A 144179-nucleotide genomic window follows, 5' to 3' on the forward strand; every position below is an offset into this window, starting at 1 on the left:
ATAATCCTTTGGGTATATACCCAGTAATGGGATGGCTGGGTCATATGGTACATCTAGTTCTAGATCCTTGAGGAATCGCAGACATTTCTCAAAAGAAGACATTCATACAGCCAACAGACACATGAAAAAATGCTCATCATCACTGGCCATCAGAGAAATGCAAATCAAAACCACAATGAGATACCATCTCACACCAGTTAGAATGGCAATCATTAAAAAGTCAGGAAACAACAGGTGCTGGAGAGGATGTGGAGAAATAGGAACACTTTTACACTGTTGGTGGGATTGTAAACTAGTTCAACCATTATGGAATATCCACTTTTAATTAAGCTGACTTTTAATCATAGTGCTCTTTTTTAAAAAGTCTTTTAAAATTTCTTATTATTCGACTTTTAGCCAGGTAAAATGGTCAATATTTCTGGCTCTTGAACTTTACCAAAGGTAACCTCCCAGGTGCTCAGAGAAAGGAAAATTCAAGAAGGGAAGTCAGAAGTTGTTCATGGAGTGGAAGAGAATCAACAAATGGCAAAAGTCACACAGATATCAACCAAAAAGTACTCATTCCCTAGACTGGGAATTGAGAGCCTAGGCTACCATTGTAAAACGGCAAAGCCTTAACTGCTGAGCTACAGCATGGAGCAGTTTCCATTGCTCTTCCCAGGGGTCTAGAGGCAGCCAGTTTTGAGCTTGCAAAGGTTTTTAATTGCTCCAGATATTTTTAGGGCTAACTATAACATGAACTCCAAAATTCCTCTTCCCTGGATGGTGGAGACCAAGAGAAAGTACCACCCACCTGGTTACAAAGTCAAGCTCCCAAGAACATAAAACAAGATGAGAGGGAAACTTCATCCAGTTTTTTTTTGTTTGTTTCAGGGGCCACCAACCAGGAGTTTCAACATGTGGTCTTTGGGCAAAATGGCTGCTCTGAGTAACAGAAAATATAGGAAAGGGAAAGGAGAGAAAGAGAGAGAAGGCCGGGTGCGGTGGCTCACACCTGTAATCCCAGTACTTTGGGAGGTCGAGGTGGGTGGATCATGAGGTCAAGAGATCAAGACCATCCTGGCCAACATGGTGAAACCCCATCTCTACTAAAAATACAAAAAATTAGCTGGGCATGATGGCACACACCTGTAGTCCCAGCTACTCGGGAGGCTGAAGCAGGAGAATCGCTTGAACCCGGGAGGCAGAGGTTGCAGTGAGCCGAGATTGCGCCATTGCACTCCAGTCTGGTGACAGAGCGAGATTCTGTCTCAAAAAAAAAAAAAAAAAAAAAAAGAGAGCGAGAGAAGCATTCTCTGCGGCAGGGTGGGGAAGGTGAAGAGCTCAGGGAGGCCAGAAAAAGACCTACTCATTGCAGCAACACTGAATCAAAAGTTCAAATGGCCACTTGTCAGTTGTGAGGGGATCTTTTCCAGCAGTCCCATCAGCTCTCAAGTTTTCCCTTTTGGGAAGGAAAAGTTCCCCATGTTCCATGATCTTGTATATGCCTAATCCTGTCACCCACAGTTGTCAGCAAAGAGTATAAGACAGATTAATCCAAAGAGAATAGTGGTTAACATCCCATAATGCCAAATTCATTTTTAAAAAAGAGGGACTTTACTGAGAGGGGCCTTTAATCCTCTAAATCTTAGGAAGGACTCTAACCTTCCTAAGTTGGGCATCGGACCCAAGTTTGGTCAAGAAGCCTTGCCTTTTATTAAGATGGGCCTTTAACCCTCTCTATCTTAGGAGAGACTATCCTAAGTTGGGCCTCTAACTCAGTCCCACCCTTTACCCAGGTAAAATGTACCCCATCGCTTACCCAAAATCAGCCAGTTGGTGCTGCAGTCTATTTCCTTTGGATCAGGGGGTCTCCTCAGTATAGTCCCTTTGTGGTTTGCCAGGAAGATGTTACTGGAAAGGGGTCCCAATCCAGACCCCAAAAGAGGGTTCTTGGATCTCACACAAGAAAGAATTCGGGTCGAGTCCACAGGGTAAAGCGAAAGTTTATTGAGAAAATAAAGGGATAAAGAATGGCTACTCCATCGGCACAGCAGCCAGAAGCAAGAATTTCTGAACTGCCTATCAGATATTACCATTTTATAGATGAGAACCAGTCCATAATTTTGGAACATGTTTCCCATATAATAACCCTTTCTTAATTGGAAATGACCCGGACATTCAACAAGCATCTACAATGATTTTAAGATCTTAAATCATACAAAAAAGTTTCACTTAGAGGCACTTATCTCATTTATATGCATATAATTCTCCCATTTTTAACCGTTTACTTAGATTACTTCTGAAAACTGAGATCTTACACAGACGTAGTCATTATTGAAAGTCAATTCCCTGTTAACCATTTTAAAGCTTGTGAACATCAGGTGTTCATCTAAGTAAAAACCTTAAAGTTAAAATTTTGTTAACTCAGAAGGTTCAGCTATTTTCCACAAACAATATTAAATGTCTTATTTATCAAAAATTGCACAAAGATCATTCTGTCTTGGGCTGGGTTTATAGTTTTATAACTCTTATGCCAAATTTTGGCACCTAATGATATCTGGCAGAGATAAATAAACTCAAACAAAAATGTATGTTGACAATTCTTAAGATATTTATATTATTTTTACCAATAATTTAAAGCCAGCTTATTTATTAAAGATTTTACTTAGTTTATGAGTACTTCTTAACTCTAAGCCAGTTTGGTTCTTTGTGACCACAATACGTAACAAAATACATGTACATATGCATAAACATACACATACACACTCATATAAAGCAGGCTTAAAATAAACAGAGAAGATATCACCTGGCTGCCTTCTGCAAGGGTGGCATGAGGTAGGGGGAGAGAGGGGAAGAAACGGATGAGAGAATAAAGCAATGGAAAGGGAACTCAAGAGCCCTCCTGCAGCCATTGAGTGGTGTGGGGTTGATACCTCCACCACCGTCATTTATCTCCCATCAGGAAGAGTCTCAACACCCTAAGTCTGCACAGTGTGGGATGGTTCCTCCCACTTCTGCAAGTCACTGGTCAGGCAAACTGTTTCCAGCCAGAGGGAGCTAGAGCTGCCTGCAGCTGAGAAGAGTAAAGCTGTAAGTGGCTCTCCAAAGATAGAAGGGTGATGTTGGAGGTAGAGAGGAAAGAAAGAAATCGGGGCATATACACAAAGCCATATATTCATATATGCAAACAGACAGCATGCTTCCAAACAAGTTCCCAACCAAGGGGGCTGGGTGAGGTCCTGAATCCCTCTCCCCAGTTCCAAATGACTCCATGGGCTGTTAAGTTCAGTCCGAGCACATGTCCCATGGTGTCGCACATACAAATAAATACAAATACATTAAAATGCTCAAATGGTGTCACTAACAGCCAGGTCTTAAGTAGAGCAGGGCTTCAGTGACACCCCAAAAGAGACAGAGGGTGGTCAGGTGCACTCCCAACCAAATTACCCAGTTCCAAAGTTTGTCAGCTCTTTCTCTTTTTCCCCCAGAATTCACTTCCCTTGCACAGGCAATGCATTGAAGGCAGCAAATGTTGTGCTGGGAGTGGGGAGCAAAAGGGAAATTTCCCCCAAAAGAAAGCATGTTTTGCAGCTGCTGGGAAGCTCCCTAATACTCTCATCATGGGATCTGATAGCCATGAGCAGCTGGCACTCACAGGTGACCCCATGTCTCACCCGATAGCGAAACCGGGTGGTCAGGCACAGGCCTACCTGGAGCACAGAGCATGTCCCTGTATCGGCCACCAAAAATTGTAACCAAAAAGTGGGTTAGTCGCTTGCTGCATGTAGAGTCCAATTAACAAGAGTGAGTCCTAGTACTTTCCAGAAAAGTGAATTTATTTCCAAAGCTAGCTTGGGGGAGTGCACAAAGCGTCCAGCTTTAAATGTACTGCTTCACCTTTGGAGCAAAAAGTGGGCATTTATATAACGTAGGGGAGGAAATGAGCAAGGGCTTGCAAGGCTCTTCTGCTAGCCTTTTCTGTACCTTATCTAATGGGCAGCTGAGTTGCCACCTTCCTGGGCAGAAGTAAGTTGTAAAAGTGGCTAAGTGGGCATGCTTTGGGCATGTCCTCCTGAGGCAACACCCTGGAGATGGGAGTTCCCTCTTGGAGCACACAGATGAACTTGCCCTGTAGGAAATGTCTGGAGAGGGGGAGGTGAGAGGTTATTTTGCACTTGAAAAAGGGCTAAATGGGAAGTAGGAGGAAAGGGGAAAGGAGAAAAGAGAAGAGAGAAAAAAACTGTTGCTTAGAAAAACAGGAGTACTCAGTTACAGTTGTGAAACTGCCTTTACAAAAACTATATCAGTGAGAAAATTATGACAGTGAAAGAGATCTGATCTAGCCCACCACCCATCTTGCCTTTTCCTTAGTTATTCCTGGGCCTTGGGGCTGAACTAACTTTGGAAGACATTTAGGTTATAGTTTAAATGATAATAGCTCTTCCTCAAAACTCAATCATTGTAAAGCTAATGGAAGGCCATCAGACTAGGGGTTGGAGAGGAACCTGATTCTGCTAAGGTTTGGACATACATTGCCAGCCATTCCTGCAGATAACACCACTACTGTAGATTGACCTTTTGAGATATCTTTTCAGGTTTTTTGCATGTCTGACACCCATGGCTCAACCTAGACCCACCAATCCCATTCCTGTGGTTCCACCCTGAGGCAATTCAGCATGCAGGAGGACAGCTTTCACCTCCTATGATTTCATCTCTGCCCCAACCAATTAGCAGCAAGCCTAGCCACCCCCACTGCTTCCCCCAAACTGCCTTTGAAAAACCCCCAACCTACAAGCTTTGGAGGAGATTGATTTGAGTACTATAATAACTCTGTCTATCATATGGCGTGGCCCACCTTTTGACTATTAAACTCTTTCTTTCTTTTTTTTTTGTGACGGAGTTTTGCCCTGTCGCCCAGGCTGGAGTGCAATGGCGCAATCTCAGCTCACTGCAACCTCTGCCTCCTGGGTTGAAGCGATTCGCCTGCCTCAGCCTCCCGAGTAGCTGGGACTACAGGCGCATGCCACCATGCCCAGCTAATTTTTGCATTTTTAGTTGAGACGGGGCTTCACCATGTTGGCCAGGATGGTCTCGATCTTCTGACCTCGTGATCTGCCCGCCTCGGCCTCCCAAAGTGCTGGGATTATAGGTGTGAGTCACCACGCCCAGCCTAAATTCTTTCTTTACTGCAATACTGTGGTCTTTCTTTGTGCAGTGGGCAGGAAGAACCCCTCAGGTGGCTACAGTTGCACAACAATGTGAATATACTTAACACTACTGAACTATAAACCTAGAAATGGTTAAGATGGTAAATTTTATGTTATGCATTTTTTACAATAAAAAATGGGATGTTACAATAAAAAGTGGGATGCAACATATGCACACCTTTGGGTGGTCCCCAGGCGTGCATACACTGTGACTGTACATGCTAGTATATATGTTACATGTCTTACATCTCCACCCAGGGGTGTGTATGTATGTATATATATATATAACTATTAAAATGAGCAAAACGTTACCTTTAGGGCAAGCCAAGTTGAAGTGCACGTGCTTACTGCTGGCGAAAGTCCCTACTGAAGTTATGTCCTGCCAGGGCCAGATAAGCCTAACTGCAAGTCCAGATACGGCCATTGTTTTTTTCTGATTGCTAGTGGGATAAGGTTTCCAGGGCTTCCTTACTTTGAGGCTGCCTTTCCTGCTCATATCTGTCTGTCTGTCTGTCCTGTCTTCCTGTCTATCTATTCTAACGTCTGTCTGTCTGTCTGTCTATCTATCTATCTATCTACTCTAACATCTGGAGGTTTTTTTTCTGTCTTGTAGATGGAAAGATCTTAAATAAAATTTTAGCAGTTTGAATCCAGCAAGTATGAAAAGAAAAATTTACCCCATGACCAAACTGGATTTTCCAGTAAGGCTGTTGATGGTGATTGTGAGTCCTCAGTTCTTGTCTTCTTGGTTTAAAGAATTTAAGCAAGAGACACACAGCAAGGGAGATACAGCCATAAAGCAGTTTATTGCAAAAGTGAAAGAGAACTCTGAAAGCTGAGTCAGAGTGGGCTGCTCAAGAGTGAGACAGCCCTGTCTGACACTAGGGAAGCTCCCTTTATGGGAGTTTTACAAGATTATTCATAAGAGGGTGGGAAAGGGCATTGCTAGTAAGTATGTTATGGGTGGTCCTCTAGGTGCACATGTTCAGTAGCTGTACATGCTTGTTCGTACACCACATCTCATTAGCATCTTAAATCTCCACCCAGTAGTGTGTTTTTCACTAGTATAATGAGCAAAAAGTCAGTCCAAGGACAAGTAAAATTAAAGTGCATGCTTTCTACAGGCTGAAGTCCTGACTGAAGTTAGTTCTTGCCTAAGCCAGAGGAGCATGACCACAAAGCAAGCATTGTGTTAACACATCCTGATAGACATGGCTACTTTCTTGACTACGTCTCCTACTTCAAGGCAAAGATGATTAATGTTAGTACATCTATCCATTTATTTCACTACACCAAGAAATAAAGGAGAAAATGACAAAATCACATCAATGGATACTAAAAAAGCATTTGACACAATTTGGCAGTATTCTCAAACTAAAACCAGACTAAAATGGGAATATGAAAATTCAGAAAAGATTACAGACTGAAAATCACCTGGAAGCCTATTACTAAAAGGTAAAATGCTGAAGTTGCTACCAATAAAACTAGTAACAACATACAGTTGTTCCTATCACAGCAGTGTTTTGAAAAAAGCTCTAGCTAATGCAATGAAATATGAAGATAAAATAAACTGATTATATATTAAGAAAAGAGAGAGAATCATTTTTATTTGCGGATGATATCATTGGAAGGGTGTTCATGCTACACAGTAAAAGAAGTTGTGGCTTCCCACCTCACAGAGCAGAACAGTGGTGCTTCCCTGGGAAGAAATGGCCTACCCTGCTGTTAGAGTAGGTAGATAGGCAGATATGAGCAGAAGAGGATAGGGCCCCAAAGAATGTCAAGTGACTCTCAGTTGACTGTCAGGTGGTTGTCAGGTGGCTGATGACAGGGAGGGGAAAATTTCCTAACAAACAAGAGACATCTTGAGCTTATGGGCAACAATTTCCCAATAAGAACTTAAAATGGCCAAGCTTGATCTTCCTCTGGGAACATGTCCAGGCATGCACAGTAAGGGGCAAAATGGTGGAGTCTGACCTGTATATGATCTTCCTCCAGGGGCACTAGACCAGTAAGTGAAAATTGCCCTAAGACAGCATGCACATAACTTCAATCATCAAATGGCTCATGCCGTCCCTCCCAGATACTGGCAAGTCACTGTGCCTGTGGTGATTAGCCAACGGCCTGTCCAAGGGGAAGGACGAGACTGGGAAGAATCAGGAAATGGTAACTCTATATTATAATTATTACATAAGAGCCCTGAGCCAACAATCAGGTGGGGCATTCCATCTTTTGAGTTGCCTGCTTGGTTCCTTTCAAGTGTACTTTGCTTCAATAAACTCTCATTTCTGCCTTAAAGCTACTTCTGTCTCTCGGCTGAATTCCTTCTCTCAAGAAGACAAGAATTGAGGACTGTAGACCCGGCCCAGACTCACTGCCAGTAACACTTCTTTGGGTAGACTTCCTGGTGGACAGATTCATCCTCTCCTGGGTGATACTACTGGATGTGAAAGGATGCAGTGGGAGTGGTACAGTCCCCATCTAGGAGATACCATGAGGAGAGAGGGGAGATAAATCAGAGTGGTACTGTCCAGTCCCGCTGTGTTGGTGATGGGAGGAGAGGGATGGGGTTGAAGTGAGAACCTAAACATCCTCATAATCTCCATCAGCACCCCCGCAAGCCATCTTAACTGAAATAATAATAGGTATCAATTAAATAAGTCTCAAGTTGATATGGCTACTAGTTGTTTTCTTTAATATGAGTCAATGAAAACATCTTTTAGAAAATTTTGTTGTTATAATTCTTATGGAAGCATAGTGTTAAGACACATTTCTGACCCTGCCCCAAAACCAGTTTGCTTCCTCTTAGCACCTCAAATAGAAAATTATGGAGATGCCAGTGCCTCTCTGAGAGATATCAGAGGGGCAGAGGTAAGAAGAATCCATATATCCCCTCAGTGGATGAACTGCTACACATTCTGCAACACCCAGTTCAAGTACCTCCTATGAGAAGCCCTCCCTGACTATGGTAGGAGACTCTACGCTAGCTGAAGGACCCTTTGACCCAGCAAGTAGGGAAGACTTTTTTAAAGGGCCTGTTCCTAAGCTCTGGTGTCCTCTATCTTTGTGCCCTCAGATCAGTCACACCCTTTTTGGAGCCCAGTTCAACATTCTGGACATTAGAGGGTTAGAGTCTAATTATCACATAGTTCTCTGTCTTTCCTACAGCCCTGGACTGGATAATTTTTTGTTTGGTGAATGATATGGTTTGACTGTGTCCCCACCCAAATCTCATCTTGAATTGTAGCTCCTATAATTCCCATGTGCTGTGGGAAGGACCTGGTGGGAGATAATTGAATCACAGGGGCAGTTTCCCCTATATGGTTCTCATGGTAGTGAATAAGTCTCATGAGAGCTGATGATTTTATAAGGGGTTTCCCCTTTTGCTTGTCTCTCATTCTCTCTCGTCTGCCACCATGTAAGATGTGTCTTTTGCATTCTGCCTTCCACCATGATTCTGAGGCCTCCCCAGCCCCATGGAACTGTGAGTCCATGAAACCTCTTTTTCTTTATAAGTTACCCAGTCTCAGGTATGTTTTTATCAGCAGCATGAAAACAGACTAATATAGTTAACAAATAAAAGAAGAAATTGAATCAGTGGAAGCTTGCTAGCACATGTATACATATCTAAAAATGTTTCAGGCACAGGAGAGAAAGAGGAGAAAAAGAAAAGGAAAGTGACCTAGTGTTATGTTAAAGGTTTATACTGAAGTGTATGGATGAAATGACATGAAGTCTGGTATTGGCTTTAAAATACTCAACCAATGGGGCTGTTTAACTAGGGGTGGAGAAGTGATGAAATAAAATAGAATGTTGATAACTGTTGCAGCTGAGTTTCGGGTTCATAGGAAGTCACTATTCTATTTGCTCTACTTTGGTGTATATATACATAAAGTTTATAGTGAAAAGGTTTTAAATGAAGAAAAGGATGGAAATATTCACAAGTAACAATATTAACATTAGACAAAATAGATTTCAAAGTATAGAATTTTAAAAGGGATAAACAGAGGGAGTTCTTAATTTAAAACCATACAAGCCACCAAGAAGATGCACCAATCGTGAGCATTTATATGTGTATGTATATGTGTGTGTGTGTGTGTGTACTTTTGAAATACATAAAACAAAAACTGACACAATGGGGAAAATTTTACGAGTATTCAGTTACAATGGACGAATAATATATCTCAGACTCTTGTCAGAAACTGAAAGATCAAATAGATGAAATATATAAGATACAAAGAGTGGAATAATACAATCAATAAACTTGGTATTTGATATAGCTATATTCAATCTTTATTTTGTACTCAAAAGAATGCACATGTTTGAAACATGAATGAGACACTCTTAAAAATCCTTGCACTAGACTACAAAATAATAAATCTTTAAAATGATATCACAAGGCAATATTCATAACCCACAATGAAATAAAAATGGAGATAAAAGCAAAGAGACGATAAATATTTCAAATACCTGGACATTAAAAACACTCACATACAATTAATACTTGGGTTAAGGAGGAAATTAAAATGGATTACCAACTACCTAGTATTATGAGAGCACTACATATAACATCTCTGGGCTGGGAAGATTAACATACTTAAGATTATATCATAAAATGCATTTATTAGTAAACAAGAAATTCTGAAGATGAATTATCTAAACTTTCAGTACACACTGTAGGAAAGGAAAATGAAATATCCACAAAGGAGGTAAATAAATGTTAAAAACAGAAATTAATAAAATAATGAGCAGAACATTACTAATCAAGGAATTGCCTATTGAGAACATACTGAAATACTCTCTTATATCCATTCATTGGGTAAAAATAAAGCAGTTGGGCAAAATTAAATGTTGGTGAGGATCTCTTATACACTTTTGGTGGGAATATAAATTAGGGAAACTACTTTGGAAAGAAGTTTAGCATTTCCTTCTATAACTGGACATTCACATACCTCATCACACAGCAAGTCCACTCCCAAGAATAGCCCCAAGAGAAGCTCTTGCCCAGGTGCCCCACAAAATATGTAAAAGGACATTCATGAAAGCCTATTAAGGACATAAAAACCTGGACACAAACCAGATGCTCACCAAAGGAGTAAAAATTAACAAACTACAGTAATAGTTAACATGAAGGGATGCTAAGTGAAAAAGTGTAAATTGCCAAAAGATTATATAAAGTATGATATATTCATTACAATATTTTATTATGAACATTTTGGGACATAAAGAAAAGTTAAAAGAATTTAAAAGTGAGTATGCACAAAACCACAACCTAAAAATCCAGAACCAATATTTCAGTATATTTGCTTTATCTCATATCTATTCATAGACATATCTTTCTTTTCATTCGTCAACTCATCTTCTTTTTTTGATGCATTTCAAATTATGTTACAGTCAGCAGCACACAACACCCCTAAAATTTCAACATGCATATCATAAACTAGAGTTTAGTATTTGTTTATATTCTAAGGCAAAATTTACATACAGTAAAACACACAACTCCTATGTGCACTATTTGATGAGATTTAACAAGTGAACACAAACTTCTGGTTTCAGCTCTGACATGTTAAGAGCTTGGAAGTAATCACTCCCATCCTTGCAACAATAATAAAGGCTGAACAAACTGAAACTCAGTGACTTTTCATAGGCCCTCAGAGAGTTTAGGTCACAAGGCAAACTGCCACCCCCAAATCTGGAGAGACAGACAAATACAGAGAATCACAGCTGAGATCAGTTTACTTTACCTGGAGCAGAAGCTGCTGGATCCCTAAGCAGATAGGAACACTTCACTGGTGATTTTGACAAATTGCTGGAGGCTGAGTATGAATTAGCTTGAGAATGAGAAATCTCTTACAGAGGTCTCACGCTTTCCTGGGTTTTACCTCCAGGAAGCCAAAAAGGTCCTCAGGTGACGATCTAAAGACAATCCCCTCAGGTTTCTGCCAAGAGGAGGGTAGGAGGGTAAGAGGGTTCAAGTTGCCATTTTGAAACACACTCAGAGCTTTCTCTCTAACAAAGGACTGCTCTCTAGGGGAAGAAATTTTTCCAGTAACTTGTCTAACTGGGTGAAGGGCACCCAGTCAAAAACGTCCTGTATAATCTAAGGGGAGAAAAAAAGGCTAAGAAATACTTCTGAAGGTCACAGCCCAGGGACTAAGGCCCACAAAAAGAGTGAGATTTAATCATAAGATAATGGAACTTTCCTCTTTTTCACTCCTTACTACTGCAGTATAATAACAGAGAATTAAAACTGAAAGAGCTGCAAGACACAGACCCTATTTAATGAAAGAATTCTTAGGGAAACTCACACACATCAGGGGAGGGAAGAAATAAGAAAGCTGGAGAAACCTGAAGCCTCTGGCATCTAGAACTACAGCAAACATTAAACACAGACCAGCTCTTAGATTAACATAAAACCTCATATTAAACATCTGTATTTGTTAGATACCTAATACATCATGTCCGGCATTCAACAAAAAATGATAAAACCATGCTAAAAGGCAAGAAAAAATATAGTCTGAAGAGGCAAAGCAAGCATCACAACCAGACTCGGATATGACACAGATTTTGAAATTATCATGTAGGGCATTTAAGAGAACTATGATTAATATGTTAGAGGCTCTAATGTAAAATGTGGACAACATGTGAAAACAAATGGGTAATTTAAGAAGAGAGATAGGAACTCTAAGAAAATCAAGAGGAAATGCTAGAAATAAAAAAAACACTATAACAGAAATGAAAGAATGGCTTTCGTGGGCTCATAAGTAGCCTGGACACAGCAGAGGAAAGAATCAGTGAGCTTGAACAAAGGTCAATAGAAATGTCTTAGACTGAAAAGCAAGGATAAGAAAAAATGATAAAAAAGCACAACAGAATATCCAAGAACTGTGGGATAATTACAAGGAGTGTAAAATATGCACAATTGGAAAGCAAAAAAAGGAGAAAGGAGCAGAAGAGAAATATTTGAATAACTAATGGCAAGAATTCTACAAAATTAATGGCAGGCACTAAACTGCAGATCCAGTAAGCAGGATGTCTTAGTCCATTTAGTGTTGTTATAAAGGAATACCTGAGGCTGGGTTATTTATAAAGAAAAAAAGATTTATTTGGCTCATGACTCGGATGATTGGAAAGTTCAAGATTGGGCATCTACAGCTGGTGAGGGTCTCAGGGTGCCTCTACTCATAGTGGGAAGCTGGCATGTGCAGAAATCACATGGTGAGAGAAGAAGCAAGGGAGAGTGGGTAGGTGCCAGACTCTTTTTAACAACCAGCTCTTCTGGAAACTAATAGAGTGAGAATTCACTGACCGCTGAGAGAGAGCATTAATCTATTCACGAGGGATCCACCTCCATGACCCAAACACCTCCTGTAAGGCCCCTCCCCCAACACTGGGGATCAAATTTCAACATCAGGTTTGGAGGGAACAAACATTCAAACCATAGCACGGGATAAATACCAAAACAATCTACACTAGTCATATGATAGTCACACTGAAGAAAACCAACAACAGAAAATATTGAAATAATCCAGAGGAGGGGGAATCTTACCACTAGAAGAACAAGATTAAGAATTACATTGGAGTACCTGTTGGAAACCATGAAAACAGTAAGAGAGTGGAAAGGCACATTTAAAGTGTCAAAATAAAAAATCCAACAACCTAAATTCTAGATCCAGTGAAATTATCCTTTGAAAATGAAGGAGAAATAAAGACTTTCTCAGATAAATAAACACTGAAGAAATTCATTGCCAGTAGATCTGCCTTGCAAGAAATGTTGAAAGGGGTTCCTCAGAAAGAAGGAAAATAATATAGGTCAGAAACTCAGATCTACTAGGAAGAGTGTCAGAGGAAGAATAAAGTTAAAATAAAGTATTTCATTTTTCTTATTCTTCATTGATCTAATAGACAACTGTTCAAAGTAATGTATTATATGATTATAGCATATTTATAAGTGAAATAAATGACAGCAATGTTATAAAGGATGAGAGGAAGGAATTGGGAATACTCAGCTATAAAATACCTGTACTACCCATGAAGCAGTACAGTGTTAGTTGAAAGTGGACTTAGATTAGTTGTAAATGTATATTGAAAAGTCTACGGCAACTGCTAAAAAAATTTTTTTTAAAGTGTGATTGACAGAGGAGAGAGGAGAGATGATGGAATCATATAAAATGATTAATTAAAACCAAAGAAGGCAGAAAAAAGGGGAAGATAAAAAAGGAAAAAGTGTAAGTACAATAAATAGAAAACAGTTTAAAAGATGGTAGATAATTAAACTACATCAATCATCACCTTAAATGTTGTATTAGTCTGTTTTCACACTGCTATAAAGAACTGCCCAACACTGTGTAATTTATAAAGGAAAGAGGTTTAATTGATTCACAGTTCAGCATGGTTGGGGAGGCCTCAGGAAACTTACAATTATGGCAGAAGGTGAAGCGGGAGCAAGGCACCTTCTTTGCAAGGTGCCAGGAAGGAGAATGAACACAGGAGGAACTACCACACACTTATAAAACCATCAGATCTTGTGAGAACTCACTCACTATCACCAGAACAGCATGGGGGGAACCATCCCCATGATTCAATTGCCTCCACCTGGTCTCTCCCTTGACATGTGAGGATTATGGGGACTACAATTCAAGATGAGATTTTGGGTGGGGGACACAGCCAAACCATATCAAATGTGAATCATATAAATACACCAATTAAAAAACAGGGAGTGTCAGAGTGTATAAAAAACCAAGACCCAACTATATGCCAATCTATAAGAAGCCCACTTTACATATAAGTATACAGATAGTTTAAAAGTAAGGCGATAAAGAAAGGTATATCATGCTAACACTAAGTTTAGAGCATTCTAATTTAGGAACATTAAACAAAAACATTCCTAAATGAAATATTAGCAAATAGATTCCAATAGTACATTAAAATAATAATAATATATCTGTACATCTATTATGTATCAATAATTTTTTTAAAGAATAATACATCATAACTAAGTAGGACTATATTAGGATTAAAGGGGAGTTTTAAAATTTGGCAGTATATTAATGTCATATTAACTGAATTAAACATAGGCAAAATTCATTGAGAGAAAAACCAATACACGAGAATTTAATAACATGAAAGCATGCTCAACCATCCTCATACTAAGACAAAAGTAAATTAAAACTACACTTGAGATGTCATTTCCCACCTCCCAGACTGGCAAAATCTAAAAGCTTAACAACCCATTCTTTTGGTGAAATTATTAGAAAACTAATACTCTCATCTATTGCTGGGATAAGTCACAACAATACAATCCTATGGAGATGAATGTGACAATATTCAATAGTTCAGGTGTTTCTCAGTAGAGCTCAAATAAATCAATGAAATCAAGTCATCAGCATGATTCCAGTCACTAGAATCAAGAAGCATGAAGATATTAGATTAGAAGTAAGAAAAAAATGTGCTTTCAGAGCCAAGACAAAGATCTGAGGACCAGTATATCTGACATACTGCAATTGGGGAAGAAAACTGGAATTGATGAGTATAGATTATGTGTCCAGGAGTTCTAGTAGAATATTATAGCAGTACTTATTTATGCAGCCAACAGACACATGAAAAAAAATGCTTATCATCACTAGCCATCAAGAGAAATGCAAATCAAAACCACAATGAGATACCATCTCACACCAGTTAGAATGGCGATCATTAAAAAGTCAGGAAACAACAGGTGCTAGAGAGGATGTGGAGAAATAGGAACACTTTTACACTGTTGGTGGGATTGTAAACTAGTTCAACCATTGTGGAAGACAGTGTGGTGATTCCTCAAGGATCTAGAACTAGAAATACCATTTGACCAAGCCATCCCATTACTGGGTATATACCCAAAGGATTATAAATCATACTGCTATAAAGACACATGCACACGTATGTTTACTGCGGCACTATTCACAATAGCAAAGACTTGGAACCAACTCAAATGTCCATCAATGATAGACTGGATTAAGAAAATGTGGCACATATACACCATGGAATACTATGCAGCCATAAAAAAGGATGAGTTCATGTCCTTTGTAGGGACATGGATGCAGCTGGAAACCATCATTCTCAGCAAACTACTGCAAGAACAGAAAACCAAATACCACACGTTCTCACTCATAGGTGGGAATTGAACAATGAGATCACTTGGACACAGGAAGGGGAACATCACACACTGGGGCCTGTTGTGAGGTGGGGGGAGAGGGGAGGGATAGCATTAGGAGATATACCTAATGTAAATGATGAGTTAATGTGTGCAGCACACCAACATGGCACACGTATACATATGTAACAAACCTGCACATTGTGCACATGTACCCTAGAACATAAAGTGTATGTGTATGTGTGTATATATATATATAAAAAGATTAAAGCACACACACTAAAAAAAAAAGAAAAAGAAAAAGAAAAAAAGATAAGTAGGCTGGGTAAAATCTTACAGCTTAGTCATTTTTAAGCTACTTATGAATATTTGGTTAGAGTCACTGTGTTTTGGCTATTCATATTTGAATGCATGAAGAAATGTTAATTCTGTGTTAAAACTGAAAATTAAAATTTATTCAAAAAAAGAATATTTTAGCAAGCATTTATCATTTATTCATTGCACTGATATTTCTTAAGCACTAATTGTGTGTTATGCAATGTATCTGCAAACAGAAAAGCAGTAAATCTGATGCTGGGACATGACTATAATTATTCTCAAAAAAATCCCCTACATGGACAGGTAGGGAAAACTCTTTAACAAAAAATGCCAGCTAATACGGAAAAATAATAGAATTAGAGAAGCACATTTTGCCACCCTAAAGTTAATGATTATTTTAGGCAAAGATCATCAATGGACCCAAATTAAGGCTGTTGAGGTAGAAATAATTTGGAAAAGGTTTACTGGAAGCCAAATGTGAGAATCAACCCAGGAAGACACACCAACAGAGTTGATCATGTTCAAGTTTGCTATAGGCTGAAAAGCTTTTATGGGAAAATTTAGAAGAAGGGAGAAGGACTCTTCATGTCAGAGTTGTCCTTTTTATTGGAGGGTATAATATAGAGGTTATAATCATTAACTATAGATTAAAACACATAGGCTAAAATGTTCTACATGTAAGACAAGCAGTAAAACTTTATGACTTAGCAAAAAATTTGTAAAACATGATGATTAAGACACAAATTAGTGTCCTTTTTAGTGTCAGTAGGTTATGTATTAATCAGTTTGTCAATAGCTTGAGGAACTCATACGATTTTTTACTCCAGGGACAGGAAGTAAGCCATGAATTCTAAGACTTCCCCAGGTGGGTTAATTTGGAAGCCTGCTAAATGTGACCTGTTGGTTATAAGTGCTAAAACCATTTTTGTGAATGCTTCTTGGGGAATAGATTATTCACAGGGTTCCCAAAGAATGACCCTACAGCTAAATACAAAGGGCAGAGGTGGCTTTTTTTTTTACAATGGAGAGATTTGGTGGACCATCCCTTAACCAAGAAGTCAAACTTAGTATAATATTACCAACAGAGTGAACTGACACATGCCTCTAGATATGACTTACCAAGAGGGACACAGCACCCATGTAGTTTTCTTTTCCAAGTCATTTGGCCTGAATCTAAGAAAACAGTTAGAAATGCAGAACCATCTGTAACTGTAACCATCTGTAACAATTGACATCAGCCCTTCAAAAATATTAACAACGTGACAGACAAAAAAGGCTGGGAAACTATTATAGGTTAAGACTAAAGAAGAGATTAGAGACTAAGGAGATATGACAACCAAATGCAATGCATGAACCCTGTTTGGATACAGGATTTTTTTTTTTAAGTTGTAAAAACAAAATTGGAGCTAACTAGAAAGAAATGGAATTTGGACTGTATAATATTTCTGTATCATTGTTAAATTTCTTAGGTGTGATGAGATTTTTTTGCGGGGGAGGTGTCATGGAACTGTTCTGTATGCAGGTGGTGGCGATGGTTACACAAATCTACACATGAATTAAAATTTATGAAACTGGGCTGGGTGTGGTGGCTCATGCCTGTAATCCCAGAACTTTGGGAGGCCAAGGCAGGAGGATTGCTCGAGGCCAGGGGTTTGAGGCTGCAGTGAGCCATGATCGTGCTACTGAACTTTAGCTTGGGCAAGAGAGCAAGACCTCCACTCAAAAATAAATTAATTAGGCTGGGCATGGTGGTTTATGCCTGTAATCCCAGTACTTTGGGAGGCTGAGGCAGGAGGATCACTTGAGGTTAGGAGTTAATGACCAGCCTGGCCAACATGGTGAAACTCCATCTCTACTAAAAAAATACAAAAGTTAGCTGGGCATGGTGGTGGGCACCTATAATCCCAGGTACTCAGGTGGCTGAGGCAGGAGAATGGCTTGAACCTGGGAGGTGGATGTTGCAGTGAGCTGAGATCAGGCCACTGTACTCTAGCTTGGGTGGCAGAGCCAGACTCCATCTCAAAAATAAATAAATAAGGTAATTAATTAATTAAAATGTACACCAAAAAGTCAATTTTACTGTATGATAATTAAAAAATAAAAATGTAAATAGTTTTAAAAAGCCTCTCAAATTTCTTAGGGGTGAGAATGGGCTTGTGGCTATGAAAGAAAATGTCGTTATTCTTAGGAGAGTGGAAATATACACAGATGGAGCCAAATGAGAAAAAGCAGAGACTTTTCAGAGCTTACTATAGTAAGGTATTGAGCCATTATCACTTGGCGTTTGTCAAAGGCTCAAAGGCAGGCAGGAGAATGAGAAAGCTTAATACATAGTAGAAAAAGGGGAAGGCTTCAGGTGTGTCCTGTAGAAAAAGGGGAAGGCTTCAGGTGTGTCCTGATTGGAGGGTGTTGGAGTGCACAAGCTGGAGGTGGACTGACTGAAGTGGGGCTTCCTATGCGATTGATTTGGGAGGTAGATTCGGCTTTTTCTGGTTGGTCCTGAGTTGGAAATTGGGTTAAAAAAAATGAGAAGCTGGATGTCATCAACCAAATCCTGACCATCTGGGCTGACTGCTACTGAGGTTGTGGTTTGGCTTCCCAGGCTTATTGCTGTAGAGGTTGTAGGTCAGGATTCTATTGTTATATACGGTCTGGTCATTGCCTGTTTGTATATTCATTCCCTCAGGAGATACATGCTGAGGATATATCCTTGAAGGAGCATGATGTCTGCAGCTTACTGTACAAAGGTATTGTAAAACAAACACGGGGGAGTCCTCAGTTTCTCTGTTGCCTTCTACCTTGCACCTTCATCCTTTTTTGCTATCTCTCCCCTGCCCCCATGAGCTCTGACTAGCAGATAAGCCACAATGTTTACAAAAATAATACTCTGAAAATACTGTTCTGAAGGGTTCTGACTGAGCAAGGGGCACAAAAACAGGAACGACCCTGCCACCAACTACGAGTTTCACTTAAAGTCAAAAACTGCTACCCAGGCCAGGCATGGTAGCTCACAATTATAATCCTAGCACTTTGGGAGGCTGAGGCAGGAGGATTGCTTGAGGACAGGAGTTTGATACCAGCCTGGGCAACATAGCGAGACCCCCGTCTCTCTCTAGCATGTGTGTGTGTGTGTGTGTGTGTGTGTGTGTACACATTCTTCAAAAGCAAGAACGCATACTCCACTTTCCCTCATAAAAACCCTGACCCTGCTTCAATCAGGACATTACCTGATGCACCTCAGCTGAATAAAGCCTTTAAGCTCTATAGCAGTCACTTCAATCATTTTCTTTTTTTTTTTTTTTTTTTGAGACGGAGTCTCGCTCTGTCACCCAGGCTGGAGTGCAGTGGCCGGACCTCAGCTCACTGCAAGCTCCGCCTCCCGGGTTTACGCCATTCTCCTGCCTCAGCCTCCCGAGTAGCTGGGACTACAAGCGCCCGCCACCTCGCCTGGCTAGTTTTTTGTATTTTTTAGTAGAGACGGGGTTTCACCGTGTTAGCCAGGATGGTCTCGATCTCCTGACCTCGTGATCCGCCCGTCTCGGCCTCCCAAAGTGCTGGGATTACAGGCTTGAGCCACCGCGCCCGGCCACTTCAATCATTTTCTTTTGACTCTGTTTTTAAATGATGGGGCCTGTATATATGCATACAGAAATATAAGGCAAATATGACATAGATGAACAGTTGTTACTCCTAGGTGGAGGGTATTTGAATATTCATAGTGCAATTCTTTCAACTTTTGTGTAGGTGTGAAAATTTTCCAATAAAAAGCTGGGTGTAAAATAAATAAGGTATTATTGCTTGCTATCTACTGAAGTATGTAAATGGTTGTGGCTATTGGTCCTGAGGTCACTGCTCAGCCATTGAACCTGATACTTTTCACAAAGTTGTCTTTGACTTCTGTCTGTGGAAGACTTTGTAAAATGTTTTCCCCTACTAAAGGGAGGCACATAAGACAAGAGTGACCAGGAGACCTTGCCTGTGGATTAATTCTTGCATCCGCTCTAGGACACAGGTGCTCATCATTATGTCCTTAGCTGCAGATATAAAAATACTCAGATTTTGCATTCTTTTTGGTTTTCAACTGGGTACCCACATAAATGTAAAGAATGCCGACTGACCTCTCTATTTAAAGTGGCAGTTCTGTAAATCAGTATATGGAAGAAATATCTGCACTCCTATGTTTGTTGCAGCACTGTTTACAATAGCTAAGATTTGGAACCCACCTAAAGGTCCATCAGCAGATGAATGGATAAAGAAAACATGGTACTTATACATAATGGAGTACTATTTAGCCATAAAACGAATGAGATCCAGTCTTTGCAACAACATGGATGAAACTGGAGATCATTATGTTAAGTGAAATAAGCAAGGCACAGAAAGACAAACATCGCATGTTCTCACTTATTTGTGGGAGCTATAAATCAAAACAATTACACTTACGGAGATAGAGAGTAGAAGGATGGTTACCAGAGGCTGGGAAGGATAATGGGGGGCTGGTGGGGAGGTGGGGATGGTTAGGAGGTACAAGATATATAGTCAGAAAAAACGAATAAGATCTACTATTTGATAGCACAATAGGGTGACTATAGTCAATAATCACTTAATCGTACATTTTAAAATTAAAGAGTGTAATTGGGCCGGGCGCAGTGGCTCACGCCTGTAATCCCAGCACTTTGGGAGGCCGAGGCGGGCGGATCACGAGTTCAGGAGATTGAGACCATCCTGGCTAACACGGTGAAACCCCGTTTCTACTAAAAATACAAAAAAAACAAAATTAGCTGGGCGTGGTGGCGGGCACCTGTAGTCCCAGCTACTAGGGAGGCTGAGGCAGGAGAATGGTGTGAACCTGGGAGGTGGAGCTTGCAGTGAGCCGAGATCGTGCCACTGCATTCCAGCCTGGGCGACAGAGTGAGCCTCCATCTCAAAAAAAAAAAAAAAAAAAAAAAAAAAAAAAAAAAAAAAAGAGTGTAATTGGATTGTTTGTAACTCAAAGGATAAATGCTTCCTGGGATGGATATCCCATTCCCCATGATGTGCTTATTTCACATTGCATGTCTGTATCAAAATATCTTGTGTGCCCTATAAATATATACACCTACTATGTACCCACAAAAATTTAAAACATAATTTTTTTTTGAGATGGAGTCTTGCTCTGTCACCCAGGTTGGAGTGCAGTGTCAGAATCTTGACTCACTGCAACCTCCACCTCCAGGGTTCAAGCAATTATCTGCCTTAGCTTCCCGAGTAGCTGGGATTACAGGTGCCTGCCACCATACCTGGTTAATTTTTGTATTTTTAGTAGAGACGGGGTTTCACCATCTTGGCCAGGCTGGTCTTGAACTCCTGACCTCATGATCCACCCGCCTTGGCCTCCCAAAGTGCTGGGATTACAGGTGTGAGCCACTGCGCCCAGCCAATTTTTTTTTTTTTAAATAAAAACTAAAAACATAAAGTAGCAGTTCTCCCAGCATCTCCAACTCATATCACTCCCCTATAACATCCCCTCTTTAGCAGTTATCACCTTTGTAATTTGCTCTTTTAAAATGCTTATTGCCTCTATTCCCTGCTAGGATGTTAACTCCATGAAGTTAGGGATTTGGGGACTGTTTTGTTGCACCAAACATCAAGTACCAAGAACAGTGCCTGATGGTCAATTCATCAAGTATATATAAGTTCTCCATCTCTTTGTTATTTCATGCATTACTTATACCAAATTAATTTTATTATAGCAGTCATGCCATGAAGAGATGCCTGCAGAGTCTTTTGGGGAAATCATTAATATTTTAAGAAAATGACTCTGATGTGTGTATTTTGCTGCCCTCTGCATTGTATAATAAAGATACTAGAAATAAAGCAGTTGATTACTCCATATATGTAAGAAGCAGAAATCACTGCGGTATATCAGCATGAACAAGTAAATGAACAAACAGTAAACAAATAAAATAATTTCTGATACAAAGGAAGGCTATGAAGAAAACTGAAGCCTGGTGAAGAGCTCGAGTGTTGGGATAGACCAGGGAAGAAGGACCTCTGAAGAAGAGACATTTGAGCAGGTAAGTGACTCGGTAGAGTGACCCATGGAGCCAGGGGCAGCAGTAAATGTCAAGGCCATGGAGCGCCTGCCTCCCTGTTCATCCCATCACTAGGTGGCATCTCTGGGCTGGAGCCAAATGTTTTCTTGCCCCATTAAAGGGAGAGATGCCACTTTTCTCCATACAGATTTTTTCTTTTTATCATTTAGATATTTATCTGTATTAGTCAGGGTTCTCTAGAGGGACAGAACTAGTAGGTGAGAGATATATATATACATATATATATGTGTGTATATATATATATGAGTTTATTAAGTAGTATTAACTCACACAATCGCAAGGTCCCACAATAGGCTGTCTGCAAGCTGAGGAGCAAGGAAGCCAGTCCGAGTCCCAAAGTTGAAGAACTTGGAGTCTGATGTTCGAGGGCAGGAAGCATCCAGCAGGGGAGAAAGATATAGACTAGGAAGCTAAACCAGTCTAGCCTCTTCACGTTTTTCTGCCTGCTTTATATCCTGGCTGCGCTGGCAGCTCATTAGATGGTGCCCACCCAGATTAAGGGTGGGTCGGCCTTCTCCAGCCCACTGACTCAAATGTTAATCTCCTTTTGCAACACCCTCACAGATACACCCAGGATCAATACTTTGCATCCTTCAATCCAATCAAGTTGACACTCAATATTAACTATCACATTATATAACATATTAGTTTTCCCAATTAATTTAAATATTTAGTTACTTTTAATTATCTAATTAGCTATGATCGTGCCACTGCATCCCAGCCTGAGCAACAGAGTGAGACTCAGTCTCTAAAATGAATGAGTGAATGAATGAATATATGCACCTACCACCCAAAAGAAAAGGTACAGACTTGATGATAACCTCTACCTATCCATGGAGTCCCCCAATTCGTTGCCTTGCCCCCACCCTCAACTGAGGTAAATATCATCCTGAATCCCAAGTTCATCGTTTTAAAATTTCTTTTTAATGTAATTTTATTGCAACTACACAAAATCCTAAATAGTTCATATCCTTTATATTAGTAGCTTTTTTTTTTTTTTTTTAAGAGACAGGGTCTTGCTCTGTCACCCAGGTTGGAGTGCAGTGGCACTATCATAGCTCACTGCAGCCTTGAACTCCTCAAGAGGCTCAAGGGATCCTCCCACCTCAGCCTCCTGAGTAGCTGTGATTACAGGCACACACCACCACACCTGGCTAATTTTTAAAATTTTTGTAGGGACGGGGATCTCACTTTATTGCCCATGCTGGTCTTGAACTCCTGGCTTCAAGAGATCATCCCACCTTGGCCTCCCAAAGTGCTGGGATTACAGGCATGAGCCACTGTGCTCAGCCTATATTAGTAGCTTTTAAGTTTATAAAAGTGTGTTAAGTTTTATATAATCTTTTGGGATTATAGTTCCTCCCCCTTAATATTCATTCATATTGTTGGGTGTTGTTCTAGTTCATTCATTATGACTCCTGTTGATGAGCATCATTTTTGTTTCCAGGTTTTCCTGTTGTGAACAGGATGCCATGCTGGTATGGTTTGAATATTTGTCCCCTCCAAAACTCATGTTGAAATTTAATCCCCAATGTAGCCGTATTGAGAGGTGGGGCCTTCAAGAGGTGACTGAGTGTTGAGGTCTCTGCCCTGCCCTTATGAATGGATTAATCCATTAATGAGTTAGTGGACTAATGGGTTATCATGGGAGTGGAACTAGTGACTTTATAAGAAAAGGAAGAGAGGCCGGATGCAGTGGCTCACACCTGTAATCCCAACACTTTGGGAGACTGAGGTGGGCAGAGCACAAGGTCAGGAGTTCAAGACCAGCCTGACCAACATGGTGAAACCCCATCTCTACTAAAAATACAAAAATTAGCCAGGCATGGTGGCACATGCCTATAATCCCAAGTACTCAGGAGGCTCAGGCAGAAGAATCGCTTGAACCCGGGAGGCAGAGGTTGTAGCCAGCCAAGATCGCACCACTGGACTCCAGCCTGGGCGACAGAGAAAGAATCCGTCTCAAAAAAAAAAAAAAAAAAAAAAAAAAACCAAAAAAGAAGAAGAGGAAGAGAGACCTTAGCTAGCATGCTCAGCCCCTTCCCTGTGCTACCTTGGGACTCTGCAGACTCCCTACCAGAAAGAAGGCCCTCACCAGTTACAGCCCTTCAATCTTGGACTTCTCAGCCTCCAGAACTGTAAGAAATAAATTCCTTTTCTTTAGAAATTACCCAGTTTCAGGTATTCTGTTGTAAGCAACAGAAAACAGACTAAGAAACATACATATCCTAGGTTTCTTGTGCAAGTGTTTCTCTTGGCTACATTCATGAGCGTGGACTTACTGGATTGTAAGGCATGTATATATTCACTGTAGGAGAAAATGCAAAAATATTTTCTAAAGTGGTTGCACTGATTTACATTCCTTCAACAGGGCAAAAAGATACTGTTGGCCCACATACTCTCCAACTCTTGGTATTATCAGACTTTTACGTTTTTGCAATTTGAATGGGTATAAATGTCATTTTATCAGATCTTGATTTGTATTTCCCTAATCACAAATAACTTTGAACATCTCTTTATATGTTTGCTGGTTCTATATTTCCTTCTTCTCTGAAGTGGTCTAACAGAACTTTTTTTTGGTACCATTATGACATCCAAGAACACTAACAGTGATTCTTGGCACTCTATTAGAAGTGCATGCATGCCAAATATGCTTCCACTGATTCCATTTCTTCTTTCATTTATTCATTCAACAAACATTTGCCCAGACCAGGGATGCAAGGGCAGAATGACAAGCTGGAATAATCAAAGTTCAACTACTATGGTTCGAATGTTTGTCTCCTCTGAAACTCATATTGAAATTGTCATTGTAACAGTATTAGGAGGTGGGGCCTTTAAAAAGTGAATAGGTCATGGAGGCTCCATTCTCATAAACTGATTAATGCTGTCACTGAGGGAGAGGGTTAGTCGCCTCAAGAGTGGGTTGTTATAAAGTGAGCCCAGTCCCTTGTGCTTTCTCTTTGTTCATACACTTGCTTGTCCTCTTGTCCTCTGCCATGGAATAATGTAGCAATAAGGCCCTCACCAGATGCTGGCACGACGTTGGACTTCCCAATCTCCAGAACTATGAGCCAAATAAGCTTCTTTTCTTTATAAATTACCCAATTCTGTTATAGTAGCAGAAAATGGACAAAGATACCAACTCTCTAAGAAAATAAAAATGAAATTGGACTATAAAAATCTGCCTTGCTATTCATCAGGATGGAAGAACAGACACATATAAAGCCAAATGCAAAATTCACAAGAAACATTTCTTTTAAGGACATGCTGCAGTTGTAATGCCATAAAGAACCCCTACTTTAAATGCCTATTGCTTTCTTAGTCAATGAGAAACTTTGTTCTCTACAATCATAGACTATCAGAAACTTTGCTGTTTGAAATGATATCAGTAAGAGTGAAACATCTGACTCATGGGAGATTCTAAGTCACTACCAGACAGAGAAGCAAGATTCAATTTTCAACCCAGGTGCAAAGCTTTAGGCAAGAGTTATCTGGGGACACAAAATTCTACATCTAAATTGTTCCCAAGGAAACAACACTCTGGGTTCACTTCACAGTTGAGACCTATCAATGACCCTTTATATACAGCCCTGCTTTGCTTTGAACCCACTAAAACACTGCTTTATTTAAATTTCATCTGAACTCCACTATTCCTCAAAATCCCATAAGAAATCTATCTTTTCCTTTGCTTACTGAGCTGCCCATGGTGCCCCTGGTGTGCAGTCTCCCTTATTGATTGCTGGATCTGTCAGACTACAAATTAGTTTGAGACTAACTGGACTAGGACACCTCTAACCTTCAAGATTGTTAAACCGAGGACCAGAGGGGATAAGACTGGATTGAGAGCCCCCAGCAAGTCCACACTTCAGCCTACACCAGGTCCTCTCAAAATATTTTTTTCACCTGAGGATTCAGAAAGGCTTTCAGGAGGGCACACAGGCTTCTAGCTGTCAGGAGGATTCTCTGGAGGAGGAGATATTTGAACTTGGTTTTGAAGGATGAATAGGCATTCCTAGGTGAAGGGCTGCACGACTTCTTCCCCTTCTGCTCCAGTGACATCTCCCAGAGGGCAGTGGCATCTCCAGAATTTACACATTGGAGGTGGTATGGGGCAGCAAACTGGTTGAAGGGTATAAGCAGAGCCTTGTATTAAAGCTACATTTCAAAAGTAAGGGCACCATGACCGCATATATTTTACTTCATGAGGAAATAAAAATAATAAAGTTTCCTAAATATTTTTATTGACATATTGCATTGGACTAAGGGCACATTAAAAATTATTAGTATTGATACATAGTCCCTTTTTAGTTGGGGTAGATGGAGTGGGAGATAAGGTAGATTGCTGGAGCATTCAAACCCCGCATCCAAGCCCCACAGGCACAGCAGGAGGGGAACCCAGCACTCTGAGTTCTCCCCTTTTCCCACCTCATGGCATATCCTAGGAGGGCTTGCACAGCCCTGATTTCTCCTCCTCCTTCCCTTGTGGTATGTCCTAGGAAAAGCCTGTAACCAGCCTGACGTCTCCCCGCTTCTCATCCTGTGGTATCTGCCAGGAGATAGCCGCAGCCTCCCGATTCTTTCCAAGAGGCCCTTCAGTGTCTTGGAACGGTATGACACAGATTCGTAGACTACAGATCCAAAGACCCCTACTCCAGTTAGCCTGCCCAGAGAAACGTCCCCACCCCTGCTCCCCGCCACCAGCGGGACAGCTCCACCTGAGTTTAGAGCAGACAGCCTGCTCTGTGAGTTTAGAGGTGTCCTCATCCTCAATACGGAATGGACACTCCTCCAACATGGTGTACCCCATGGGGAAGCGCGACGTGGGCGCGGCCATGTTCCCCACCTGACCACGCCGCCGAGGGTCACCCAACGTCCCAAAGCACCACTTCCGTAACTTCTCCATGTTGACTCCTGGCTAACAGCAGCTTCAAAGGTGGTTTTGCGCACGCGCGGAGCCCCCTCCCTTTCCCTCACTCATGCGAAGTCCCAAACCCCGAAAAAGGGCGGTGCTAGGGGTAGTGACCGGAAGCGGCTGCGGTTCTCGCCGGTTCTCAGCCGGGGTTTGATAGTTGTCAGGAGGATTCGACGTTCAGTGCCCAGGGATGTGGAGGTGATGGGGGGCCGGGGAGGGTGAGTGCTGGGCGATTCTGTGTGGTCAGTGATGGAATCGTTTATCTAACTTGAGTTAGATGATTCGCTCATCATTTTGCAGGCTTTTCTCTTTTCTAATATCACCGTTAAGGTCTTAAAGTTCATTCTAAGCCCCATTGGGTTTGGAGCATTATGTTTTTTAAGAGTGTTAACTTGTATTCATTTGTCTTTTACCCAGGAGTTATTCAAAAGTGGGGTTTCAGTGTGCAAAAGTTTATCGTTGTAATGGATTTCTAACCTTAGTTTTCTGTGTTAGAAAAATATCTACGTGAAGCTCATTCCTTGAAATATAAGGAGACTTATGGCCTAGTCGTGGTGAATTTTTAGAAACGTTCTGTATATAACTTGAAAATAATATTTAATTATTTAGTCGTCAGTTGTGTCATAGAAAATCTAATCTATCCTTTTTTGTCTGCTTCTTCTATTACTTTGAGGAGAGAGAAATTCTCCACTGTGATGGTGATTTGTCTGTGTCTCCTTACTGCTGTCTGTGATCCACTGTGAGTTACTTTTATATAAAGTATGAGACTTAGGTCGAGGTGAATTAATTTGCTTATGGATGTCCAGACTCAAGCACCATTTGTTGAAAAGACTATCTTTCCTCCATTGACTTGTCTTTCACAATTGTCAAAAATAAGTTGGCCATACTTGTGTGTAGGCTCTTTCTGGGTTTGCTATTCAGTTCATTGTCTATGTGTCTATCCCTCTGCCAGTACTACCATGCTGTCTTGAATTGGATAGAGTGATTCCTCTCACTTTATTCTTTTTCAAAATTGTTTTAATGCCTGTGGTTCCCTTGCCTTTCCTATATGCATTTTAGAAAATCTTGTCTCTATCTACAAAGCATCTTGCTTGGATTTTGATAGGAATTACATTAAACCGGTATACCAACTCGGGAAGAAGTTAAGTCTTAACTGTGTCAAGTGTTCTAATCCATGTACATAGTATGTCTCTCTATTTATTTAGATCTTTTAAAATTTCTGTAAATGGTGTATTATAATTCTCATCACCCAAGTTCTATACATCTTATTAAATTTATACCTAAGATTTATTTTTTTTGCAGTGGTTGTAAATGGTGTTATCTTTCAAATTGCTGCTTATATATAGGAATACAATTGAGTTTTGTCTGTTGGTCTTGTATCCTGCAATCTTGCTGAGCTCACTTATTAGGTTTTACTTCTTTTTTGGTAGATTCCTTGGGTTTTCTGCATGAGCAATCATGTCATATACAAACAGGGATAGTTTTATTTCTTTCTTTGCAATCTCTATACCTCTGCTTTTCTTCCCTTATTACACTGGCAAGAAGTTCCAGTACTATGTTGAATAAGAGTGGTGAGAGTGGACATCTTTGCTTTGTTTTCAGCCTTAGGGGGAAAATATTCAACCTTTTACCACTAAGTATGATTTTAGCTGTAGGGCTTTCTTTTTTTGGACCCTCTTTTTTGAGCTGAGGAAGTTCCCCTCTATTCTTAACTTCAAAAGTAGTTTTTATCATGAATGGGTGTTGAATTTCATCAACACTGTATGAATTTTTATGATCTTGTGATTTTTTTTTTCTTTTTTAGCTTGTCAGTATGGAGGATTACGCTGATTGATTTTTGAATATTGAACTAGTCTTACATTCCTGGAATAAACCCTACTTGGTTGTGATGTATAATTCTTTGGATATATTGAAGGAATTGATTAGCTAATGCTTTTTTGAGGATTTTTGCATCTAAGTTCATGGGAAATATTTGTCTATAGTTTTCTTTTTTATACTATCTTCATCTGGTTTTATTTTTTATTTTTGAGACAGGCTCTCACTCTGTTCCTCAGGCTGGAGTGCAGTGGTGTGATCATGGCTCACTGCAACCTTGACTTCCCAGCCTCAAGTGATCCTTCTGCCTCAGCCCCCTGAGTAGCTGGGACTGCAGGCACATGCCACCACACCCAGCTAATTTTATTATTTTTTGTAAATGGGGTCTCACTATGTTGCCCAGGCTGGTCTTAATCTTCTGGGCCCAAACAGTCCTTCTGCCTCAGCCTCCCAAAGTGCTGGGATTACAGGTGTTAGCCACTGCTCTTGGCCTTGTCTGGTTTTAGTATTAGGGTAATACTGGCCTCATTGAATGAGTTGGGGACTATTTTCTCCTCTTCTATTTTCTGGAAGAGATTGTGTAGAATAAGTACTAATTTTTATTTAAATGTTTAAATATTTGGTAGACTTCTCCGGTGAAGCCATCTGGGCCTGGAAACTTCCATTTGGAAGCTTTTTGATCATGGCTTCAATGTCTGAAATAGTTATGTAACTATTCAGATTATCTATTTAATATCATTTTAGACTATCTACAGGTTAAGCTTCCCTAATTCAAAAATCTGAAATTCAAAATGCTTCAAAATCCAAAACTTTCTGAGTGCCGACATAATGCCACAAGCAAAATTTCACACCTGATTTTGTGACAGGTCACAGTCAAAATGCAGTGAAAACTTTGTTTCATGCACAAAATTATTAAACATGTTATATAAAATTACCTTCCGGCTATGTTATAAGGTAACATAGTGTACATGAAACATAAATGAATTCTGTGTGTATACTTGAGTCCCATTCTACAAGATACTTTGTTATGTATATGCATATATTCCAAAATTTTAAAAAAATCTGAAATCTGAAACACTTCTGTTCCCAAGCATTTTGGATAAGAGACAGTCAACCTGCATTTAATAGTGGGTTAATTGTGGTACTTTGAGTTTTACAAGGAATTGGACTGTTTCATCCAAGTTGTTGAATTTATGTGCACAAAATTGTTGTGGTATTCCCTTACTATCCTTTTAATGCAAGCTTGTCCAGCCCGCGGTCCGTGGGCCACATGTGGCTCAGGGCAGTTTGGAATGCAGCCCAACACAAATTTGTAAACTTTCTTAAAATATTATTGAGAGGTTTTTTTTTGCAATTTTTTTTAAGCTCATCAGCTATCGTTAGTGTTACTGTATATTATGTGTGGCGAAAGACAATTCTTCTTCTTCCAGTGGGGCCCAGGGAAGCCAAAAGATTAGATACCCCTGTTTTAATGGCTGTAGGATCTGTAGTTACATCTCTGTGTTTCATTTCTAATATTGGTAATTTGTGTCTTCGTGTCTTCTCTCTCTCTCTCTTTTTTTTTTTTTCACAGAGACAAGTGAACATTTATTTTTGTGCCTTTCTTCCTATGTGTATTCCAAGTCTTTTTCAAAACAAGGCTGCAGAAATCTTCAGATTCAATTATGTCCCTGGGCTTGGTCGACTGCTGTAGGAGTCTTAGGAAGCCTTATACAAATGCTAGAGTTACTCATTAACCAACATTAAACCCTAGGATAGAAGATGCAGCAAAGCAGGACTCCTTCCTCCGTGTAATGTGCTGATTTCAGATGAGGCGGCAGTCAATGTAGAAAATGCTGGAATTTTTCCTTGGAACTGGACTGTGATGAGAGGTGCTTGCCGTGAACATAAGCTACTGTCTTTTCTTTTCTTTCTTTCTTTCTTTCTTTTTTTTTTTTTTTTGAGACGGAGTTTTGCTGTTGTTGCCCAGGCTGGAGTGTAATGGTGCAATCTTGGCTCACCGCAACCTCCGCCTCCCAGGCAGGTTCAAGCAATTCTCCTGCCTCAGCCTCCCGAGTAGCTGGGATTATAGGCATGCGCCACCATGCCCGGCTAATTTTTGTATTTTTAGTAGAGACGGGGTTTCTCCATGTTGATCGGTCTGGTCTCGAACTCCCGACCTCAGGTGATCCGCCCGCCTTGGCCTCCCAAAGTGCTGGGATTACAGGCATGAGCTACTGTCTTTTCTTTGACCCTTCCTTTCCAGTTTTTGAAGATAAAGCAGGAAAGAAACTTCTCTGAAGATACTTGATAAAAATTCCCCCCCCCCCACAAAATAAAAACACATGCTTCTACTTCACTGATACAAATTTACTGCAGTTTGACACCTGGGTCTAGTTCAGCTGGCGGCTGAGCTGATTTATGTGTTCACCCCGATAGCCAGGTGTGCCCATCTCCTTGAGGAAGCCCACTCTATCTTTGGTAGCATGATGGGCCACTGAGAGGTGGAAAGGGCTCAAGAACCATGAGATCTGGAAATGCTTCCCTGGGCAGGCAATTTCATGAATGAGGTCTTCCAAGCAAATAACACCAAACTTCCCCAGGTGCTCCTCAATCACTGTGTTGTCTGTCAGAGGGATGATCTTATTCTTGACCTTGGCTTGTCCACGTTTAAAAATGAGTTCCCGAACAGACTTCAGATTTGGAAATGCCCAGGTCACGTAAGTTTCCACTGTATGCAACATTTTTAGGTTCTGGGAGGTAACTTTTACAAAGACACCACTAAAAATTTTCTTTAGGCAATGGTTCTCTGCACCAATAAACTCATGCCATCAATCCTTTCGATGCATACAGCAAAAGCCAAGGATTGTTTATCTGGCAATTCCAAGGCATGAGGTTTCACTTCTAGTCGTCTGAGACACACCTTGTCACCTTTCTGCCTCCAGGAATCATGTAGGAATGATTCCAGTCACTTAAACCTGAGCCCTTTCCCTTTGCTCCTTCTTTGCCAAAAGTGCCTGCTTTGCCTGGGTGGCTTTGAGGGCTTGATAAGCCTTCCTCTTTTTCAGGAGATTTTCTGGAACCAAAGGGATTTTTCTTTGCTCTTGCTCTACCATCTTTCTAGTCGTGTCTTCTCTTTTTTAATCTTTGTCAATCTTGCTGGAGGATTACAAGTTTTATTGTTCTTTTCAAGAGACCAGCTGTTGGATTTATTTTTTTCTATTGTTTTTCTGTTTTCAATTTCGTTGATTTCTGCTCTTGTATTTATTACTTCCTTCTGCTTAGTTTGAGTTTTCTCTTCTTTTTCTAGTTTCTTGAGGTGGGAGCTTAGATTATTGATTTAAGACCTTTCCTCTTTTCTCATATAAACATTTAGTGCTATAATGTTCCCTCTCAACAGTGCTTTATCTGTACCCCACAAATTTTGATATGTTACATTTTTCATTTTCATTCATCATGTTTTAATTTCCCTTGGGACTTCATCTTTGATCCATGGATCATATAGAAATATATTATTTAATTTTAAAGTATCTGGAGATTTTCCTGTTATCTTTCTGTTATTGATTGATAGTTCTATGCTGTTATAATCAGAGAACATACTCTGTATGACTTCAATTTGTGGAGGTGTTTTATGACCCCCGGTATGGTCTATTTGCAGAATGTTCAACAGGTGATTGAAAGGAATGTGCATTCCATTAGTGTTTGGCTGGGGAAGGCTGGGTATCTTCAAAAAGGTTTTCTGTTCAGTGAAGTCACCTTTTTCCTGGTCCTTTAACAGGAATGGCTTTTCTTGGAGCCATATTTTTTTTTTTGGCGGGGGGAAGCTGTTCCCGTTGATGGTTCTGAGTTGTAAGTTTCTCCAGTACCTTTTGATGATGTATGGGAGGATAAAGGAAAGCCCAGGGAACTCAACCACTGTGCTGTTCAAGTCCTGAGGTCTGTAAGCTGTCCTCCTTACCTTTCTACCTTTCAGAGTCTTCCGATTTGTGTTTGTTGTTTCACTTAATTTTTTTTCTGGTCTCTTCTACATGTACTAGTCTCTTCTTTCTTTTCTATTTTTTTGCTTTGTTTTGTTTTTTGATAGAGTCTCACTCTGTCACCCAGGCTGGAGTGCAGTTTCTGCGATCTCAACTCACTGCAACCTCTGCCTCCTGGGTTCAAGCGATTCTCCTGCCTCAGTCTCCCAAGTAGCTGAAATTACAGGTGCGTGCCACCATTCCCGGCTAATTTTTGTACTTTTAGTAGAGATGAGGTTTCACCATGTTGGCTAAGCTGGTCTTGAACTCCTGGCCTCAACTGATATCAGCCAGCCTTGGCTTCCCAAAGTTCTGGGATTACAGGTGTGAGCCACCGCACCTGGTCTCTTTTCTTTTCTTATATTAACTTTATTAATTTGCATTTTACTAGGGAAGCACTTGTTTTATGGCAGTATTAAAATGCATTGCTATACAGTTTGCATAATGTTCTGCAATAACTGCCTTAAACACCTTCCTATCTAGGAAAGATTTTCCTCTCATTTCAAATACATGTATATGCGTATGTGTGTGTGTGGTTTCTATAGTTTCAAGGCTCTTCCATGTTGTAGTAGGTATCCATACTTCTTTATTACCAAATAATAATATTCTATTGTGTATATATATGGCAAATTTTGTTTATCCATTCATCAGTTGATGGATATTTAGATTATTTCTGCTTTTTGGCTATTATGAGTAATGCTGCTGTGACTATTTGTGTATAAGTTTTGGAATGGACATATGTTTTCATTTATCTTGCACAGACATGGTCTCCTAATCAAATGGAAGATTTGGGTTTTGATTTATATTTTCCTAATGACTGATGATGATAATTATCTTATGTTATTCCTGTATCTATCTACACACACACACACACACACACATACACACATACACACATACACATTCTTGACTCCTTTATCTGATTTGCTAGAGAGTTTTTTAAATGACATCGGTCATTTCCATTTGTTTATTTATTTTTTTGAGACAGGGTCTCACTCTGTCATCCAGGCTGGAGTGCAGTGGTGCAATTGGGGCTCATTGCAGCCTCGACTTCCCAGGCTCAAGCAATCCTCCTACCTCAGTCTTCCTGAATAGCTGGAACTCCAGGTGCACACAACCATGCCTGGCTAATTTTTCTTTTTTTTTTTTGTAGAGATGAGGTTTCACCATGTTACCCAGGTTGGGCTCAAACTCCTGGGCTCAAGCGATACTCCCACCTTGGCCTCCCAAAGTGCTGAGATTATAGGCATGAGCCACTGCGCCCGGCTACATTGGCCATTTCATTTCTTTTTTTTCTTTAAGCCTCCTATATTTATTTGATTTAGTTAAGGTTTTATTTTTATTAATTACTTCCTGGTTTTGTTTTTTGTTTTGCTTAATTTTGTTTTTTCTAATTCTAATGTTTTAGGTTGAATATATAGCTCATTTTGGGGTTGTATTTATTTTTAATTAAAAACAACGCTATTTAAAGCAGTAAATTTCACTCCAAATACAATGCTGTATTCCGTAACTTCTGGTAAAATTTGTATAGCTTCTGTATTGATTTCCCACTTTGATCCTGGGTTATTTAGGAAAAATTTCTTTTCTTCCCCTTTTAAAAAATAAGATTTATTTAGGTATATTCCAATACCATAAAATTCACCCACTTAAAGTATGCAGCTCAGTGGTTTTTAGTATATTAACAGAGTTGTGCAGCCATCACCACAATCTAATTTTAGGACCTTTTCAACACCCCCAAAAGAAATCCTGTCCTTATTAGTAGACATTCACCATTCATGCCAGCCACCTCATACTCCCAGCCCTAGGCAACCACTATTCTATTTCTGTCTCTGTGGATTTGCCTATTCTGGATATTTCACATGAATGGAATCACAAATATGTGGTCTTTTGTGACTGGCTTCTTTCACTTAGGGTAGAGTTTTCAGGGTTCATCCATGTTGTAGTATTAGTACTTCTTTTGTATTACCAAATGTTATAATATTCCATTGTGTATATATGCCAAATTTTGTTTATCCATTCATCAATTGACATCAAACATTTGGATTGTTTCTACTTTTTGGCTGCTATAAATAATGCTGCTGTGAATATTTGTATACAAGTTTTGGAATGGACATGGGTTTTTAAAAATTTCTCTTGCATAGATACCTATGAGTGGAGTTTCTGGGTTATATGGTGACTTTATGGTTGATATTTTGAGAAACTGCCAAAATGTTTTTCAGAATGAGTGTACCATTTTACAATCCAACCAGCAATGTTTGAGAGCCCCAATTTATTCACAGCTCACCAACACTTGTTATTGTCTTTTCTTCTTATGTTAGCCATTTTAGTGGATGCGACATGGTTTCCTAATACATGAAAGATTTTGGTTTTGATTTGCATTTTCCTAATGACTGATGTTGTTGAACATCTTATGTTACGATCAGAGAATGTAAGCCTGTCAATTCCCAATATTAAAACATTTATCAGATTTTTTGGTGGCCAAGTTATTTGAAGGAATTTTGTAAAAGTTCCATTACTATAAGAGAAGAAAGTATATTTTCCCTCTTGTTTTGGTATAACATCCTTTTTATGTTTTTAAAATTTAACTTGTTCATGCCTTTTATTTTATTTTACTCTTTCTTTATTTTACTTTCACTTTTCCTCTTCATCCCATTCTTACTTCTGTTGTCTTAAGTTCCTCTTCTTTTTAAGTAGATATTTTTCATTTCTTAACAAGAATGACTAAATCTACAGTGCCTCTAATAATTGATCAGAATAAAATTGTACCTCAGCTTGGACACAGAGACACTAGTTCCCTCAATGAGGAAACAGTTTTACCTCTGGATATTTTTGAGTTAATTAAAAAACTTTAGTCCCAGGCTATTAATATTTTTCTTATAGCGTGTCTCTTCTGTCTCAAGAAATTTTACTTAACTTTTTTATTCTGAACTCAGGGTCATATTTTCACCATCTGTTAAACAGAACCACATTTATTTTGAACCTACCAGGGAAAAGGTATCATGTGATATAACCTTGACAACGTGAACTTTGGAGCCTGGTAGACTGGGTTTGACTTAACACCACTAAACCTCTAATTCTGTATGCATAAAATGAAATAATAATGATTTTAACAACACATAGATGAAAGATTTGTTGTGCAAATTACCTGCTTCTGCACATTACATGCTTCCTTATAACACTACTTGCTAACATGTATTAATTGTTTACCTGGGGCCAGTTCAGTGCTAAGTACCATTGAAACATAATCTCATCTAATTTTCATAGCCACTTGAGATAAATATTTCAAATTCATTTTGAAAAATAAACCTGAAGAAGCTTTTTCATGTTCTCATAGCTAAAGGTTGGCAGAGCTAGAATTTAAACCTTTATTAATTTTAGTCCAAATCTCATGCTCTTGCTCATATTCTATTTTAATTGATAAGCAGAATATGTGTTTCTTGGACTTTATCTACCTCACAGTATCCAGTGCAGTGAACTGTACTTTGGTTCCCCCAGGAGATGTCTGTGTAGTGAGTGCTGTCTGCCTCTGATCATATGGACACTGTCTTTCCAGGGTTCTTGGAGTCTCTGCAGAGTCCCTGGGCCAGATCTCATAGTGAAGGCTGCAGGATCTTCCTTCTGACCCCAGCAGTCCCCGTTGAGTCCACTGATTCCACTGGAATTATAGAGTTATCAGCAAGGAAGCCCCAGGGCTGACGTCCAAGTCCGTCGGGAACATGCCAGCTAACGAGGACGCTCCCCAGCCAGGGGAACATGGCAGTGCCTGTGAGGTGAGGAGGAGGAAGAGGTGCCCAGGGGTTGGAATTCATCCAGAGCCCTGAAGGAAAGATACTATCTCATAGTTTTCATTTCTAGTACTTTTTTTTTTACCGGGCAGGAAAATTTCCTCCACCCCCACTTGTATTGGTCATTTATTTCCCTTTTGTGAATTTCCTTCTCCTGTCCATTGCTGATTTATTTATCTTAGCTTATGGATTTTAAAAGAGGCTTTTGAAAATACTCAGGTTAATAGCCCTTTATCATTCTTGCATATTTTTATGAATATTTGTCGCCACTTGGTAATTTGCAATTAGCTCTTAGTTTCATTTAATCAAATAGTTCTCTAAGTCTTGTTTAAAAAAAAAAACAAAAAAAACAAAAAAAAACAAAAAAAAAAACCTCTTCCATGCCTTGTTTTCTGCCAGATTCCAGCTCCCCAGAAGCAAGCACCTTTACTCTTTTTAATAGTTTTAAAGAATGTTTGGGTGTTATCTATTGGCTTTCCACTATGGAAGATAGAGATTGAGCTTTTCTTTTCTTTCTTTTTTTTTTTTTTTTTTGAGATGGAGTCTCGCTCTGTGGCCCAGGCTGGAGTGCAGTGGCCGGATCTTAGCTCACCGCAAGCTCCGCCTCCCGGGTTTACACCATTCTCCTGCCTCAGCCTCCCGAGTAGCTGGGACTACAGGCACCTGCCACCACGCCCGGCTAGTTTTTTGTATTTTTTTAGTAGAGATGGGATTTCACCGTGTTAGCCAGGATGGTCTCAATCTCCTGACCTCGTGATCCGCCCGTCTCGGCCTCCCAAAGTGCTGGGATTACAGGCTTGAGCCACCGCGCCCGGCGAGATTGAGCTTTTCTTTACTCCCCCACTCACATACCCGTTTCCTAACCCCACCTCCCTAAGATAGGTATATCATTGTTTTGGTGAGATTCATGGTCGGTGTTGATCATTGAATCCCATGGTATCCATGCTGTGATGACTATTTCTGCACAACTTTTTTCTTTTCCTTGGAATTAACAATTTTCTGTCTCAGTCATTTGTTTGCATTACTATATACATATCAATCATTCAACTCCAAATTCTTCCCTGGTGTTTAGATCTCCTTTCTATATATTCAAACACATTAGGTGATAATCACAGTGATAATAATTAAAAGCAGTCATACAACATTTACTGCATGCCAAGCACTGTTACACGTACTCTGCGTGTGTTCATCCATCTTCACAACAACCTCATGAAGTAGGTGCCATTGTTATTATTATCTTTAGAGACAGAGTCTCACTCTGTTGCCCAGGCTGAAGTGCAGTGGCACAATCATAGCTCACTGCCACCTCGAACTCCTGAGCTCAAGTGATCCTCCTACCTCAGCCTCCCAAGTAGCTGGGACTACAGGTCCGAGCCACCATGCCCAGTAAGTGCCATTATTATCCCCATGTCACAGAGGGGAAAACTGGGGCATAGGAGAAAACTGGGGCGCAGAGAAAAACCGTTTGGCCAAGGTTTACACAGTAAATAGCCAGTAATAGGTGGGGCTGCTCTCACTTCTGGGCATCATTGTCTTCTCTTTGAAGAAATCTCTCCTGGAGCTTGACTTGCTAAAGTCTGGACTGGTGACTTTCTCAGTTTGATACAGAGCTGTTACCTTGGTGTCTTCTCTTTACCATCTCCCAGGAAATCCCCTTGACTTCTCTCTTGAGTCAGATCTGTTTCCTGGAGCTTATGTCTTCCTCTTTCTTGGCTTGCCCCTTCATTTTGTGGGGAGCACATCCTGCAGTATATCCTTGAAAATGGATGCCCGACAGGTACATTTTATGAAACTTTGCATGTCTGAAAATGTCATGCAGAAATATATTTACTGAATACATATAACTGTATAAATTTATGTGTAGAAATATAAATATGAATGCCATGGAAATATACCTATTTGATCCTGACACTAAACTTGTCTTTTTGGCTGAGAATATAATTCTAGATTGGAAGTAATTTTTTTTTTTTTTTTTTGAGATGGAGTCTCACCCTGTCGCCCAGGCTGGAGTGCAGTGGTGTAATCTCAGCTCACTGCAACCTCCGCCTCCTGGGTTCACACCATTCTCCTGCCTCAGCCTCCCGAGGAGCTGGGACTACAGGCACCCACCACCACACCTGGCTAATTTTTTTGTATTTTTAGTAGAGACAGGGTTTCATCGTGTTAGCCAGGATGGTCTCGATCTCCTGACCTTGTGATCTGCCCACCTCAGCCTCCCAAAGTGCTGGGATTACAGGAGTGAGCCACCGTGCCCAGCCTAGAAATCATTTTTATGCCCTATTTGAAAGCCCGTCCAAAGTCTTCCTAGGCCTTTTCTACTCACACGCACATTTTCTCTGCTTTTCTAAAACTCTTTTTATTTGGTTTTCGATGCTGCTTTGTAAAAATTATTTGCTTTACTGATATCCATTTCTATCTCTTTTGCTCTCCCTTTAGTAGTATTTTTTAAAAAACTTTATCTTCCAAACCTTCTTTTCTATCTCTTATTAATGCTGTTATATTTTTTAAGTAGCTCTTTTTGTCTTCAGAATATTCCCGTGCTATTTTTGTTTTATGGATGCAGCATCATATCATTCTAAAGATATTAGTAGTCGTTTTTTAAAAAACGTAATTTTTTGAATAGTAATATAGAAAAATGACTCAAAAAATTAAAGACATATAAAAAGCTATACAGGTTAAGTATCCCTAATCCAAAAATACAAAATCCAAAATGCTCCAAAATCCAAAACTTTTTGAGGACTGACATGACATTCAAAGGAAATGCCCATTTGGATTTTGGATTTTCAGATTAGGGATGCCCAACCTAAGTATAATGCAGATATTCTAAAATCTGAAAAAAATCCAAAATCCCAAACACTTCTAATCCCAAGCATTTTGGATAAGGGCTACTCAAGCTCTATGGTCTAAATTCTCTTATCCATCTTTCTGCTGTCTGCTCAGCTCTCTCTCATACATATAACCAGGTTAGTTAGTTTTTCTTTGTATGATTAGGGTTTCTTTATGCAAATAACAGCAGCTGAGAACACATTCTTTTCTCCTTTTTGTCACAGAAGGTAGCCAATTAAATAATTTTTTTTTTTTTTTTTGAGACGGAGTCTTGCTCTGTCGCCCAGGCTGGAGTGCAGTGGCCAGATCTCAGCTCACTGCAAGCTCCGCCTCCCGGGTTTACGCCATTCTCCTGCCTCAGCCTCCCGAGTAGCTGGGACTACAGGTGCCCACCACCTTGCCCGGCTAGTTTTTTTGTATTTTTTTTAGTAGAGATGGGGTTTCACCGTGTTAACCAGGATGGTCTCGATCTCCTGACCTCGTGATCCACCCGTCTCGGCCTCCCAAAGTGCTGGGATTACAGGCTTGAGCCACCACGCCCGGCCAAAGAAATTTTTATCAATTTTTGTTAATTTAAAATATTTCAATGAAATATAATATGAATTATAAGCAATGCTGCTAGGAACATTCTTCATCATGTCTCCGTGCACATGTGTACACCCTCTCTTAAATATATACAGGGGCGTGAAGTTAATGGATCATAGTTACACTTAAAAACGTCTTTATTGTGAAATATTACATACCTACAGAAAAGCACACAGAACAGACATGTATGGCCAAGTGAGTTATCCTTCCATAGGCCTAGAAAGAGTCCATAGTTAGCATTCCACAATCCCTCTACTCCCAGAGCTAACTACTACCCTGACTTTTATGATAATCACTTCCCCAAAGAAAATCACAGCTGGGCGCGGTGGCTCACACCTGTAATCCCAGCACTTCAGGAGGCTGAGGTGGGTGGATCACCTGAGGTCAGTCAGGAGTTCAAGACTAGCCTGTCCAACATGGTGAAACCCTGTCTGTACTAAAAATACAAATATTAGCCGGGCATGGTGGCAGGCGCCTGTAATCTCAGCTACTTGGGAGGCTGAGGCAGGAGAATTGTTTGAACCCAGGAGGCAGAGGTTGCAGTGAGCTAAGATCGCGCCATTGCACTCCAGTCTAGGTGAAAAAAGTGAGACTCTGTCTCAAAAAAAAAAAAGAAGAAAATCGCAATCCACAGAGTGGGAGAAGATATAAACAACAGAGGACTTATACCCAGAATATATAAAGAACAACAAAACAACAAGAAAAAGCAGAATACCCACTAGTCAGAGGCCTTCTTGAACAGATATGTAACAGATGAAGATATTCAGATGGCTATTAGACACGTGAGACAGTGCTCAATCTCATTTTTCATCAGGGAAATGCAAATTTAAACCACAATGTAATACAACTACCCCTTACCACCACCACCAGAATGGCTATAATTTAGAACAGTGACAATGACAAGTGTTAGTGAGGAGGAGGAGCACTGCTGATGAGAATGTAAATCGGTACAATCTCTGGGGACCTTTTAGCCTTATTCATCCATGCATATGTAGACCATATGAGGAAACAGTTCTAGGAAAACACCCACCAGAAATCCTTGGCTGATGCACCAGGACCCATGTATAAATGCTCACTGTAGCATTACTTGTAATAGCCAGAAACTGGAAATAATGCAAATGCCCATCAATAATAGAGTGGGGCCAGGTGTGACAGCTCATACTCATAATCCCAACACTTTGAGAGGCTGAGGCAGGAAGATCATTAGAGGCCAGGAGTTCAAGACCAGCCTGGGCAACATAGTGAGACCCCATCTCTACAAAAAAAAAAAAAAAAAAAAAAAGAAAAATTTTAAAAAATAGAATGAATAAATGAATTGAACATAATGTTGAGTGAAAGAAGGTAGACACCAAAGAATTTATTGTGTTTCAATTTATATGAAGTTTTAAGACAGGAAAAGCAAAAGCATATAGTATAGAGGGGTACATTTGTAGGTGATAAAACTTGAAAGCAAAGTGAGGAAGTGCTCACCATCTGAGGCAGAATAGTGGCTTTCTTGACCAGGGGCGTTGCAGGGAGGGAGGGAAAGAGGCATGAGAAAGGCTTCCGGCCAAGGAGCTGGCCATGTTCTATTTTCAGATTGTGGTGGTAATTAGGTTGGTATTTGCTTTGAATGATTAGTTAAGGCGAATATTTGTTTTATATGTTTTTCTACATGAATATTATGTTTAATAATAATAATCTTTTGAAAAGAAAAAATGTACCCTCCAATTTTGACCCCAGTAGCCCATATATTCTTTCCCAAGGCAGATACAGATAGTCTGTCCATACAAACACACACAATAAACTGAAATATTAGCATACAAAATTTCCAGCACTTGCTTTTCTCCCTTAACAATAAAGCTTGGTGATTATTCAGATTATTCAGTACCTCATTCCTTTACAAGGCTACGTCTTATTCTATTATATGAATATATCAAAATATGCTAACCAGTTTTCTATTAATAGACATTTAAAGGGTTTCTAATCTTTTGCAATTGTACACAACACTGCAATGAATATCCTTATACAAATCTTAGCACAAGAGAGAGTATGTTTAAAGAGAAATTTCTCCAAGTAGAATTCCCAGGACAGATGATATATACATTTTTACTCTTTTCATTTTGTTTTGTTTACACATTTTTATTCTTAATAGATATGGAAAAATTGCCTGCCTTGTGGGTTGTGTCAGTTGTATGAGTGTCTGTTTTCACCATACCCAAGCAACACAGTGTCTTGTCATATTCGTTTTTTCTTTTTGGCCAGTCTGGTAGGTTACAACACAGTATCTCAGTATAGATTTAATTTACATTTCTCTTATGGCCAAGGTTGAATACATGTGACTGTGTTTAAAGAGCCATTTATATGATTTTTTTCTGAGACATTTTAAAATTTCCTTTTCCCATTTTTTTCTATTAGGTTGTTGCTATTTATGGAAGGATGTTACATGTGTCCCAGTTATTTTTCCCAACTTCCCATTTGTCTTTTAAATGAAAATGTTAGTGTTTTCTCTGTGCATTGAGTTTATGAATCTTTTCTGTTCTCCAAGTTTTGTATCATAACTAGAAACGCCTTCCTCATTGTTCCCCATTGCTCAGCGGTATTTGGGGGGAAAAAAAACTCTTGTATTTTCTATTTAATACTTAATTGTTTTTATTTTTTACTTTCACAGCTGCGACTAGCTGGATTCTTTTTGCTATTGTTGTAAAGCCTTAACCAGGGATCTATCTTAATTTTTCTTCAAGATGCCTACACATTTGTCCCAACACCATTTGTTGAATAATCTATATTCCCCCCCCAACATGCAATACTACATTAGCATATACAGGCATACCTTCGAGATATTGCAGGTTCGATTCCAGACCACTGCAATAAAGCGAGTATCTCAGTAAAGAGTCATACAAATTTTGTGGCTTCCCACATAAAAGTTATGTTTATAGTATGCTATAGTCTATTAAGTGTACAATAGCATTATGTCTAAAAACAGTGTATATACTTTAATTTAAAAATACTACTACAAAATGCTAACAATCACGTGAGCCTTTGGTGGGTCATAATCTTTTTGCTGGTGAAAGGTCTTGCCTTGATGCTGATGACTGCTGACCGATCAGGGTGGTGGTTGCTGAGCACTGGGGTGGCTGTAGCAATTTAAAAAAATAAGACAACAATGAAGTTTGCCACATCAATTAACACTTTCCTTCCTGAAAGATTTCTCTGTAGTATACAACACTGTTTGATAGCATTTTATCCACAGTAGAAATCCTTTCAAAATTGGAGTCAGTCCTCTCAAACCCTACCCCTGCTTTCTTTCAGTTTATGTAATATTCTAAATCACTTGCTGTCATTTCAACACTGTCCACAGCGTCTTCACTAGGAGTAGATTCTGTCTCAAGAAATCATGTTCTTTTCTTATCCATAAGAAAAAATTCCTCATCCATTAAAGTTGTATCATGAAATGGCAGCAGTTCAGTCACATCTTCAGGCTTCACTTCTAGTTCTCTCGCTATTTCCACCATCTTTGTAGCTATTTCCTCTAGTAACGTCTTGAATCCCTGAAAGTCATCCATGAGGGTTAGAATCAAGTCTTTCCAGACTTCTGTTATTGCTGATATTTTAACCTCCTCCCATGAATCGTGAATGTTCTTAATGGCTTCTAGAATGATGAACTGTTTACAGGAGGTTTTCAATTTACTTTGCCCAGATTCATCCAAGGAATCACCATCTATGGCAGCTATAGTCTTACAAAACGTATTTCTTAAATAACACTTGAAAGTTGAAATTACTCTTTGATCTATGGGCTCCAGAATCATGTTGTGTTAACAGGCATGAAAACAACATGAATCTCCTTGTACATCTCCATCAGAGCTCTTTGGTGACCAGGTGCATTGTCAGTGAGCAGTGATATTTTGTAAAAAATCTTTTTTGTCTAGCAATAGGTGTTAAGAGTGGTCTTAAAATATTCAGTAAGCTATGCTGTAAACAGATGTGTTATCATCCAGGCTTTGTTGTTCCGTAATTCTTTTTTTTTTTTTTTTTTTTTTTTTTTGAGATGGAGTCTCGCTATGTTGCCAGGCTGGAGTGCAGTGGCGTGATCTTGGCTCACTGCACCTTTGCCTCTGCCTCCTGGGTTCAAGCGATTCTCCTGCCTCAGCCTCCCAAGTAGCTGGGACTACAGGCACACGCCACCATGCCCAGCTAATTTTTGTATTTTTAGTAGAAACAGGGTTTCACCATGTTGGCCAGGATGGTCTCAATCTCTTGACCTCGTGATCCGCCCGCCTCGGCCCCCCAAAGTGCCGGGATTATAGGCGTGAACCACCGCCCGCCTCGGCCCCCCAAAGTGCTGGGATTACAGGTGTGAGCCACTGCGCCCGGCCAATTTGGCATAATTCTTAAGGATCTTAGGATTTACAGAATGGTAAATGAGCATTGGCTTCACCATTTTTGTTGTTGTTTGTTTGTTTGAGACAGAGTCTCACTCTGTCAGTCAGGCTGGAGTGCAGTGATGTTATCATAGCTCACTGTAACCTTGAGCTCCTGGGCTCAAGGAATCCTGCCTTAGCCTCCTGAGTAGCTGGGACTACAGGCATGTGCCACCATGCCTGGCTAATTTAATTTTTTTTTTTTTTTTTTTTTTTTTTTAGAGATGGGGTCTTGCTGTGTTGCCAGGACTGATCTCAAACTCCTGACCTCAAGCAGTCCTCCCACCTCAACCTCCCAAAGTGCCGGGATTACTGGTGTGAGCCACCATGGCTGGCTGGCTTCAACTTAAAGTCACCAGCTACATTAGTCCCTAACAAGAGAGTCAGCCTGTCCTTTGAAGGTTTGAAGCCAGGCATTTACTTCTCTTCTGTAGTTGTGAAAGTCCTAGCTGGCATGTTCTTCCAATATAAGGCTGTTTAATCTGCACTGAAAATCTGTTGTTTCGTGTAGCCACCTTCATCAATTATTTTAGCTAGCTCTTCTGGATAACTTGCTGCGTACAGCTTCTATGTTAGCACTCGAGCACTTGCTACTTCACCTTGTGCTTTTTATGTTATGGAGATGGCTTCTTTCCTTAAGCCTCATGAACCAACCTCTGCTAGCTTCAAACTTTGCTTCAGCAGCTTCCTCACCTCTCTCAACCTTCGCAGAATTGAAGAGTTCAGGCCTTGTGCTGGAGTAGGTTTGGTTTAATTCAGGGAATGTTGTGGCTGGTTTGGTCTCCTTTCCAGACCACTCAAACTTTCTTCATATCAGCAATAAGTCTATTTCACTTTCTTATCTTTCGTGTGTTCACTGGAGTAGGACTTTTAATTGCCTTCAAGAATTTTTCCTTTGCATTCACAGCTTGTCTGATTGGTGCAAGAAGCCTTGCTTTTCAGCCTAGCTTGGCTTTCAACATGCCTTCCTCAGTAAGCTCAATCATGTCTAGCTTTTGATTTAAAGGGAGAGACATGTGACTCTTCGTTTCACTTGAACACTTAGAGACCATTGAGGGTTATTAATTGGCCTAATTTCAATATTGTTGTGTCTTAGGGAGTAGGGAGGCCCGAGGAGAGGGAGAGACAGGGAATAGGCCAGTAGGTGGAGCAGTCAGATCACACACAGCATTTATCAATTCAGCTCACCATCTTCTATGGGCATGGTTTGTGGTGCCCTGAAACAATGACAATAGTAACATCTAAGATCACTGATCACAGATTATCATAACAGATATAATAATAGGCCGGATGCAGTGGCTTACACCTGTAATCCCAGCACTTTGGGAGGCGAAGGGGGGCGTATCACGAGGTCAGGAGTTCAAGACCAGCCTGGTCAAGATGGTGAAACCCCGTCTCTACTAAAAGTACAAAAAAATTAGCCAGGCATGGTGGCAGGTGCCTATAATCCTAGCTACTTGGGAGGCTGAGGCAGAGAATTGCTTGAACCCAGGAGGCAGAGGTTGCAGTGAGCCGAGATCAAGCCACTGCACTCCAGCATGGGTGACAGAGTGAGACTCTGTCTCAAATAAAAAATAAACAAATAAATAAATAATTAAAAATAAAAAATAACCAAATCTTCCACCTTAAAAAAAAGAGAAGAAACAGATATAATAATAATGAAAATGTTTGCAATATTGTGAGGATTGCCAAAATCTGACATAGAGACATGAAGTGAGCACATGCTGTTGTACAAATGGTTCCAATAGACTTGCTCTATCAGGGTTGCCACAAACCTGCAATTTACAAAAAACACAATAATCTCTGAAGTGCAGTAAAGTGCAATGAAACCATGTATGCCTGTACATACATTCCAAGATATAACTCTGAGTATATTGGGTATATTTCTGAACCTTATCCTGTTCCACTGAGCTAATAGTCATAATCTTTATTATTCTAATTCCTCTACATTCATAATTTCTTCTAATAGATGATAGGGCTGTCTCTGATTACCCTTTTTTTCAGGAATTTACTGCTTTCTTGATTGTTTTCTTTTTTGTATACAATTTATAATTCACTTACCAAATTTAAAAATAATTATATTGCCATTGTAAAGGAACTTGCATTAAATAGGGCCATTTGCTTCTTTATGATAATTCAGATTTCCTACTAAAGAATTGAGTATGGGCAGTGTGTTGTGTGGCCCATGCCTGTAATCCCAGCACTTAGAGAAGCCGAGGCAGGTGGATCACTTGAGGTCAGGAGTTTGAGACCAGCCTGGCCAACACAGTGAAACTCTGTCTCTACTAAAAATACAAAAATTAGCCAGGCATGATGGTGCACGCCTGTAATTCCAGCTACCCAGGAGGGTGAGGTACAAGAATTGCTTGAATCCAGGAGGTGGAGGTTGCAGTAAGCTGAGATCACGCCACTGCACTCCAGCCTGGGAAAAAAAAAAAAAAAAGAATTGAGTATGTTTGCTTTTTTTCAAGTAATCTTTGCATTTCTCGTTAATGTGTTAACATTTTCTTCAAGCATGTTTTGACATCAGTTTTTGTTTTTATTTTCTAAATGGAAAAAATGCAAATATATATGAATGTATAGCATTATAAATTGAAACTAAAATTACAATTATTCCCATAGAAGAGATAGTTGAAAGAAAGTAAGTGAAAGGAAAAGCAAAGAATCCTATGATTCTCTTATTCTTTTTCAGAAGAATATAGATATTGGTAGACCTTGGGAGAGAAACATGCATATAATTCTGGTCTTATGTTGGGATGAGTGATAAGACTAAATGTAGAATGAATAGTAATTTTCAAATGAGCATTAAGGGGGAAAACACCAAAAATTTTATGTGCCAAGGAAATTAAAGGAAACCAAAAGAAATATTTAAATAGCAGAAATCCATCCTAGTGTTCCAATAATTACATATGGGTTAAAATCATTCATTAAAAGAAAAACATCATCTGATAGGAAAAAACAACTGAAAATTCCCCAAGGTCCAGCATTATTTTATAAATGTGAGTTACATTTGAAATTAAAAGACCCAGCCAGGCGCGGTGGCTCATGCCTGTAATCTCAGCACTTTGGGAGGCCGAGGCGGGCGGATCACCTGAGGTGATCTAGACCAGACTGGCCAACATGGCAAAACCCCATCTCTACTAAAAATACAAATATTAGCTGATGCTCACCTGTAATCCCAGCTACTTGGGAGGCTGAGGCAGAAGAATTGCTTGAACCTGGGAGGCAGAGGTTGGCAGAGGTTGCAGTGAGCCGAGATCACGCCACTGCACTCCAGCCTGCGTGACAGAGTGAGACTCCTTCTCGAAAAAAAAAAAAAAAAAAAAAAGACCCCAGAAAATATGAAAACGAAGGGGGATAGAAAATGATAGACTTGGCCAAAAAACACCAATAGAAGCCTGTGGCTGCAATTTTAAAACCTGAGCAGAGGGAATATAAGGTGAAAAACGTCACAAGGTATGAAAGTAGATGGTTCTTCAAACTGTGAAATATCAAGAATTATAACATTTATCAACACATATATAGCTAATGATATATCCTTAAACTATGTAAAATTAAAACTAGGCGAAATAGTTAATTCGACCACTAGCCACTTTAACCCACCCTTTTCAGAAACTAGATGATGAAGCAAAGAAAAAAAGTTTTTAAAGCTTTACTGTAATATGGATCATCACACAGAGCATGAAAGCATGATAAAAATAAAAAGTAAGCAGCTGGCCGGGTGCGGTGGCTCAAGCCTGTAATCCCAGCACTTTGGGAGGCCGAGACGGGCGGATCACGAGGTCAGGAGATCGAGACCATCCTGGCTAACACGGTGAAACCCCGTCTCTACTAAAAAAATACAAAAAACTAGCCGGGCGAGGTGGCGGGCGCCTGTAGTCCCAGCTACTCGGGAGGCTGAGGCAGGAGAATGGCGTAAACCCGGGAGGCAGAGCTTGCAGTGAGCTGAGATCCGGCCACTGCACCCCAGCCTGGGCGACAGAGCGAGACTTCGTCTCAACAAAAAAAAAAAAAAAAAAAAAAAAAAAAAAAGTAAGCAGCTAGTGAAAAATAAATATTCTCTATACACATTAAAATATTTTACATAAATATGTTTAAAGAGAAAGCATAAATCATCTTACAAAATACATACAAGTAAACATCAGGAGGCACATTTCAGGGTTTATGCAGTAAAGCTAAACTTACAGGTGGATGGAAAATTATAGACTTGAATGTCCATTTATTCCTTTCCTATACCCATGAACTTTCCTTCCTGTTAGAAAGAAATGATCTTTCCACTGAACCCTTTCCCCTCCCTTCCAGTTATCTCCTCTCTTTCCTATCACATCACTTTTCCCCTTCTATGCTGGGCCATTCTCACAAGCATGCAACATACAGAAATATTTTCCATCTGAAAAAATCTGCCCTTGACCCCTCATCCACTCCCAGCCAAGGTGTTTCACCAGAGGAATAAGTGATTCCTGCAAGCTTACTGACAAAACCTGTGACTTGCAAAAAAGTTTAATGTCTTCTCCTTTGGGTGGGTTTTGGCCCAGGGACACGTTTCCTCAAACTGGGGCGAGGCTGGGGATTACTCCCCTATAATCTCTATGATACACTTCTTTGCAGGTCCTGGGAATCTCAATTATGCAAACCCCTGACCCTCAATTCTTCCCCTTTTATTCTGTAAGCTGCCATTCTTACTACCAAGGGTCTCTCATACTTTCTGCCTAATGTTGTGGTATAACAGCCTGTCAAAGAGAACATCAGCAATTACTTAATTACTTAATTACATTAAGCCTTACTCGTGAATAGTGATGGAACAGTTGTAAATGAAATACCACCAAGTAGAATCCATCAATTCCTTTAAAAGTCACTCATTCTGACTATGTGGTCCAATATTATAAAATCTATAATCCACCATATTAACATGTCATCAGAGAAAAGCAATGTCACAAAATTCAACATCCATTCTTGATTTTAAAAAGTATCAAAGTTGAGCATCCCACACTTCCAGTTCCTTCCCCAAACTCACCCTAGGGATTGTCACTGAAGTAGTGAAGGCTGATTAAGAACATCCAGAACTCTTCATTTGGGATTGAGTCCTTTATAAGTCGTCTTCCTTTGTCTTGTCTTACACTTTTCCAGAATTTGTCTCTGGCTGATTAAGATGGAGACCATGCCTCCTTTCTTTTGGGACTCCCTTATACACTGATGATGTTCAGAATGTTTTATTTTAGATTGAGTCTTTTATCTTTATAAAGTGTCTTCCTTTGTCTTGTTTCATTCTTTTGCGCCGGAATTCTACTCTGGTTGATATTAAGATGGAAGCCTTGCTTCCCTTCTTTTGGCTTTTTCTGATACACCTTTGCTTATCCTTTTACCATCATTCTGAATCTTTGTTCATTTTTCTATATGATATGTGAAAGATATGGTTTATATTATACTTTCTAATTTTAATGTTCCTTTTTAATATGTTTCATTATACACTCTATTTTGCTTTGTTTTTTGTTCTTTCTAATAATCTGAAAGGGTCGGCTGGGCGTGGTGGCTCACGCCTGTAATCCCAGCACTTTGGGAGGCCGAGGCAGGTGGATCACCTGAGGTTGGGAGTTTGAGACCATCCTGAGCAACATAGTGAAACCCTGTCTCTACTAAAAATACAAAATTAGCCGGGTGTGGTGGCGCATGCCTGTAATCCCAGCTACTTGGGAGGCTGAGGCAGGAGAATTGCTTGAACCCGGGAGGCAGAAGTTGTGGTGAGGCGAGATCGTGCCATTGCACTCCAGCCTGGGCAACAAGAGCCAAACTCCATCTCAAAAACAAAAAAATAGAAAAGAAAGGAAAAGAAAGGTTTAAATTCTTTTTGTTGTTGTTCTTTAAGTGGTTCCCTTTATAACGTTAATTTTATAAATTATAATTAATATTCTTATTATTATAACAGTATGTATTAACTGTCCACCTTGAGTAGTGACAAGATTTGTATATGTTATTTCAAGAATTCTTTTATTAGTTTTCCTTCAGCCTTATATTTGAAGGCTTATCAGTTCAACTTACCTGGGTCAACTTTTTAAGAACAAATTACATACTGATTTTCCTCTCTTCCATATTTCTGTCATTTTTTCCTATTATATTTTGAAATATTTGTTGATTTGTACTTCATTTTGTTTACTGGCCATAATCTTTTCTTTGTTCCTACCTATTTTGACAGGAACTGTTAAAGACATTCATATCTGTATTGATTTTTTTTTATCACTTCAAATGGTCATGTCAATGTCTTTTCAAAGTTGATGACTTCAAATCAGAATCCAAATAAGGTCCACACATTTGTTCCTATGTCTCTGTCAAGAACTGTGAAGAGTCTGAGATTTTTACCCTACTTGTGAGCTAATGAGTTAGCCTGCCACAGTGTCCTGGATGCTGGCAAAAGAGATATGAAACTCTGGGCTAGAGTAAAGGACTTTATTACTCATGGCAGTCGTGGTAGCTAGAGTCTTAACATTTGTGCCAGCTCCCCAAGTTCCGATTCCTCCAGGGTGATGTGAAGAGAGCCAGGTGATGCACAGTGGATCACTTAGGTATCCTGAGTCTTTTATACTGAATAGTAAGCAAACTTGTCCTTTGCTCTGGAGGGAGACACAATGTATTTCCAAGGCTGTTTGCTCTGGAAACATCTTCGAAAAGATGGCCTGGAACAAAAGGCAGTGTGGCATAATAAAAAATATATATTTGGTCTCTGCTGCTGGTTCCTGGCACAGAGCTCTGAAAACTCTTGTAATTTCCTGAGTGGATAGGGGTGCTAGGAACATCTGTTGTTCTAATATTTGGTCTTTGACCCTGGTTCTTGACACAGAGCTCCTAATCCCATGTAATTTCCTGGTGATAGGAGCATCTTTTGTTCTAATGAGATGACTCTTGATGGGCTCCTGGATAGCTTCAGGAGCGGGGCTGATCACCAGAAAGACCAAGCCGTGATTAGAAACTTGGAACTTTCAGCCTCACCCTCGTCCTCTGGGGAGGGAAGAGGGGCTGCAGATTGAGATAAGCATCATGCCTATGTGATGATGTATCCATAAAAATCCCTATAAACCAATCCCTGATTTATAGCCAGTTGGCCAGAAGTACGGAGGCCTGGACTTGTGATTGGTGTCTGAAGTGGGACAGTCTTGTGGGACTGAACCTTAACTTGTGGGCGTATTAAATTATAGAACACCTGTTGGAGTCTACAAAAGATGTGGTTTGGAGAGCTTCAGCGTTGGTGAACACATGGAGGTGCTGGGTGGGTGGCACGCCCGGAGAGGACGTAGAAGCTCCACGCCCCTTCCCACATACCTTGCCCTATGTATGTGGATAGGGGTGCTAGAAACATCTGGTGTTCTAATATTTGGTCTTTGACCCTGGTTCTTGACACAGAGCTCCTAATCCCATGCAGTTTCCTGGGTGATAGAAGCATCTTTTGTTCTAATCAGGCTGTTAATCTGGCTGTTCATCTGTGTCTTTTGTAATATTCTTTATAATAAACCGATAAATGTAAAGTGTTTTACTGAGTTCTATGAGCTATTCTAGCAATTACTGAACCCGAGGAGGAGTTTGTGGGAATCCCCAATTTATAGCCAGTTAGTGGGAAGTACGGGAGACCTGGACTTCTGATTGGTGTCTGAAGTGGGGACAGTCTTGTATTACTGGGCCTTAACCTGTGGGCGTCTGTTCCAACACTGGGTAGTTAGTTCAGTATTAAAGTGTGGAACATCTGTTAGAGTCTGCAAAGAATTGCTTGGTGTGGAAAACCCCACACATTTGGTGTCAGAAATGTTCTGTGTGAGTGGAAGGAAAAACAGTTGTTTTTTTTCCCCTTTTTCAGGCAGTCAGTGCCTGTCCTCACAAGATCTGCAGAAATGTGAGAGCCCCGTAGAGAACTATCTCACAATATCTCCCCCTTGTTTCTACACTGTCTTTGATTCTGCACATGTTCCCATGAGTACACTACACTACTCCACTGGCTACTTTAATTATTCTGACAGTCAGAGGCTGGGGCCAAATCTGTGCAATTTGTCTCATGCAGCACTTAATTAAGGGTTTATCAGCAGTGCTTCAAGCAGCAGTCTGGCCAATACTGGGTCAATACCAGCAATACTGGGCCAATCCCCAGTATTTTCCTCAACCGTAACCCTTAGGGTCCCAGGCCCAACCAGCTGAACAAATCCCATAAACCACTAAGGTCTGTCTCCCTGATAAAACCAGGTGTTTTTCTCCTTAACTTTCTAGCTTGACCTTTCTACTTGGCCTCAGGCACAAATCCAGGTAACAGGATGTATTAATATTAGCAATCGCACAAAATCTGTCTTGGCCCCAAAGGGCAATTTTGTCATCCATAACGACCTTGGACAGCAAGTTGAGGCTGACCAGAATGTTTCCATGGCCAAGGTAGCATTATTGATCACCTCGGCTAAAATCAGGGACAGATTTGCTACCACCTTTTCTAACTGGATGATTCCTGTCATGGGAATAACTGCTGGCAGGGTACACATAAATAACAAGCCAGTTTATCCCTCTAGGAAGTTCTTCCTAGCAACAATGGGTAGCCTTGTTTTGGTGAGGTCTCAAGAGTCATTTGAGGGTTTCGTGAACCCCTGGTAGTGATTCCTTACACACTTGCAGGTCTCTGATGAGCCCCACTCAAGGTGCAAATCACCATATTTTGGGAGGAAACAAGTTAATGTCTGACTTCCACACAAAGAGTACAATCTCAGCTGGGCGCGGTGGCTCATGCCTGTAGTCCCAGTACTTTGGGAGGCCCGAGGCAGGCGGATCAGCAGTTCGAGACCAGCCTGGCCAACATAGTGAAACCCCATCTCTACTAAAAATACCAAAAAAAATTAGCCGGGCGTGGTGGCGGGTGCCTATCATCCCAGCTACCCGGGAGACTGAGGCAGGCAAATCACATGAACCTGGGAGGCAGAGGTTGCAGTGAGCCAAGATCACGCCATTGCATTCCAGCCTGGGTGACAGTGCGAGATTCCGTCTCAAAAAAAAAAAAAAAAAAAGAAAGAAAGAAACTACAATCTCAGGGTGACCCTGGGAAGAAAGTGTTGTTTAAAACTGAGGGGGCTCCCTAAATGGGAACCATAGCAGTCTAGGGACACAGGGTGAGAGTATACCTCCAATGTGATCTCACAGCCCACGGATAGTCTTTAATTATTTAAGATAAAAACCAAGAAATGTAAGAAATTGAATGTATTCAGGCTATTGCAATAAGGAGAGTGCCTTAGATCTGGAGATCAGAGTGTCTGGGAGGGGTGGTTTTGAATTTTACTTTTATAGGGAAGAGTAGACAGGTTTGAGTGGGGAGAGTTCCAGTGTGGAGGTGGGTTGTTGTTTTTGCATTCAGGGGAAGTCCTAGTCAGCTGAACAGGGAAATGTTTATCTTTGTGGCCAGCTAGTTTCAGGAAAACAAGCTTCCAACCTCAGTTAATCATTCATGAGACACAGAACAGGACGTTGGAGGGTCTGTCTGAGGCATTTTGGCAGGTTCAGGCAAAAGGAGAGTGGTCTGTTTGGCTTTTTCACAGGTAAACCCAGGAGTCATGAAAAAGAGTGGACAGCAAGCCTTATCTAAGCCACATGCGGGAGAGGGGTCTTTTGCAGTCAGTTTCCAGAACATGAAACGGGGAGGGGTGGTTCTTAACTGTTGCTATTTTCAGGGCTCAGGTGGAATTCAACGTTGTCAGACCCCTTGTTCAAGGCAGCTATAAGGTTGTCCTTGAACAACTGTCTGGAAATGAGGCTACTGGGGATACCAGTTCTACACCATTGTCAGTCTAGATTTGATCTCTACAGGTAACTTTGTTGGCTCAGATTTGGCCTCTGGGCACGAAGTCAGTTGGCAGTGAAGTTGTCAGGTCTGCTGGATTGTGATATATTGAATCATTTGTTGAGACTGGTTGCAGAGTGGCACTAAGACTCTGGGCAGGCTGCATCCCCAATTGCAAAGTGTAAGATTATACACAGGAGAAGGATTAGTAATCCCTGCCATCCTGGCCAGGAGAACATGCCCCATAGGCTGTTCATATGAACCTTAGAGAGTAAGTAGCCTTTCCCTGGAGTTTAGTGATTGACTACTCTACAAGGCCTGTGGTGTTCATCCAAGTAGAGCAAGAGGTGTTGGCTATGGTGCAGACACCTCCTTGACCAGCTAGGAGGAAGGCAAGAGCTACATGATTGTACTAATTTGAGCCAGTGAGTTTCAACTTATTTGCTATGTTATAGGGCAGAGGTGGTATCATATCATTTATTACTTCTGCAAGGGTTTAGGAGAGATTTGGAGCTACTTTTTCTAATTGCGTAATTCCTTGAGTGGGTAAAATCCTTACAGTGTGCATAAAGAGAAAATTGTTGATTCCCCTGGGGGGGTTCTCCTGAATACCCTTTAGTTGTGTCATTTTGGAATGATTAAGTCTCCAGAGGGACATGTGGTTGACAGGTGAGGTGGTAGTTTTCAATATTCGGAGGTCCTGGACAAGGATTCCAAAGACACTGAAAAGATTAATGTCGGGAAGGCAGGTGTAGACTGGCTGGCCATATACAAAGTAGTACCACAGGGGTCACTGACAGTGTTTATGGTTTGGGAATTCTTCATAATGGTTGCAGTTAGTCAAGGGGTGGACCCCTCTGGAGGGCACAGTCTTTGGTGTAAAATTGAACAAAGTCTATGAGGCTGATTGAGAAGTGGTGGAAGAGAAAATGGTGGATAAAAGCTCTGCTGTGTTTTTTTTTTTTTCCTTTGACTGATTCTGAGGAAGTGGAGTCTATTATAAATAATGTACTGGGATATTTTCTCTTTTCCCCTGCCCTATTTGGTTACAAATTATTGCTGGAGATTTCAAGAGAAGTATTAATTATGTTAGCAGATACAGTGTCATTACTATGTGGTGAAAGGTTGGGGTTGGTGAGGTGAGATGGTTTAAATACCCATATGAACCATTAAGGGGAAATGGGATGTGCTGAGGGGAATGGTGATCAAATGTTGGTGCTGAAAGTGAAGTGAGGGTTGACACATCCAACAACTGGCGAGACTGCGAGTGGTAGCAATAGTTGAAAACCAAACAAGGGGCCGGGTGTGGTGGCTCACACCTATAATCCCAGCACTTTGGGAGGCCGAGGTGGGTAGATTACTTGAGGTCAGGAGTTCGAGACCAACCTGGCCAACATGGTGAAACCCCCTTTCTATTAAAAAAAATACAAAAATTAGCTGGGTGTGGTGGTGTTCCCTTGTAATCCCAGCTATTGGGGAGGCTGAGGCAGGAGAATCGATTGAACCCGGGAGGCGGAGGTTGCAGTGAGCCGAGATCGCGCCATTGCACTCCAGCCTGGGCGACAGGGCAAGACTCTGTCTCAGAAAAAAAAAAAAAAAAAAAGAAAGAAAGAAAGAAAGGGAACCAAACAAGGGAACATCATTCCCTCTTTGTACAGTGGGAATATAAAGGAGGGAGAGGACAGAAGGTACTGTGAGGGGCAAAGCCATCTTAGAATCCAGGATCATAAGGGGATGGTTGGGTCAGAGGTCAATGGAAAAGAAGGAAAAATATGACAAAGAGCAGACAAAGAAGCAAGATGGCATGGGCTAAATAATTTTAACAGAGCAGAAACCAAATTCTAGTTTTATATCAGTATAATATTTGATATGAAAACTCATTTTGAAACTCTTACACAAACAAACTCACTAAACCTTAGCAAACTTTGTCCACAACAAATAAAATTCTTTCTGTGGACCTTCTGCAACTTTCTATATTCATTCAAGTTTTGCCCTGTATTTTTCTCTTTCTCATTCTGGAACAATCAGTCATTTTACTTTAGGACAAAACTACTTACTTTTTCCTCAACAAAAGCATATCCTGCGTAGCTCACATACAGAGTTATTCCTTTCTGCCACTGTTGCTCCTAGTAGGCTCATTGACATATATAGATTACAACTTTTAACCACAGTAACTTCTATTTCACAGAGAAAACTATGAACTGTGAATAAATGTGAATTGTCTGTCATACACCGGCATTTTGTAGCAGACTAGCAGAGCTTATGAATATACATCTCCCAATTTTTTTTTTTTTTTTGAGACGGAGTCTCGCTCTGCCGCCCAGGCTGGAGTGCAGTGGCCGGATCTCAGCTCACTGCAAGCTCCGCCTCCCGGGTTCACGCCATTCTCCTGCCTCAGCCTCCCGAGTAGCTGGGACTACAGGCGCCCGCCACCGCGCCCGGCTAGTTTTTTGTATTTTTTAGTAGAGACGGGGTTTCACCGTGTTAGCCAGGATGGTCTCGATCTCCTGACCTCGTGATCCGCCCGTCTCGGCCTCCCAAAGTGCTGGGATTACAGGCTTGAGCCACCGTGCCCGGCCACATCTCCCAATTCTTTATAGCCGTACACATACTTTATAGTACAACTTCTCAAAATGACAAAGCTGAACATGTTCATTAACAGACCCAAATATGTATAGCCTCTCTGTACCATATAAAAATAAGACACAGGCCAGGCGTGGTGGCTCATGCCTGTAATCCCAGCACTTTGGGAGGCCGAGGTGGGTGGATCATCAGGTCAGGAGTTTGAGACCAGTCTGGCCAACATAGTGAAACCCCGTCTCTACTAAAAATCCAAAAAATTAGCCGGGCGTGGTGGTGTGCACCTGTAATCCCAGCTACTGGGAGGCTGAGGCAGGAGAATTGCGTGAACCAGGGAGGAAGAGGTTACAGTGAGTTGAGATCGCGTCACTGCACTGTAGCCTGGGCGACAGTGTGAGACTCTGTCTCAAAAAATAAATAAAAAAGACACAAAGGTTACATAAACTTAAAATTATGCTTAATGTTTTAGTTTTCTTTCTTATTTAAAAATAACTAGGTATCTGGTGAATAATGATTAACTTACTTTGACATAAATCTAAGGCTTTAAGTTACCTAAAAATATTGGCACCTGTCTTCACACTGACATACTGACGTGTAATTACTATAGAAATAAAGTTTGTCAGAATAATGATTCTATTTGGTCAAATATACATTTACATTTTTCATAATCTTGAACATCTAGTAGATGTAATGATAGTGTATTCAACCAGTAAACCTGTATAAATGTAGAAAGAATATATCCAACTGGAATAGAAATGTATGTGTCTGCTCAGTTTCAATTTTTGATGTAGAAAATCATCCTAAAGGAAGTTTTTACATCACTGTGGATTTCAGTCTTTTATGCTACGGCCCTGTCTACTCTTAGCTGGAATAATCAAGAATTGGTTAGCCTCCAGGGGAATGCAGTGAAGTCAGTGATCTAGTGATGGATGGTATTTTGGAATAAAAAGCAAGATGGTTATTGTCCATGAAGCACTAACATGACGAACAGCTCCCCATTATGCTGCTTGATGGATGGAGGGAGATGCTGACTTTGTAGGCTTCAACCAGACATTCTAGATTCTTCAGGCAAATATTTTATCTAATGGAAAATGACATTGCAGCCTGTTGCTTTGCTTGTCCTTTAAGGTAAGCTAGCAAATAGAGCAGAGGCTTTCAAACATTTTTTTAAAAAGTTTCATTGAATTTTTTTCCAAACGTGTTTTACTGTGATGCACAGTGAGAAGTACATTTTACATGGTGATCTGTTTGTATGTGTATACACACACACACACATCCATCTACACACCATATGCATACACCATATATATACACCATATATATAAAATATATATGTGTGTGTGTGTGTGTGTGTGTATAAAACCTCCCCACTGTGCATTCACATATGCAGGCAGATGCGCGCGCGCGCACACACACACACACACACACGCACAAATGCGATAGAAAAAAAAGTTTAGAAGCAATACTCTTCACAAATAATATACTGGAATATTTTCTTTTCCTCTACCCTATTTTGTTACAAATTTATGCTGGTTGCAATAAAAAAAATGCTTGTATTGTACTTCATACTGATAATGCAAAAGACATGGCTATTTTTATTAACTAACAACATTAAGCTAGTCTTGTTTGGCAAAGATTTACCTCAATTATGTGAACTTGAATTCTGAAAACATTTGAATTGGTCTCTATAAGTAGTGCCCCCTTATCTGCAGTTTTGCTCTCTGCAGTTTTAGTTACCCGCAGTGAACCAGGGCCTGAAAATATTAAATGGAAAATTCCAGAAATAAACAATTTCTGTTTTAAATTGCATGCTGTTCTGACAAGCATGATGAAGTCTCGTGCCATCCCATTCTGTCCCACGTGGGATGTGAGTTATCCCTCCATGCAGCACATCCATGCTGTCTGCTTTCCTAGCTGTTAGTTGCTTAGTAGCCATTTCAGTTATCAGGTGGAAAAACTTAGTATATACAGTGTTCGGTAGTGTCTAAATTTCAGACATCCACTGAGGGTCTTTCTTGGAACATATCTCCTGTGGATAAGGGGGAACTACTGTACTTTTAAAAAAGCATATTAAGGCCAGGCATGGTGGCTCATGCCTGTAGTCCCAGCACTTTGGGAGGCCGAGGCGGGCGGATCACGAGGTCAGGAGTTCAAGACCAGCCTGGCCAACATGGTGAAACCCCGACTCTACTAAAAATACAAAAATTAGCTGGGCGTGGTGGAGTGTGCCTGTAATCCCAGCTACTTGGGAGGCTGAGGCAGGAGAATTGCTTGAACCCGGGAGGCGGAGGTTGTGGTGAGCTGAGATTGTGCCATGCACTCCAGCCTGGGCGACAGAGCAAGACTCCATCTTGAAGAAAAAAAAAGGCATATTGAAAGTATTAGAAGTTCAACTTATTGGGGGCAAATTTTAGGAATATTCATTTTTTCTCAGAAATAGGAAAATATTGCTTACTCACAGACACATAAACATACAGACAGACACAAATAGAGAGATTATAGCTTACTGGTTCATGTAAAAGAGCTGTTCTTTTCCCAGTGGGCTTACTGGGGCAGTGGAGCCGAGCAGAAAGCTCTGCTGGGTTTTGAGAGGTCCTAGTGAGACAGAAGTCTGGAGGAAGGCAGGTCATGTAGTATATTATCAAGTTCCACCACACGTTGGTTTGTATGCTCTGAGGGAGGATGGTGGGAAAATAAGAGGCATTAATGGTGGAAAGTGTTGGCCTTGTGTCCGCTGGGAAGGTGGTAGGATGTCCATGCTGGGGATGATTTTCTCCTCTTGCAAACTGAGTCAGTTGTGGGCACAAGGGCAAGGGTTCCTCCAAGGAAAGTCACTAGGGAGGTGGATTTTTGGATTCTTGTTCCGTTTTGTGTTTTAGAGCTTGGAATTCCAAGTCCAGTGTCCCCACTCTATCTCTGGGGATTGTGGGGAGAGCAGATTGCTCTGGCTTGTTCTCTTCTTAATGTTTGAGTTGTAAAGCCATGGGTTTGCATTGTGTTGATTTGGTCTTTTCTGTAGTGAAGCCCTTATGGTGTTGAACTAGTGTGCACATTTAGAAGAGAAGAGTATTTCACCAATTTACATTATGTTTTTGAATCATGTCTCTAATTTCTGGTTGTAAGCTATTAACGAAGTTAATGACCAAGGCAGATGTGGTTTAATCTTCAAGAACAAGACCAGAGTAGTCCTTCCAAACACGTTCTAATCTCTGTCCGTACTTAGAGATGTGTTTATCTCTTTGTTGTGTACAATCTTGTGTCTTTAATACATTTCTGAGAGGGAAAACAGTGGGAGTAGATTCTAAAAGCCTCTCCCCTATGGTTTTAACTTGCATGTAAGCCTCAGGGTATTTTCCCATCCAGGTACTAACCAGTCCTGATCTTGCTTAGTTTCTGAGATCAGATGAGACAGGGTGTGCAGGGAGGTATGGCTGTAGATTGCTTCAAGGTGTCCTGATTTCTTTGAAGGTCCACCTGCAGGGCCACTAGCAGTAGCACAAGTTGAAAAGAGTTAGAGAGCCCAGGAAAATATGCCCTGAGGAACACTCTGAATTGATTACAGAATTCTTCTTCATTCTTATAGGGGTTTAGAAAGTCCTTAAGAGTCGCATGTATATATGAGCAAGACCAAGGCCAAAAGAATACTTGGTTCACATGGGGGCTTAGGTCATTGACCTTCCATCACAGGTGGAGAAAGGCCAATAATACACGTTAGGATGGGGACTTGGTAGCAGGAGAGTTTAATAGACCCAGAGAGGAGGAGTAGGGGGAATCCACAGGAGTAGGGAAAGGGCTCGGTGGCACACATGGAGGGTTCCAGATGAGAAGAGAGTTTTGAGGTTTAGTTGTGGGTGAAGGAGGAGCAGGAGGAGTGGACTGGTGGTTGAGAGACAGTTCTTAAGGGATTATGTAGTTCGAGATACATTGAAGACATTTTCTCATTTTTCAGCATCCTCATAGAAAACAAAACAAGCTGACTATTGGTGAGAAGAGACTGTAGAGCTCCAAGGTTTGGGAGCATTTCACAGATAAGTAAGTTTAGGGAGATCCCGAGGGCCTCAAGGGGCCACTGGAGTTCTAAGTTATCCTTAGTACAATTATGGCATTTTTTGAGATCATGAACTGAATTGTTGCCATAGTAGTGAAGCATTTAATTGCCAAGAGTTTTTTGAAGGCGTTGATAATTGGATCAAGAGTTTCCAATGAGTACCCAGGTTAAACAAAAGCCAGCAATAAAACAAAACCAAAGGAGCACTCAAAGAGTGAAAACCACATGCTTACTGTGCTACCATAGACAGTGTCCAGAGCACAGGGATCAGGGTCTGGACTTGCCCAGATCCCTGAATCACCAGTCAGGGAGGAGCACAATGGGCTGGAGGCCTCGGTACCTGGTGGAGGAGGCGGCCAGGAAGTGGGCTTCCAGTCCTCTTCAAGTCATGGCACCAAACTGTCCAAGACAAAAACTGAGCAAGTAAGAAAGTGGATTTGATTCAAGCTATTGCAATAGGGAGAGCACCCTAGATCCAAATAGTAGAGTCTCAGCAGGGTGATTTTGCCTTATACTTTTGTAGGGAGGATAGACAAGTTGTAAGTGGAGAGATTTCCAGGGGAGATTGTTTTTGCCATGAGGGGAAGTCTCAGTCATTCAGCTGACCAGGAAATGTTGATCTTTGTATCTAGCTAGTTTCAGAAGGATAACAGTTTGGTTGACCATTCATGAGAAAAGAATGGGGAGTTAGAGGTCTGTGTCAGGCTTTGTGCACAGGTTCAAACAAAAGGGGAAAGGTGTGTGTTTGGCCTCATCACAGGTAAACAATGGAGTCATCTGCAAGTCTTATAGGAGTTATGACAGAGAGGGGACAGCAAGCCTTAGCTCAGGTATATAGGGAAGAATGGCTCTTAGTGGTAAGTCGTTTCTCAAGAAGGAACTTAAACAGGTGGGGGGATTTCTTAACTCACTGTTTTCAGGGCTCAGGTGAAGTTCAGTGTTATTGAGTGTTCTCAGTTCTGTTTGAAAACTTGAGTCCAGTTCTTGTTATTGGAGAGACTGCCTCAGGGCAGTCATTCCTACTGGTCCTGCATGCCCATGCCACCAGCCCCATGACATTCTTCTGCCCACAGAATGACTTAGTGACAGCTGGGGGAAGGGCTTGGGGAAGACATTTGGAGATTTTAATAGTTGTTCTGCATGTGAGATGCAGGAGCTGGGTGGAGGGAGGGTGGGGATTGGCCTCAGCTGACAGTTATTTTTTTTTCACTTTTAAAAAGTTAAAAAAAATTTTTTTTGAAACAGCATCTCACTCTGTTGCCCAGGCTGGAGCACAGTGGTGCGATCACGGTTCACTGCAGCCTTGACCTCCTGGGCTCAAGTGATCCTCCCACCTCAGCCTCCCGGGTAACTGGGATTACAGGCATGTGCCACCACGCCCGGATAAGTTTTGTATTTTTGTAGAAACTGGGTTTCACCATGTTGCCCAGGCTGGTCTTGAACTCCTGGGCTCAAGCAATCCACCTGCCTTGGCCTCCCAAAGTGCTGGGATTACAGGCGGCAGCCAGCATGCCCAGCCAACAGTCAGTTAAATTGAAGGCTCTTGCAACAGTTTGGGAGAGATTTATGAGGGAATTTTCCTTTTTGAGGAAGGCTCTAGGGGTAGTCCAGAAGACAAAGATCATTACGGTTCTTCCCTGTCTTGTGCCTCGTGGGGTTGAAGGTGTTTCCTCTTCAGATGCTGAGTTCTTGCTCTCCCTCTACTGATGCAAAATCTTTGTGACCCTTTCTAGTAGCTATCAGTCATTCCCTAGTAGTTCCTAGACCTTTCATCTGAATGGATCAGGTGCAAGAGGGACAAGGACATTTTTAAGAATTTACAGAGGTCCATTATGTTCTTCCCTTTGGCCCATGTGGATTACTGTAGGGGGACACAGTGAGCAGTGTACTGAACCAATGGTATCTATCCTTATGATCTAAGACAATGTCAGTCCAACCAGAGAATCCAGGTGGCTGAACCAGAATTAAACTTAAATCCCTTCAGTTCCCTTCTGGCTAGGCTGCCACCAGAGGGTTACCAAACACTCTAGTCAGGGTTTGCTGTTAGGGGAAAGAAAGAAGATAATACCCAGGAGTGTTCAAGACAGAATCTCAGATTTTCAAAACATGTTTATATGTCCCTCAACACTTTTTGTTCTGATCATTACCCAGGGAAAAGCTGAAAGAAAATGATCCCTTTCTGGGGTCAGGCATATTCATGACCAAACTGCCAAACTGCCTTACTGCCTCCTGGTTTGTGGACCAGGAGGAGGCAAGGGAGGTAGAATCTGAAGTCCTTTTGAGTTAGTTTTTGAGGAGGCTTTTCCAATGCTTAACGATACCAGATGCCTGTGGACAGTAGAGAATATGGAAGTCTATCGAATACCTTGACATCAGCCCATTGTCACATGGCTTTTGCAATAAAAGGTACACCATTTTCAGGCTGCAAATAGTCCAGAAAACTGAAAATAGCCACAATTTTGAGGCCAGAATTGGTTGAGAAGATTGAAATAGCACCACTTTTACCTAAGAAGACATCAACAGTGGTGCAACCTCAGTGAAAGCTCTTAGAACGGGCTTGAGGAATTATGCCATCAATTTGCCAGGAGTAAGCGGGGCCACACCTCACGTGATGTGACCTTTCTCATCACAATGGGTAATCTTTTAGAAGGAGTCAGAAGTTTGGCATGCAGTGGTAGCTTCTGCATCAGAAACTTAAGAATCTTGTAATTTGTGCCCAGTCTGTGACAATGGATGCATTGCCATCACCAATGGATGATGGATGCAGGCAGCAGTGGCAGTAGTATGAATAGTGTGGAATCAGCAGCTTGATTTCACTCAGTTTCATCAGAGAGCGGACCCTTACCATAGGCATCTATGGGGTGACCTGGACCACTCAACTAGCAGCTACAATTTGTTTCTACAGTCCATGGTTCCAAAAAGAGCTGAGTGATCTCAGTCTGTAGTCTTCCAAGTGGGAGACTGAAAAGCTATGCCATTGGCAATAGCTCAAGAGTTAAGAAATATCAGAGAGAATATTGAGCAGAATTACAACAGTGGCCTTGCATTCTGCCTGCTGAGCAGAGCACCCACATCCATTCTCAGTTCTGCTGAGGCTGAACAGCCACAAGGCCCATTGGAAACAATCAGGTTTCATCTTAGCCAGACCATTAGCGGATCAGGTCCAGGCTTTTAGGGGAGCCTTTGTGAATTGAGGGCCCCATTAAGCCCAGCAGCCTTGCTCTAGTTGGCAGAGTGAGAAATAAATTTACCCCCAAAGGGATAGTTGTCCCGTTTTCATGTAAAACAGATGCCACTGGGGGCAGGCCAGTTGTACTCTTGAATATACTATTGGGCCCTTCCTACCCTGTTAGTCATCAAGTCTGAATCAGCCGACCCCAAAGTGGGAATGTCAGTCAGGCTGGAGAGTCACAAGGCCTTCACTGATCAGGTGTCCAGTTTTGACAAGGGCCCAGTAGCAAGCTAATAGCTATCTCTTATAAGGGGTGTTGCTAGTGACTCTGTAAGGACAATGAAAAATGCAAAACCCAAAGGGCTCTTCTGGGTGGAGGTTGACTCCCTTTGTTAGAGATCCCATTAGGCAAAATCACCAGTTACAAAGACTAGTAGCTCAACAGGGTCATTTAGGCTTTGGGGACCCCGAAGGTAAGGAGCAGAGAATGTGCCACAGCTTGCTGGACAGCATCCTCCACTGCCTGTTGGGTTGGACCCCGCTCAAAGGACATTGGTTTGCAGTGTATCCAATATAAAGGATCTAGTAGAATGTCCAAGTGAGGCATATAATGTCTCCCATACCTAAAGCATCCAGAATGGTCTTTTATTGGGGCTTCCTTTTAGGTGTGAGGTTCAAAGAGATGGAAATTTTTCCTTGACTGAAAGAGAGACAGAGCATTGTGAATCCACCCAGAGGTCCCAGATGCTTTACTTGATGAGCAGGCCCCTGAATTTCGTCAGAATTTACCAGCCACCTCTGATGGCAAAGGTGTGCTAATATCACCGTCAGAGCCACTGAGATGGAAGTTTCTGACTTGGCAACCAAGAGGACTGATCTCGATAGTGAAAATTTTGTACATCAGAGGGTAGAGGGGGTCACACTAAAGCCTAGCCTACTCACTGGTGTTAAATGACAAGGTACTCATTGCCCCTGGGAGAGTACTGCAAACCTGTATTGAAGGCCTTTGCCACATGAATGAAAATTGATCTTGACCCTTGGTGTCAAGACCTGAGATTTTACCCTACTTATAAGCTAATAACTGGACTTGCCACAGTTGCAAGTGTGCTGGCAGAAGTCACCAGATTCCTGAGTCAGCGATAAAAGACCATTATTCAGAGAAAAAGACATGGCCAGCATCAGCTTGGCTGCATGTTGGAGAAAAGATTAAAAATAAAATCTCCTGGCAACCCAGGAAATCCTCTCCACAAATATAGAATAGAAAGAAAAGAGTTTCATTATTGAATATGTACTAAACCACACTGCAGTGTGCATCACAAGAAATCTGCTAATGAAATTGCAAAGACAGAAGGAAATCTCACTCTTGTATGTAGCCGAGCAGATTCATGTTCTCAAGATAAATAACTTGTCTCATGTAAGAGGAAGTGGTAGCACCATTTGCTGTATATTCTTTCATAATTCATGCTAAGTTTACCTAGTAATTGGAGTTGCCATCTGTGCTAGTTAATTGCCTGTATCCAAAGGCAAAAATCAAACTTCTATCTATGACATGCAGGTAGTTACAGACTAGAGCCAGGCACCTAGGCTAAACTCCCAGGGTGACAGGGAGATAGGATCCTTGATGTTTATATATCAAAGAGATGGCTCCTAAGTGCATAAGAAAAACATTCTTGGTACATGCATGCGTGTGTTCATTGCAACACTATTCACAACAGCAAAGATGAGGAATAAACCCAAATGACCATCAATGATAGACTAGATAAAGAAAATGTGGTACATATATACCATGGAATACTATGCAGCCATAAAAAGGGACAAGATCATGTCCTTTGCAGGGACATGGATGGAACTGGAAACCATTATCCTCAGCAAACTAACACAAGAACAGAAAACGAAATACCGCATGTTTTCATTTATAAGTGGGAGCTGAACAGTGAGAACACATGGACACAGGGAGGGGAACAACACATACTGGAGCCTGTGGGGGGTTAGGGGGAGGGAGAGAATCAGAATAAATAGCTAATGCATGCTGGGCTTAATACCTAGGTGATGGGTTGATAGGTGCAGCAAACCATCATGGCACACATTTCCCTATGTAACAAACCTGCACATCCTGCACAGGTATGCTGGAACTTAAAATAAGAACATTCTTGGTTTGTAATACAGGCAGAAGACTTGTTTAGCTTTTTAAAATTCATATACATATCAAAGGGGCAGAGGAAAGATTTACAAATACAAGTTTTTTCAGGAAATGCTGTAAGAAAAGGGAAGAGGAAGGAAGGTCTCTTTCCCTTTTGGCAATAAGGAAAATTTAAATTTTTTTCTCCTTATGATTTCCCCTTCTTTTATAATAACACTACAGTTTTCTAATTTTCTCCATCACTCACCATTTCTGCTTTTCTCTGGGCAGTTAGACATCTAAAGATCCAGCAAATCCATAGTAAGATGCAAAGCAAAGCAATTATGAAAATTACCATAAGATGAATTTAAAATGTCAGTGCAACATTTGCATTGGGGGAAAATCCTTTAAGTATGTCTTACCAGTGGTGAATGGTTAAAGCACATTCTTGATTAGCAATGTGCAACAATTCTCATTTCCTGATATATTACTTTTACAGATTGCTGGTAGTGTCCTTATTGCTTGTTCTTTAAGATGATTGTTGGCCGGGCGCGGTGGCTCAAGCCTGTAATCCCAGCACTTTGGGAGGCCGAGACGGGTGGATCACGAGGTCAGGCGATCGAGACCATCCTGGCTAACACGGTGAAACTCCGTCTCTACTAAGAAATATAAAAAACTAGCCGGGCGAGGTGGCGGGCGCCTGTAGTCCCAGCTACTCGGGAGGCTGAGGCCGGAGAATGGCGTGAACCCGGAAGGCAGAGCTTGCAGTGAGCTGAGATCCGGCCACTGCACTCCAGCCTGGGCTACAGAGCGAGACTCCGTCTCAAAAAAAAAAAAAAAAAAAAAAAGATGATTGTTTAAGTATTGTTTTGAAGTTCTTTAGGAAGTCTTACCCAATCCAAGCCTAAGGAGTAGCTTTCCAGGGACCTGATATTCTAATTTTTAATTAAGAGTTTTATAACACCCAATAAATTTCTCCTGAGTTCCTATCAATAAGTAACACCACATTTACAAAACATAACCCTATAGTACTTGTTCCATCTTCCCAAATCATATTTCCAAGATGCAGAACACAAAGATACCCCTGGCTATTATCGAGTATATTATTATGAGGCATTCTTTGAAGGGTACAAATTGAACTTCCATTGTTTAATGTGCTTCGCTGTAATTAAGTCTTAAGGAAAACCCCCATCTGTGGGTCATTGCTTGCATTAGTCTAAATCAATAGCAATACCAGGCATGTCAGTCCCCATGAGTAACAGGCATCCACCTGTGTTTATCTGTCCTAGTTTATCTCTGGGACTAGAGAGAATTTGCATTCTAAATTAATCCAGTGACATTAAACCTATTTTCTGCAGTCTGTATCTGTGACTGCCAGATTTGTTTGTCTATTAAGTAGATGCTTTTTTATACTATTCTTCTGTCTCTTCTGGTATAGTCATAGTCTAATACCTATCTATTTCCTTAAAGATGAACAGCCCTCTGATTCTGAACTAGTGATGGTATCTGGGAGTATTTTATAACCAATTGCCTTGGACTATGCAAATGAGCCTCTGAGACCTTCGTGGTGATTTTTGGTTCCATCATTAAATTACTCCAAATAGTTTGATTCTATACTGTTCTCCATTTCCATTCCTACTGAGTTCCCCTTACTTTTAAAATATCTTACATGATGTGATTCATCCAGTTTGTGATTGTATTATGTGTTTTTGTCGTTGTCCCAAAGCAGTATGTTTATTATTCAAAGTCTCAATATCAAAAGAATTAGGTATATCTGTGCCTAGCCCTATTCTTCCCAGGACTGTATTCTAATAAGTCTCCTTTTGCCCTTGGCTGTCCACAAACAGGCCCATTAATAAATTTTATATTGGGAAGACTCAAGGGATACATGTCTAGCTGTGAAGACTGATAGCAGCCTCAGATAGTTCAAGAAAAATCATCTACCTATAATCCTGAGGGCTATTAAAATAGGCTTAGGGCATTGCCATGTTACAAACATAGTGGCGGGGGTGGGGGTGGGGGGTATCTCTATTATATACATCTTGAGGAGTCTGTTGAAAGGATTCCCACCAGTATGGATGTAATTTACCATTGCTGTCTTTACAACTGTCAGTAGTTTTATTGAAACAAACCTCTACCATAGTAACGGTGAGAGAATAAATCCCAAGGCTTACTCCTATAGGTATTTTGATTGTCGTATAGTTAACAGATTCCTTTTTTTCCTCTAAGGATCCTTCCAATCAAACCAATTAACAAACATTTTTGTATCAAATTTAGGGCTTGAGTATCTGGATGCATATAAGTTACTTTAGTATTATCAAACATTACTAGTGAAGATGGCTCTACCTTTACTCTGCCAATAATTTGACTGTTGGACTTAAAAGTCCAGATCGTGTGTATTCCAAGGATATAATATGGAGTTCATCAGGAAAAACAGGACATGGCATGGGCACAGGACATGGTCTGTGTAATTGTGGAGACCATTACTGAGAGTACAAAAAAAAGCAGCGTGACAAATAACAGATTTGTTTTCTAGTAAAATGAGATGCTTAAGTAATCAAAATAAGCCTATCAAGAAGAGGACAGCAAGGCAGTCTCTGAGGATAGTAGTAATACATTCTCCAGAATACCTCTTTTTAGCCGAATCTCAATACCAGTATAAGTTACTTTGGAAAACTTAAGTTTCAAGTCTTTTGTCAGTACTGGCTTCACAAGGAAAGCATGGATCCAACTGCATTTTTCATGTTTGTTTGTTTTTTCTTTTTTTGAGATGGAGTCTCGCTCTGTTGCCCAGGCTGAAATGCAGTGGTGTGATCTCGGCTCACTGCAATCTCCGCCTCCCGGGTTCAAGTGATTCTTGTGCCTCAGCTTCCCGAGTAGCTGGAATTATGGATGTGCACCACTGTACCCAGCTAATTTTTGTATTTTTAGTAGAGACAGCGTTTTGCCATGTTGTCCAGGCTGGTCTGAAACTCCTGGACTCAAGTGATTGCCTGCCTCGGCCTCCCAAAGTGCTGGGATTGTAAGACTGAGCCACCACACCTGACCCAACTGCATTTTTCTTTTACTTTGATAGCAGAGTGGGTGATCAGCAGCACTTGAAAAGGTCAGCGACAGCCCGTCTTTCCCCAGGAACACTTTCACGTAGATGAAATCTCCTGGTTGATAGAGGTGGCAGACTTCTTCCGGCAGGTCCATCCAGGTCTTTATGACTTTATATCTTAGGGTTCCTAAGGAAGAGAGGAACTCTTTTATTTTATTTTATTTTATTTTATTTTATTTATTTTTATTTTTTTTTTTGAGACGGAGTCTCGCTGTGTCGCCCAGGCTGGAGTGCAGTGTCCGGATCTCAGCTCATTGCAAGCTCCGCCTCCCGGGTTTTTACGCCATTCTCCTGCCTCAGCCTCCCGAGTAGCTGGGGCTACAGGCGCCTACCACCTCGCCCGGCTAGTTTTTTGTATTTTTTAGTAGAGACGGGGTTTCACCGTGTTAGCCAGGATGGTCTCGAACTCCTGACGTCGTGATCCGCCCGTCTCGGCCTCCCAAAGTGCTGGGATTACAGGCTTGAGCCACCGCGCCCAGCCAGGAACTCTTTTAAATATTGAATATGATTATAAGAAGATTCAATTAAGTTAGGCACAGGACATGGTCTCAGACCCACATCATAGGTCTGCCAAACATAAGTTCAAAGGGAGTGATACCATGCTTGCTAGCAGGGGTTGCTCTAATTTTTAACAAGGCTGGTAGTAAAGCCATTGGCAATTTTAATCCAGGAAGTCAGTGAATCTTGGCCAATGAGTTTTTTTAGACTTTGATTCATTTGCTCCACTTGTCCAGAGGACTGAAGATGGTTGATAGAGCATATAATAGTTTATAGGATTCTGCAAACATTTGCATAATTCCTGAATAACAGAAGATAAAAGGTCTTACTGTGATTCAATCTGCTTTTGTATCCCCAAAGTGAGAATTATGTTTATTAAGGAAAACTTTATTACTGCCCGAACAATGACTTTTGAAGAGGGCAAAACTTCAGGGCATTCATACACATCATAACTAGACAAACATCTCTTACCTTCTGCAGGCATTGATCCTATGAAATCCAGCTGCCACCAGGTTCCTGGTGTGTTGATTGGGGAAAACTTCCTGTGCTTACCCTGGGAGTGGTCCTTGAAGACTTTTGCTGACAAATAGCACATCTCTTTACTACGTTTTGAATAAATTCATCGTTTTGGTAGGCATAGTGAGAGTCTGATGCCTTTAAAATCCATCTTTTATGTAGCTAATTTTGTTGCTGACACAGTACTAACCAAGTAAATAAAGACCAGGGAGTAGGAATTATATTGTTAGCTAATTCCCATAGTACAGCCCCTTCCTTGATCCATTTGCCCATTTTCTTTTGGAATGCTTATTTTTGAAAATAAATGGAAGTTTCTTGTATTTGAATTGGGGCTTCTGAGCTGGGTGTTGGCCGTGTGTTAACCGTAGTTTTTACAGCTCTATCAGCAGACTCATTGCCTTTAGAAATTTTGTTGTTCTGCACTATGTGGTCTCTACAGTGGATTATTGCTATCTTACTCAGCCATTGTGAAGCCTCTCCCAAATTGGATATTAATTTTCCATGAGATATTTTAGTTCCCATGACATCAAGAATCCCCTATTTTTTCAAATTTCCCATTATATGACAGACACCAAACACATGTTTATTGTCAGTATATAGATTCACTTTAAGTCCTGAACCAAGAGTTGTAGATCCCTAGTAGCTGCTATTAGCTTGGCTGCTTGTGCTGATTTAATTCCAGGCAAAACATAAGCATTCAAGATTTCCTGAGCAGTCACCACAGCATAAAAACCCTGAAGGTGGCCCTTCTCATCCCAGGTATATGCCCCTCATATATGATCAAATATGCATTTTGAACAGGAATATCAGAAAAATCAGGTTGCTGCCTAGTATCTTCTATTACTGTGGTACACTCATGATCATCTATTTGACCAGGATCTGGTAAAACAGTAGCTGGTGTTTGAAGGTTGCATCTTCAAGCACAAGATTAGGATTGGGTAATAATGCTGATCCATAATTAATCAGATGGTACACCGATAAATGCTGGGTCTTATCCACTTATAAGATAGTTGTCATAGCATGAAGGGTATGCAGAAGAGTCAGGTGACCCAAGGTAAGGGTTTGAGCCTTTTCACTAAGTGTGGCAGCTGTTGCTACTGCTCATGCTCAGGGGCATCCAGACATTCCCAACAGCATCCAGAAGAATTGGGAAATGAGCTGTCGGTCTATAGCCTAACCCTGCCTTGTGAGTTAAAATTCTACTAGCAGCACTTTTATTTTCATGATAAAACAAGTGGAAAGGTTTTAAAAATTTTGGAATCCCCAAAGCTAAGGGAGAGACCATAGCCAATCTTAGTTATTCAAAAGCCTCTTCAGATTCTAGGGACCAAATCAGAACATTTGGAGAATTAACATGTAGTTGCTCCATCCGAGGTTTTCTGCTCTTTGCAGAAGCTGGAATCCCCTGTTCTCTAGTCCCCTAGCAGTTCCCAAAATGGTCTCAGTTGTTTTATTGTAGTAGGCCCTTTCATCTGCAAAATTGCAGCCTTTACCTGACAACAGATTCCCTAAATATTTTACTTCGGTTTGGCAGTATTAGAGTTTGTTTAGTGAGGCCATATGTCCCAGCCAAGCAAGGAATTGTAACAAAGTCAAAGTATCAGTTTTGCATTGTTCTTCAGTTTTAGAGGCTACCAGCAAATAATCTACATATTGAATAATTACACATCCTTCCAGTGAGACAGATTTCCCTAAGTTTTCCTGTGAATGGCTTGAGAAAAAGAGTAGGAGAGTCCTGAAACCCTTGAGAGACCATTTGCCATAAATGTTGGACTTCATCATAAGTAAAACCAAACTAGAATTTAGACTCATTAGCTAGAGGAACAGAAAAAAATGCAGAACACAGATAAACTACACAGGAAAAATTTGCAGACAATGGCACTGAAGTCAGAGTAGTTGCAGGATTAGGAAATAATGGGGTTAATGGAGCAACAAATGTATTTACTTCCCTAAGGTCTTGTATAAATCTATATAGTGGTTGTCAATCTTCATCAAATGTACCTTTCTTGACTAGAAGTCTGGGACTATTACAGGGTGAATGTCCTTTTAAAATTATTCCTGATTTTTCTAATTCTTTTATACATGGTTTTATTCCTTCTGATTGAGCTCTCAACAAAAGTTATTGTGTTATACATGGCCATAGCTTATCTTTTTGGTAAGCTATTTTTATTGATTTGATATCTTGAATTAAACCAGTATCATTATTCTATGGGTCCCATTGATTTGTTTCAGTTTGGGGTACTTTTGCAGCACAATGTGAGACTGCTACCCTCTGCTATCCCCTTTTCTTTCTAAAGGCACCTAGTAACCAGATCAGGTGCCTTTTCCTCTAGGCATCTCCACAAGCACTCCATCTGGAGTAGAGAATATGGTAGCCTTTATTTTGCACAGCAAATCTGCAAGGAAGTCTCTCTTCAATAGCTTTACAGGAGGATCAGGAGAAAGTAAGAAAGCATGTTCATTATCAGAGGACCTATCTTTATGGGAACTGTGGAGGGAAAGAAACAAGTAGAAGGCTGACCTGAAATGTCAACAGCCTGTATTAACCTGTCGCCGGATGGCAAGTGAGAAATTTGAGGCAATTGCAGAATAAGTAGCACCAGTATCTACCAGAAAAGGCAAGCATAGGTTAGCCTGAGGGGAAGTTATTGACACTTGCCGTTCTCTAGTTTCCACCCCTGAAACTCCCTTAGTCTGCCAGTTTTGAGCCAATTGCCAGTTGTTCCTTAGTGGAGGGTTTTCTCCGGGGCTTTCCTGATGTCTCTCTGTTCCTGGAATTTCTGCATCCTCTGGGATCTCTACAATCCCTCTTCCAATATTCTGGCTTCTTACTCTAATGACAGTTTTCTCATTGTCCTTGACTCCCTTTATATATTGTCCAGGGTAGCATGATTCCTTTGGAAAATAGTTGTAACTGAACAGTTAACACAGTGGAGTTTGTTTTTTTGTTTTGTTTTGACACAGAGTCTTGTTGTGTCACCCAGGCTGGAATGCAGTGGCACAATCTCGGCTCACTGAAACCTCCACCTCCTGGGTACAGTTAACACAGTGGAGTTTGTTTGTTTGTTTTGTTTTGTTTTGTTTTGACACAGAGTCTTGCTGTGTCACCCAGGCTGGAATGCAGTAGCACAATCTCGGCTCACTGAAACCTCCACCTCCTGGGTACAAGTGATTCTCCTGCCTCAGCCTCCCAAGTAGCTGGAACTACAGGCACGTGCCACCATGCCTGGCTAATTTTTGTATTTTTAGTACAGACAGGATTTCACCATGTTGCTCAGGCTCGTCTTGAAGTCTTTGGCCTCAAGCAATTTGCCTGTCTCAGCCTCCCAAAGTGCTGGGATTACAGGCGTGAGCCAGCATGCCTGGCCTCACAGTGGGTTTTAATTGCTTCTCTTCTTCATCTTTCTCTAGCTTGTCCCAAAACTAAGTAGCTGCTGCTAAGATTTGAGTAATAATCTGTCCTTGGCTGAGACAAAGGTAGACAGGATCAGAGAGTATTTTTGATCCGTCCCTAGATTTGTACTGGTAAATTTTGAGAAAGCCTCAACAAACTGCTGAGAGAAATCAACAAGGAGCACACTCATCTTCTAGGTTCACTGCTGTAATTTCTGCCAGCTCACTTTTAGCAGAAAGGGGTTCAAGTATGGGCATTAGCAACCCTTTTTAATGGGTCCCTAAAGCCCTTGTTCTTCCATGGCCATGGGGGACGGCAGATAGTAGCAGTCTTTTGGCCACTATTCCTCCTATTGTGACAGGTCATCTTCCAATCCCTAACATGCCTGTTCCATCAAACAAGCACAGCCTGCTGGTTGCAGAATTCCATGTAGGAGCCAGTGTACATCCCCATATTCAGGGTTATAAACTGGAAACACACAACCAAGTTCTTGTGCAAACTTCTGTGGCTCTTGCTTGGGCACAGGAAAGGAAGTCCTTATGTGAGTAATATTGGCTGAGTTGAAGGCATAGATTCTTACCATTTCAGGTTCCACTTGTGGAGGTCTGGGGTAGCTTTGTGATGGCATCAGCCTTATTGGTGATGCAGATAGGAAGGGCTGCTGTCCTGTCATCGAGTCAAGAAAGATGTAGAATTAGACAGCACTTGGGATTTCTTTTCCATGTTGGTATGTATCAGCCTAACACACCTTTTTTGTTTGTATTTTCCAAGTAACTACTGCAGCTGCTCTCCATCTTGTCACCTGCATATGGGGAAAGTCTTGTATCTCAGTTATTCTGACTGTTGGAGGTGCAATCTAGGCTAAGCATGAAATGGAATCAGGGCACACAAACCTCACACAGGGCAGATAATTCATTGCTGGTGAAAACAGTTGGGCTTTTGTCCCTCTTTGCAGGGAAACCCCCTAAGGGAACCACCCATCTCAAAGATTATGGCTTTCTTCTTACCAGGAGTCAATTTGAGGCCACAGGGGTAGGGGTGGGTAGAGATAAAGAGGTCAATGCAAGGGGAACAGAGTGAATGGGGACAGCAGAGCAAGGAGGAGCAGGAGGGTTTGGTGAAAAAGAAAGTACCTTTCATTATCTCATTTGCTCTTGTGTTTTCCTCAATCCTTCCAAATAATTTTTAACTTTCTTCTTAGAATGACATTCATCCCATAAACATGAGTAATACATTTGCTTGCAATGGGGTCCTTTTAAGAATCACCACAAATAAGTTAATTCACCCAAATGAAAAGAATCATCCTCAGGTCACACTATAAGACTGGATTCTCATTCCAAATGTTATATACAGATATGTTAGCCCTTTAAGAGAAAGCCCTGCAGGCTTTCCCATAGTTTTCTACCATCAAAGCTAGTGGTGATCCTGATGGAGTTATAGGTTCTGCATTACACATGCTTCTCAGTCATAAAATCTTTTGGAAAAGATGATTTGTCTGGCTTAGTATTTGAAAATAGCACAGAGCTAGAAGGGAGACATTTTATAATTCACCTTCAGCTGGTCTGCTCAATTCAGGAACTTCCAGGCCATCCTATCCTCATCAGCAGATTGCTAGGGGAAAATTAAAAGTAAAATCTGGCAACCCAGGAAATCCTGACTACAAATGTAGGGAAGAAAGAAAACAGTTTTATTATTGAATAAGCATTAAGCCCACTGATTTGCATCACAGGCAATCTGCTAATGAGATTGCAAAGGTAGCAGAAAATCTCACCCTTTTATATAGCCAAGCAGATACAATCCATTACATACATGTTCTCAGGATAAACGATAACTCATCCTCATGTGAGATGACTTGACAGCACCATTTGTTATATATTCTTTTATAGTTTATCCTGTTTACCTGGTAATTGGAGCAGCCACACATGCTAGTTAATTGCCTTTATACAAAGGCAAAAGTCAAACTCTGTCTCTATGAAAAGCAGGTAGTTACAGCTTAGAGCCTGGTGCCTAAGCTAAACTCCAGGGTTACAGGGAAATAGGAGATAGGATTCTTGATATCTGTATTCAAAGAGATGGCTCATAAGCTCTTAAGAAAAACATTCCTGCATTGTAATGCTGACAGAAAGCTTATTTAGCTTTTAAAAAGATTTATGCCTGTAATCCCAGCACTTTGGGTGGCCAAGGCAGGCGGATCACGAGGTCGGGAGATTGAGACCATCCTGGCTAACATGGTGAAACCCTGTCTTTACTAAAAATACAAAAAACAATTAGTTGGGCGTGGTGGTGGGTGCCTGTAGTCCCAGCTACTTAGGAGACTGAGGCAGGAGAATGATATAACCCAGGAGGCGGAGCTTGCAGTGAGCTGAGATCACACCACTGCACTCCAGCCTGGGCGACAGAGCAAGACTCCGTCTCAAAAAAAAAAGAAAAAAAAAAGATTTATGTACATATTGAAGAGAATATAAATCTTCTCAAGGAAATGCTCTAGAAAAGGGAAGAAGAGAAAAGGCATTTTTTCCCCCTTGGCAACAGTGAAAATTCAACTCTTTTTTAACCTTATAGGCTAGGGGTTCTCCAAATCCCAGTTCCCACAGGGGTGGCTCAGATTGTCCTTGATGAGCGCCTGCACATGCAGTGAGTGAGGTGCACTACAGGAAATGAACACAGCCCAGGGAACCTGCTGCTGAACAGCCGCCTGTAGGCAAGGTTCAAACTTGCTTGATGCAGATATAAGCCTGAGACGTGTCCAGGTCAAGAGCAGTCCAGGCCTTGCTGTCTGGTCATACCCAGCAAGATGTGTAGGAGTACAAGAGACCCATGGAAGTGTCTTCCAACTCCAGTGGGGTAGAAAAGAAAGCATAGACAATGTCCAACACAGTGTCCCAAATGCCATTCGCTTGTGCAGTGTATTCAGTTATAGTCACTATGTTTGTGACAGCCAGGACTATGGGAGCAACAACTGAATTCAGTTGGCAGTAATCCCCTGTCGGCCTCCAGCTCCTGCTAATCTTTTTCACTGGCCATATAGGGCTGTTGTATTGACATCTTACATATCCACTATACCTGCTGCCTTTCTGTCCTTAATTGAAGCTGTGATTGCTCTTTGTCCTCCAGGGATTCTTTCTCTCCTTTTTGTTGGACCACCTGGGAGAGGAAGGTAGGTGGGTTGGGGAGTGGCTTGCATGTCTCACTACCATGTGTCTACATATGGCAGTCCCCTTTGGACTGGATGAGCATTCACAGCACAGGCATGTAAAACATCATGCCAGTGATATACTCAGTCATGGAAGCCCCAATAACAGTACATTGAATTGGCCCAAAGGGCCCTACCCACAAGGTCACTTTAGTTTCCCTTCCTCACTAATCCCTGCCTAAACCCCATCAGTTGAATTGGGTTCTCCCTTCCGCACCTTGAGATCAGATAGGATGGTCCCTTGGGCGACTGTATCCAACCAAGCCTTGGAAGTCTGAGTCCCTCCCTTCCCTGAAGTTCTCCAGCACACTCAGAGGGACGTGTATGGTGGCCTTTGGTCCCTCTAGGAAACAGGAAGGCCTCTGTCCCCTCTCTAATCATTTATTTAAAACAGCTGATTTCAGGGTAGAAGGGGACAGAGGGACCAAGCATGGAGTGAGAGGATGCAGCGCCATGCCAGTAAGCAAGTCTTCCCATTTACTTTCAGTTTCAAGCAATGCAGCAGCTGCTCAGGACTCAACCTAGTGAACCGCTCATGTTTTTAGTATGCCCAGAACTCTGTATCGGGCGGCAAGGTCAGCCTTATTGACACCATCTATTTCGACTTTGGGGATGCCTCAGTTCTACAGCCATGGCCACATTGCTTTCTAGTCATGCCCATTGGTAAACTCAGGCTTTACTAGCACAGTAGCAACTTCTTACTTCCAAGATGTCGACTTTAAGCTGGCGCATTTGCTGCCCATTTTCCTGATAGCATACCTTAAGTTCTTGCTTAGTTTTAAACATAAAAATGAGGGGAGTTTTCCAGGACAGTGTGAGCTGACCTAAAAAACATCTTGAATTCTTTGGGTCAGTTTCTCATTTCCTAGCATTATAGATCCAATACGGGGCAGTAAGAGCCCAATGCTAGTCAATGCCTCATCTGTGATTTCCCACAAGAGTTCATCTCAGGCAGCTTACCAAGAGGGCTAACTATAGGCCTAATGACAGCAGCCGAAATCTACTGCAAAAAACCTCTGAGACCTTTTCCTGTTGCTTCTGAAGGGCTCTAAGGTTGGCATGATAGACTGCAGGAGGGGCCGAGCTGTGAACACTCCAGCTGTTGCCATTCTTCCTTAACAAGCTTTACATCCCCTCCTGCCTGTTGTGCAACCAGACCAGCCAAAGTTCTGACCATTTTCCTGGTTTCTGTGCCTACCAGTCATGAACTTTCCTCTTTTTCTGTCTTGGGTGTAGATGCTCTTTTCTGTAACTATTGTCTGCAAAAGGGTTGGGAACTGCATCTCCACCCCTCCCACCAATGATCCTTAGTACTGGTCGTTACTAAGGGTAGAAGGGGACAGAGGGACCAGGCATGGAGTGAGAGGGTGCGGCGCTATGCCAGTAAGCAAGTCTTCCCATTTACTTTCAGTTTCAAGCAATGAAGCAGCCTCTCAGGACTCAACCTAGTGAACCTCTCATGTTTTCAGTATGCGCAGACCTCTGTATCGGGTGGCATTCCCCTCAATGGCATCCCCCCATTGGGGGGAACCTGAGACTGACCATCAGATTGCTGAGGAAGTCCCCCACCTGGATGAGAGTTTGGAATAACTAGGAGACTCTTTAAACCTTCTTCCTGTCACTTAGTGTGTAATAATTTCTCCAGTTCCTCCTCATCGACAAGCAGTAAAGTGGAGGACCATTTATTACACAGTTGACCATACAATTTAGTCAACATAGTCACTGCTGATTCACCTTAAATCCTCTTAATTGCCCCATATATTAGTTTTCTATCACTGCTGTAACAAACTGCCACAAACTTAGTGGCTTAAAATAACAGAAGTTTGTTATCCTATAGTTCTGTAGTTCAGAAGTCCAAAATGGTTCTCACTAGTCTAAATTAATCAAGATGGCAAAGCTCATTCCTTCCTCAAGGCTCTAAGGAAAATTCTATTTCTTTGCCCTTTCCAACCTCTAGAGGCCACCCATATTCCTTGGCTTGTGGCTGCTTCCTCCATCTTCAAAGCCAGCAACAGTGAGTTCAGTTCTTCTCACATTGGATCACTCTAACCTTCTCTTCTTCCTCACTCTTCTTCTTCTTCTTCTTCCTCTTCCTCTTCCTCTTCTTCTTCTTCTTCTTCTTCCTCTTCCTCCTCTTCTTCCTCTTCCTCTTCTTCTTCTTCTTCTTCTTCTTCTTCTTCTTCTTCTTCTTCTTCTTCTTCCTTTCTTTTTTTTTTTTTTTTTTTTTTTTTTGAGACAAAGTCTTACTCTGTTGCCCAGGCTGGAGCACAGTGATGTGATCTTGGCTCACCGCAACCTCCACCTCCTGGATTCAAGCAATCCTCCTGCCTCCGCCTCCCGAGTAGTTGGGATTACAGGTGTGTGCCACCACGCCTGGCTAATTTTTGTATATTTAGTAGAGATGGGGTTTCACCATGTTGGTCAGGCGGCCTTGAACTCCTGACCTCGTGATCCACCCACCTCAGCCTCCCAAAGTGCTGGGATTACAGGCGTGAGCCACCGCGCCTGGCCACTCTTCTTTTAAAGATCCTTGTGGTTACATTGACCCCACCTGGATGATACATGATCATTTCCATATTTTAGGTCTGCTAATTTAAAATGTTAATACCATATGCAACCTTAATTTCCTTTTGCTATGTAGTATAATATATTCACGGGTTCCAGGGATTAGACAATAGACATCCATGGCAGGGAGTTGGGGGGATTATTTTTTCCTTCCAGGGGTCTACAAGGCCCTCATCTTTCCTTTTCCAGAAAGCTACATCTCTGTGAGTGGCCAATCCTAATCACCAGAACTTTCAAGAACTGTGAAGGGTCTGAGATTTTACCCTACTTGCAAGATAAAAACCCAGCACAGTATCATGGTTGCTGGCAAAAGAATACAAGACTCCTCAGTAAGAGATAAAGGACTTTATAACACTTGTGGCAATAGTGGTAGCCGGAGTGTTAGCATTTGTGCTGCTTCTCTGAGCCTCAGTTTCCGCAAGGCAATGCAGAGGGCTAGATGATACCTGCACATACAGTGGGTTCCATTATAGGAGAGAAAGCCTAAATTTACGGACTCCAGATCTTTTATAATGGTCAATAAGTCTGCCTCTCCTTTGTTCTGAAGGGAGAAATTACATTTAGTATAATTTCTAGTATAACCTGCCCTTTGTTCTGGAGGGAGACTCTGTCTTCCAGGGCTGCTTGCTATATTAACAGCCTTGAAAAGATAAGTTGGAAAAAAGGCAGTCAGTGAGTCTGCTTTCAAGATGTGCAGAGACCTGTGGAAAACCATCTCTCAACAGCCTCTCAAGTCCCTCTTAATCTATGGCAAATCTCCCAGATTCTCCTCTCTCTCGTTTTTCTCCTTGCTATTTGTTGAAGAAACTGGGCCATTTGCCCTGTGCTATATCCCACATTTTGGAATTTGCTAATTGTATTCTTGTGGTGTTATTAATGTGTTCCTGTATCTTTATTTTAATATGAACTGATGAATCTAGAGGCTTGATCAATTCAGATTTAATTTTTTTTGGCAAGAATACTTCATAGGTGGTGTTGAACACACTTGCTGATTCATCCTTCCGGGAGGCGCATAATACTTAAGTACATCTGTGTGTTCAGGAATTGTCAGCCTGGTTCATACATTATAAAATTTCTTCAGTCTTTCACTCAATGGTTTCAGCAGCCATTGATGATCAGTGCTTTTTTATTTGAGGCAGGGTCTTGCTCTGTCATCCAGGCTGGACTACAGTGGTGCATCACAGCTCATTGCAGTCTTGACCTCCCAAGCTCAGGTTATTCTCCCACCTCAGCCTCCCAAGTAGCTGGGACTACAGGTGCGCTACCATGCCTGGTTAATTTTTTGTATTTTTTGTACAGACGGGGTTTTGCCATGTTGCCCAGGTTGGTCTCAAATGCCTGGGCTGAAGTGATCTGCCGGCCGTGGCCTCCCAAAATGCTGGAATTACAGGCGTGAGTCACTGCACCTGGCCTCGTGATCATTGCTTTTATTAGCATTTCTCGGCTGGAATTCTTCTGTAAAGAATAAATTTCCAAAATCAACTATTTGTGTACCCTGAAATGAAGTAGTTGTGGGTGGGATAATAATTTTAGTATAAAACTCAGTAACGCCTCTTTCTTGATATATAAAACACTTCACTGGCAATCTGTTACTTAAAAGAATTCGTGCTATTTCCATGATCAGACTCCAGCATGCTTACCTGAATGTTTTTCTCATAATCACCTCCCTAATTGTTTAACTTCCATTTTCTGTTGCTTATAACAGAATACCTGAAACTGGGTAATTTATACAGAAAAGGAATTTATTTCTTACAGTTATGGAGGCTGAGAAGTCCCAGGTCAAGGGACCACATCTGGTGAGGGCCTTCTCTTTGGTGGGGACTCTGCAGGGTCCTGAGGTGGTACAGAGTATCACATGGCAAGGAGGGGCTGAGCGTGCTAGCTCAGGTCTCTCTTCCTCTTCTTATAAAGCCACAAGTTCCACTTCTGTGATAACCCATTAATCTATGAATGGATTAATCCATTTTGGAGGGTGTGGAGTCCTAATTAGGGAAAAGGAGTTGGGCTAGTGGGACTGAAGGAAAGCAAAAAGAGAAAGCAGATAAGCTACAAGTCTGCCTTTCTTCATGGTCCAGGACACATAGCCCTCCTGCACAAATAACTCACAATCTTCCTGTGCCCAACTATCACCAGACCTTCAGCTGGTGTTATCAGTACTGCACATTTCAGCATACATCATTAACACCATTCTATAAAATCTCCAGCAAGCCTTTCTTTCCATGCAGTTAGCTCATCTCTTGCTGGTCTGCCCATTGTACCCTTGCAACATATTTTCCTACTCTCTCTAATAAATCTGCCTTTCTTCACCTACAACTGTCTTGGTAAATTCTTCTTACCCCTGTGCCACCGGCCCCAGATAGTTGCTGCTTATTTATGATAGAGGGGACAAATATTCAAACCATAGCACTGACATATAAATAGTCTTCTCTCTTTTTTACAGAGCTGTTTGCTCTTTACTTAATTCACCATGTATTTTCTGTTTCCACACTATTCTTGTCTCTTCTGGAAAGTATTTCCCCCACTTATCTTCTCAATTATTTTTTTTTCCAAGAGTCAGTTTAAACTGCACCAACTTTATGGAACCTAAACCTACATCCCCAATAGAATTGACTGTTTTCTATTTGGGGCCCACAGTGTACCCTGAATATATTTCAATATATTTTATTTTATTTTATTTTATTTTTAGAGTCAGGTTCTCACTCTGTCACTCAGGCTGGAGTGCAGTGATGCATCCATCGCTCAGTGTAACCTCAAACTCCTGGGCTCAAACGATCCTCCTTCCTCAGCCTTCCAGGCAATTGGGACTACAGGCTTATACCACCATGTCTGGCTAATTTAAAAATTTTTTTAGAGATGGGGTCTCGCTGTGTTGCCCAGACTAGTCTTGAGCTTCTGGCCTCAAGCGATCCTCCCAAAGTGCTGGGATTATAGGCATGAGCTACCACACCCAGTCTCTTGAATATGTTTCTAACATGTCCTTTTGTTTTTTGTGGTTTTTGAAATTGAGTTATATTTGAAATATACTGAATTGCCCAGATCTTAAATGTATAGTTTGATGAGTTTTGACAAGTATATGTGGGTGTGTATATATATGTACATATATATATACACACCCATATACACACATATATGTACATATATATACATACCCATGTAGCCAGCATACAAATTAAAATATAGAAAGTTCCCTCTTGACCAGTCACTATTCTCCCCTTGAGGCAACAACCATTGTTAAGGTTTAACCCCTGTAGATTAAAATCCCTGTAGATTAATGTTAATCCCTGTAGATTAAAATTCTTGATTGTCCTGTCTTTGTAATGGAATCCTACCATCTGTATCTGACTTCAGTGTTTGGCTTCTGTTTGTAAAATAGCATAATGCTTTTGAGATTCATCCAGGTTGTTGTGTCTATCCGTGGATTTTTCCTTTTTTGTTGCTGAGTATTCCATTGCATGGAGACACCACAATTTGTGTAGATATTCATGTGTTGATGAACATTTGGAATGTGTCTAGTTTCTGATTATCATGAATCAAGCCTGCTATGGGCATTCTTATAGAAGTTTTCTGAGGATGTATGTTTTCATTTCTTTTTAGTAACTACTAAGAATTGGAATTGCTAAATTATATGGTAGATATATGTTTAACTTTATTAGAAACTGTCAAACAAGGTCCGGCACAGTGGCTCAGGCCTGTGATCCCACACTTTGGGAGGCTGAGGTGAGCGGATCACTTGAGGCCAGGAGTTCAAAACCAGCCTGGCCAACATGACAAAATTCTGTCTCTACTAAAAATACAAAAATTACCTGGGTGTGGTGGCACACGCCTGTAATCCCAGCTACTAGGGAGGCTGAGGCACGAGAATCCCTTGAACCTGGGAGGCAGAGGTTGCAGTGAGCCAAGATCGCACCACTGCCTCCAGCCTGGGTGACAGAGCAAGACTCTGTCTCAAAAAACAAAAAAAGAAATTGTCAAACAAGTTTCCAAAGTGATGGCTTGGTTTTACATTCCCACCAGCAATTTTTGAGTTTCTTTTTAATTTTAGCTTTTCTAGTGAGTGTCTAGTGCTTTCTCAATATAGCTTAAATTGCATTTCCCTTACAACTAATGATGGTGAATATCTTTTCATGTGCTTTGTTGGCCATTTGTATGTCTTTTTTGTGTCTACTCAAGTATTTTGCTCATTAAAAAAAATTGGGCTATATGTCTTTTTCTTATTACTTTCTAGGAGTTCTTTCTACATTCTTAATATGGGTGTTTTGTATATGTGGCTTGACTTTTCATTTTCCCAATAGTGCCTTTTGATGACACTATTTTAATTTTAATTTTGATAAGGTCCAGTTTTTGAAGATTTTCTGTTATGGCTGGGGTTTTTTGTACTATGTCAAGAAATCCATGCTTACGTCAAGGTTGCAAAGATACCCTCTTACATTTCCTTATAGGGCATTTTTAGTTTCAGCTTTTATGTTTAGGTCTATAATCTAGCTCAAGTTAATTTTTTGTTAACTTTTTCTATGATTTGTTTTCTATTTCTGTTCTTTAGTATTTCCTTTCTTTTACTTCCTTTAGGTTTATTTGGTCCTTCATTTTCTATTAGCTAATGGCTCCTTGAGGGTAAATTTTAGGACACTGATTTAGACTTTTGTAATATAAGTGTTTAAAGCTATAAATTCCCTTCTAAATTTGTCTTTTATCTGCTTCTCACAAATTCTGATACATTGTAGTAAGCAGCCTTCTAAAATGGCTCTCAGTGATCCCCACTACCCAGTATTCACACCTTTGTGTAATCCACTTCCCTTTGTGTATGGGCTGGACCTAGTGACTTGCTTCTAATAAATAGAATATGGCAAAAGTGATGGGATGGCCCTTCTGAGGTTAGGTTATAAGAGATTGTGGCTGGGCGTGGTGGCTCACGCCTGTAATCCCAGCACTTTGGGAGGCCAAGGCAGGTGGATCATGAGGTCAGGAGTTTAAGACCAGCCTGGCCAAGATGGTGAAACCCTGTCTTTACTAAAAATACAAAAATTAACTGGGTGTGGTGGGGGGCGCCTGTGATCCCAGGTGCTTGGGAGGCTGAGGCAGAGAATTGCCTGAACCCAGGAGGCGCAGGTTGCAGTGAGCTGAGATCACACCACTGCACTCCAGCCTGGGCAACAGAGCAAAAAAAAAAAATTGTAAGATAGCTTGCTGGCATATTCTCTCTGGCTCTTCTCGCTTGCTCTGATGAAGGAAGCTGCCGTGTTGTGAGCTGCCCTCATCTATTACCTCACAGTTTCTGTGGGTCAGGAATCCAGTTGTGGCTTAGATGGGTCCTCTCACTCAGGGTCTCTCACAAGGCTGCAGTCCATGTTGGCTGGGGCTACATTCATCTTGAAGATTGACTAGGGAAGGATCCACTTCCAAGCTTACTCAAGTGATTGTTGGTAAGATTCAGTTTCTTGCAGGCTGTTGTGCTGAGTGATTCAGTTGTTTTAACTTACTAAGTTTTAGAGTGATTTAACACAGATTTTTGGTACTGGGAATGGGGCAGCCTGAAAATGCAGGAGTGTCCTTCAAACTGAGAAGTTGGTGGAGGCTGGAAAAGATTTTAAGGAGAATGTTAGAGAAATCCTAAATTTTAATTTCAGAGAGATCTATGGGTACAGCTTTTATCTAATGGAGTGAACCCAGTGAGATTCACAGAAAATAAAATTTTAGAGCAAACTGTATTAGCAGAAATACTACCACTTTGGACTGAAAGGGATATAAACAATAAAAAATGTGAAAACATGTTAGCCCCCCAAAATTCTTCTGACAGGAAGCAGGTTGAGCAAATTCTTTTGTTGCCTTTCATGAAAAAGGAAGGATGACTCAGATGGTGATGCCAAGAACCCAGAGTGTGGAGCCAAAAGCCATGAAGAATTATTCCTAGGCCTTGAGACCTAATCAAAGAACTCCTAACATTTAACCAGCCAGATAATACTTTATTTTCTTCAGCATTTTAAAAGTACCATCCAACTGTATTTTAGCCTCCCCTTCTTCTGTTGAGCAGTAAGTGGTCACTTGAATCACCATTTCTCTGTGTGTAATATTCGTGGGGGGTTTTTGTTTGTTTTTTGCTTTTCCAGCTGCTTTTAAAATCTTGTCTTCTTTGGTTCTCAATAGTTTGACTATGATGCTCCTAGGAATGGTTTTATGTGTATTATTCTGTTTGGAATTTGCAAAACTTATTGAATCTATAAATGTATGTCTTTCACCAAATTTGAGAAATTTCTGCACATTATTTTTAAAAATGTCTTTTCTGCCCTTCTCCCCTTCTGGGTCTTAAATTGCATGTATGTTAGATCTTTTGATTTTTGTCTTACTCATCTGTCTTAGTCTGTTTTTCCTACTGTAACAACATCCCTGAGACTGGGTATCTTATAAACAATAGAAATGTATTTCTCACAGTTCTGGAGGCTGAAAAGTCCAAGATAAAGGCACCAGCAGCTTAGGTGTCCAGTGAGGGCTGCTCTCTGCTTCCAAGATGGCACCTTGTTGCTGTGTCCTCCAGAGGGGGTGAATTCTGTGTCCTCATATGGTGGAAAGGGTGGAAGGTCAAAAAGAAAGGATGTAGCTAGTTCCCTCCAGCCCTTTTAAAAGAACACTAACCCATTCATGAGCCCTCATGACCTAAATACCTCCTAAAGGCCATACCTCTTAGTACTGTTGCATTGGGATTAAGTTTCAACATAAATTTCGGAGGGATAACAAACATTCAAACCATAGCATCATCCCTGAGACTCTATTTGTTTTTATTTTCAATTTTGTTCTCGCTGCTTTTCAGATTGGATAATTTCTGTTGGTCTATCTTTAAGTTAATTACCTCTTCCTTCAGTTATCCGTATTCTTCTGTCAAGCCCATCCAGTGAACTTTTTAGTTTCAGATTGTATTTTTCAGTTTTTTTAATAGTTTCTATTTCTCAGTTGGCCTATCCTATGTATTCATTCATTATGAACATATTTGTATGTTTTTCAGCATAATTATAACTAACTGATTTAAGGTGCTTTTCTGCTAATTCTAGCATCTGGATCACCTCAGGTCAGTCTCTGAGTGCATTTTCTCTTGAGCCTCTTCCCTTTCTCTCCACACCTTTCTGTGTCTCTCTGTTGAGTTGTTTTGGATTGTATCTTTGTTGTGAAACATATATTAGAGATGCTTGATTCTATTTAATTCCTCTGACTATTGTTGATTATTTTTTGTTTTGCTTTGTATAGGGAGCACTTAACTTGGCTAGACTCAAACTAGGAAATGTTTTCTCTGTGGTATGTGGTAGCTCAAATTTCAGTTCATTTAGCTGGTCAACCGGAGATCTGGGCAGAGTTCATCACAGAATTTAGGCACCCTTCTCTCTTTCAATGCCTTTCTGGATTCCCCCTTGATTTTCCAATGATAGTGATGACTGCAGAACTCCCCTTCGATTCTTCAAATCAGTAACACTGGTAGTTTTCTTTTCTTCTCTCTCTTTTCTTTTTTTCTTTTTTTTGAGACAGGGTCTTGCTCTGTCACCCAGGCTAGAGTGCAGTGGCACAATCATAGCTCACTGCAGCCTTGACCTCTCAGGTTTAATCAGTCCTCCCGCCTCAGCCTCCCAAGTAGCTGGGACCACAAGCATGTACCACTTCTCTTGGAATTGTAGTTGTCCCACATGGCACTGACTGGGCCTATTCACAAGCTAAAGTGCCAGCCTTTCTTCGAAGTGTCAGCTGTCCTCCCATAGATGCCTGATTTGGGTTGCTCCTTAGTATCTTAATATTTTTTGTTCAGAGTTTATAGTTGTTATGTGTATGAAGGTTGGTCTGATAAAAGCAATGCAGTCATACTGAAACTTAATTTTTGTTAATGTTTGTATATGGTTTGAGGGGTGGGTCAAGGTTTGTGTTTTTTTCCTAATACTGATATCTATCTCTTTCAACACAATTTGTTGAAAAGACTTCCCTTTTGCCCATTGAATCACATTGGCACTTTTGTCAAAAAACAATTGTCCGTATATGTGTGGGTCTGTTTCTGGGCTTTATTCTTTTTTTTTTTTTTTTTTTGAGGCGGAGCCTCGCTCTGTCGCCCGGGCTGGAGTGCAGTGGCCGGATCTCAGCTCACTGCAAGCTCCGCCTCCCGGGTTTACGCCATTCTCCTGCCTCAGCCTCCCAAGTAACTGGGACTACAGGCGCCCGCCATCTCGCCCGGCTAGTTTTTTGTGTTTTTTAGTAGAGACGGGGTTTCACCGTGTTCGCCAGGATAGTCTCGATTTCCTGACCTCGTGATCCACCCGTCTCGGCCTCCCAAAGTGCTGGGATTACAGGCGTGAGCCACCGCGGCCGGCCTCTGGGCTTTATTCTGTTCTAATGATATATCTGTCTGTGCTTACATCGTCCCATACTGCCGGAAATACTGTAGCTTTACAGTAAATCTTAACATTAGGGGGTATAAATCCTTCATACTTTTTCTTGCTTTTGGGTATTCTGGGTCCTTCACATAGCCATATAAACTTTAACATTTGTCAGTTTTTACCAAAATCTTGACAAATAAGTGATTAAACAAGTAGAAAACAAATCAGTAATGCGATAGGAAATGTCAACAACACTCAACCAACTTGATTTATATATTACAGAAGACTACAGCCATCAATAGCCAAATATATATTCTTTTCAGGGAGACATGGACCATTATCCTAGATTGACCATATGTTGAAATCATACAGAGTATACTTTCTGACCACCACGGAATTAAATTAGAAATGAGCAATAAAAGGGCATCAAGAGAAAAAGGCAGTATTTTTGAAGAGTAAATGAAAGCAACAGGAGAGGGAGCTATGTGAAATCGTTAAAAATTGGGATGGAGGGGATATATATGCTTCCCTCTAAAAGTTATAGAGCACAAATTTCTCATAAAAATGAGCAACAAAATAGGATCAAGGTCAAATCCTTACTAAAAATTATAATTTTTAATAAATGAAAGACTAAATGTCATACATAATGAATAGCAGGAATTTATGATTAGATTTTTATATTCTACACAATATTATGTGTGTGTGTGTGTGTGTATATATATATATACACATACACACACTAAGTATTTAATGGGCATGCCATATGGTATATTATGATGAAAAAGTATTAAAAAGAACTTCCTATCTGTCTTCTCTCCATCTTCCAGTGCTGATCATGTTGCCTTGAACAAGATTGTGTTGTTACAGGTATCAGTGTCATTTGAGGATGTGACTGTGGACTTCAGCAGAGAGGAGTGGCAGCAACTGGACTCCACACAAAGACGCCTGTACCAGGATGTAATGTTGGAGAACTACAGCCACCTGCTCTCAGTAGGTAAGGACAACCATCCTGTGAAGTTGTGAGGAGCCTGTTACGGGTTAAATTGTGTCCCCCAAATAAAATATATTGAAGTCCTAATCTCCCAGTCCCCCAGAATGTGACCTTGTTTGGAAATAGAGTCTTTACAGAAGTAATCAAGCTAAAATGAGATCATTAGGGTAGGCTTTAATCTAATATAATTGGTGTCCTTATAAAAAGGAGAAAACTGGACACAGACACGTGCGCACACATACATACACACACACACACACACACAGAGGGAAGACAATATGAAGATACACAGGGAGAAGATGGAATGTGACTAGAATGATACATCTGTAAGCCAAGAAACACTTGAGGCCACCAGAATCTCGGAGAGACCTGGAACAGTTCCTTCCCTAGCACCTTCAAAGAGAGTATGGCCCTGCTAACACCTTGGTTTTGGAGTTCTGGCCTCCAGAACTGTGAGACAATAAATTTCTGTTGTTTTGAGCCCCCTAGTTTGTGGTAGTTTGTTATAATAGCCCTAGGAAACTAATACAGAGTTTTATACTTGGAAATGGGGTGCAGCTGTGATAAATACCTTAAAAATGTGAAAGTGGCTTTGGAATTGGGTAATGGGTAGAGGCTGGAGCTAGGGGCTGGGATTTGATATGCTTGACAGAAAAAGCCTAGATTGCCTTAACGAGACTATTGGTAGAAACATGAATGTTAAAGGTACTTTTAGTGAGATCTCAGATAGAAATAAGGAACATATTATTGCAAACTGGAAGAAAAGCGATCCTTGTTATAAAGTACCAGAGAACATGGCTGAATTGCATTCTGTTGGGTGAAAAGTAGAACTTGTATGTTATGAACCTGAATATTTAGCTGAGGAGATTTCCAAGCAGTGTTGAAAGCACAGCCTGGTTTCTCTGTGCTGCTTATAGTAAAATGTGAGAATAAAGAGATAAATTGAAGAAAGAATTGTTAGGAAAAAGGTACCAGAACTTGAAGATATAGAAAAATTTCAGCCTATCCATATGGCAAAAATTCAGAAAGTGTACTCTGGAAAGAACACACCAAGGGTGTGTCTGGACAACCAATTACTAAAGAGATTAGGTATGTGACTTGTGGATCCAATCAACTGTCTCACTAGAAATGCCTCCAGGTTGGACTGAAGGGGACAGAGACAGGAGAAAATGAAGGAAGGCTCTTGGACTTCTGGGATTCTATAAGCAGGAAATGTGATGGTAAAGCTGTTTTGACTGTGATCATGTGTTATCCTTCAAGGAAAGGGAAGAATGACTTTGAGGATAGTTCAGAAGCTAGTAGGGCTGTAGCTGCCACCACAGGCCCTAAAGGCACAGGCTGACGAGATGGGGGGACCCATTGCCTCCTTAGTTTCAGAGAACAGGACCATCTCTTTGTTTTCAGGGCTGAGGGGGCAGGGCCAAGGTTACTATGTCTGATCTGAGGTTACACCATGTATTAGTCCGTTTGTTCTCACATTGCTATAAAGAAATACCTGAGGTTTGTCAAAGATCAAATGGCTGTAGATGTGTGGTATTATTTCTGAGGACTCTGTTCTGTTCCATTGGTCTATATCTCTGTTTTGGTACCAGTACCATGCTGTTTTGGTTACTGTAGCCATAAATTATGCTGCTATAAAGACACATGCACACGTATGTTTATTGCAGCACTATTCACAATAGCAAAGACTTGGAATCAACCCAAATGTCCATCAGTGACAGATTGGATTAAGAAAATGTGGCACATATACACCATGGAATACTATGCAGCCATAAAAACGGATGAGTTTGAGTCCTTTGTAGGGACTTGGATGCAGCTGGAATCCATCATTCTTAGCAAACTATCACAAGAACAGAAAACCAAACACCGCATGTTCTCACTCATAGGTGGGAACTGAACAATGAGATCACTCGGACTCAGGAAGGGGAACATCACACACCGGGGCCTATCATGGGGAGGGGGGAGGGGGGAGGGGAGGGATTGCATGGGAGTTATACCTGATGTAAATGACGAGTTGATGGGTGCAGCACAGCAACATGGCACAAGTATACATATGTAACAAACCTGCACGTTATGCACATGTACCCTACAACTTAAAGTATAATAATAATAAATAAATTAAAAAAAAAAAAAAAAAAACTTAAAACTATATATATACTTAAAACTTAAAAAAAAAAAAAAAAAAAAGAAATACCTGAGACTGGGTAATTTATAAAGAAAAGAGGTTTAATTGGCTCATGGTTCTGCAGGCTGTAAAGGAAGCATAGTGGCTCCTGCTTCTGAGGAGGCCTCAGGAAGCTTCCAATCATGGCAGAAGGCAAAGGGGAAGCAAGCATATTACATGGTGGGAGCAAGAGTAAGAGTGAGGGGGAGGTGCTGCATACCTTTAAACAACCAGATCTCGTGAGAACTCACTCACTATCATGAGAACAGCACCAAGGGGATGGTGCTAACCCATTCATGACAAATCTGCCCCATGATCCAGTCACCTCCCACCAGGCCCCATCTCCAACACTGGGGATTACAATTTGACATGAGATTTATAGGGGACACAGATCCAAACCATATCAGGTGATGAAGACCAAATATATATATCTTTTTAACTTTCCCTTATGGTTCTTGTTGACTGTCAATTTTGTATAGGTATTTAGCCTTAGTAGATAGAGTTTACTACCCACTTTGGGGTACATTCTCAAGCAACATGGCCCCAATAATGCCCAGGCCCAGTGCACCAGAGCCTGCTGCTGGCCTCAGACCATCAACAGGTTGGGCCTCCATCAGAAGGACTTGGGTGCTATGAACAGCAGTGGGGAGTGGGTCTTCTCTATGCCACATTTCCAGCACCCCCACTGTGGGGCAGAGGTTCAGCACTGAGCTCTTCCATGTTCACTTGCTGTTACTGAGGAAATCCTTGTTAAGTTTCTTCTCCACTAACTAATATGCTTAAATTCAGTGGGTGAGTAAATTCTGGTCCGATAGCAAGCCAAAAAGTGTTTCTCAAAAGGAGAGTAGTTATCCACTACTAGAGGATGGCAGGACTTTGTTCCCAAATCCTAAAGATCTGCACTGTGATTCACCTATAAGGGATTGCCAAAGGCTCCAAACAGCATCCCCATCTGCCACTGTCACTTCAAGCACCATTGGATCTGCTGGATCCTATGGTCCAAGTGGCAGAGCAGCTTGCACAGCAGCCTGGATCTGTTGTAGAGTCTTCTCTTGTTCCGGGCCCCATTGAAAACTAGCTACTTTTTGGATAACTTGGTAAATGGACCAGAGTAGCTTTACCCAAATCAGGAATGTGTTACCTCCAAAATCCAAAGAGGCCCAGTAGGCATTGTGCCTTTTTTTTTTTTTTCCTTATAGGAAGGTACAACAGCTTTTGCTTCACCTTAGAAGGGATATCTTGACATGCCCTGTACCACTGAACCCCTAGAAATTTCCCTGAGGTGTAAGGCCCTTAAATTTTTTTCAGATTTATTTCCCACTCTGATATGTAAATATCTTACCCATAAGTCTAGCATAGTTGCTGCTTCTTGCTCACTAGGTCCAATCAGCATTATCTCATTAATGTCATGGACCAGTGTGATATCTTGTGGAAGGGAAAGGTGATCAAGATGCCTGCAGACTAAATAATGACATAGGTCTGGAGAGTTGATATACCTCTGAGGTAGGACAGTACAGGTGTATAGCTGGCCTTGCCAGCCAAAAACAAACTGCTTCTAGTGGTCTTTACTAACAAGTATCACAAAAAAAAATTTGCCAGATCAATAGCTGCATACTGGGTACCAGGGAATATGTTAATTTGCTCAAGCAATGAAACCACATTTTGAAGAGCAAGTATAATTAGAGTCACCACTTGGTGACGTTTATAGTAATGTGTCATTCTTCAAAAGCCGTCTATTTTCTGCACAGGCCAAATAGGAAAGGTGAATGGGGATGTGGTGGGAATCACCATACCTGCATCCCTCATATCCCTGATGGTAGCATTGATTTCCGCAGTCCCTCTAGGAATGTGGTATTGCTTTTGGTTTACGATTTTCCTAGGCAGAGGCAGCTCTAGTGGCTTCCACTTGGCCTTCCCCACCATAGTAACCCTCATTCCACAGGTCAGGGAACCAATGTGGGGATTCTGCCAGTTACTGAATATGTCCTTCCAATTATGTATTCAGGAACTGGGGAAATAACCACAGGATAGGTTCAGGGACCCGCTGGACGCACTGTGAGATGGACCTCAACTAAAACTCCATTAACCACTACACTTCTGTAAGCTCCTACCCTGACTGGTGGACCATAGTGGTGTTTGGGGTCTCCTGGAATTAGTGGCAGTTCAGAGCCAGTGTCCAGTAATTCCCAAAATGTCTGATTGTTCTTTTTCCCAATACCTAGTTATCTTGATAAAAAGGCCATAGGTCCCTTTGGGGAACACTGGGAGAAAGATCTCATAGTATAAGTTTTTGGCAGTGTACCAGGGTCCTTCCCTAAGGGAACCTGGCTTCCCCTTCATTCAAGGGGTTCTGGGTCTGAGTCTGTAAATAGGCTCAAGTCTGGGAATTGACTGAAGGGCTGTGACTTTGTGCTTTTATGATTCAAGTTAGAGTTTTGTTCACTTGACCTAGAACTCCTCTGCTTATACAGATCAACTTACTATTGTGTAGACTGCCTGTCTGTTTCTTTTCTCAGGACACTATGATCAACTAGCCAATGCCATAGGTCTCTGTGAATCAGACTATTCTGATTGTTGCTTTGACTCTGCTGTCTATTGTGGTAGCCCATGTTCACCTTGCATTTGGCGATTAAGTACCTCCCTTTAACCCCTGCCACCCCAGGATCCAACTATCCCCATTGCACTTAGGTTTCCCTACTCAGTGGCTGCAGTTCCTACTGTAAGTTCCAGCCTACAGACAAGAGCACTCAGAGCTCTTCAAGGATGCTTGAGTTCCCCTTACAAATTTGTTTCTCACAGTGCTGACAGGTGTGTCCTCTGGACCCTCCCAGAGTAGATGGACAGGTCTCACATGATAAATCCCCTCCAACAGTCCAATTCTTTGGATACCTTCCTCTGCAGAATACCCAGGCGGTTCTGGCATTTCAACTTCATTTAGTGTAGGCCACCTTTTGGTCCATGTTTAGCCAGCCAGCCAACCAAACTGTTAGAGCCCTTTCTAATCCCTCCAGCAGCAATATCAAATTCAGAATCTCTGCTTAGTGAGCCCATATCAATCAATTCAACCTGATCCAACTTTTTGTGAGCCCACATCAATCAATTCAGCCTGATCCAACTTTTTGTTTCTTCCACCTTTATCATACACCCTTAATATCCATATCCATGTGTAGTCTCTAGATCTGTCTGCATAAATTAAATGAATCATGCCGTTCTTTTGGTGTACGCACATCTTCATGGGTCATTCTTTGTGCTTCACCTTTTGGGACCTGCTTTGACTTGAGTCCAGTTATATGTCTAAAAGCAAAGAAGGATGGTGAGCATAGGCTCTTAAGGGAATCGGCAGTGCCCGTCAAGGCAAGTACCTCAGGAGAAGCCACTGAAAGTGCTTCAGGAACAGTAGGGTTAATCTTCTCAGATGGGGTAGAAGGGCTGCTTCTACTGGCAAAGGAGACTCAAGAATTTAAAGGTTCAATGTCCAGTCTATTTCCAATTAGTTTTTTTTTCTCTCTTTTAGTCTCAGGTGGTTGCTTTCAGGGTTCCCTCAGTCTCTTGAGAGCCCCTGATGGGAGGAGGGGTCCCAAAGTTCAAGTGATTATAGGGAGTTAAGAGACTGAAGTAGGAAGGGAATGGTCTGGCAAATAGAGGGGTGGAAGAGGTAGGGGTTTGAAGAGGGACCTATGAAAGGATTCAAGAGAGCTTAAAGGGAAGATCAAAGGTGGTAAAAGGAAGAAGGAGCAGAAGCAATGGGAAGGGAGAGGTTTTGGAGGAGACAGTTGGGGGAGATGTAAATTTTCCCAAGGAAGCCCTTGAAGTTCCAAACTATCCTTAGTAATATCATGCCAACAAGACAGGAAACAGGTAGAGTTGGTGGAGCATATAGCCAGCAGGGGTTCAAAAAGGGATGTTTTGGTAGACTGAGAAGTTCCCATGTTTTTAAACTACTAGTACTTTTATGGTTTTAAATAGAGAAACTTGGGACTCTGACGCAGCTTCTGTTCCATACAGAACCCAGCCTCTTAAAGAGAAGTCTAGGAGACTAACCCAGCCTTTCCTTGCATGAGACTCTAACTTATTTTCTTGTAAACAGCTGGTTACCTGGAACTTTAACCTACCTTCTAGCATGAGAATCACTTGAACCTGGGAGGCAGAAGTTGCAGTGAGCCGAGATGGTACCACTGCACTCCAGCCTGGGTGACAGAGCGAGGCTCTGTCTCAAAATAAAATATGTGTATATATATATATATATATATATATATATATATCTGTCTTTACTGTGCTTCAATGGACTGTCATCCAGAGGCTCAGGAGTCGGACTCATCAATGGGTCCCCAATTAGTCAGGAGTGAAGACAAAGGCTTCGAAGGTGCATACTTCAGATTCTGGGTGAGAAGTCTGGGGTCCAGTGATCAATGATCTTATCCGAGTTGTGGCACCAAAACTGTCAAAGAAAACCAGAGCTGGACAATAGTTAAAGCGGTGAAAATAGATTTTATTCAGAATTATTACAATAGGGGAAAAGATACTTTGGTATAGAACTGGGCTCAATTCCAAATACAGCATAGACGAGTGGGGATTTATAAATATAGCCCAGGAGCAGAGTGGGGCAAGTAGATGGAAAATGGCTAAGAGGAAACATCAGGGGTAAAGGGGGATTGTTACTAAACTGACCTGACAAGATTCTTGGAGAAGGCAGGTGAGGGTGATCGAATATTATGTGGGGGATAGGTCAGGAATTTGATCAGATATCAAATGTGATTGGATGTTGAGGTTGGGGGATTCTAGCTAAACTGACTTAACAGGAATCTTGCTAAAATTGGGCAATGTAAGGATTCCCCTTGGTAACCGTGATCAGTTACCCCAGCCAAAACCATAACTCCCTTGTTTGCCAGTTGATTCAAGAGCACGAGGGACCCGAAGTGGTCAGGTGGGAGTTTTAACTTTTAGTTTAGTGGAATCATTGTGTGTCTCCTGGTGGAAGTATTTCTCCCTTTGGAATTAAGACCTCTAGAACAGCAGAGCATAAGGTCACAGAGACAGGTAGCAAAAATTTTGCTAGTGGACCATTAGGGGTAATAGTGAAGGGCATCATTCCTGGCTCAGGGCTGCCTGCCACCCAGTGGGCTCAGAGGACAGATCATGGAGCCAATGAGATTATTCACAAGCCTTAAAATCTAATCAAATTTTCCCTGCTAGGTTTCAGACTTGGGTCCCATGATCTCTTTTTTCATTCCAGTTTCTCCCTTTTGGAATGGGAATATCTATCCTATGCCTGTCCCACCATTGTATTTTGGAAGCAGATAACTTGTGGTCTGATTTCATAGGTTCACAGATAGAGAGGAATTTTTCCCCAGGATGAATTATATCCTGTCTCATCCACAACTGATTTGGATGAATTAGATGATGAGATTTGAGACTTTAGTTGACAATGTCGAGATGTGATTTTTGACTTATGAGTTGATGTTAGAATGACTAAGACTTTGGAGGATGTTGGGATGGGGTGAATGTATTTTGCATGTGAGAAGTACATGAATTTTGGGGAACTAGAGGGAAGACTCTTGTGGGTAGAATTTTGTCTTCCCCAAAAACTATGTGGAAATCCTACCCCTCGATACTTCCGAATGTGACCATATTTGGAAATAGAGTCTTTACAGAGGTTACCTCTTGATTATCAAGTTAAAGCAAGGTCATTAGGGTGGGCCCTACTGTAATCTGACTGGTGTCCTTATAAAAAGGGGAAATTTGGACACAGGGAGAATGCTATATGAAGGTGAAGGCAGAAATTGGGGTATTGCTGCTACAAGCATGCGTAGAGGGAAGACAATGAGAAGATACACAGGTAAAAGACAGCCATGTCACTGGGGTGATGTATTCACAAGCCAAGGAATGCCAAAGAGTGCTGACATCTTCTAGAAGCTAGAAGATGCTAGAAAGGGTTCTCTCCTAGATCCATCAGAGAGAGCATGACCCTGCTGACACCTTGATTTTGGATTTCTAGCCTTTAGACATGAGAGACAATAAATTTCTATTGTAAGCCACCAGGTTTTGGTACTGTGTCACAGCAGCCTTAGGACACCAATATAGAGCCTCGTTGTGTTTCCCTTCACCACCACTGAGCTATCTGGGACATCTGAACTGTATTATGGTGTCCTCCTTGATTTGTCTGAGATTCTTCAGTCCCTTTTCACCTCTGTGATTATTACTCAGTTCCCAATGAAATGGGGTTACTTCTCCAAAGAACAAATGGAAAGCAATTTACTGGACCCAATTCTCTATCATGTCCTGTTAACAGGGTTTGAAGTTCCCAAACCAGAGGTCATCTTCAAGTTGGAGCAAGGAGAGGGGCCATGGACATTGGAAGGGGAAGCCCCACATCAGAGCTGTTCAGGTGAGTGGGTGTGACCCAGGCAGATGGGGACACGAAATAATTTTTTTTTTTCCCCTAAGGAAGACTGATGCCTTTAAAATGCTGTTATTGCTTAAAGGTTGGAAACTTTAGAAATTGCTTGAGGATAGGTAGCATTGGCCTCTCGGGTGCCAAATTGTTCTCTTCCTTTATTTCTCTTACTGTTATCACCTGTCTTCTTTGCTTGGCTTTCTTCCAGGAGAATTGCCCCAGTTCCTATACTCTGGATCATATACCAGGCTTCCTCACTAGAGGTCTTGCTTTCTTGGATATTCTTTCCTTCCATCCCATTTTTATGTGTAATTCCTTAAACCGCACCCCAGAGTCTTAGATTATTATCACATACATTTCGGTTTTACTGGATTTGACTTTTTGAAAATCTGTTGGTTGCCTGGCTTCTGTTCTTCCTAGTACTCTTGCACTGTATTCTTTCTTTTGTTCTCACCTTCTCACTCTAAGGTACCAACAAACTCTCATCTACAACCAGCCTTACCTCCCGTTGCCTTTATAAGTTCATCTTCAGATTCCTCACTCCTCTCTACCTTCCCATGGCCTAGTGCCTCTCTCCCATCTTCTGACTTTATGATCACTATCACTTAGCATTTCTTCTTTTAAAATCCATTTTATTAAGGGAGAATTTACACAGAATGAAGTATATCTATTTTAAGTGGACAGTTTGATGAGTTTTGATAAAGGTATACACCAGTGTAACCACCACCCCTATTGTGATATGTAACATTCCTTCACACAGAATGCTCCCTCATGCCCCTTGTAGTCAATACATACAGCCCCAGGCAACCACTGACATGCTTTTTGTCACTCTAGATTCGATTTGTCTTTATTAGGGTTTTATATAAATGGAATAATACCTTACATACTCTTTTGGGTCTGGCTTCATTTGTTCAGCATAATCATTTTGCAATTCATCCATGTTATTAAGTATATCTCTGGTTTATTCCTTTCGAATGATGAATAGTATTTCATGGAATGAATATATTACTATTTGTTAATCTCTACACCTATAGGTGGTTAATATTTGGTTATTATGAATGAAGCTGCAGTGAACATTCTGGTCTGTCTTTGTGTGAACATACGTTTACATTTTTCTTGGGTAGATACCTAAGATTGGAACTGTTAGGTCATATAGTAAGTGTATACTTACCTTTGTAAGAAATTGTCAAACTGTATTCCAAATTGGCTGTACCATTTTACATTCCCAGCAGCAATACATAAAGATTCCTGTTGCTCCACATCCTCGTCAACACTTGTTATCATCAAACTCTTTTATTTTTGATATTATAGTGGATGTTATCATTTAAAGTTGCATTTATCTTATGAGAATAATGATGTTAAGCATCTTTTTATGTGCTTATTGACCATAAACATTTTTTGGTGTGAAATATCTACTCATATGTTTCTCATTTTTTAGTCAGGTTGTTTGTCTTCTTATTAGTGATTTTTAATATATTTACTGGATACACCTCCTTTACCAGCTATACGTATTGCTAATATTTTGTTCCAATCTGTGGCTTGAAATTTCATTTTCTTTTTGGTGCCCATCAAAGAGCAAACATTTTAATTTTGATGAAGTCCAATTTATCATCTGTTTTATTGTTAGTACCTTTTGCGATCTGTTTAAGAAATCTGGCTGGGCGCTGTGGCTCAAGCCTGTAATCCCAGCACTTTGGGAGGCCGAGACGGGCGGATCATGAGGCAGGAGATCGAGACCATCCTGGCTAACACGGTGAAACCCCGTCTCTACTAAAAATACAAAAAAACTAGCCAGGTGAGGTGGTGGGCGCCTGTAGTCCCAGCTACTCAGGAGGCTGAGGCAGGAGAATGGCGTAAACCGGTGAGGTGGAGCTTGCAGTGAGCCGAGATCCGGCCACTGCACTCCAGCCTGGGCGACAGAGTGAGACTCCGTCTCAAAAAAAAAAAAAAAAAAAAAAAAAAAGAAATCTTTGCCTACTACAAGGCACAAAGATTTTCTCATACTTTCTTCTATAAGTTTTATCATTGTAACTTTTTCAGTTAGGTCTGTGATTCATTTTTTAATACTGATATCTAATTGTTCCAGAAACATTTGTTGAAGAGGCTTTCTTTTTCCTATTGAATTTCCTTGGTATGTTTATCAAAATCAGTTCACTTTATGTGTATGAGCCTGTATCTGGTCTCTCTTTTCTGTTCAATTTTAATCTTTTTGTCTGTCTGCTTTAAAAGATAGGTTTTATTATTATTTAGGTTTCATGAAGCCAACAGATTAGGAGACAACTGCCACTGGAAAGATAGTTTGTTACAGTTCCCAAGAGGCGGAGGCATACCACGCCATACAGGGCCACACATATTACACATGTGGAAGCACCAAGGTCAGTTGGGATCTAGAAGGAGTGAGGGGAAAGCATGGGCCAGAGCCTTTATTTAGGTTTTGTGGGAAGGAATGGACTAGGCAGGGCCAGAAGGCTAGGCAGATTTAAGATTGGCTAGTTTGAATAATTCCACTGGGCTCTAGGGTATAGGGACTGTCCCCAGTTGCTTGGTACCTGGCCCTGGAGTGATTAGAGCAGGGGGATAGTGGCTCAACCTGTGAAAGCTCAGTAAAAGAGGTAGTTGTGGATATGGGCTGTGTATTGGCTGTTTTGCATATGAAAGGCATCCTCAAGTTCAAGTTATTTCCTAATCTCTAGAATTAGCTATCACGGGGAGGGGGCAGTCTCTCCAGGATCAGTTAAGCCCCAGTTGCCAGAACATCAAGGGTACAGAAACTAAGAAAATATAGTTAATACATTATCCTTTTAGCAAACCCATACTATCTTTATTACTGTAGTTTTTACAGTAAATCTTCAATCGGGTAGTATAAGTTCTTCAACTTTGCTTTTTAAAAATTACTTTGCTCTTCTAGGTCATTTGCATTTTCATATACATTTTATAATCAGTTTGTAATTTTTACAAAAAAGCCTACTGGGATTTTGTTTGGAGTTCAGTTGACTCTGTAGATCAATTTTAGGAGAACTGACATCTTAACAATAGTGAGCCTTCTAACCCATGAACATGGCATATTTCTGCAGTTACTTAGATCTTTAATTTCATTTAGCAGAATTGTATAGTTTTCAGCATAGAGGTCATAGGAATCCTTCATTAAGTTTATCCCTAAGTACTCGATGTTTTTTATTCTGTTTTACATGACATTGTTTTAGTTTTATTTTTTGATTTTCATTGCTAATATAAAGTTTTTTAAATTTTATTTTTAGATTGTTTATTGCTAGTATAAGTTGCTAGTGATTGATTTTCGTGCATTAACTTTGTATCCTGAGGCACTGCTAAATCTACCTATTAGTTTTCTTTTAAGTTTCTCAGGATTTTTCATATAAGTAATGATTATCACCTAAAAATAGGGACACTTTTACATCTTCCTTTCCAAGCTCATGTTTTAATTTATTTTCCTTCTTTTACTGTCTAAGACTTTCAGTTCAATGTTGAATGGAAGGGGTGAGTTAGGTTGTTTGTCTTGGTTCTGATATTGTGGGTAAAAACTTCAGTCTTTCACCATTAATTATGATATTAGCTGTAGATTTTCTGTACCTGCCCTTTAGCAGGTTATGTAAGTTCCTTTCTAATCCTAGCTTGTTTCATAGTTTTTTTTTTTTTTTTAATCATGATTGAGTGTTGAATTTTGTCAAATGCTTTTTCTGCATCTATTGGAGTGATATCAAATACATGAGCATTTTTTGTTCTGTAATTGTGGTGAATTCATTGATTTTTAAATGTTGAATTAACCTTGCATTTCTGAGATAAATATTAGTTGATTATGATGTATTAGCTTTATTATATATTGTTGGACTCTACTTACTGATATTTGACTTAAAAGTTTGCCTTTTTCATGAGTGATTTGCTTCATGGTTTTCTTTTTTTTCAATGTCTTTGTCATGTTTTGATATTATGGTTATACTGGCTACTAAAATGAGTTGTGAAGTGTTCCCTTCTCTATTTTCTGAAATACTTTGTGTGAGATTATTATTTCTTTTAATGTTTCATGGAATTAACCAAGAAAGCCATTTGGACCTAGAGTTTTCTTGACAGGAAGGATTTAATGACAAACCCAATTTTTAAAATAGACATAGGGCTATTCAGATTTTTTGTTTCATCTTTTGCCAGACATAGTAAGTTGTACTTTTCAAGGAATTTTGTTTATTTCCTCTGTGTTGTCCAATTTAATCCTGTTGTGGTCTGAGAGCATACCCTTTATGATTTCAGCATATGATCTACCTAGGGGAATGTTTTGTGTGTCCCTGCAAAGAATGTATGTTCAGCTGTTGATGGGTATGTTGTTCTATAATCTACAACTCAGGTTGGTTCCATGTTGTTGAAATCTTCTAATGCCTTACTAATTTGTCTTCTACTTGTTCATTCAATTATTGTAATTTGGGGGGGTTAAAACTGACAAAGAGATTTTAAAATGTATATGGATATGCAAAAGACCTCGAATGATCAACACAGTCTTGAGGAAGAAGAAAAAGTATGGAGGATTGACACTACCGAATGTTAAGATTTACTTTAAAGCTATAGCAACCTGGACAGTATGGTATTGGTGTAAAGACAGACTAATATATAAATGGAACAGAAGGGAGAGACTAAAAATAGACCCATTAATATACAGACAACTGATTTTTGACCAAGGTGCCAATGTAATTTGAAGGGAGAAATGAAAGTCTTTTCAAATTGTGCTGGAACAAATGGATGTCAGTATTAGGGAGAAAAATTCATACTTTGACCCATACTTCACATCCTATACAAAAATGAACTCAAGTTCTACTATTATAGAATTGTTTATATTGAAGTAATCTGCCAGACAGACAAAAATTGTTAACGCTGGAAAACATATTTTTAAAACTAACTACTAAAGATGCTGGAGAGTGATCAAAAGAACATTTTTTGGCTCCATCATATTTTGAGTAATTTTGGATCGTGTCCTGAACATTATCAATGTTATGGTAACATGGTATTCTGTTATATTGTTCTGAAGAATGCCAGTGTTCTTGTCACAGCAGGCAATTAACTAGGTTAAATTGACACTGGAAATGCTGTCTCACCTAAGGCGAGTGGCAACTCAGGTCGCAGTTCAGTCCTGCTTTCAGTTTGCTCTACCCATGCAAGGTTGAGGGGTCAGCCAGAGACTTAGGCAGATTTTATACACAGAATTAGGAATTTGCTTTTTTTGATTCTTTCTTTTGGAGTTGCCCCCTTAAACTCTAGTGGCCCTGGGTACCCAGACCACCTTTTCCTGATTCCTCTTGCAAAAGGATGACAAGCTTTTATGAGAATTTTAGCTGCTCCACATTGCTGCTAGGAGTGCAGCTACTCTCAACGGAAACCCGAGAAAGGGGGAACTCACTACATGCTAGTCACTTCCTCTAACTTTTGACTCCCCTCCAAAATCTGCCTGCTTTTGTTTGGTTTTTTATTTTTGTTTATTTTTCAAGAGGTTACATTTACTATCTGTAGAAGGGTCTTTTTCAGAAGCTTACTTCTCCATACTGGAAGTAGAACTCTTACCATCGATTCTTGTACATTGACCTTGTATTCCGAGACTTTGCTAAATTTTGCTTATTAATTCTAGTGGGTCTTTTTGTGAATAAATACCATAAAACTTTCTGCAAACATTATCATGCCTGTCATTCATTTTCTTTTTGGTCTATATGCTCTTTATTTTTATTTTATCTTGTTCCCAATCTGAAGGCAAAAACTTTCAGTCTTTCACCATTAGGTGTATTAGCTGTGATTTTTCTTAGATGCCCTTTATTAATTTGTGACAATTTCTTTCTATTCCTAGTTTGATGAGAGTCTTAAACATGAATTGATGTTGAATTTTCTAAATGCCAAATGCTTTTTATGTATTTTTTGAAAAGTGCATTTTGTTCTATTAATATGGTGAATTTTATTGATTTTTAGATGTCAAATTAAACTTACATTCCTGAGATAAGCCTTACTTCATCATGGTGTATTATCTTTTCATGTATTTCTCGATTTGATTTGCTAATATTTGGTAAGGATCTTAATTTCCATGTCTTTGAGAGACATTGGTCTTTAGTTTTGTGTGTGTGTGTCGGGGAGGGGGGTTCCCTTATAATATTATATCTTTGATTTCAGTATCATGTTAATTCTAGCTTCATAAAATGAATTTGGAAATTTCATACCTGTTCTGTTTTCTGAAAGAGTTTGCTATATTTGCTAGAATTTTTCAGTGTTCACGCCTCTTGTGATTTTGTATAAGATTACTTTAAATTTCTTTTTGTTAAATATGTGATAAAATTCACTAGTGAACTCATCTGGGCCATCTGAAGTTTTCTTTGTGGGACTGTCTTTAATTTCAAATTCAGTTTCTTTAATATAGGAATATTCAGATTTTTAATTTCTTCTTGTTTTAATAATTTGTTCTTTCAAGGAGTTTGTGTATTCCATCTAAGATGTCAATTTTTTGGCATAAGTTTTTTTTATTGTATTGTCACTTTAATGTCTTATATCTTTGCCAATGTGCCCTCTCTCTCTGAAGTTGATAAAAGTTCAATTCAACAGGAATATATATATATAGAAACCTAATTTTCTATGTACTTAATATCATAGCCTCAAAATATATAGTAAACATTGTATTAAAAAGAGTATTTAAAAAAGTATTAAAAGGAGAAGTAGACAAAATGCACAATCATAGTTGGAGATTTTAACATACCTATTTTTCCAACTGTTGAAACAAGCACACAAAATCTCTAAAGAGGTAGAAGACTAGAACATGATAAACCAATATGATGTAATCGACATACATAGGTTACTACATCCAACAACTACAGAATACACATTCTTTTCAAGTATACATGGTGCATTCACCAGAATAGACTATTTTGGGATATAAAGCTGTTTGCATCAAATTTCAAAGGTTTGAAGTCATAGACTGTATGTTCTCTAACCACTGTTAAATTAAAACTCTAAACAGAAAAACAACTAAAAAATATCTAAATGTTTGAAAAGTAAGCAACACACATCCAAATAGCCCATAAGTCAAAAAAGATATCACAATGAAAATATATTGAGTGAAATGATAGTGAAAATATGATACATCAGAATTTGTGGGGCTGGGCACAGTGGCTCACACCTGTAATCAGCACTTTGGGAGGCTGAGACAGGTGGATCACCTAAGGTCAGGAGTTTGAGACCAGCCTGGCCAACATGGCAAACCCCATCTCTACTAAAAATACAAAAATTAGCTGGGCGTGGTGGCAGGTGCCTGTAATCCCAACCACTCGGGAGGCTGAGGCAGGACAATTGCTTGAACCCAGGAGGCAGAGGATGCAGTGAGCCAAGATGGCACCGCTGCATTCCAGGCTGGGCAACAGAGTGAGACTCCATCTCAAAAAAAAAACAAACAAAAAAAAAAACAAAAAAAACCAACCAAACAAAAAAACTTGTGAGATGAAACTGAAGCACTATGATGAAAGTTTCTTATTTTGTATATCTCTACCAGAAAATTTAAAAGATTAAAAATTGGCCATCTAGGTTTGCACCTCAGGACATGCAAAAGTGAAAACTACCAAAGCCAAAATTTGCTTCTTTGAAAGATTAATACAATTGATAAATTTAGCACGATCAATCAAGGAGGAGAAAGAGAAAACACAGATTATCAATGCCATGAATGAGAAAAGAAACATCATTACAAATCTTATAGGCCTTAAAAGGATACTAAGAAGATATTATGACCAACTTTATCCCCCAAAATTTGATAACCAAAATGAAATGAACAGTCTTAGAAAAACAGAAATTACAAGAAATGTCACAAGAAAAAAGGTCAAAATCATAGTAGTATTTTTATGTATTAAAGAAATTGAACTTATAATTTAAAACCTATCCACAAACAAAGCTCTCAACCCACATGGCTTCATTGGTGAACTCTGGTCATTTAGAGAATAAATAACACCAATATTATTCATGTTCTTTTGAAGGAAAAAAAGAGAGAACACTTCATATCTTATTTGATAGTAAATTGAACTATATTAGAATAAAGAATTACTCTTTGAAAGATATCATTAAGAAAGTTAATAGGGAAGCCACAAGCTGGGAGAAGATATTTGCAATACATATATTTGACAAATGACTTTATATTCAGAATATATAAAGAACTCTCACAAATCAACAGAGAAAAAAATTGGTAAAAGACACAGGCATTTGGAAAAAGAGGTATTCAAATGGGCATTATATATATGAAAAGGTACTAAAGATCATTACTCATCAGAGAAATGTAAATTAAAACCACAATGTGGCAGCCCTACACACATACATACATACAAAAAAGGGCTAAAATTTAAGACTGACAATTATCAAATGTTGATGAGTATTTAGAGCAACTGGAATTCACATTCATCGATGGTAGGAGTGTAAATTATTTCAACCACTTTGGAAGATAGGCATTACCTACACTAAATGTATAACAATTCTGTGGCCCAGTAGTGCCGCTCCTAGGCATATATTTAAGAGAAACGAGCACATATATTCACTAAAAGAAATGTACAAGAATGCTTATACCAGCTTTAGCATAATTGCTGAAAATTTGAAACCACTCAAGTGTCCATCAGTAGGAGAATAGATGAGCGTTATGCTACATTCTTACAATGTGATACTACACAACAATGAAAAGAATGAACTACTGTTACCAGAACTTGGGCGAACCTCAAAAAATTTGTTGAACAAAAGAAGCCAGACATGAAAATGGGTATATGCTATGTGATTCAATTTATATAAAGTTCAAGCAAGGCCAAGCAAAACTAATTTGTGATTGTGATAATATTGATGATAAGTGATTGGCAATCTATGGTCAAAATGATGGTTACCTCAGAGAGTCAATTATTGATGGGAAAGGGCCACCAGGGAATTTTCTGGGATAATTAAAATGTTTTCTACTTTCATCTGAGTTTTGGTTACATGGGTGTATACATATGAGTACTGGAGTTCAGCTTTACAGCTAAGATCTATACTATATAGCTTTGCATACATTCATTGAGCTTTACAGTTAATATCTACACTTTACTATATATAAATTATACCTCAATAAAAAATAATTAGCCTATGAGATTATTCCTCAGGAATGTTTATATAGAATTGGTATTGCTTGATCATTGGAGTATATGTGCAATCCACAAGTGTGCCTATTTTACCACATTTATGCCAACACTCAGCATCATTCAGATTTCTTATCTTGTGGCCAATATAATGGATGTAAAGTGGTATTGTGTTATTTTTCCCCCTTTTATTATCTGCTATCCATTTAGGTTTCCCCTCTGTTAATTGCTTGATCCTATTTTATCTTTTCTAACCATACAGTTTTTTCTCTTCCTTCTTTATTTGTACCTAATTGTCTCATTTACTTTTCATAGAGGCTTTTTTTCCCCACTAAGATGCACTAGTTAGGAGTACCATTTACTGTCTTCAAGATATCTGTTCCAATAGTAATTAACTCAAAGGGGTCTTCCATTTGGAACACTTAAGGTTTTTATTTGTATTCTGATGACTTCCATGTTGACACCACTAGGTGCTGTATTATAATTGTGCTCTAGTACTTACTTACCTGCATACCACACAATTCCCATTGAATAGTCTACTTTATTCATCCTCAATATGGGAGGAATTGGCCTCATCATTACCCAAATCAGGAATCCTCACATTCCAAATTTTGTCAGATTCTGCTGTTTCTTGTTTCTTCCCTCTTAGCTGTCTTCTCTTACTAATTACTCTGCAATTCCTATTTTTTCTTTTTTAAAGAATACTAATTCACCTCTCATCTTAGTTCCAGTAACATTACTCCAAAACAAGTCTGTATTTTCTTATGCTTGGATTATTCTGTTCCAAATGGAAGCTGCAGATTCCATTCTTGTTTCCAGTTAATCTTTGAAATGCTACTGATAGATTTCATTACCTAAGACATTGCATTTATCTTTGTCATTACCTTTATGAAGTAATCTTACAGTTATTCCATATTATATAACACATAACCAATAACTTTTCTCTCAGTGCCATCTATAAGATTACCATTATTCCCAATTTAAAATTTTATCTGTACAGTTTCCTTAATTTATGCTTACTTCAAATCGTTCGCCTTGTTTTTAATGCCTGGCATATATGAAGTGTATCTGTGTATCTGGGCTTTTTATTATTTTGTGCTCTGCCTGTCCAGGTAATAGACATTTTTCTTTTGTGTTCAGGCTTTCATCTATTCCATAAAAAGGCCCTTACATACTCCAGATTTATTACTCCATTATTTATTATTATTCCCCATTTCTGTTTCCCCATGTCCCAGATGCTTTTGCCCCCAGTAATTTTTGAAAATCTCTGAAAATAGGAGCTTGTATCTTATTTTCATTATTCAAATGCTAAGCATGAAGAAAATACTTACCAATATAAACTAATTGAATTTGTGGGTGATAAGAATAGAATTTTGCTGTGTTTTAGAGGGATTTTAAAAAAAAATTCTACTGAGAGGAATTCAACAAAGATTGTTATTGGGAAGTAAACACAATGGCACCAAATATTTAAAAGTTTACCCTCTTACACATTGTGTTTCTGTTATAATTAGGAGTCTATTACAAGGATTAGCAAAATGAGTAGCATAGAGAGTGCCTGCTTTTGACATTCAGAAGAAAAAAATTTACTAGCAATATGATTAGATTAATTTTCCAAGTAAAAAATTCTTAAACTGCTTTATGAAGCACACATACCTTTTTTAATGGCACAAAAGAAAATGCTAAGCTGATTTGAAAATAAACTGCACTCTTTTTTGAGGCATCTTTGTGTGTGACAAGTAGAATGTAAGTTCGCATGAGCAGCTCTTTTTTCTAGACTGATGACTCTTCATTTATGTACTGTTCATAGAATCGGGTGCTCAGGAGAGGTATAGAGAAGCTATTTATTGCAGGAACAAATTTTTTACAATGAACATTGGTACTAGTGATGTAATAAATAATTGTCTGGTACAGCAAGGGATTTATAATTTAAATAAAGTAAAAAGTAGAATTGCTTCTAAAACCATGCCTAGGAATCCAGTGCTTAGTATTTCCAGAATAAATTAAATCCAGATGTGTGAGAATACAAATGCAACCTAAGAATAGGTAGATGAGATTTTGGATAGGACATGTGTCTGAAGTACAGTATCAAACCGACTAAAGGGGGACAAGTGGGTTTGATGACTCAGAGCATTCTCAGTATCTAAAAATATCTTACTGAAAAAGCCAGTGGTATAATTTATTCATGTTAAAATTATTTATCAATAATCTAATATGTCTCATGTACTGTACTAGGAATGGAAACATCTGTAATTCCTACCCTGGGCAAGAATAATGTCTGAATTATGCTAACGCTAACTTGTAGCAATAGATTGTCAAATATAGTGACTAAAATAGTAAAGAATTGCATTTCCCTCTTATAGGAAACCTCATTGCTCATGATTGTTCAGGAATCCAACCTCCTTCCAACACACATTACTCCACCATCTCTTAGGATTTTTGTGGGATCTGCGTGCTTGACTCTGTGTTTCTGCCAAGTCCAGGTTTTAGTAAGCAAGAAAGTAGAAGTGGGTGTGGAGAAAACATGCCTGTGGTCTCAATGCTCCCATCTGAAAGTGGCACCGTCATTTTCTCTCACATTCTCTTGATCAGAACGTTGTCACATGGCCACACTAATTTCAAAGGAGACTGAGAAATGCTCTATGACTGGGCATCCGTATGCCTGGATGCTACTCTGTTAAATGCAAAAGAATGGGGGAACAGATTCTAGTGGATAGCTTTCAGTCTCTACCACAGATGACTTGTCTTCTCTGCTATTTTTTGTTATATATATATAATGTAGGTCCAAGAAAACAATTATACCTGGATGGAGAGTTGGAGTGTAGACATCTATTTATTGTTTGTATAGGTTAGGATGGCTATGACTACAATATTTTTATAGACATGAATAAATTATTTTTATCACATGAATTTTGTATTTTTACTGATAAGCAAAATTAATGAGGATTTAGAATTGAAAGCTAATGAGTACTTAAACTCCAAGCGTAGGCCCTCCTAGATCTTTCTCCTGAAAACTTTTGTATTATCAATCTTCTGTCCACCCTACCTAATAGCCAAGCTTCCTACCAAAATAGAACTAGACTGCTTATGTTGAACGCCAGCCTCCAACTCTTAATAACCATGTTGTATGGCAAATTATGTAACTGTCATGAGCTTCACTTTTCTTATCTACAGAAGGTGGATAGTAGTAGTAGATACCTCACAGGACCTCTGAAAGGATTAAATGAGTTCATATGTACAGTCATGGACCACATAATGATATTGAGTGCCTTAAGATTGTAATGAAATTGAAAAACGCCTATCACCTAGTTACATCACGGCCATTGCTGCATTGTAGTGCAATGCATTACCTTTTCTATGTTTAGATATGTTTAAACATACAAATACTTACTATTGTATTATAGTTGCCTGCAGTAGTCAGTACAGTCACATGCTATATGGGTTTGTAGCCTAGGAGCAATATTCTATACCATATAGCCTAGATGTGTAGTAGGTTATACCATCTGGGTTTTTATAAGTACTATATACTCTATGATGTTTGCACAACAACGAAATCGCCTAATGACAGCTTTCTCAGACAGTATCCCTGTTGTCAAGCAATGTGTGACTGCATATATTTCTTAGAACGGTGCCTGGAATGTTGTAAGTGTCATGTAAGAGTTTGGCACATAAAAGTGCTATATATGTATTTCCTGTCATCATTGTCATCATGAGATTTACTGATTTCCATGTGTTCAGCTTGTATTAGCTTATGTGTACCTTTTAATCCCTTGTGGTCTATTGTTTGTGTCAATTTTACTTTTTCTTTCTCTTTTTAGATGGGAAATTTGGAATTAAGCCTTCCCAGAAAAGAATTTCTGGAAAATCTACACTTCATAGTGAAATGGAGGGTGAAGATACAAGAGATGATTCATTATACTCCATTTTAGAAGAATTGTGGCAAGATGCTGAACAGATAAAGAGATGTCAGGAAAAACAAAACAAACTTCTGAGTCACACCTCTTTCCTCAATAAGAAAATATTGAATACAGAGTGGGATTATGAATATAAAGACATTGGAAAATTTGTTCATCCAAGCCCAAACCTCATTCTTTCACAGAAAAGACCCCATAAACGTGATTCATTTGGGAAGAGTTTTAAGCATAATTTAGACTTACATATTCATAATAAAAGCAATGCAGCAAAGAACCTGGATAAAACTATTGGGCATGGTCAGGTTTTCACCCAGAGCTCTTCTTATAATCACCACGAAAATACACATACAGGAGTGAAGTTCTGTGAACGTAATCAATGTGGAAAAGTCCTCAGCCTCAAACGCTCACTCAGTCAAAATGTGAAATTTCCCATTGGAGAGAAAGCAAACACATGTACTGAATTTGAGAAGATCTTCACCCAGAGGTCAGACTTCTTTGCTCCTCAGAAAATTCATACTGTGGAAAAACCTCATGAGCTTAGCAAATGTGTAAATGTTTTTACACAGAAGCCACTACTCAGTATATATCTGAGAGTTCATAGAGATGAAAAACTCTACATATGTACTAAATGTGGGAAGGCCTTCATCCAGAATTCAGAATTAATTATGCATGAGAAAACTCATACTAGAGAGAAACCCTATAAATGCAATGAATGTGGGAAATCATTTTTCCAGGTGTCATCTCTACTCAGGCATCAGACAACTCATACTGGAGAAAAACTCTTTGAATGCGGTGAATGTGGTAAAGGCTTCTCCCTGAACTCAGCCCTCAATATACATCAGAAAATTCACACTGGAGAGAGACATCACAAATGCAGTGAGTGTGGGAAAGCCTTTACCCAAAAATCAACACTCAGGATGCATCAGAGAATTCATACAGGAGAGAGGTCCTATATCTGTACTCAATGTGGGCAGGCCTTCATCCAGAAGGCACACTTGATTGCACATCAAAGAATTCATACTGGAGAGAAGCCTTATGAATGCAGTGACTGTGGGAAATCTTTCCCTTCTAAGTCACAACTCCAGATGCATAAGCGAATTCACACAGGAGAGAAACCCTATATATGCACTGAATGTGGGAAGGCTTTCACCAACAGGTCAAATCTCAATACTCACCAGAAGTCTCATACTGGAGAAAAGTCTTATATATGTGCTGAATGTGGGAAGGCCTTCACCGACAGGTCAAATTTCAATAAACACCAGACCATTCACACTGGAGAGAAACCCTATGTTTGTGCTGATTGTGGGAGGGCCTTCATCCAGAAGTCAGAGCTGATTACACATCAGAGAATTCATACTACAGAGAAGCCTTATAAATGTCCTGACTGTGAGAAATCCTTCTCCAAGAAACCACATCTCAAAGTACACCAACGAATTCACACAGGGGAGAAACCATATATATGTGCAGAATGTGGGAAAGCCTTCACTGATAGGTCAAATTTCAATAAACATCAGACAATTCATACTGGAGATAAACCGTATAAATGCAGTGACTGTGGAAAGGGCTTCACCCAGAAATCAGTTCTCAGTATGCATCGCAATATTCATACATGAAAGTAATCCTGTTTCTTGAAAATGAGAGCCTTATAAGGCTGACAAAGGTCAGGTCTAACTATATATTACAAAATTCATCCAAGACAGATCCTATATGAATATGTTGTATAAGGAAAAGCGTCAGGCTATCTAACTTCAGATGGAAAAAATTATTCAGAAGAAACTCTCTTAAAAATGCATTGACGGAGAGAGAATTTGCACAGCCTCATGAAATATAGTAGAAGTCATACTGAGAAAAACGTTGTCAGGAAAAGCCTTCCTATAGAAAGTATTATAAGTCAAATTGTTACCAAATTATTTATAGGAAGGATAATGCAAAATTATGTAAATGATGGTCATATTTACTGTGTTATATTAAGCAATTTAAAGTGATAACAAAATGAAAGGTAGTGCAGCAAAATAATATAACTGATTAGACCTACTGTCAGTTCTATAGGGTGTTTGTGGCAGAACACAGTGCATAACAGGAGGAATATTAAATTTTTTTTCAAATTTATGTCCATCATAAATTATGATGGACATATTTATGTCCATCAAATGTTTCTTATTGAATATGTCTATCAAATATGTTTCTTACTGAATATTTCTATCAAGTGAATCCACAATTTAAAAGTCACTTTGGTTTTATATATATATACACATCTGCAGATATAATTTTATAGGGATACACAAATATAATCCTATCATTTGTACTCGTTTCCATGACTTAGTATTCTTGTTTGTTTTCATTGTGGTACAATGCAAAGTAGCCACAGATTCCTCCCATCCCAAGTAGCGTCTCTTTATCTATTACTTGACTTTGAACTTAGCCATGTGACTTTCTTTGGCCAATGGAAATTAGCAAAGAGAATCAATAAGAAGCTTGAGAAGTGTGCAAAGCCTGCCTTGAAGCTTACCCTCTCTTGCTGCTCTTTCCAAACTTGAAAAATCTCAAATTGCCCTACTGGGGGGTGAGGAACCACCACATGGAGCAGTGGTGAGCCAGCCTGGCTGAGGCCCCTTAGACCAAGTAGCCTGCCAATTGTCAGAATTGGGAGTGAGGTTTTCCAAGACCTCTAGTTCCAGCTGAGCCAGCCTAGCCCAGAAGAGCCATACCAGTTATTCCAGCCAATTTACAGAATTGTGAGATAAATAAAATGAGTATAGTTTTAAGCAACATAAGTTTTGGGGGTAGTTTGTTGTACAGAAAATGCTAAGTAATATTTGAAAGTATATGTTTGGGGGAGGGGGCATAGTGGACCAAAACGTGACATGTGGCATTGGCTTTGGGTCTGAGTGGCAGGTAGAAACTGGAAAAACAGTGAGGAAAACTGTTTTTCCTCAAATAACAAATGTTGGATAGGTGACAACCCATGTTATTTAGTAGGGAAAAATATAGAAAAACAGTTATCACCATACTCTGTGGGAAGATAGAGAATGGACCAAACGAACTTATGGATCTGGCTAAGGAGATTTGCAGCAGAATATGGGAAGTATCAGCTTGCTTCTTTTAGCTGCATATGGTAAGATACAGAAAGAGAGAAATGAACTAAAGAAATAACTGTTTCTTTGGCAAGCAGAATTCAGAATACGGAAAAGCCAAGGATTGCTGGGTTGAAAAATAACGGTTTCACATCGCTAGTTTCTCCAGCTATCTAAATATTCTCAAGGTAGATAATAGCCTCAGGGTAAAGATCAAATCATGGTTGTATCTGTAAGACTCTTTATTACAATGTGTGAAATAGTTCAATTGGTGCTTAGGAGACCATCTCAGCTAAATTTAAGGGCTTCTAAAAATCATGACATTGTCCCATAGAAGCCTGACATACTGCTCAAAGTGGAGAGAGACCTATCTTAAAAAGAATTGCTGATGTGGCATTTGGGAAAAGGAGTAGATCCAAACCAGATTCATAGGAAACTCACAAAGTTTTTAATAGAGTTTTACTAGTAAAACCACCTCCAGGTTGGACTTCCAGGGACTGCAACAGTTCAAAATGAAAAGTGGCCTCTGGATTCCCCTCCCTAACTTCTATGAATAGGATACAAGCTGAGAAAGTTACTCAGATGCAAACATGGTCCATTTCTTATGGAAAATGAAGGACATCTCAGAGGGAAGACCCAAGAACAATATATTAAAATGGACTGGGGAGCCATCCCAGGGAGAACTGTGCCCTAATCAAGAAACATTATCTGCCCCTGGAGCCAAGGGAACTGACAACATTTGCTCTGTGGGATTTCAGAATTGTTATGGAACAGTGACTGATATGTGCCTCTTGGTCTTCCTCTTTTTGAATGGGAGTATCTATTATAGTTATCCTGTACCTATCTCACCATTGTATATATTGGGTGTGTGTTGGGGGACATATAACTTGTCATTTAGCTCACAGGTATCTGGATCAAGAAACTGAAAAACTGTACCCAAGGAACCTCAGCCACAACTGAACCTGTTACAGAAGACTTGAGATCCTGGATTGGAACTTGATGCCACAATTTTGGATGAGAAATTTGGAGGTCCTGGAATAGGGGTGAACATATTTTGCATGGGGTGGTAATGTGAATAATTTGTGACCAGAAGACACACTGTGTTAGGTAGAAAAATGCTACAGATATCTTCATCCCTATATATGTATCCTTCTTCAGTCTTCATTTCTCTTTGTGTTTCAGTTAGGATAATTTCTATTGATCTATCTTCAAATCCACTGATGTTTTTTCCCTTACCCTGGCTCTGTCAAGTCTACTGATAAGCCCATTGAAGGCATTCTTCAACTCAGTTATGTTTTATTTTTATTTCTAATATTTCCATTTGATTCTTACAGTTTTCATATATCTGCCAAAATTCCCCATCTTTTCATGCATGTTCATGTTTTCCACTATATCCTTTGTCTTAGTCAGTTTGAGCTGCTATAATAAAGCACCATAGACTTGGTGGCTTATAAACAACAGAAATTTATTCCTCACAGTTCTGGAGCCTGAAAGTCTGAGATCAGAATCTAGCATGGTTAGGTCTTGGTGACGGCCCTCTTCAAGGTTGCAAACTGCTGACTTCTCCTTGTATTTTCCCATGTCTACAGCTAGAGAACTCTTTGGGATCCCTTTTATAAGGGCACCAATCCCATTTATGAGGTCTCCACCCACATTACCTAATTACCTCCCAAAGGCTTCATTCACCTCCTAATACCATCACATTGAGGATTAGGATTTTAACATATGAATTTTGGGGAGGATGCACACACTCAGCCCATAATATCCTCTAACATATTAATCAGTTATTTTAAACTCCCTGTCTGATAGTTCCAACTACTAGGTCAACTGAGTCTAGGTCTATTGATTGCTTTGTCTCTTGATGGTGAGTTGTCTTCTCTTGCTCTTTTGCATCTAATAATTTTTGGCTGAATGTCAGATGTTGTATGTAGGATAGTAGAAACTGAGGTAAACAGTAGTTATTCCTGGAAATAGCCATGGTTGCCCTTTTGATAGGCCATTAGCATGGGGAGATTGAATCCATCTAATCAGGAGTTGGGCTGAGTTTGTGTTTCTTTGTTGCCAGTGTTACCTTTGCTGTACCATAGACTTAAAATTCCTCTAATGTTATCTTATGCTTGAGGTAGGCACTGGTTTGCCCAGAGAATTTTTATTTTTCCCAGACCACACTTGCCTTTAGGCCTGTAGGCCTTTCCTGTTTGCCTGCATCTCAGGGAGGGTCTCGCTCCATGTTATTGCCTCTACGTTAGTAGTAGACAACTGTTATTACTTGGTTCTTGCTGACCTGGTGAGTTGGGGGCAGGGGTTTTCCTGGGCCAGCCTTGGTTTTTGTCAGGCCCCGAATCCCTGGGTCTTGAGGGTGGGATATTTTAGTGATCCTGCCCTCTTCCACTGGTAGAAGGCCTTTAATCATCTGGGCCCAGGATGATATCCTGCCTTTTTATCATGGGTGGAATTTTTTTTTTCCATTTCCCTCACTCTAGTCACAGTGAATCTTCACCTGTGTCCTGAGGGCAACAGGGTTTGCTGCACTTCTTTTAGTGGCTTAAGGATTTTGTTCTGTAGGGGAGTAGGGTTCCATTGGAGCTTTGTGCCATTTCTATATTAGCAGCAGCCCCCTTGCAGGCCTACCCCATGGAGGTAGACTTTCTCCAGTCTTCTTCCTTGCCCCCGTGTTTCTTGAGAGCACTCAGTGGATGTCTATGGAGAAGTGCCTGCAAGTAGAGACCAACTACCCTTAGGTCTACAGCTCTCATGAGTCTCCCGCACTCAGCCTTTAGCAATTCATTAAAAATTCTTGTTGAATTCTTACTGCTTATATAGTGGCCTCATCTTCCTTCCTGCTGTACCACAGATGACCGAGGAGAGGCACTTGTCTTTTATTATATTTCAAGCTAGTTGGTTGCTCTGTAATCTTAGCTCTCTGATGGGTTCAAGAAAACTTATGTTTTTGCAGATTACCCAGCTTTATTCTTGTTATAGAGATGGGAGCAGTGTTCTTTCCAGATGTCTACATGCTAGGCAGAAACTAGAAGTCTGGACAGTCTCCATTGTCTCCTACTATCCGAATATATGCCCCTTTTCAGTGTGACTTTGCCACTTCGCCCATCAAGAGGTAGAATCTATTTCTTCAACCCCTGCACCTGGGCTTGGCTATTTTGTTGGCCAATAGGACATTAACAAATATGATACAAGCAGAGACTTGAGAAGTGCCTGCACAATGAGGCTTGCCCTCTTTTGCAGCTCTTTGGAATCCTGAGCCCATGTGTGGAAAAGCCGGAACTATACTGTTGGAAAATGAGAGAGATCACATGGAGCAGTAATGGAGCAAAGACCAGCCATCCCAGTTGAGATACCCTACACCAACCAGATTTTCAAATGCCGGACATGTGAATGAAGCTACCCTAGGCATCCAGTCTTGGTCAAGGCAACTTTGGCTGGCAGTCTCTGAGATGACCCTGAATGATCCCCACCTCCTGGTATTCACACTCTTATATAATCCCCTCCTCTTGAGTTTGGACTGGAATTAGTGTCTTGGTTCTAGTGAATAGAATGAGGCAGAGGTAATGGGATGTCATACCCAAGATTAGTTACAAAAAGACTGTGGCTTCCATTTTGGGTGCTTGGTTACTCTCTCAGATGGCTCATCATAGGGGAAACTGCTGCTACATCATGAGATAGCCCTGTGGAAAGGCCCACATGTGTGAACTTTGAAGCATATCCTCCCCTACTTGAGCCTTTAGATGAGGACCACAGCCAGATAGCTTGACTGTAAGCTAGATAGCTTGATTCATGAGAGACCTTCAGCCAGAGGCATCTTTTGAGCCACACTTGAATTCTTGACCCACAGAAACTGCAAGATAATAAATGTTTTAAGCTGCTAAATTTTAAGTAATTTGTTACACAGTAGTAGGTTAATAATACACTGGCATTAGGAAGGTTCTGCCATTCGTACCAGCCATCCCAAACAACTACCAGAATAATGGATTAAAACGTTAATTGTTTTAAGTCACTAAGTTTTGGGTGGCATGATAACAACCCAGCAAAAAGCTAACTGATACATTCATTATTTATTGCATTTCTTCCTCCACTATTCTTCCCTAACAGAAAACCAATACTAATAAACTACTGTGAACACTTCACTTTCATGTTTTAATCTCTGCTCTGTGCTCATAATCATATGTAGACATACATATGTTCCCATGCCTGTAATCAGAAGTTATATAAGGATTGTTTCGTTTGATTTTCAAAAATCAGATCATAACATACAACCATCTCTGCAGCTTGCTTTATTATTCTTCAACAATATTTCTTTTGAACGGTTGCATGATAGTTTATGGGGTGGATATACAGTAATGTATTAAACTATTTGCATTGTTAAAACTTATTCACTCCCATTTGCAACCCTTTTTAGTCACTGGGAACAATGCTGTTAAAAATATTAAAAGATAGTTTGCATAGTGGTTAGGTAGATAGGCTCAGGAAGCCATCTGCCAGGGTTTCAATCCTCACTCTACCAATTTACTAGCTTATGTGACATTGGAAAGGTTAGTTAACTTCTCTGTCCTGATGATTTTCATCTATAAAAGATGTACACACTAGCACCTACCATAGATTTGACTAAGAAGCATATTTCTTTCCTAGGGCTGCTATAACAAAGTACCACAATTGGGCAGCCTAAAACAGCAGAAATTGTCTCATAGTTCTTGAGACTGGAGATCTGAATCACGGTGTCAGCAGGGCCATGCTCCCTCTGAAGGTGCTAGGGAAGGAACTGTTTCATGCCTCTCTCCTAGCTTTTGAGAGCCTCAGGTGTTATTTGGCTTATAGATGCATTATTCCTATCAGATGGCTGTTTTCTCCCTGTGTTTCTTCACATCATGTTCCCTCTGCGTGTCCGGCTCTGTTTCCAAATTTCCCCTTTCATAAGGACACTAGTTATATTGGATTGGAGTTCACTTTAATGGCCCCATTTTAACTTAATTACCTCTGTACTCTATTTCCAAATAAAGTTATATTCTGAGGTTCTGGGGATTAGGATTTCCACGTATCTTTTTTTGCAGGTACACAGTTCATTAACAAGAAGTTAATGCATATTGTGTAGAGCTCTTAGAACTATGCATGGAGAGAATTTCTTAATGGGTATTAGATACACCTCACTTCCTGAGCTCGCATAGGTCCCCCTACAACTCTGTGTGTTTGGGACATTGAGGTGGGATTTGAGAGCTTGTTTCCGGCATCTTAGTGTCATCCAAATAAAGAAAATGTAGGGAGTAACAGGAAAAGCAGGCGTAAGACCGAAGCTTGTGCTTTGGGTTGAGAAGGATGTATCTATAGAAGATAATGAGAAGGGGCAGCTAGAGAGGTAAAAACATACCAGGTGAGCAAGGGGCTCATAGAAACAGTGTTTTAATGGAGGACTTGTCCAAATTGGATGTCAATTCATATGATGGGAAAATTGGTTCTTGATTTTGTGACACACAGGTTGTTGGCTTTGATGAATGCTATTTTGGAAGTAAACAAAGCAATTGAGCAAACTCAGAGGAATTTCTGAATTCAGGTAGTGTTACTTCACCATAAAGCAATTTTTCTCATAGAAAAATATCAAGCTGTTGGACTAGATTACACTGTCGTTTGGGTTATACTGAGAAATGAGAGTTGGCTAAAGTAGAAATTACATGAGATTTGGAAGGTCAAAGGGAAGGAGCAACTATTGCTGTGAAAGTCTTTGAGATTAGAGACAGTGAAGGACAGATGCAGAGGTACCCAGCAGGTTCCAATTTTTCCTATCTTCCACTCTATATCCAGCCCTTCTTTCCATCTTCCAGCCCTGCTGACCAACAGTAGCCCCAGGTCTACCACTAGATGCTTGGCTGCAGGCTCACAAAGGCTTCTAATGGACTTCTCCATCAGCTTCTCTTGGCAGTCCCACATCAGCAGCTAGATGTGCCTGGCTTTTCAGATTTTCCTGAAAGCTCTGATTTATCCACCTATGCTAATATCTCAAAAGGGCTGGTTTAGTGATTTCTCTAGTCTTCTAACTCCCACTTCTAAACCTTCCCCAGCTACTTCTATAAATTTTGCATGAATCCCTTATTCCATAATACTCATAGTTATTATGCTTCCCTGATTGACATATTTATACTTTCTTTGCCTGAGAATTTGGTAGATGCTGCTCTTCTAAAATTGAGTGATATTATTGAGAAGTCTTAGACAAACTTGCTCTCTTTTTTCTTGTACATAATGTGCCTTTCTGCTGTATGATTCTTTTTTTATTCTTGAAGTTAAGGATCTATGGAAGCATATGCTTTGGTCCTGATCTTTGTGTATTAATTTTACCTAAGTTATAGTGAGCCATTCCAATCATTCATTTCAGGGAAGTTTTATTTTGCTTAACATTTTTTTTCCGATCCATTTCTTCTCTTCTTCAGGGACATCAATTATGCATATGTAAGATGTCTTTGCCATCTTCTACATTCATTTTCTGCCAATCAACATTCATTTCACATCATTATTCTTTTCAGTTTTGTGTGATTGACTCTAGCCTTCTCTTCAGAGACAATTCTCCTTGAATCTCATGTTCTTCATGTTTAGACATTAACAAGCAATTTGCTCAGATTTATTTACATTCCAGGATAGTAAAGATAGAGAATGTCTCCCTCCCTGGAGATTTTCCCAGAGAAGATTTGGTTGCATTTCAGGTTAATAAAGATTATATATATATGCCCAAAGAAGAGGACAGACAATAAAACAATGTAACATTATTTCCCCCACATCTTAATTATGTATATTTTCAATCATGTAGAAATATTGAAAACACAGTACAACCTATATAACATCCATCTAGATTTAACAATTTATATGTAATTTTTCCTGAAATATCAGTGGTAAGTTATAGATATAACATATCCATAAATAATTGAGCATTCATCTCCTAAAAATAAGGACATTCTCCCACATACCTGGAATATCATCATCAGTCTAACTCTATGATATATCTAGTCCATTTCCAAATTTCTCCCATTGTCCCCAAAACATATTTTACAGTTTTAATGAGGTAGAATTCGCATACAATAAGTGGAACTTGTTTAAAGTGTACAATTTGATGAGTTTTGACATGTGTGCACCTTTCCAACCATCACTACAATACAAATAATGAACATATCCATCACCCCAAAAAAGTTTCCTTATGCCTTTTTGTCATCCAGTCCTCTTTCCCCACATCCTTCCCGCATCCACAGGTAATCACGGATTTATTTTCTATTGTTATAGATTAGTTTGCATTTCCTACAATTTTATACACATGGAATAATACTATAAGCACTCTTGTTTGGCTCCTTCCATTCAGCATAATTAGTTTGAGATTCATTCATGTTGTTATATGCGTCTATGTTCATTCCTTTTTATTGCTAAGTGTTATTTCATTATATGGACATATCAGAATTTGTTTATCCATTCATGTTTTGATGGAAATTTATATTTCTAGCTTTTGGCTATTACAAATAAAACTGATGTGAACATTTGTTTACAAGTCTGTGTGGACATAGTTTTCATTTCTCTTGAGTAAATGCCTAGGAGTGAATGGCTTAGTCATATGGTAGGTATATACTTAATTATTTAAGAAATTGTCAAACTGCTTTCCAAAGTGGTTGTACTATGTTACATTTTTACCAGCAGTGTGTAAGTGCTACAGTTGCTTCATTGGGTATGATTATTATTTTTAATTTTAGTCATTTAATGGGGGTGTGGTGGTATTTCACTGTGGTTTTAAGTTACACTTCCCTAATAAGTAATGCTGTCGAGCATCTTTTCTTGTGTTTATTTACCATCTGTATACCATCTTGGTTGATGTATCTTTTTAAATATTTTGCCCATTTGTAAACTCAGTTATTTGTCTTATTATTGAGTTGTAAGTGTTCTTTATATATCCTAGGTATATGTTCTTTGTTGGATGTATATTTTGCAAACAGTTTCTTCTAGGTTTGCCTTTACATTTAAATAACATAAGACCAAAAGTTTTTAATGTTAACAAGTCCAATTCATTTTTGTTTCCTTTTATAGTTCATGCTTTTTTGGTCATGGTTAAGAAATTTTTGCAAAGCTCAAGGTCATTAAGATAAAAGTTTTAAAAAGGATTTATCTTATGCCTTCTTCTAGAAGTTTTAAAATATTGGCTCTTATATTTGGTTACCTAATCCATTTTTATTTAATTTTGTATATGATGTAAATCCTTTCCAAAGATAAGGATTTAGGTTGATTTTGTTTTGCATATGGCTGTCCAGTTGTTCCAGAACCATTTGTTGAAAATGATAATGCATTGGATTGCCTTGATATTTTTATTAAAAAATTAATTGGTTGGTTCTATTTCTGTTTTAGTTTTCTATTATGCCAGTACCACTACTGCCAGTACTTACACCATTACTGTAGCTTCTGTATTACTGTAGCATTACTCTTTTCTGTAGCTTCATAAGTCTTGAAGTCAGATCATGTAAATCCTCTAACTTTATTCCCCTTTTTCACAGATGTTTTGGCTATTCTGGTTTTTCTTTGAATTTCCATATAAATTTTAGAATCAACTTGTCAGTTACTATTAAAAGCCTGCTGGGATTTTGAGATTGAACTGAATTCATAGATCTATATGGAGAGAATTGACATCTTAATTACATTGTTTTCATATCCATAAACAGGATATATGGTTCCATTTATTTAGATCTTTAATTTTTCTTAGAAGTGCTTTGTGGTGGCTGGGCGCGGTGGCTCATGCCTGTAATCCCAGCACTTTGGGAGGCTGAGGTGGGCGGATCACGAGGTCAGGAGATTGAGATTCAGACCACCCTAACTAGCATGGTGAAACCCCATCTCTACTAAAAATACAAAAAAATAGCCAGGCGTTGTGGCGGGCGCCTGTAGCCCCAGCTACTCAGGAGGCTGAGGCAGAATGGTGTGAACTGGTGAGGCGGAGCTTGCAGTGAGCCGAGATTGCGCAGCTGCACTCAAGCCTGGGCGACAGAACGAGACTCCGTCTCAAAAACAACAAAAAAAAAGAAGTTCTTTGTAGTTTTCAAGTATACAAGCCTTAGACATATCTTGTCAAATTCATCTCTAAATAATTCATATCTATGCTATTTTGAATGATACTAGTTATTTTTAATTTCAATTTCCACTATTTCTTTGCTAGTACATAGAAATATAATTCACTTTTATGTGTTGATCCTGTATACGATAACCTTGCTAAACTCACTTATTATTTCTAGTAATTTTGTAGATCCTGTAAGCTTTTCTACACAGACAATCGTGTCATCTGTGAAGTGTGATAGTTTCACTTCTCCCTTTCCATTATAGGCGCTCTTTCTTTTTTGGTCTTATTGCATTGACTAAAACCTACACTATAATGTTGAATAGAAGTGGTCAGAGTGTATATATTTGCCTTTTTCTTGATCTTCAGAAGAAAACATTTAGTCTTTCACTATTGAGTATGATATTAGCTCTATGTTTTTCATACATGATCTTTATCAGGTTGATGAAGTTGCCTCTATTCCTAGTTTGTTGATAGTTTATCAGGAATAGGTGTTAGATTTTGTCAAATGTTTTTTCTCCATCGAGATGATCATATAGTTTTTCTTTTTTAGTTTGTTAATTTTTTGAATTACATTGATTATTGATAGTTAAACAAATCTAGTATTCCTGGAATTAAACTCTTCTTGGTCATGATGTACTACCATTTTTATATTTCACTAGATTCACTTTGCTAAAAATTTTAAGAACTTTTGCATATATGTTTATGTGGGATACTGGTCTATAGTTTTCTTTTCTTGTACTTTCTTTGTCCACTTTTGGTATCAGGGTAATGCTGGGCTCACAGAATGAATTGGGAAGTGGTACCTCCTCTGAAAGAGTTAGTGTGGAAATGGTATTATGCCTCCTTTTAATGTTTGATACAATTTTCCAGTGAAGTCATTTGGTCCTAGAATTCTTTTGTGAAAAGGCTTTTAACTACAAATTCAATTTCCTTAATAGTTAGGAAACTATTCAGGTTGTCATATTCTTCTTCATTAAGCTTTGTTTGTATATTTCAAAGAACTTGTCTATTTTACATAAGTTGTCTAATTTAGGAACATGAAGTTGTTTGTCACATCCCCTTTTTATCTGTAGAATTGGAAGTGATGTCTCTTCTCTCATTCTTGATATCAGTAATTTGTGTCTTCTCTTTTTCTCTCCTTATCAGTCTGGCTAGCAGTTTCTCAATTTTATTGATTTTCTCAAGAAGCTTTTAGTGTCCTTGATTTTCTCTATTGTTTTTCTATTTTGGACTTTATTGATTTATGTTCTTTTCTTTATTATTTCCTTTTTCTGCTTATTTGACTTAAATATGCTCATTTTTGGCCAGATGTGGTGGCTCACGCCTGTAATTCCAACATTTTGGGAGGCCGAGGTGGGTGGATCATTTGAGGTCAGGAGTTCAAGACCAGCTGGGGCAACATGGTGAGACCCTGTCTCTACTAAAAATACAAAAATTAGCCAGGCATGGTGGCGCATGCCTGTAATCCCAGCTACTCGGGAGGCTGAGGCAAGAGAATTGCTTGAACCCGGGAGGCGGAGGTTGCACTGAGCCGAGATCACACCACTGCACTCCAGCCTGGGTGACATAGTGAGACTCCGTCTCAGAAAAAAAAAAAAAAAGTGCTCATTTTCTAGTTTCTATGGTTGAAGCTGCAGCCACTGGTTTGAGATTTTCCTTCTTTTGTAGTATAAAATTTTAGTGATATAAATTATCCTCTAAGCGCTCATTTAGTAGCAACTCATGTACTTCGATGTTTTTACACTTTTACATTGATACTATATTGTAATGATATTTTTACATTGTTTTTACATTTTGATTCATTGAAAATACTTCCTAACTTACCTTAGGATTTCTTCTTTGTCCCATAGGTTATTTAGAAGTATATTATTCAGTATGCAAATATTTGAGTGTTTTTTATTTATCTTTCCCTATGATTTATAATTTGATTCCATTGTGGTCAGAGAACATACTTTATAGGACTTGGATACTTACACATTAACTGAGATTTCCTCTATGGCCCTGAATATGGTCTGTATTGTTAAAAAGTTCCATGCATACTTATAAAGAATATGTATTCTACTATCATTGTATGACATGATCGATAAATGTGAATTAAGTCAAGATTTTTGATAGTGTGGTTCAAGCCTTCTATAGACTTACAGATTTTCCTATACAGTAGTCCCCCTCTTATCCACGGGGGATATGTTTCAAGACTCCGAGTGGATGCCTGAAACCATGGATAGTACTGAACCCTATATACTATGCTTTTCTGATCTGATAACCAAGATGGCTACTAAGTGACTAGCAAGTGGATAGCATATTCAGCATGGAGATGCTGGAAAAATGGAGGATTCACTCCCAGGCAGGACAGAGTGGGACGGTGTAAGATTTTATCATGCTACTCAGAACTGTGCACAACTTAAAACTTAACGAATTTTTAATTTCTGGAAATTTCCCTTAAAACTTACAAATTTTTAATTTCTGGAAATTTCCCTTTGATATTTTTGGACTGCAATTGACTGTGGGTAACTGAAACTGTGGAAAGCAAAATTGCAGATAAGAGGGGACTACTGTATTTATTCTATCAATTATTGAGGTAGAGTTATTGAAATCTCTAACTAAAATTATATTTTTTCTATTTCTCCTTTTAGTTATACTAGTTTATACTTTGTCTATTTTGAAGCTCTGTTATTGAGTACACAAGCATTTAGGATTGTGAAGTCCTCTTGTTAAGTAGACACTTTTATCACTATGGAATGACACTATTCTGGTAAAATTCTTGCATTACAATAGCCACTCCATTTTTCTTTTTCTCAGTTTTAGCAAGTATGTATTTTTCCACTACCTATCTACATATCTTCTTATTTTAAAATGATTTTATACTTACAGAAGATTTATAAAGGTAACAGAGTGTTCCCATATACCTATCAGTCATCTTCCCCTAATGTTAACATTATACAAAATCCTGATAGATTTTCTCAAAATTAATAATAGTATTAATTAAACTACATACTTCATTGAGATTTCCCTTGTTATTTTATTACTGACTGTGAGTTTGGAGGTCCCAAAGACTACCTTCAGATTCAATAATTCACTAGAAGGACTCACAGAACTCTGAAAAGCCACTATACTGACAGTTACAGTTCATTACAATGAAAGGATACACACTGAAATCAACAAGGGCTTCGAAGAGGCACATCAGGCAGAGTCAAGAGAGACCAGGCATAGAGTTTCTAGTTGTACTCTCCCAGTAGAGTAATGCAGATAGCACTTATTTCTACCAGCAATGATGTGTGACAATACATATGGAATATTGCCAACCAGGCAGATTACCTGAGCCATGTCTAGAGTTTTTATTGGGAGTTGGTTACATAGACATGACTGAGTGCCTGCATTGCTGACCTTAATTCTCCAGATCCTCCAGAGGTTAAGTGATACTGCATGGCTGAAGACCCCAGGTAACCAAGGATATTCTTATCAAGCAGGACATTCCAAGGGCTTAGAGGTTACCTCCTAGGAGCCAGGAACAAAAAGCCAAAACTTCTTTGAGCAAGATTAATCCTTTACTGCATATTGACCCTTTTCTGTTCCAGGATCCAATCCAGGATACCACATTGCACTTAGTTGTCATGTTTCCCTAGTCTCTTCCAATCTGAGACAGCTCTTGGTCTTTCTCTGTCTTTCATGACCTTGATGCTTTTGTGGAATAGTCATGAATATTGTAGAATGTTCCTCAATTTTGTTTTGTCTGATTTTTTTTATCATGAGCAGATTGAGGTTATGAATTTGAGGGATGGATATCACCAAATCTTGGTCCCTTTTTAATGAATTATTTCAGGAAACAGATGATATCAACATGATTTATTACTAGTGATGTTCATCTTGATCACTTTGTTATGGTGTTGTCTCCTGAGTTTTTCTGTTGCAAAGTTATTATTTTTCCTCTTTCCATACTTTTCATTAGAAGTGAGCCAAAGTCCCACTCATACTAAAGGGGAGTGGCATTAAGCTCCACCTTCTGGACAGAGGGGTATCAAAGACTTTGTGGTCATATCTTAAAACTACCACAGGGGAATTGCTTTGATGTCACACAGATAATCTGTTTCTTCTTAAAGTTTTGCCCAGTAATTTCAGCATTCATCAGTGAATTGTGCCTTCAGCAACTACTGTTTTTCTAATAGTGATTTTCTGTTTCCTTCATTGCTTTCACAATTGTTAATTGGGATTCTTCTGTAAGGCAGATACGTCCTGTCTCCCCTGCCTATTTGTTTATTCAGTCATTTACTTATGTCAGTATGGATGAAGGGACATTTATTTTATTCTTTGTGTTATAATCGAATACTACATTATTAATTATGTGGCACAAATTGTTACAGGTTTGGCTATTGTTAGATCTTTCAGGTTGGTTCCTGTGTTCCTTGTACATGACCCCATCCTTTTATTGGTAGTTGAGGGGCACTTTATTACTTCCTGGAACTATAAGGTGGTCCAGGCTCATCTTGTATTTTCCTTGTCCAAGACAAAGAATCTGCTATTTATTTCTCCAAGGAGATGTGGTTCCTTTTGCTGGAAAATGGCATTTGGAAATCAAGCTCTTAAGATTAGGTGTGTTCATTGTTACTGGTGTGTCACTGCTAGGAGTGTCACAGAGCTAGGAAATTCATGTATGTATTCTAATCCGTGTGTGCACATATACCTATTTTTATTTCTTTAGCTATTTATCTGTATACATTTAAACATAAACATAGCTGGGTGCCGTGGCTCATGCCTGTAATCCCAGCACTTTGGGAGGCCAAGGTGGGCAGATCACCTGAGGTCAGTTGTTAGAGACCAGCCTGGCCAACATGGTGAAACCCCATCGCTACTAAAAATACAAAAATTAGCCGGGCATGGTGGCAGCCGCCTGTAATCCCAGCTACTCGGGAGGCTGAGGCAGGAGAATTGCCTGAACCCAGGAGGCAGAGGTTGCAGTGAGCCAAAATCATGCCACTGCACTCTAGCCTGGGTGACAGAGTGAGACTCCATCTCAAAAAAACTAACTAACCAAATAAATACATAAGAACATAAGTTCATACTGACATCTCCAACTCAAACCCAGCACTACAGGGTTCCTTCTAGCCTTCTCCCTGCCCTTGCTTATTTGTACTTCTTTCTCCATAAGTCAGGAAAGAAAGACAGTTGACTACATTTGTGTTGGCCTATTTGGGGGTTCTCTCTTCTGTTCTTTTGATCTTTATTTCTGGCTTTTTGTCAATACCACACTGTCTTCATTACTGTAGCTCTACAGTGAGTCTTGAAATTGGGTACTTCGAGTTCTCCAACTTTGTTTTCTTTTTTCAGAATTGTTTTGGCTATTCTTGCTCCTTTATTTTATCATGTTAATTTTAAAATCAGCTTGTTGGTACCTCAAAAGGGCTTTCTGGGAATGTGATTGAGATTATGTTGCATCTATAGATCAAATTATGGAGAACTGCTATTTCAACTATATTGAGTCTAACAATTCATGAGCATGGTCTGTCTTTCCATTTATTTAGATCAGGGGTGTCCAATCTTTTGGCTTCCCTGGGCCACATTGGAAGAATTGTACTGGGCCACACATAAAATACACTAACAATAATGATAGCTGATGAGCTAAAAAAAAAAAACAAATCACAAAAACATCTCACAATGTTTTAAGAAAGTTTACGAATTTGTGTTGGGCCACATTCAAAGCCATCCTGGGCTACATGTGGCCCGCAGGCTGTGGGTTGGACAAGCTTAATTTAGATGATCTTTTATTTTTCTTTTAAAAATTTTTCAGCATATAGATCTCACACATATTTACGTATATACACACACACCCCTAAGTACTTCATTTTTGGCAATATTGTAGATGTTTCAAAATTTCAAATTCTGATTGTTCATAGATAGTACATAGCATACAACTGACTTTTGTATATGACAATGTATCCTGTAACCTTCCTAGCTCACTTACTAGTTCTGGGTAATTTTTTTGTGGATTTGTACTATTTTCTACATAGACAATAATGTCTGGAAATAGAGTTATATTTCTTCTTTTCCAATCTGAATGCTTTTTATTTCTTTTCCTTATCTTATTGCACTATCTAGAACTTGTAGCATAATGTTGAATAAGAATGATCAAAGAGGACACCTTTGCCTTGCTTCTGATCTTAGGAAGAATGCATGCCATTTCTCTTCATTCAGTATGATGTAACTTGTAGGTTTTTGTAGATGCCACTTATTGGGTTAAATAATTTTCATTCTATTCCTAGTTTGATGAGTTTTTAAAAATCACAAACGGATATTCAGTTTTGTCAAATCCTTTCTCTGCATCTACTGAGAAAATTATATGATTTGTCATATTTAGTCTGTTAATATGGTGAACTACAATGACTGATTTTCAAATGTTGAAACAGCCTTGCATTCCTGGTATGAACCCCTCTGTTGTGACATGTTTTTATATCTATATATAAAATCATATTTCCATATATCTATATATATAACAAATATCTTGGTGAAGATTTTTATGTCATACTCATGAGGGATATTGGTCTGCAGTTTTTTTCTGTCATATCTTTTTCTGGTTGTGGTATTTGGGCAATGTTGGCCTAATAAAATGAATTGGGAAGTGTTCCCTCTTCTTTTTTCTGGAAGCATTTATGTATTGTGAAATGTTGGCAAGGATGTGGAGAAATTGGAACTCTCATGCGTTGTTTATGGAAATGTAAAATGGTACCGCCTCTGAGGAAACAGTTCGGTGGTTCCTCAATAAATTAAATGTGTAGAATTATCATATGACCCATTAATTCTACTCCTAGGTATATACCCAAAATACAGATTCTCGTTGACTTATGATGGGGTTATGTCCCGATAAACCCACTATAAGTTGAACTATCACAAGTCAAAAATGCATTTAAACATTCTAACCTACTGAACGTCACAGCTTAGCCCAGCCTACCTTAAATATGCTCAGAACACTCACATTAGCCTACAGTTGGGCAAAATTATCTGGCAACACAGAACACAATAGAGTATTGGTTGTATATGTTGGGTTATTGTAAACCACAAAAATAACCAAATTTCTTTGTCAATTGTGTTTCTAATTGTATCCAAACTGGACATTTTGTTATTTACAGACAATTGTTATTTTGTTTTAATTCTCTTCAAAACATAGTTTATATTCAAGCTGTGGGACTTTAACAGGTACTCTCAAATGCAGATTTCCAACAACAACACACACACACACACAAAGTACAGAACTCATAAAATGCTAAAATGTTTATAAATATCAAGCAAAACGAAAGTTAATAAAATGGACTATAATAAAAAACAAAAACAAGTTTTTACCTTTTGCTTAGAACACTGCTAATCCTTATTTTACTTTTTGAAGTCAAGAAAACTTGTCTTGAGCTAGCTACAGCCTTTAACAACTAAGTAAATTATACTCTTGTAAATAGGATTTAAAGTGTGTTTCTCTCTACCTAGTTCCTCTAGAATTTGAAAACTAGTTATAAGTATTCTTAAATGACAATATAGTTGTTTGCATCAGTGCAATAAGAATCTGTTTTCTTTTGTAACAGAACACAATTGGAAAAACTGGTTATTTTACCAAGGCTTTGACCGGAATGGTGTGTTCTCCTTTAACTTATGGATCCAATAAAGCCCTTGGAAAACTGGCCTCATATTTTGTGTACACGGTCCCTGTACAGGGTTTCTGATCTGTAGTAAGTAAAGAATGTCACTTCCTAACAGGCCAGGAACCCCAAGTTATCTTCTTAAAACCTCAAGAGAAAAGGAATTTGCCCACCTCATAGGTATTTGATTGTACAAATCCATGGCTGGGCTCGCTTTAAAAAGTCTTATCCCAAATTCCTTCTATGGAACAAAGTTCCATCAAAGCCAATTTAAAAGGCCTATGTAGCAAATACTTATTCGTGCTGCACTGTATACAAATAATTAAGCCAAGTATAATAAAGCAAACCAGTCCTACCATAATTTGTCTTTTAATAAAAATGGGAAACTGGAGAATGAAAATTGTTTCAAAAACTGTAGCACACCTGTTGTTAAATTCTAGCCTTGCCTAATGTTGTTCAATTTTTATCATTTGCTACAGTTTAAATTATATCTGTTACAAAAACCAACTCCTGGTTATATCACATTCAAGTCAAAGCCTAAAAAGCTAAGGAAGCAACCCCTAACAGCCCAGAGAAACATCCTAAATATCAATGTAAAGAAATAAGAAATCTTAAGCTGAAAATCATAAAAAGTAAGTGAGTGAGAATTACTCATCTTACTCAGTCTCACCCCTACTTTCTACGTCTCCTTTTAAGCCAAATATTAAAACCTTTTTAATGTAAATTATTTACTATGCCCCCCCGTTGTGGGAATTGCTTTACTCACTCTACTATTTGCAGTAGGACTATATGCTGTAGCACCATCAGGGTGGAATATCAGAAAATCTCAATTACTGTAGCATTTTGCTTAATTATTAGCCTCATAGCAGGAATAACAGTTACTAACAAAAAATAACACATGGGCCTTTCCAAACATGTGAATCTGCCTCTCATTGGGTGAGGAATGTTTCTATCTTAGCCAGTTGGGCCTAGTAAAACATGCTGTTGAAAAACTAAAAATAATAATAAAAAAAGGAGGAGCTAAAGAGCTAAGGAAATACCAAAATAACCAAATAAATTATTGGTTTAAAAACAAAATCATAGCATGGGTCAACCCATTCTTGGGCCCTCTCCTAATAATATGCCTGGGACTAATGTTCTTGCCCTGCCTAAGTAACATTTTTCAAATATTTTTAACTGACAAGATCTGGCCATCTCACAGGCAAGTACCCAAAAACATCTACAGATGGTGTTGCTCCAGCAGTCAATCCGAGACCAAGAAACTCTCCACACACCCCCTCCCCCGCTCAACAGGAAGTAGCCAGAAAGAACACATCACCTGTCGTCCTTTTATAACTATAGGGTCTGCAGTGACAGAGCAGGAGCACCATCATCTCAGGCAAACACCACCACTTTAAGTTCCAGCTCCCTTTCTAGCCTCATGCATTTCAAGGAAATCACTTCTCTTCTAACTACAAGCAACCAGAAAACAGCAGACAGTAAAACACAGATAAGACAGCTCAGGCACTGAGCGGGGGTGGGGACAGGGTGGGGGGTTGAGCTGGGGAGTCTCTTGGGTAACTGCCAAACTTTACCCTCATACAATGTGGGCCTTAATAAGCACATTCCTTTCCCTTCGGGTGCATTAAGATAGGGAAGCTAAAAGCAGACTCTCTTGGGGTGTCAGGGGGGGATGCCTGCAGCTGCAGGAAGATGTATGGGAACAGACACACAACTCTCCCTCCCAGGTAAGCCCAACAAAGAGACACAAAAGCAGTCCAAGCCTCTGATAAACTCTCCTGCCCTGAATCCTTAAAAACTCTTACCCCTCTCAGGTGTATTTCTCTAAAATGAACCTGTCTTTGACTGTCAAGCCACCTTTCATGTTTCTTTCCTCTTTCTTTAATTCTTACAGTATACCCTTGTGAACACAGTGGCTCACTGCCACTGCCCAGCATCGTGAGAGACTATCATACCACTTTCTACTCAGTGTGTCATGTTTACACCATTGTAAAACTGAAACGTTGTAAGTTGGGGACCATCTGTAATTGAAAACAGGTGTTCAAAGAAAAACTTGTACACTTGCATTTGTAGAAGCACTAGTCACAATAACCAAAAGATAGAAATTACCCAGTGTCCATCAACCAATATATAAACAAAATGTAGTATATCTATACAATGGAATATTATTCAGTTATAAAAAGGATTGTGTCATGAATATGTGCCATGATATGGATAAACTTTAAAACTATGCTAAGTGAAAGAACCCAAACACAGAAGGCCACAGTATTTTATGATTTAATTTATATGGAATATCCAGAATAGGCAAATCTGTAGAGACAGAAAGCAGTAGTGGTTGCCAAGGGTTGAGGTGAGAGGGGAGTGGGAAGTGATTGCTTAGTGGGTATAGAGTTTCCTTTTTGTAGTGATGAAAATATTCTGGAATTAGAAAGTGATGATAGTTGCTCAAATTTGTGAATATACCAAATGCTACTGAATTATACACCTTAAAATGGTTAGCATGGTGAATTTTATATGTATATTTGACCACAATAAAAAATGGATCATAGATCTAAATGTAAAATAAAAGTATAAAACTTCTAGAAGAAAACAAGGAAGAAAACCTCATGATCTTGGGTTTGCAAAGATTTCTTAGATATGACATGGAAAAGCACAATCATTAAAAAGTAATGATAAATTGGATTTTTAAATAAAAACCCTGTGCTATATTAAAAGAAAACAAGCCAAAGACTAGGGTAAAATAATTGCAACACATATATCTGACTCATATTAAGAATATATAGATCAGGCATGGTGGCTCATGCCTTTAATCGCAGCACTTTGGGAGGTCAAGGCAGGAGGACTGCTTGAGCCAGGAGTTTGAGACCAGCCTGGGCAACACAGTGAGACCTCATCTCTATAAGAATAAAAAACTAGTCAGGCACTGTGGTGCATTTCTGTAGTCCCAACTACTGGAGAGGCTGAGGCAAGCGGATCTCCTTGAGCCTAGGAGATCGAGGATACAGTGAACTATGAATGTGCCACTGCGTCCAGCATAGGCAACACAGCAAGACCCTGTCTGAAAAAAATATGTAAAACAACTCTCAAGATGCTATAAGTAAACAACCCATAAAAATGGGCAAAAATCTTGAGCAGATGCTTTACCAAAAAAAATGACAAATAAGCACATGAAAATGTGTTCAACATTATCTGTCATTAGGGGAATGCAAACTAAAACCACAATGAAATACCCCTACACACCTCTTAGAATGGCTAAAATGAGAAAGTCTGACCATACCAAGTGCTTCAAAGGATGTGGGCCAAGTGGAGCTCTTATACATTACACAGTTTCATATAAAATTAATCATACCACTCAGCAATCCCATTTTTAGGTATTCCACCCAAGATAAATAAAAACTTATATATGCACTAAAACCTGTGCATGAATGTTTTAAGCAGTCTCACTCACAATTGTCAACCTGGAAAGAACTCATACACCCTTCAACTAATGTATCATGACTGTGGTGATGGCTCCATGCATTTGTCAAAACCTATAGAAATGTATACCACAAGAAGCAGATTTTACTATATGTAAAAATTTTAGGAAGGATTTGGGGGGAACCCAAAGTGGAACACAAACTTTAAAAAATGAACACAACTATCTTTGGCTGGGCACAGTAGCTTGCACCTGTAATCCCAGCACTTTGGGAGGCCGAGGCAAGCAAATCACTTGAGGTCAGGGGTTCAAGACCAGCCTGGCCCACATGGTGAAACCCCATCTCTAAATACAAAAATTAGCCGGGCATGGTGGCGCATGCCTGTAGTCCCAGCTACTCGGGAGGCTGAGATGGGAGAATAGCTTGAACCTGGGAGGCAGAAGTTGCAGTGAGCCGAGATCATGCCACTGCACTGCAGCCTGGGTGACAGAACAAGACTCCATCTCAAAAAAAAAAAAAAAAAAGACAGAAAAATCTTATAAATTAATAACATTATACTGAAGGGCATAGAGCAGAAAAGACAGAAATACATAACTTAGAAATAATATTTTTACTGGATACTGTAAGGATATAGACAAAAATAACTGAACACAAATACTATTTTCTAGTTAGTAAATTTGTTGTTCCCAGGGGTATGAGTTAGCAATTCTGAAAGTTCTTTATGTTAATACTAGAGTTGAACAAATAAGTAAATATATCATAGTTAGTGAGAGCTAGATTTCTCAGTGTTATAATTAAGGAAATGAGAAAGGCTAGAATGAATCCTGTGGTGTTGGATTGGAATCAGAGGCGGAGAGAGACAGAGAGAGAGAGAGACAGAGAGAGAGAGAGAGACAGAGAGAGAGAGAGAATGAGAATGAATATATGTGCATGCATAGGTTACTATATATACATATATTTCCAAGCTTTCAAGTTAGCTGAGAGGGTCTAGAAGCAATAATAACTCAGTACCAATGAGCATATATAGCAGTCAGATCTTTGTTTCTAAATACCGTTCTCTAATAAAAGGAACCAGGGTTCCATGAAAAAGTAGTTGAATTGGAGCACCTTGTAGTCTGAGAAGGTAATGAAGCGCTTTTTAAAAAAGATGGAGGCATATCAAAAGAGCACCATAAACTAAACGGAAAGAGCTTGCAGTGGCCAAAGCTGGAATAATTTGAGACAGAAAATAAATAATGATAGATTACAATCCATAGATTAAAATAAATATGTGTGAGTCTAAATTGTTATAAATAAATAATTGAATAAATAAATAAATGGGGGTAAGAGGGACAACTCTTCCTTACTGAATAATTCTAATTAACAAATGTAGAAAGAGTGAGGGAAGTAGAAAATTGCTATTAGAATACTACAGTAATAATTGTTGCAGGGAAGATCCACCTATGAGTGCTAAAATTAGTGGGTAAAACCTTGATGAGAAAGTGTATTTGCATAGTTTCAAAGTACCTTCCCAAGATATTTATTAATTACAAAGGAAAAAATAGTAACTGTATGGTGAAGGAACCTAGTAGATACCACTGGGTTAATCAAGTGATCTAAGTTAATATCGCCAGTAAGATGATGTAGCCATTATGTGACCACTGATATAATGCACTTAGAAGGACACATTGCTTCTGTAGTATTCTTGCCAAAAATGTGTAACCTCAATCTAATAATAAGAAGACAGGCCAGGCGTGGTGGCTCACACCTGTAATCCCAGCACTTTAGGAGGCCGAGAAGGGTGGATCATCTGAGGTCAGGAGTTCAAGACCAGCATGGCTAACATGGTGAAAACCCATCTCTACTAAAAATACAATAATTAGGTGGGTGTAGTGGTGTGCACCTGTAACCCCAGCTACTCTGGAGGCTGAAGCAGGAGAATCGCTTGAACCCAGGAGGCAGAGGTTGCAGTGAGCCGAGATCGCACCATTGCACTCCAGCCTGGGCGACAAGAGCAAAACTCAGTCTCAAAAAAAAAAAAAAAAAAAAAAAAAAAAAGACATAAGATAAACTCAAATTACAGGACATTCTGCAAAACAGCTGACCAGTACTCTTCAAAAGTGTCAAGGTCATGAAAGATAAAGAAAGAGGAAGGGCCTGCCACAGATTGGTGGAGACTAAAGTGACATGAAAACTAAATTCCATGTGGTATCTTGAATTGGATCCTGGATCTGAATAAGGGCATTAGTGGAAGAACTGGTGAAGTAGGAATAAAGTGTGTAAGTCAGTTAATAATATTGTTCTAATGTCAATTTCTACTTTTTATCATTACATCACAGTTATGAAACATGTTAACACGAAGGGAAACTTGGTGAAGGGAATATAAGAACTCTGTACTATTTCTTCAACTTTTCTGTAAGTCTGAAAGTATTTAAAAATAAACAGTTAAATAAAAGTTCATGAATGATCATGATTTAAGAAATCTAGGTGTGGAATTGTTGGTCATATGGTAAGTATATGCTTAACTTTACAAGAAACTGTTGAACTATTGAACTGTTGACCTTTACAAGAAACTGCTGAACCGAGGTGGTTATACCATTTCATACTCCCACCAGGAATTTATGGGAGTTCTAGTTGCTGTACATCTTCACCAACATGTGGTAGATTAATGTGTATTAATGGTAGTCAGCTTCTAAGATGGCCACAATGATACCCATCTCCTCATATTCACTCTCTCGTGTAATCCCTTCTCCTGAGTATAGACTGGACTTACTGATTAACTTTCAATGAAGAGAATACAGCAAAGATTAAGTTATGAAAAGATTGTGGCTTCTGTCTTGGGTACTCTCTCTAGCTTGGATGACTTGCACTGGCAAAAGAAAGATCCCATGTTTTGAATAGCCCTATTAAGAGGCCCACGTGGTATAGCAAGGACCAAGGTCCTTAGTTCATCAGCCCACAGAGAATTGAGGCCCTCCGTTCAGGACCCATGTGAATGAGCTTAAAAGTGTCTCCTCCAGGTCCAGTCAATTGTTCAGATGACTGTATCCCCAGGTGACATCTTGACTGCAGTCTCGTGAGAGACCTTGAGTCAGAAGCACCCAGCCATACCACTCACAGATTCGTAACCCACAGAAACTGTGACATAATTACTATTTGTTATTTTAAACTGCTAAGTTTTGGGGTAATTTGTTACTCAGTGAAACCACACTGAGATATTATCCTTTACCTATAACGTTGGCAAAAAACAAACAAACAAACAAAAACACACAGTTTATGAGAGAGGGGGGCACATGCAGTCTCATACAGTGATGTTGGAAGTGCAAAATAAAAATAGTACAGCTCTTTTGGGGCTAATTTAGCACTTCTAACAAAATCAGAAAATTATTTACCTTTGACCAAGCAGTCCCACTTCTGGAAATTTATCCTACAGGTGTACAATGTAAAAAAAAAATAAAACGTGTCAAGAGAAGAAAAAGACAAGCCACAGATTCTGAGAAAACATTTGCAAAAGATATATTATTCAAAAGATACAAATAACTCTTAAAACTCAACAATAAGAAAACAAACAACCCAATTTAAAAATAGGCAAAAGACCTCAACAGATACCTCACCAGAAAAGATATACGGATGGCAAACAAATAAGCATATGAAAAGGTGTTCTACATCATATGTCACTAGGGAATTGCAAATTAAAACAACAATTAGATGCCATCACACCTGTTAGAATGACCAAAACCAGAACACTGATAACACCAAATGCTGGCAAGAATGTGGAGCAACTCTCATTCATTGCTTGTGGGACAGCAAAATGGTACAGTAACTTTAGAAGACAGTTTGGCAGTGTCTTACAACACTAACACACTCTTATCATATGATTGAGAAATTGTACTCCTTAGTATTTACCCAAAAGATTTGAAAATTTGTGTCCATACAAAAACCTGCACATGGATGTTTGTAGCAGTTTTATTCATAATTCCCCAACTTGGAATGAAAAAATTGGGGTATATCCAGACAATGGAATATTATTCAGCACTAAAAAGAAAGATGCTAGTAAAGCCATGAAAATGTAAGGCTGAAACTTAAGTGCATATTACTAAGTGAAAAAAAGCCAGTCTACAAGGCTATATACTGTATGATTCCAACTATATGACATTTTGGAAATGCACAACTATGGAGACAGTAAAAAGATCAGATTGTCAGAGGCTGGGGAGAAGGAGGGATGAATAGGCAGAGCACAGAGGATATTTAGGTCAGTAAAACTACTCTGGATGATACTATAATGGTGCGTACATGTCATTTTGCATTTGTTCAAACCCATAGAATGCACAACATAAAGTGTGAATCCTAATGTAGATGAGGCACTTTGAGTGATAATAATGTGTCAGTGTAGGTTCATCAATTCTCACAGATGTATCTCTCTGGTGAGAGATATTGATAGAAAGGGAAGCTGTGGGGGAGGACAGAAGGAGAACGGGAACTCTTTGTACTTTCTGCTCCATTTTGCTATAAACCTAAAACTTCTCTAAAAATAAAGTCTATGAAAAAATGAAATATAGACATAGTTATATTGCAGCATTGGAATACATTGAAACCATGTAGAGACAGATCTCTAGAATATATTGAGAAGAGAAAACCAGACTAGGTATAGAACAGTGTAGTAAGCTCAATTTTGTGTGAGAAAGGGAGTTTTATATATATATATATGTTAAATATATATACAATATACATTTATAAATATATATTTTTATCTATTTGCAAATTATACATATTTGCAAAAAGCAATCCAAGTAAACCCATGAGCTAATGAAGTAAAATTTTACCAGGATCTACACGTCTGTATGTGTTAGACTTATGTGTTTTTATATCACGTTGCTTTTTGAACCACATAAATGTATTACCAATGTATTACCTATTCAAGAAAAATAAAATAGTATAACCCTAGTGTGGGGGGAGTGGGAGAAGCTGTTAGAGTTCCAAAAACACTCCCCCACCGTCAGTTTCCCACTTAGGTAGGAAGTTATAGGTGTGAGTTCTAGGGAGGATTAAACAGCAAGAATATGGTTCACATGGACAGCTACCACCCAGGCCACAGTCCACTGTTGTTGGGTTTCCTGATGAATGTTTATGGAGAGAAAACACTAACAGAGATGGGGCCATTGTGTCCAGGGCACCAGATTAGTGTCCCTTCCTCCACTGGAACACAGGGTCCAGATCCCCTCCCCATCCTCACAGGCCTCTGAAAATCAAGAGAGGTAGATGCTCTCTGAGATAATCCTTGTCTTCTGCTAGAGGCAGATGGCAAGCTCGGCTGGGAGAAGTCATGCCTCAACTTCCCATCTTTGTTCCTGAAAGCTCCTAAGGTGGACTCCACCCAACTTTCTTGCTGACCTCTGCTTTGTTCCTCCTTCTGTCCATGATCACTCATGGGCAGGTCTGCAAATGTTACCTACTGCACATCAAGTCTGCTTAATGTGACTTGAACTTGAGTAAGTCTGGACAGACTCCTGAAAATCTCCTGTGATGGATGTCACAACAGGAGGCTCTAGAAGGACTGGGAATGCCACCTCTTGATATGGCTGTTTGGGAGTAGCCTGGGAGATAGGTCTGCACATTGTCTTCTAGAGACCTTGAATCTGTGAATCCCTGACCCATTTCTGCCCCCGCTGCAGTTATTTTGACTCAATTCCTAACCAAACCCTCCATCACCTAGGCCATATACTATTACCTGACAAACTTCAGCAAGACCACCTGCCTACCTTTTATCCACATCTGTCTACCCACCAGAACACAAGCACCTCAACTCTGCTCTGGTAGTGGGAGTGGGGTGGATTACTGGAGTCCAATAGCTCCTACTGAACTGCTAAGAACTCAGCCCCTGACACGATAAACATCCCTCAGTCCCAGTGTTCCCTTTCCTCTTACCCTTCAAAAACAATTAAGGCTCTCGAAAGGGCCAGAACCTCTGGTTCATGGAAAAATCCCAAAATAAAGATCAAAGTGGTTATATCTATCAGAGTACATACCCCAGCATGATATTTCTCATTGCAGGCACAAGTCTCATTCCCTTCCTGATAAGGTTTGGTTGTGTCCCCACCCAAATTTCATCTTGAATTGTAGCTCCCATAATCCCCACAGGTCATGGGAGGGACCCAGTGGGAGGTAACTGAATCATGGGGGTGGGTTTTCCCGTGCTGTTCTTGTGATAGTGAATAAGTCTCACAAGATCTGATGGTTTTATAAAGAGCAGTTCCCCTGCACATGCTCTCTTGCCTGCTGCCATGTAAGACATGCCTTTGCTCCTCCTTTGCCTTCTGCCGTGATTGTGAGGCCTCCCCAGCCATGTGGAATGTGAGTCCATTAAACCTCTTTTTCTTTATGAATTACCCAGTCTCAGGTATGTCTTTATTAGAAGTGTGAGAACAGACTAATACACTTGCCCTCTGTCTTTCCCTCTGTAGAGAACTCTCCCTCTGGCCCAACTCCACCAGTGCAGGTATCCAGGGCTGCCCTCCTAGGAACTCCCCCTACTCCCAAGACACTGCCCCAAGCACCAGCCAACCACAGCTGAATCTATCCCCATCCCAGTATGTCCTGGCCCTCTGGAGCTGCACACTCAGAGACAGATACTTTGTGCTGACCATTGGGACATGGCCACTGTCCCCTGAAGGATCTTTAGGAATGGGTCCCACAATCCTTTCTATTATCATTTTTGCTGTCCCAAATTTGATTTAGAAATATCAATATGAATTCATGATATATCTTCTCTTAAAATGTATATTTTCTCACTCTGTTTCATTAAAAAGAACTGGAAATCCAGAGCCATGAGCATGCGTAGCACCCAGATTGTGATCTCACATATCATTTATCGCTAAGGCTCCTTGGAGAAATGTTTGATTTCAGGTCTGGACAGCAAAGATACATGATAAACCTGGAAACTGGAACATCAGAAAGCAAAGAAGCTCTCAAAAAGTACTAAATTCATGTCAGACTCAGAAGCCAACCCAAATATGTTCCCATCAGCCAAAGATGGAACAACTATGCATCAATAGGAATAATAACTATAATGGATTAAAATATACCAAATGTGTTTAAATTCATGAATTCACAATGATACTTTAAAAATATTATTGGTCATCTTTGGAGGATGCTAGAGAATCATCTCATTATTTGATAATTGGCTTGAAAAAGAAATAATTAAGCATTTATCCTGACTTTCTTAAGTGAAATATACTTCAATGAAATGAGACAGTTATAGAAAGAATGAGAGAATTAGACTTCACCATGGTGAATTAATGGATATAGAAAGTGATCATCAACAGGCGATACCATTATAACAAGAGAGATGACCAACCGGCTGTGGTGGCTCATGCCTGTAATCCCAGCACTTTGGGAGGCTGAGGCAGGTGGACCACTTAAGTCCAGGAGTTCAAGACCACCCTGGGCAACATGGCAAGACACTGTCTCTACAAAAAATACAAAATTAACCAAGCATGGTGGCGCATGCCTGTGGTCCCAGCTACTTGAAAGGCTGAGGTGGGAGGATCCCTTGAGCCTGGGAGGCAGAGGTTTCAGTAAGCTATGATCGTACCACTGCACTCCAACTTGGGCAACAGAGTGAGACCCTGTTTCAAAAAAAGAGAGAGAGAGAGAGAGATAACTAGTCAATATGTGTCTCTTGTCTACTATGCGATGGTCTTGCAAAAAAAAAAAAAAGAATAAAATTTGAATACGATCAACCTCTAGATAAGACTATCTATTTGTAGGAAATGCAAAGGATAGAAAAACATGTTTGACAACATCATAGGGATGTAACCAGCAATATGCATACTGTGGGAAACTGTACAGGACAAATGACCTGGGTTTTGCAACAACAAATAAAATGTAAGAAAAACCATTATAGAGGAGAATCTATAGATTAAATACATGTAAAGAAATATCAACCATTTACAATGTGGTGCACCTTGTGGTGTATAGACCCTATGGTTACCTCATGATTCCTGTCACTTGGTATTCATGCCTTTCATAATTCCCTCTCCTTGAGAATGGACAGGACCTATGACTTGCTTCTAGCCAAAGAATATAGCAAAGGTGAAGGAATTTTGTATATATAGTCAAAATCACAGATCAGTTGATTTTGAGTTAATCAAAAGGAATACTGTAGTCAACTGTAACACAATGGTAAGTATTTGTGTATCTAAACATAGAAAAAGTATAGTATAAAAGTTAAAACTGGTATACCTGTACAGGGTACTTACCATGAATGGAGCTTGCAGAACTGAAAGATGCTCTGGTTGGGTCAGTGAGTGAGTGGTAAGTGAATCTGAAGGCCTAGGACATTAGTATATACTACTACAGACTTTATAAACACTGTATATTTAGGCCACGGTAATTTTTTTCAAAATGTTTTTCTTTCCCTAATAATAAATTAACCTTAGCTTACTGTAATTTTTACCTTATAAACTTTTCGTGTTTTAAATTTTTTAGAACTGTTTTACTCTTTTTTAAAATAACACTTAGCTTAAAATACAATCACATTGTACAGCTATACAAAATATTTTCTTTCTTTATATCCTTACTATATAAGCTTTTTTCTATTATATTTAAATATTTTATTTTACTTTTTTTCAACTTTTTGTTAAAAACTAAGACAGAAACACACATTAGCCTGGGCCTACACAGGGTCAGGATCATCGAGATGTCACTAGGCAATAGGAATTGCATCTCTGTTATAATCCTATGGGACCACTGTCATATATGCAGTCTCTCATTGACTAAAACATTTTTACATGGCACATAATTGTAATAACAAAAAACTTCCCACAGAGGAGTGAAATGAACATGTAGGTCTATGATGCTCAAAGAACCCCCAATAGGCTGAACATTAAAAGATCTTCACTGAGATACATTATAATCAAATTATCTAAAGTCAAGGACAAGGAGAATTCTGAATGCAACAAGAGAAAAGAGAGTATGTGTAAACTATCATATATCAGAGAATTCCCATAAGACTATCAGTAGCTTTCTCACCAGAAACCTTTCAAGCTAGGAAAGAGTGGGATGACATATTCAAAGTACTGAAAGAAAAAAATTGTTGTCCAAGAATACTAAACCTGGAAAAATATTCTTTAAAAAGGAAGGAGAGATAACATCTTTCCCAGACAAATAAAAACTGAGGGAGTTCATCACTAGACCTGCCTTATAAGAAATGTTCAAGGGAGTTCTTCAAATTGAAATGAAAACATGCTAAACAACATCATACATATCAAAGTATAAATCTCACTGGTGAAGGCAAATATATAGACATATACAGATTAATATAACACTCTAGGGGATGATGCATAATTTGATTTTAACCCTGATATAAAAGTTAAAAGATAAGAATATGTTAATGGATACACAATATAAAAAGAAGCTAACTCTGACTAAAAGATTAAAAAGCGTTGGGGCAGGGGGAGTAAAGGTGTAGTGTTTTGGGGTGGGATTGTACTTAAGCTGTTATCAACCTAAAATAGAAGGGTGTAACTACAGGATATTTATGCAAGCCTCAAGGTAACCACAAAGAAAAAGCCTATAATACATTTAAAAAAGATAAAGGGAAAAGACAATACAAGAAAGTCACTATAAAAAAAAATCACCAAATAACAAAGGAAGACAGCAAGAGAGGAAAAGGGGGCAAAACAACTACAAAATAGACAGAAAACAATTAACAAAATGGCAATAGTAAGTTCTCACTTATCAATAAGTACCTTAAATGTAAAAGAATTAAAATAACTAATCAAAAAGCACAGAGTGGCTGAATGGATAAAAATACAAAACAGGATCCAGCAATATGCTCTCTACAATAGACTGCGTTTAGATTTTAAAAGACACATAGTCTGAAGTGAAGGGATGGAAAAAGATATTTCATGCAAATGGTAACCAAATGAAAGCAGGAATGGTGATACTTATATCAGAAAAAGTAGATTTTATGTCTAAAACTGTCTATAATACATGAAATGTCATTAAATAATGACAAAGGGGTGAGTTCAACAGGAAGATTTAGCAATTATAAATATATACACACCCAACATCAGAGCACCTAAATATAATGCTATGGTTTGAATGCTTTTGTCTCCTCAAAAACCCATGTTGGGTAGGACATGGTGGCTCATGCCTGTAATTCCGACATTTTGGGAGGCCAAGGCAGGTGGATCACTTGAAGTCAGGAGTTCAAGACCAGCCTGGGCAACATAGTGAAATCCTATCTCTACAGAAAATACAAAAATTAGCTGGGCATAGTGGCACACACCCATAGTCCCAGCTACTATGGAGGCTGAGATGGGAGGCTTGCTTAAGCCTGGGAGGTTGAGCCATGATCATGCCACTGCACCCCAGCCTGGGTGACAGAGTGAGACCCTGTCTTAAAAAAAAAAAAAAAAAGAAAGAAAGAAAGAAAAAAAAGAAAAGAAAAATGTTGAAACTTAATCCCCAATGCAAATAGCATTGGGAGGTGGGGCCTACTGGGAGGTGTTTAGGTCATGAGGATTCCACCCTGATGAGCGAATTAATTCTGCTATAAAAAGGGCTTTTAGGAGTGAGTTCACTCTCTCTTCTGCTATTCTGCCATTTCTGCAATGTGAGGATGCAGCAAGAAGGCCCTCACCAGACACTAAATGCCAATGCCTTGATCTTGGAATTCCCAGCCTTTAGAGCTGTGAGAAATAAATTTCTGCTATTTATAAATTACCTAGTCGCAGGTATTCTGTTGTAGCAGCACAAAATGGACTAAGACACATGTAAAGCAAATATTGACCGATCTGAAGACAGATATTGGCAACAATACAGTAAGAGTAGAGGGCTTCAATACCTCACTTACAATAATAGATAAAACATTCAGACAGAATATCAATAAAAAAACAACTGACTTGAATGACACTACAGACCAAACGTACCTAAGTGACATGCATAAAACTTTCTGCCCAACAGCAGAAGAATACACATTCTTCTCAAATGCACACAGAACGTTCTCAAGGATAGATCACATGTTAGGTCACAAAACAAATCTTAACAAATTTACGATCAAAATAATTTCAAGTATCTTTT

At 39.7% G+C, this 144179-nt stretch overlaps 1 protein-coding gene and 2 pseudogenes across 6 annotated transcripts; 1 reads left to right on the forward strand and 2 right to left on the reverse strand.

Moving 5' to 3' along the window:
* Positions 1-25850: 25850 nt before the first annotated feature.
* LOC126945619 (uncharacterized) lies at positions 25851-26628 on the reverse strand (annotated as a pseudogene).
* A 94-nt stretch (positions 26629-26722) lies between these two features.
* On the forward strand, positions 26723-120532 carry ZNF81 (zinc finger protein 81). Of its 6 annotated transcripts, none has more exons than XM_050775613.1 (6): positions 26723-26835; positions 32536-32634; positions 36001-36217; positions 88231-88357; positions 96808-96903; positions 109835-120532. In XM_050775613.1, exons 3-6 carry the CDS (start codon positions 36164-36166, stop codon positions 111541-111543), a joined length of 1986 nt encoding a protein of 661 aa, XP_050631570.1. In that variant the 5' UTR covers positions 26723-26835; positions 32536-32634; positions 36001-36163; the 3' UTR covers positions 111544-120532. The 6 variants fall into 6 exon arrangements, with proteins under 6 accessions (XP_050631570.1, XP_050631568.1, XP_050631572.1 ...); XM_050775615.1 differs by lacking the exon at positions 26723-26835 and adding an exon at positions 26842-30323; XM_050775612.1 differs by lacking the exon at positions 26723-26835 and adding an exon at positions 31550-32367 and having other exon boundaries at positions 32516-32634.
* On the reverse strand, positions 30806-31553 carry LOC126945616 (60S ribosomal protein L7-like 1; annotated as a pseudogene).
* Positions 120533-144179: the final 23647 nt, after the last annotated feature.

The sequence above is a fragment of the Macaca thibetana genome, chromosome X (assembly GCF_024542745.1).
Source record: "Macaca thibetana thibetana isolate TM-01 chromosome X, ASM2454274v1, whole genome shotgun sequence".
Classification (NCBI taxonomy): Eukaryota; Metazoa; Chordata; class Mammalia; order Primates; family Cercopithecidae; genus Macaca; species Macaca thibetana.

What these genes read in the sequence shown, in the direction of transcription:
- ZNF81 (XM_050775613.1), top strand. Translation starts at nt 36,164, where the DNA reads ATGCCAGCTAACGAGGACGCTCCCCAGCCAGGGGAACATGGCAGTGCC. An exon ending in AACATGGCAGTGCCTGTGAG is followed by an intron (nt 36,218 to 88,230) that starts GTGAGGAGGAGG and finishes GTGTTGTTACAG; the next exon opens with GTATCAGTGTCATTTGAGGA. An exon ending in CCCACATCAGAGCTGTTCAG is followed by an intron (nt 96,904 to 109,834) that starts GTGAGTGGGTGT and finishes TTCTCTTTTTAG; the next exon opens with ATGGGAAATTTGGAATTAAG.